The sequence below is a fragment of the Pipistrellus kuhlii genome, unplaced genomic scaffold (genome assembly GCF_014108245.1).
Source record: "Pipistrellus kuhlii isolate mPipKuh1 unplaced genomic scaffold, mPipKuh1.p scaffold_m20_p_8, whole genome shotgun sequence".
Lineage (NCBI taxonomy): Eukaryota > Metazoa > Chordata > Mammalia > Chiroptera > Vespertilionidae > Pipistrellus > Pipistrellus kuhlii.
Window position 1 is genome coordinate 2,447,183 of NW_023425584.1, and position 138,564 is coordinate 2,585,746.

General features: G+C 50.9%; 6 protein-coding genes, 1 long non-coding RNA gene and 1 other non-coding gene across 23 annotated transcripts; 5 read left to right on the plus strand and 3 right to left on the minus strand.

Moving 5' to 3' along the window:
• Positions 1–7,015: 7,015 nt before the first annotated feature.
• TMEM130 (transmembrane protein 130) lies at positions 7,016–17,945 on the minus strand. Of its 5 annotated transcripts, none has more exons than XM_045576862.1 (8): positions 17,767–17,945; positions 14,671–14,978; positions 12,205–12,364; positions 11,341–11,507; positions 11,035–11,119; positions 9,814–10,016; positions 8,845–8,963; positions 7,016–8,329 (listed from the first exon to the last, which is right to left on the minus strand). In XM_045576862.1, the coding sequence occupies exons 1-8, from the start codon at positions 17,859–17,861 to the stop codon at positions 8,180–8,182; spliced, it is 1,287 nt and encodes a 428-aa protein (XP_045432818.1). In that variant the 5' UTR covers positions 17,862–17,945; the 3' UTR covers positions 7,016–8,179. The 5 variants fall into 5 exon arrangements, with proteins under 5 accessions (XP_045432818.1, XP_036280564.1, XP_045432815.1 ...); XM_036424671.2 differs by having other exon boundaries at positions 14,671–14,976; positions 17,777–17,944; XM_045576859.1 differs by having other exon boundaries at positions 7,016–8,434; positions 14,671–14,976; positions 17,777–17,944.
• A 1,055-nt stretch (positions 17,946–19,000) lies between these two features.
• Positions 19,001–22,805, plus strand: NOP16 (NOP16 nucleolar protein). The gene is made up of 5 exons (XM_036424668.2): positions 19,001–19,207; positions 19,295–19,403; positions 20,318–20,387; positions 21,786–21,892; positions 22,349–22,805. The coding sequence occupies exons 1-5, from the start codon at positions 19,101–19,103 to the stop codon at positions 22,490–22,492; spliced, it is 537 nt and encodes a 178-aa protein (XP_036280561.1). The 5' UTR covers positions 19,001–19,100; the 3' UTR covers positions 22,493–22,805.
• KIAA1191 (KIAA1191 ortholog) lies at positions 21,265–50,251 on the plus strand. Of its 10 annotated transcripts, none has more exons than XM_036424662.2 (9): positions 21,265–21,270; positions 38,927–38,931; positions 40,390–40,475; positions 42,677–42,855; positions 45,642–45,768; positions 47,528–47,652; positions 49,467–49,573; positions 49,730–49,872; positions 49,962–50,251. In XM_036424662.2, the coding sequence occupies exons 3-9, from the start codon at positions 40,448–40,450 to the stop codon at positions 50,168–50,170; spliced, it is 918 nt and encodes a 305-aa protein (XP_036280555.1). In that variant the 5' UTR covers positions 21,265–21,270; positions 38,927–38,931; positions 40,390–40,447; the 3' UTR covers positions 50,171–50,251. The 10 variants fall into 10 exon arrangements, with proteins under 10 accessions (XP_036280555.1, XP_036280554.1, XP_036280556.1 ...); XM_036424661.2 differs by lacking the exons at positions 21,265–21,270; positions 38,927–38,931 and adding exons at positions 39,059–39,221; positions 40,017–40,123; XM_045576865.1 differs by lacking the exons at positions 21,265–21,270; positions 38,927–38,931 and adding exons at positions 39,644–39,792; positions 40,017–40,123.
• On the minus strand, positions 24,101–32,481 carry ARL10 (ADP ribosylation factor like GTPase 10). The gene is made up of 6 exons (XM_045576869.1): positions 32,414–32,481; positions 32,160–32,338; positions 32,001–32,003; positions 31,599–31,815; positions 28,294–28,469; positions 24,101–26,460 (listed from the first exon to the last, which is right to left on the minus strand). Exons 2-6 carry the CDS (start codon positions 32,310–32,312, stop codon positions 26,287–26,289), a joined length of 723 nt encoding a protein of 240 aa, XP_045432825.1. The 5' UTR covers positions 32,313–32,338; positions 32,414–32,481; the 3' UTR covers positions 24,101–26,286.
• Positions 50,252–51,210: 959 nt separating the features above from the next.
• On the minus strand, positions 51,211–82,802 carry SIMC1 (SUMO interacting motifs containing 1). Of its 2 annotated transcripts, XM_036424651.2 has the most exons (10): positions 82,548–82,802; positions 66,815–68,800; positions 64,892–65,124; positions 64,077–64,146; positions 61,068–61,222; positions 60,178–60,330; positions 58,043–58,171; positions 55,643–55,799; positions 55,431–55,515; positions 51,211–52,173 (listed from the first exon to the last, which is right to left on the minus strand). In XM_036424651.2, exons 1-10 carry the CDS (start codon positions 82,674–82,676, stop codon positions 51,911–51,913), a joined length of 3,360 nt encoding a protein of 1,119 aa, XP_036280544.1. In that variant the 5' UTR covers positions 82,677–82,802; the 3' UTR covers positions 51,211–51,910. The 2 variants fall into 2 exon arrangements, with proteins under 2 accessions (XP_036280544.1, XP_045432813.1); XM_045576857.1 differs by lacking the exon at positions 66,815–68,800.
• LOC118711920 lies at positions 77,458–77,561 on the plus strand. Its single transcript, XR_004985875.1, has one exon. It is a non-coding gene; the product is annotated as a U6 spliceosomal RNA (small nuclear RNA).
• An 18,129-nt stretch (positions 82,803–100,931) lies between the features above and the next one.
• On the plus strand, positions 100,932–110,219 carry THOC3 (THO complex 3). 2 transcript variants are annotated; one of them, XM_045576863.1, is made up of 7 exons: positions 100,933–101,286; positions 102,663–102,819; positions 104,341–104,545; positions 107,302–107,463; positions 108,235–108,335; positions 109,930–110,097; positions 110,137–110,219. In XM_045576863.1, exons 1-6 carry the CDS (start codon positions 101,020–101,022, stop codon positions 110,091–110,093), a joined length of 1,056 nt encoding a protein of 351 aa, XP_045432819.1. In that variant the 5' UTR covers positions 100,933–101,019; the 3' UTR covers positions 110,094–110,097; positions 110,137–110,219. The 2 variants fall into 2 exon arrangements, with proteins under 2 accessions (XP_036280552.1, XP_045432819.1); XM_036424659.2 differs by having other exon boundaries at positions 100,932–101,286; positions 109,930–110,219.
• A 14,604-nt stretch (positions 110,220–124,823) lies between these two features.
• LOC118711527 lies at positions 124,824–137,867 on the plus strand. Its single transcript, XR_004985729.1, has 3 exons — positions 124,824–124,835; positions 130,955–130,961; positions 137,608–137,867. It is a non-coding gene; the product is annotated as an uncharacterized LOC118711527 (long non-coding RNA).
• Positions 137,868–138,564: the final 697 nt, after the last annotated feature.

The window sequence follows — 138,564 nt, forward strand, 5'->3', positions numbered from 1 at the left end:
AGGCGCAGAGGAAACCGGACCACCGTCCTAATGCAACGGAAGGGACAGAGTCTGGGCAGGCAACCAGCCACGTCCACGGAGGGCGTCAGTGGAAGGTCAGGCCGAGGCCGGACACCAGGACTCAGGCCTCCTTAGCGGAGAGGGGCCTCCGGGCTGTCCCGCAGGGAGAGGGCAGCCCGTGGGGAGGGGAACTCGCCTTTGGAGGGGGGATGGGAAGGGTGGGGCTTAGGGTACTCGGCACACGCTGATGGTAGCTAATATATGGTCCATATAAGGGACATAGTCACTCAGGTACTTAGGGACAAGGGCTTAGGCCAGTGGTCGGCAAACTCATGAGTCCCCAGAGCCAACTACCAACAGGACAACGACTGAAATGTCTTCGGAGAGACAATTGTTTTAAACTTAATCTTCTTCTAACACCACTTCTTCAACATAGACTCGCCCAGGCCGTGGTATTTTGTGGAAGAGCCACACTCAAGGGGCCGAAGAGCCGCCTGTGGCTCGCGAGCCGCAGGGTGCCAACCACTGGGGTGTTTGGCAGGTGCTGGTGGGTGGTTCAATGTAGAGTCTATAGATCACATGTGTCAAACACAAGGCCCGCGGGCCAAATCCGTCCCGCCAGGCCTTGCAATGTGGCCTGCACCGCGCTGTCATCACTGCACTCCGCTGCGTTTCCATCACAATGACAGTTTATGACTGTTCAGTAAACCATTCGGCCCGCGATTTAGGCTGGATTTTAGATTTTGGCCCCTTCTCTGATTGAGTTCAACACCCCTACTATAGATGGTGCCTGGTTAGGCACTCAGGTGTGTCCAGGCCCAGGTTACGTCCTGCTCCGCCCAGCGCTGGGGGGAGGGGCTCTGTCGTGGGGAGGGGGGAGGGAGGAGGGACCCAGGCTCCGGAGAGCTGGGTCTGCAGGCCTCGCTCGCTCGCTCGGGAGGATGGGCTGTTGCCCAGGAGAAGGCTGCCGCCCAGCCCACCTGCTCCCAGGAGGTGCCTGACCACCCTGATGACCTTGGGAAGAGCAGCTGGCAGAGCGCTGAGCAGGGAGGAGGAGGGGTGTGTGAGAGGGGGCGAGGCCTGAGGGGGTCACTTCCTTCCAGAGTTGGACTGGGGGGGGGCAGAGGGGGAGGGGCTTGGTGCAGGGAGGTTGGGGTCCCTGTGTCATTATTATTATTATTATTATTATTATTATTATTATTACCCCCAACAGACAGATGAGATTGAGGCTTCCAGAGGGGGGCTGATGGCCCAGGTTTCAGAGGAGCCTGGCCCCTCCAGCCTCCACACCTCCGGGCCCCCTCCCTCTCCACCCAAGCCCCCCCCTTCCTCCCAGCACCTCATTTTTCTTTAATGAGCCGCCTCTTTTATAATCTGTCAGCCTTTTATGGACTAAACAAACCAAAGCTGCGGGGTATTTTTTTTTTTTTTTTTAACAAAAGAGCTCATTGAATAAGCAATGGGCTTTTTGCAACTATTTTTAAAGTTGGAGCTGTGGGCCTGGCTGCGAGGACAATCACAGAGCCGTCTCCTGAAGGTCACCCGGCCCCAGGGCGACACGCTGGGTGGGGGGGGGGAGCACCTCCAGGCGCCCAGCGGAGGCAGAGGTCCTGGGTGCGGCCTCCAGAACACAGCTCCGTCCTGCCCAGAGGCACCAGGAGGCACACAGGTGGCCCCCATCCTCCACAGCATCCCAGCCTGGTCCCTACAGACAAGGGCGTCTGCGACCCCTAAGCCCGGGTCCCTCATCCAGGATGACGCTGGCTGCTGCCACACTCGGAGCATCTCATTTTCAGAAAGAAGACCCACACCCTCCACTGCCCCACACCCTCCCCATCCCCCACACCCTCCACTGCCCCACACCCTCCCCATCCCCCACACCCTCCACTGCCCCACACCCTCCCCACGCCCCCCACTGCCCCACACCCTCCCCATCCCCCACACCCTCCACTGCCCCACACCCTCCCCACCTCCCCCACTGCCCCACACCCTCCCTCCTCTGACTCCCACGGATGCCATCCACCCTCACCCCCGGACCCCCATGGGCATGGCTGCCTGCATTTGGGGTGTGGTCACTGCACATCCGGGGAACAAGACCTCAGACCTGGCCCCTGCCCTCCAGGAACCCCAAGGTGGGGCCAGGGTCCCTGGGGACACACCCCCACACCTAACTCCCAGCCACTTCCAAGGCCTCATCCCGGGAAACCGAGGCTCAGAGAGGTCAGTGGCTGCACGGGGCCCAGCGGGCTCCCACCCCCGGCTCTTCTGTCTCCGTGGTTCCTCGGTCACCACCAGGGACGTGAGACTTGTCCCGGTCCCCCGGCGTGAAGGCTCTGAGCCAGCGGCCCTGCCTGACTCTCCCGGAGGGAGGGCTGTGGGGAGGACTCACAAGGGGAGGGCTTGGCTCTCCGGGGCGAGGCGGGGTCTTAGGTCTCGGCTCTTCGGAACTAGTGTGCGCCCTTTGGGTCTGGATTCGGCTCTGAATTCCTGGCTGGGCTATTCACTCGGGGCCAGGCTGCACCGGTCAGGGCTTCCTAGGTTCTCGGGGCTGGGTTCGGCTGTTCGGGTCTCAGGCAGGGAGGGAAGAGAGGGGGAGACAGGGCTAGAGCTGCTCTCAGCCCTGCTTTCAGGCCCGTCGGCTCGCCATCCTTGGGGCCTAACTGCCCCCTGGTGGTCAGAGCAGCCTCTGCAGCTCAGCTTCTGCCGGGTCAGGCCCAGGACAGGGGGCCCCTCTGAAGGCCGAGGAGCTGCAGCGGGAGCCGCAGTGCCAGGTGGGAGCCGCAGCGGGTGGTGCAATCCTGGGCGCCTCCTCCCTCCGCCCTGCGGCCTGGGGCGCGGGCAGGAGAGGCCGCTGAGCGAGGCGGCTCGCCAAGGAGCGATTCCCAGCAGACCAGGGGCTCAGGCACCCGTCCCGCCGAGGGGATGAATCTGCAAACAGCCCGGACGCCCACGGGGTCCACAGTGGAATATGAGAGCCCGTGGGCCATGCACCGACCTTTCCCCACCTGTGGGAAGGGACATGGCCTCGGAGGAGCTGGTGGGCGGCCTCATCAGGCACCTGCGGGGTACTGGCTGCTGTTTTCGGCCCCTGGAGCTCGGAATCCGAGAGCATCTCCATGGCAAGCCCGAGCCTGGGGGAGCCTCGTTTTCTGCCAGAAAAGCCACACTTGCCTCCAGAACGCTCATGGCGGGCCGGGTCCGAGCCGGGACTCCCAGCCTCTCGGCACCAGGCCGAGTTTCCGGGGCAGAGCGCGAAGGAGAGGCGCCAGAGCGGCACGGGCGGCCCCTGGCGGGTGGTGGCATGTCTGTGGCTCTTGGTTCCGTGTTGGTTGGTCGTCCACAGGGTGGGAAGCCCAAGAGGCCGGGCCTGGCTTTGTTCGTGGCTGCACCTCCCAGCACGTGGCACCGTGACGTTTGCTGAGGGAAGGAAGGAAGGAAGGAAGGAAGGAAGGAAGGAAGGAAGGAAGGAAGGAAGGAAGGAAGGAAGGGAGAAAGGAAGGAAGGAAGGAAAGGAGGGAGTGAGGGAGGAAGGAAGGAAGGAAGGGAGGGAGGGAGGGAGGGAGGGAGGAAGGAAGGAAGGAAGGAAGGAAGGAAGGAAGGAAGGAAAGGAGGGAGGGAGGGAGGGAGGGAGGGAGTTAGGAAGGAAGGAAGGAAGGAAGGAAGGAAGGAAGGAAGGAAAGGAGGGAGGGAGGGAGGGAGGAAGGAAGGAAGGAAGGAAGGGAGGGAGGGAGGGAGGGAGGAAGGAAGGAAAGGAGGGAGGGATGGAGGGAGGGAGGAAAGAAGGAAGAAAGGAAGGAAAGAAGGAAGAAAGGAAGGAAGGAAGGAAGGAAGGAAGGAAAGGAGGGAGGGAGGGAGGGAGGGAGGGAGGGAGGGAGGGAGGGAGGAAGGAAGGAAAGAAGGAAGAAAGGAAGGAAGGAGGGAAGGAAGGGAGAAAGGAAGGAAGGGAGGGAGGGAGGGAGGGAGGAAGGGTGCGCCCTGAGGGTCCGGGTCCAGGGTAAATACTATGCACAGATGGCAGGGGTGCACGTGGGGGAGCCTCGGATGCCAAAGGGAGAGTTTGGCCGAGGTGCGAAGGGTCATGCGGAGGCCCTGAGGGTGGTGAGCAGGAGAGGGAGCTGATCTGACCTCTGTTGGGGGCCAGAGGCTGCGGTTCCTGTTTGAGAGAAGATGCAGCGCCTGCCACAGCCCCATCCCGCACCAGCCGCCTCCGGGGTCAGGCTAGGAGAGGCCTGGGGCCCAGTCACATGCTCCTTGGGGACCTGGGAGTGACCCCTCAGGGTCACTGTAGTGACTGGTCAGAAACTACAGCCCAAGGGGGCGCCACTGATTCTGGAAGGAGAGGTCTGGCCTTCCAGTCTTTGCTCTGCGGCCCGTTTCCTCTCAGGAGAGTTTATGTCGCCCCCTGGTGCCCAGTCCTGGAAACACATTGGGGCGTTTAGAAGAAGAAAATGAAAAGAAAAACAAAGCCCACATTTCCGTTTGCTGACCACAGTCTCCAAAATACAGACTCGTCACATGACTCCCCATGACCGAAATGCTCCCGACATGCTTGCCATCCCTGTCCTCGCTGTCCCCCTGTAGCACCCACCTGCTACCTCTGGAAAGAGACTGCAGGAAGCATGGCCAGGCAGGGCTGCCACCTGCTGTTCACACTGGGCACTGCAGGCAGGCAGCCTGTCCGGGCTAGACCTGGGCTCCTGGATCAGATTGGGGGTAGTGGGGGCGGGGGGGAGAAGCAGCCTTAGGACCCCCAGATGTTTCCTTCCCTATGGCTGGAAGAAAGCAGGGCCCCCAGGCACCATAAGCCCCCTTCTAGCCCAACCAAGCCCTCAGAATAATGTTTTGAAAGCATGTAAAGCACATGTGTCAAACACAAGGCCCGCGGGCCAAATCCGTCCCGCCAGGCCTTGCAATGTGGCCCGCACCGCGCTGTCATCACTGCACTCCGCTGCGTTTCCATCACAATGACAGTTTATGACTGTTCAGTAAACCATTCGGCCCGCGATTTAGGCTGGATTTTAGATTTTGGCCCCTTCTCTGATTGAGTTCGACACCCCTGTGTAATGTAAAGTAATAGGATTACAAAGTAAACCAATTTTACTGAAATATGGATATGAAAGCAGCGGCTATAAGGTCTCTGCTTAGAGAAATGAGGCCCTCCGCAGGAAAACAGCAGCTGAGGACACCATCCGCCCAGGTGCTCCTGTGAGGCCCCCGGCAATGAGGCTGCGACACACAAGTGTGTGTGTGCCTTCTCCCAACGGCCTCGTGTGGCAACTGCTACCACCGCCGCCCATCTTTGCCTGTATTCACGGCGAAAGGAAATGCATGATGCTATTAGAGGCTTGTAACAGTCAAGATGTGATTTCTCCCATGGACGTTCGCGAATGCTCTCCATGGACCCCTTGGGTGTGGGGCACCCCAGGTTAAGAGCCGATGGCGGCCCAGCCCCTGCCTGGCGGCCCCAGCTCCTCCCCAGCTCTCTGGCCAAGCAAGTCCCGGCCCTGATTGGCCTCTCCAGCCCTGGCACCCCCTCCACACTCCAGCTGCCTCCCCCACCCCTTCCGACACCCTCTTTCTCAGGACAGAACACGGCGTCCCCCTCAGAAACCAGCCCCGTGGCTTCTGCTCTGAGGATGGACAGGCAGCAGAGCTGATTTCGCAAATGCCGCCATGCTTGGGGCAGTGCCAAGTCCTCCAGGCCGGGAAGGACACTCCCCTCCCTCTCCCCCCCCCTCACACACACACACACACACACACACACACACAATGGTCCCTCTCTCCAGGGTGCAGGAGAGAAGATCCAAACCAGGGCTTCCTTCGGGACAATCTGGGGAGACACGGGGTCCTTTCCTTAGAACGTGCCCTTTCTTCTCTTGAGTTCTAGACATTGAGGGGACATGAGTTTCTCTTGGGGGGGGGTGGCTTTTCCACCCTCCTTTTCTTGGTGATATTTCACCAGCACCTACTTTGTGCCAGGCATGGTTCTAGGTCTGTGGTCGGCAAACTGCAGCCCTCGAGCCTTTGGCCCCTTGAGTGTGGCTCTTCCACAAAATACCACGGCCTGGGCGAGCCTATGTTAGAAGAAGATTAAGTTTAAAAAATGTGGCTCTCCAAAGAAATGTCCATCGTTGTCCTGTTGATAGTTGGCCCTGTGGACAGATAGGTTTGCCGACCGCTGTTCTAGGTGCTGAAACTAGGACTAGTGAGGGCAGTAGGCAAAGGCCTTTGCTCTTGGAGTTTTTCTTTTACAGGAGGAGACAGATGAGATAAGTAAGTTAGTAAAAGTAATAGGATGTTAGAAGGTGACCCGCGCTTTTAAGGGCGGGGGTTGTAAGATATCGGAGGCAGGAGGGCTGGGTCAGCCTCGCCGAGGCGGGGGCACGGGAACAGAAGTGAAGAAGGTGCCGAAACCCATTTGGCTCAGTGGATAGAGCATCTGCCTGCGGACTAAAAGGTCCCGGGTTCGATTCCAGTCAAGGGCAGGTACCTTGGTTGCGGGCATATCCCCAGTAAGGGGTGTGCAAGAGGCAGCTGATCAATGATTCCCTCTCATTGATGTTTCTAGCTTTCTATCCCTCTCTCTTCCTCTCTGTTAAAATTCAATAAATATATATTTTTTTAAAAAGTGAAGAAGGTGAGGGAGACGCCTGTAGGGAAGAGCATCTGGCACGGGAATCGCCAGAGCTCAGCCTGGGGAAGCCAGAGTCACAGGGATGCGCTGGAAGGGGGTGGGGGAGGTGTGTGTGTTAAGGTCATCAAGGTCAAAGGCTCAGCTGCACACTGGTCACCAGAGGGCGCCTTGACAGCCCTCCTCCTTGGAGAGACCCTCATCAGACCATCGTCAGGATGCGGCCCGAGCAGCAGTTTGAGTATCACTGACCCGGTCCTGAGGCCCCAGACAGCAGCTCCATCCAGACCACGTCACCAGAGAACACGCCAGGACAGCCTGCCTGGGCCAAGAACCACTCAGACGCCGCGCGTGGAAAAGAAAGCGCCTCGGCCTCCCAGCAGGTGCGTGGTTATAGTCAGAGCACACGAGCTTTATTCAGTAACAATGGTGGTGTTTCAGAGGACCAGCTGCACGGGTGTGTTTTCTGTGCAAAGTCTGAGAGCCAACAATCACAGCCACAGAGTGCGGCCCCCACGCCCTGCCCTCCCCCCACCAGACAGGCCCACGTGGCTCCCGGCACCCCTGCACGGTGGGCTGGGGCCTCGTGCTTCTCCTCTGTACCATAACCTGCTCCCTCCCTCTTCTCTGCCTGCCCCAGCCACTGGTTCGCAGGGGAGAGGCCTGGGCTTGTGTCCAGTCCTGCCTCTTCCTTCTCAAGGCTCCTCTGGGGGCATCTGGGCGGCCACACCACCTTCCCCTCCCTCCCACGTCCACGCCCACTCCATTTCTCTTTTGCTTCAAGGCCTTCTCCTCGGTGGATGGGAACAGGGCCTCCGTGAAAGAAGGTGCTTTTATGAAGCACTTCCTTCTCACCAAGTATTAGCCCCGCCCCTTCCCAGCCCCCAGGAAGCAAGCAGGGAGCAGGAGTCCTTAGAATGGGGCCTGGTAGCTGCAGACACAGTTCACAAAGGGACGGACCAGGCCCAGGAGCTATTGGGGCCAAGTGGGGGTCAGATTTCATCTTCGTTCTAATTCAGGGTACATCCCAGCAACCGGTTGAACAATACAAAGATCGTCTGAGATATCTGTGTGGCACGTATGTGTGTGTGTGTGTGTGTGTGTGTGTGTGTGTGTGCTTGTCTCTATGCATGATCTTTTGGGATGTATCCCTAATCGTTTGTGACCTTCCTCCTAGGTCTCTGACCCAGACAGGGGTACCTGGGGGAGGAAAGCTCGAACCACACGTGGCCAGCAGACATGCCAACATGGGAGGATCGGGTAGGGTCAGCCAAGCATACCCGGAGAGAGAAGGTACCCAGTCTCTTCAAAGGTGAGGGGTGGAGAGGACTTGAGAGGTGCTTACAGCAGTGGCTGGGTTGGACAGATGGACAGATGGGTGGGGAGTGTGACTGAGGGGGCTTGTGGCAGCAGCTGGACTGTGCAGATGGACGGATGGCCAGGGCAGAGGGCTCCGCACACATGAACCCCTCCTGCTGGGTGGCAGGCACCACCTGCAGAAAGCGTGGGGTTGGCAGTTAGTTAAAGCGGAGGCTGGACGGGGAGTGCTCACACTGTGAACGTTTTGACAGACTTATTGAGGGGTGGCAGCAGCTCGTGGTTCTCTCGGGCGACCTCCAGGTACTCAGACGGGGTCTCCTGCAGGAAGGGCACGCAGCACACCGGGCAGCACTTGGCCTCAGTAAGGGGCTCCGGGTTCTTGTCAGACACGGGGGGGTCCGGGTTCTTGGGCTCCGGGTCCTTGTCAGACACGGGGGCCTCCGGGTTCTTGTCAGACATGGGGGGAAAGTCAAAGTCAGACACCTATGATGAACAAAACCCACCCACCCACCAGGAGCCTCATTAGGTGGCCTTACGAGCTCAGCTGCCTAGTGGCAGCATCTACAAAAACCTTTCTGGCACCGCCCAGCTCGCCACTGTGCCCTGGGCTTTTCTGCTTCCTGGGGTTCCCTCTTTCAGTGCCCCTCTCCCTTACTAGCCCCTGGGCACAGCTGCCAAGCAAGAGGTAAGTCAGATGGGAAGAAGCCAAATTAAGAATTTTGCCTGGTCTATGCATGTCTCTTGGGTACATCTCCCCCAGCCCCAGGGTCTTGCCCTGGATCCAGACCCTTGCAAGCCCTCTGGCCTTGCCCCCATGTCTCTCCATACAACCTCTCCATCCTCCTCCTCTCAGGACCTAGATGTCCAACCTCCCCACCCTCCTTAGCACCCACCTCCACCACGTCCTTCTGTTGACCAGTATTCTTCAGGATCATGAAGATGATAAATCCCATCATCATGGAGGTCAGTATGGCATAGAGATAAGGGAAAGCAAAGCTAGCCGGCTGGAAGACTGGGAATGAGAAAGGGTGAGGTCACAAACCCAAGTATTTGGTATTGAATGCTAACTCTCAAAAGGCCACAGAAGAGAGAATATTAACCCCACCAGAGCCTTGTTCTTGTGTATATGCATCCCAACTAGGAAACTTCAAAAGGAAAATCCAGAATTTCACAAAAACCAAGTTGCACGTGGCAACAGTATCATGACAGAGGTCACGTGCTGGGGAGATGGGGAGAAATAGGAGCTGGGGATCATGGTGGCTCATTTCGTGTGGGCGTGTTCATGTTGGGGACATGTGTGGCACTGGCAGCGTGGAAGGGACGTTGGTGACAATGGCGGTGGCAGCTAGAGAGCGGAGACGCTGGGGTGCCACGGCCGTGGTGGCATTGGTCCAAGTGGCGTGGGCCCGGCAGGAGGGGTGTTAATGGCAGTGCAGATGGGAGCAGCAGGTACAGAGCTGGGAGGTGTCGGCAGTGCATGTGGTGACGGTGCCGGCCAGCTGGGCCGGTGGTGCTGAGCTGGCTGTTGTTGCTGCTAGCGGTGGGGTCAAGGGTGGCATTGCCCCACAACGGTGGGCGGAGTGCAGAGGTCAGCAGCCAAGGCCCAGCCCTCCAAGGACTCTCCTAGGGAAGACCAGGCGCCCCCCCCGCACCCCCCTGGGACAGGCCAGAGGGAAGCACCACCTAGAATGGATGGTGCTAGAGCTGGCTGGTGGTGGTGCTGGTGCAGGTTGGTGGGGCGGGGGGGGGGGGGTGTTACGGGCAGGCGGCCAATGGTATTGGGTGATCGTTAGGTTCTCGGTGATTCTAGGGTTGGAGGGGTTGGCTGTTGATGGCAGGAGCAGGAAGGAGGTGTCACTTACAGGGGGACCACACCTGGACCCTGTGGTACACATAGGTAATGCTGACAGGGTTCTGGCCCCGGATGTTGATGCAGTAGTCCCCGGGGTCCATGAGGATGACAGTCATGTTGTAGACTGTGCCGGTCACGGACTCCCTGCGACAGTCCTCCTCCATCAGCGGGAAGCACTCCAACTGGACCCTCCAGCACACGTTCAGCGGGGGGCTGCGGGGAGTGCGGGCCGCGGCTCAGAGAAGGCTGGGCGAGGAGTGTGTGGGCACAGACCACGCCCAGGAAGGCCAGGCGGCCACGAATGCCATGTCCTTTCCAGACAGGACCCCTTCCGGACTGGGGACCCCGAGGGATGCCAGGCCGCGAGGAGGCAAACAGCCCGCCCGCCCGGGCCGCTGGGGGAGGCCGAGGGAATGCCCAGTGAGGCGTGTGGTGTGCTGGGAGAGCCTCCCGGAGGAGGTGGCCTCTGAGGAGGATCCGGAAGGGGAGGTCGGCTTGTGGTGGGTTGAGATTGGGCTCCGAGCGGGGAGGCGCAGGTCTAAGGAACGCCTGGGGAGGAGTCCCATCTCGCACAATCCCAGGCTCCCGTAACGCACACATTTGAGAACCAGACTGCCAAGGCCCTGGCTTTCCAGCCCATTCTCCAGGTGCTTGCCCTGCCCCGCAGCCTCCTGAGGCCTCAGCAGCCACCCCCATTGTGTGTCCTCCTCCGCCACTCCGCTCATCCTCCCTCCAGCCTGTCCCATGGGGGCGGGAACTGGTCTTCCCCTTGGAGGGCTGAGCCCAGGCTGCTGCCCTCCGGCAGCTCTGCCCACCCCGCTGGGGCAAGCACTCCCGGCCTCTCCCTGTCTTGTCGCTCACTACACTCAGCCGAATGCCCTCTTGCCAAGAGCTGAGCCCCGTCCTCCCCAGGACGGCTCGCTTCCGGGGGCTGGAAAGCGGGCCCGAGACACATACAGAGGGCCTTTCGTGAAGGGGACCCTCGCTCATCGGCCTTTGCCCTGATGCCCACCCTGCAGACAGCCGGAAAGGCCAGTGCCCTCTCCCCTGCACCCTGAGAATGGAGCGGTGCCCACGGCTCTCCCGGGGCACAGCCAAGGGGCCGGTTAGCACCAGCCTTCCAAGAGCCCCCAGACTTGCCCCCCCTCGGGATCTGGAGCAGGCTCAGGACGTCTGTGGGGGGAGAGCGGCGGGGCCACAGGTCACAGAGTGCACTCTGGGGCTCACTCACCTCCCCATGAATTTCAAGGTCATTGTCACCTCCTGGAAGGCTTCAATTTGACTGGGCCCCACGACCTGGATGTCCCGAAGGTGTTCTGAAAGGCAGAGGGCCCGTGAGACCTGGTGCCCAAGGTCAGAGGTCTCGGGGCTCCCAGGCGCAGCTGCGTGAGCGCCCTCTTGCCAAAGCCAGGGTTTCGGTGTTTCTGCCCGGTGCCTTGTGCCGGGGGCCAGAGGCCGAGGCGGCCAAGGGGGGGAACGAGAAGCACGGAACCTGCACCCCGCCCCCCACCCTCCACCCCCACCCCCCGGGACCCACCCTGCAGCTTCATCGAGTCCGAGAAGTGCCCCGTCTTCTGCACGAGGCCCTTCCCGGCCGCCGGCGCCGCCTGCTCCCATGTGGCCACCACTTTGAGCTTCACGGTGAAGGTGCCCATGATCGAGCGTTTATAATAGACGGTGGGGTCTTCCGTCACCATCTGGGTGCTGTGAGGTGACGGGGGGGGGGGGGGGGGAGACAGGGGACAGAAGTGACTCTAAGAAGTCACGTGACAGGCCTCATCGGCAGGCCTGTCGCCTCGGCAACCGCCTTCCAAACCTCAGCGTCCCTCGCGGACAGATGTGGGCCAGGCTCGCCCAGGACATCAGCCCTCAGAGCCCACAGGCTTCCCAGGTTCATTGAAGGCTCAGGAGCCCTCCCCACCCCACCCCCCTCCTCGCCCCAGGGGATCACAGGCTCAGCACGTGGACTCGGGGCCAGGGGCTCGGGGGAACTCCAGTGGGCGAGGGGTGTCCACTGAGCACCCCCCTTTGCATGAACTCGGGGCGCCTGTGGGCTGCCTGGGCTCCCTCCCCACCTGCCCCTGCAGCCTGGCTTGCTTGCGGAGGAGGAGGAGGGGGAAAGGAGGCCGGCACAGGCCCCTCCGAAGCCACATGGAGAGAAACCCTGCCGACCTTGGCCTTCCTCACAGGGCTGTTCGGGGCACCAGTGACCCCCTCTACGAGGTCCCCGGAGACTCCCCACAGGTCCCCACGCACCCCAAAGCTTGCCACCGAGCAGGGCTCAAGGGAAGAGTGCGATGCAAGAGAGCGAGTGGGTGGAGGCGGGACGGGACAGGCCCCCTGCGGGGACCGCGGGCCAGCGGGGGGCCAGGGCCGGGGCGCCCAGGGGACACGGACATACCGGTCTCCGAAGTCCCAGTTGTAGAGAAAGGAGGCGTTCCGGAAGAAGTCGCTCGGGTCATGGAGGAGGAAGGATGCTTTAAAGACCATCTTGAAGCGGTAGCTGCTGGGCCAGGGCAGGGACTCATTCTGGGCGATGACGAGTTTCCCCACGATGGACTCTGGGAGAGAGGGCCACCGAGGGAGGGTGGGTCCATGGAGGGGTCGGGAGGATGGAGCCAGGAGTGACCCCAGGGGCCGCTAGGCAGAGCGGCCACCCCCTCCCAACACACACACACACACACCTGACCTTCCGGCTGTCAGAGCTGGGGTGCGAGAGGGGACCTGCCGGTCACTGCGCACAAAGGCGCACGTCCCCCCAGTCATGGCGCCCGCTGTGTGGACAGCGTGGAGACCCACAGCCAGGGGGACGGGCAGAGCATCCGCCCACACCCCTTTCTACAGGGCCCTGGCCTTTCTGGCACAAAAGATGCCCAGAATGAGAAGGAAGTGGCTTCTGGGAAGTTCTTCACAGTATCAGATGGGCCTTAAAGAATGAAACCGGTTTGGCTCCGTGGATAGAGTGTCGGTCTGCGGACTGAAAGGTCCCAGGTTCGATTCCGATCAAGGGCATGTACTTTGGTTGCAGGCACATCTCCAGTAGGGAGTGTGCAGGAGGTAGCTGATTGATGTTTCTAGCTCTCTATCCCTCTCTCTTCCTCTCTGTAAAAAAATCAATATTTTTTTTTTAAAGAAAAAAAGAATGAGCCGTTCTACGGAGCACCTCACCATGGTCTGGGGGACCTCTGTGCTGTGTCCTCTAAAAACAATGGAAGAGCTGATTTTTTTTTTTTTCCTCCAGCATAAAGCCAAAGAGTAAGGTGAGCTCAATGGTGCTCATTTGGAAAATGCTGAAAAGGAGAATGAAAATTCTTATCACTCACACACATTTTGAGTGCGCAAGTGTATATCTATATTAAACACAGCAGATCAAACTGGTTATAAAATTTTGTTTTGCTTTTTTAAAAACATATTTCTATTGATTTCAGGAGGAGAGGAGAGGGACAGAGGGATAGAAATATCAGTGATGAGAAAGAATCATTGATCAGCTGCCTCCTGCACTCCCCCTACTGGGGATCGAACCCACAACCCCAGCATGTGCCCTGACCAAAAACTGAACCATGACCTCCTGGTTCAGAGATCGATGTTCAACCCTTGAGCCACACCAGTTGTTTTGCTCTTTAAAATTTTACAAGGCCCTTGATGGTTTGGCTCAGTGGATAGAGTGTCGGCCTGGGGACTGAGGGGTCCCAGGTTTGATTCCAGTCAAAGGCACATCGGCCCCCAGTGGGGGCATGCAGGAGGCAGCCGACCCATGATTCTCTCTCATCATTGATGTCTCTCTCTCTCTCTCTCTCTCTCTCTCTCTCTCTCTCTCTCTCTCCTTCTTCTTCCTCTCTGAAATCAATAAAAATATGTTTATAAATAAATAAATAAATAAATAAATAAATAAATAAATAAAATTTTACAAGCATGAGTGTCCTCCCAGGACATTACAAACTCCAAACTCAATCAATGTAAAGGTCATTATTGTTCATTACACAAAATATGTCAGTATATTGCTCTGACTGGTTTGGCTCAGTGCATAGAGCGTCAGACTGTGGACCAAAGGGTCCCAGGTTCAATGCCGGTCAGGAGGCGGCTGATCGATGTTTCTCTCTCATCCATGTTTCTGTCTATCCCTCTCCCTTCCTCTCTGTGAAAAATCAATAAAAACATATGTTAAGAAAATATGTCAGTATACTGAACCATCCCCCTCATGGCTGAATTCTTGGCTTGTCTCTCTCTCCCATTATGAACACCACTGCCATGAACACCCCTGTGCATACAGCATCGCCCACACGGGGGCTGTTTCCTGAAGGCAGGTTATTGAAGAGATTGTGAATTCCAGGAGCAGGGCCCTTCTGGGGGAGGGAGGGCGGGGGAGGAGAGAGAATGGAAATGAGCGGGCCGGATGTAGAATAGCGTTTACATGCTGACCCGCTGCTGTCCATGGGGCTTCGTTCACTCCGGCCCCAGGAGTAGCAGGCGCTCTGAGTGCCGGTTTCAGCACGGCCCTGCCAGCGGCGGGCATTACCCTCTTCTGATCCTTCGTTTCTGTTTTGTTTTTTAACATATTTTTATGGATTTCAAAGACAGAGGGAGAGAGAGAAACCTCAATGATAAGAGAGAATCATGGACTGGCTGCCTTCCACTCTGGGGATTGAGCCCAAAACCGGGGCCTGTACCCTGACTGGGATGGAACTGTGACCTCCTGGTTCACAGGTCGACACGCAACCCCGGAGCCATGAGGGCCGGGCGGGGCCTTTGTGAACTGGCCGCAGAGGAGTCAGGGGTCTAGTCTGCGTGTCTGTCGTTACAGCCAGGCTGGACGCCCCGCCCCGCTGCACCCGCGTCTGCAGGCAGCTGAGCCGACAGGAGGCCCCACCTGTGAAGGAGAGGACGACCAGGCTCCGCGCCACCGGCTTGCACGCGTGGCAGTCGGCGGCGGTGACCCACACGGAGACGGGGAAGTCCCCGGGCACGGAGCCCACGGCGCGGATGGAGGACCGGAAAGCCTCGTCCGTCTTCCCCGTGAGCAGCAGCGGGCTGTGCACCCAGTGGAAGCGGAAGGCGCGCGAGCCGGCGGGCAGGACCAGGCTGCCGTTGTCCTTGGCCTCCAGGCTGGCCGTGACCTTCACCTCCGCCCCCGTGGTGACGGGGCCGTCCGAGACGAGGCGCAGCTCGTACAGGCCTAGGAGCCCAGAAACACAAACTGCGTTTGGGGAAGCAAGCGGGGGAGGAGGGGACGTGGCAGGAACAGCACGGCCACCCTCTGGGCTGGCTTCTGTTACTCTACTTGACCGGGGGAGAAACTGAGGCCCAGGCAGCTCACCTGACTCGCCCGAGAGTCCTACGGCTAGTTCATTGTCAAGCTGGGACTCAAACCGGGGCCTGGCGGACTCCAAATCACATGCTCTTCCCAGTGTCCCAGACTTACCTTCCAGAGCGTGTGCATGGCACGGGCCTGGCCCGCCTGGCCTTGCATCTCAGCCATGAGAGGGGACTGCCGGCCGCCGGAGGAGGAACCCTGGCAGCCGCTGCTGAGGAGTGCCCACCGCTGCCCGCTCTCTTGGGCTGGTGCACGGCAAACAGAATGCCCCCCCCCCATGTCCCCGAGAGGGGTTTCCAGATGCTGTGGCAGAAGCTGCCCCCAGAAGGTAAGGGACGTGTTTTCCATGGAGGGACCCTGAGCACCCTGGGATCACCCCACTCCCTGTGGTCAGGGAGCAGAACCGGCTGAGATCTCTCCCTCCCGCTGGCTGGCCTGCGCAGACAAGGGGTGCTCGGGTAAGAGACCATCCCCTCCTTCACCCTCTGGCTCCTGCCCACCCCCAGGCAAGGAGCATGGGGGGGAGCAGGGCTGGCGGGCGGCAGGGACGTGGGGCTGGCTGCCTGTGAATGGCCATCCAGCATCTGCAGGGACAGCGTGCGTCACTGCGTATGTCAGCACCCAGACGCAGATCCGTTGCCAGGGCAATGGAATCGGGAGGGCGGGCTCAGCTGGGAGGAGGGACGGGAGGGAGGGGCTGTGCCTACAGCAGACATTGTGGCGGACCCTGGAACCGCTCCTGGGAGACCCCTACCTGTGCAGACACAAATGCCTCCAAGGGCACTTTTTCTTACGCATTTTGTTGCTGCTGTTAACCCTCACCAGAGAACATTTTTCTTTTCTTTTCTTTTCCTTTCCTTTCCTTTTCTTTTCTTTTCTTTCTTTTTTTTTTTTTTTTAGAGAGAGAGTGTGGAAGAGAAGGGGAGAGTCAGAGAGAGAGAAACACCCTGTGAGAGACACACATCTATGGGTTGCCTCCTGCACACACTCACGCCCTGGCCAGCGCCAGGGATGGAATCTGCCATGGAGATACGTCCTTGACCCTTCAGTCTGAGGCCCGACATGGAGCATTTCTTAAAGCAGGTGTTTCACGGCTCCCGTGATGCCGTCCCTCTGCCTGAGGGCTCTGGGAAGGCTCCAGGACACCCAGGCGGGAAGGAACCACGAAGGCTTGCCTGGAGGAACCAAGCTCAGGTCCTGGTACCCCACCCATCGAATTCTATCTTTGCCAGTTTGAGAGCCCCAGGGAGAGCCCTGAAGGCTTGGCTTAGCGGGCACCAGAGGGTCCTGAGAGACCCAGAGCTGGCAGGGCCACGGGAGAAGGCCACGCAGTAACTGCCACAAAGCAACACCCACCCACCAGCAAGCCCTAGGAGCATACACCTTTCTCTGGCAAAAGTGTGTGGAGCCCTGAACATTCTAGAATATGGCTACATCAGCCTTTCGCAGTGCACTCTGGGCACCTGTGACGCCTGGGTAACTCTTTGACGGTCCAGGGCACAGACTTCTGACTCCTCCCCTGGTGCAGGAACCCCAGGCCGGTGGACCGGCATCCGAGCCTCTATGTGTCCCCGCGGGTTTCCCCCACCCCATTCCAGCTGTTTGGACCATATGTGGGTGCAGTAGGCCAGTCTGGGAACCACACAGGACTTGCAAATAATTCCCCCCCCCCTTTTTTTTTGTCATTTAGGCCACATTGATCTGACAGGTAAACCCGTGGACAGGAGGACATTGCTTTCTGCACCTCCAGGGGGGGCAGGTGATCCTGGCCACGTACAGAATTCTCTTATTCCATCGCTGAGGTCCAAGTTCTGGTTTTACCTGTGGCTTGTGTTGCACGGAATTGCCTTCCTCTCTCTCCCATTCTTTAAAATTGTGTGTGTGTGTGGGGGGGGGGGTGTGTGAATGAAATTGTTAGGTAATATTTAACATCCCCTCCCATAACCGTCCAAATCCCAACTGTTCCCCCGCAGCTCTCCAGCCTGGACAATCCTTTTTTTCTGCAAAAATGAATACGAAAATGTGGTGCAGACTTTCCAGAAAGGGGGGCGGGAGGTGAGGGGGTGGCGGGGGCCAGGGGAGGGGGGAAGGGAGGGGAGTAGATGGTAGGGGAGGGACCAGGGGCATGGGGTGGGCCCTGCGGAACGTACCCGGGGTCCATTTTGGAAATATTTGGAAATATAGAGAGGAAGGGGGAGGCTGGGCTTTGAAATCGCATCCCTCCCCGCAATCCAACACAGATAGGGCGCAGGGCTCTCCGGATGAGGAGACGTTTTACAGCAGAGACTGCTGCTCCGCGGGCAGCCTGGCTGGTCCCCCGGGGGCTGTAACGTGATGGCTGACCCCGCACATACCAGCCCCCCTTCCCGCACCGCCCCCACCCCCATCGGCTGCCAGGTCCCCAGCATCGGGTGGGATTCGCGGTTACCGTGCACCGTTCTGAGGGCAGCACAGGGCCCAGATGCGTGACAGCAAAAAGCGGGGGGCGAGGGGGTCCCCTCCAGTGGGGAGACGTCTTTGGGGAGGGGGAGAGGAGAGGGTTTCCGGCACCCAGCCGGTGGGGTCCCTCCGCAGCACGGGCGTGGGGGGTGCGGCAGCCCAGGCTCCCGCACGGCCCCGGGCGCGGGGCTCGGGGAGCCGGTGGCGGCCCCGGGCGCCTTACCTGCGGCCACCGCCGCGGGGGCCAGGTGCAGGGCGCAGGCGATCCAGAGGACGCGGCTGGCGCGCAGCCGGAGGGCCGGGGCCATGGCGGCTCCGGGAGCGGCAGGAGCTGGAGAGGACGCGGCTGGACTCCGCGCCGGCGGCCTCTCCGCGGGGCGCGGGGCGCGGGGAGGTGCGGGAGGTGCGGGCGCGTCCTCGCCGGGGACCCAGAGCCGCTGCGCGCCGCCGCCGCCGCCGCCGGCCACACCGACCCCCGCGCACGTCAGCGGCTCAGGGCCCCCTCCCGCGCCCCCCTCCCCTCCCGCTCCCTCGGCTCCCCGCGATCTCCCTCCGCTCCGCAGCCCGCGCCCCCTCCCCTCCCGGCTGCGCCTGCGGCTCTGACTCAGCGCCGAGACGCGCGCACCGCGGCCGAGCCGGAGCGGCCCCGTGGTCCCCGGAGCCTTCTCCGCCGGTGACGCACACGCTAACAGGTGCGGCTCTTCATTCGAGAAAGGTGGAGAGCCCACCGTGTGCCAGGCGCTGGGCAACGGGCCTGGAGCACCCCCCCAGAGAGGGGGCTTGCGCACAGGGTCCCTGCCCAGGGAATGACGTCGATCCTCAGTTTACCCTCTGCGCCTGCCTGCAATGGTGCTTGTGCGCAAACCTGGGCCCGGTGACGTCGCTGTCACGGAGGGCCTTGCAGGAATCAGACAGCGGTGAGGAAGAGAGACCAGACTGCCCCTTGGCATTCCTGAGCCTAAGCAGGCGCTCCACCTGCCATAACCATGCAGAGCGTGTCTTTCCTCCTAGACTCAGAGGGTGGCCAGGCCGCGCTGGCCTTAAAGACTGGACACCAGCAGGGTCCAGCTCCCCTTTACTCTGTACCTGGGCAAGGGATGGGGCCCAGAGGGAGGGGGTCATACGAGGTCAAGCACCGCCTGCCAGGAGGGAGGAGCCAGCTTTGTGGCACCGAGGAAAGAACGGTGCAGACTGGAGAATTAGCTGCAAAGGTGCTAGTGGGCGCTGCGCAGGTTCCAAGGATGCCTCGGGAGTCACGTGGCCAGGAGACGCGGTGTCCCAGGCAACAGCGCGAAGAGAAAACTGGACCTTAAGCCCCGCCTCCTGGTCATGAAAGGGGCGGGGGGAGGAATTTGCTGAGCATTGTACGCAGGCGCAATTTCTCGTTGCATTCTGGGAGTTGTAGTAAGAGCGCCGTACTGCTCCGGGAAGGACTACATTTCCCAGAAACCCTGCGCGCAGACTCCGGAAGGAGCCCCCGCACCGCTGCACGAGGTTCTGGGAGCGAGAGGCGCCGAGTCTGAACCGCCTGAGCGGTGGTCGGCGCGATGCCCAAGGCCAAGGGGAAGACCCGGAGGCAGAAGTTCGGTTACAGTGTTAACCGGAAGCGTTTGAACCGGACCGCTCGGCGGAAGGCCGCCCCGCGGATCGAGTGGTGAGGGGCCGGGGGTTCGGGAGGCCGCGGGCCCGGCGGGCGCGGCCGGCGCGGTGACAGTTTCACGCTCTCCCTCTCTCCCCGCAGCTCCCACATCCGACATGCCTGGGACCACGCCAAGTCCGTGCGGCAGAACCTGGCCGAGATGGGGCTGGCTATGGACCCCAACAAGGCGGTGCCCCTGCGCAAGAGAAAGGTACTGCCCGGCGCCCCGCCGCAGCGAGCCGGGTTCCGAACGCCCGCCCGGCGCCTCCCCCGCGTCCTTCCCGGTTTGCCACCCCCGCAGCCGACTCGGCCGCCTTCCCCGATGGCCGAGGCTCCTTTCCCTGCCTCTCCCTCCCTCCCCAGCTCCCCAGCACACACCGGGCCTGGGTTGGAGCTTCGCCACTTACTGTTTATCTTCTGAAATTAACTTGTGTCCTTTGGCATCTCCATAGTATGCTCCAGAATTTATCTTTTTCTGCCCCTACTTTCCTTACAACCTCCCCCGAGACATCCAAAACTATCCTTGGTCTGAGGCATCTCCTAGGACCCATTTCTTCCAAGTAAGGATTTTCTGGGCCAGCCCTTTAAAAAAATAGCACTCCCCCCCAACCCCCACTCACTAACGTCTGCCCTGCTTTAATTTATAGCACTTGGTGGAGTATTATATATTTATCTCTTTCCCCTAACAAAATGCAATAAGTAGTTAACCTAGTAAGTGGGTTTACTGATTGAATTGGTCCCGACGCCTTTGGCAGGTTTCTTTGTACCCCTTCATGCCAGAGGAAACTGGTGCTGAAGCCAAGCACGGTCGGTGGCTCCTCGCCAGAGAGATCTGACATCTCCGTCACTGTGACATTCCACTGGACCGTCATCCCACAAAGCGAGGCAGACAGGGTCCCTGTGCCCATTTCACAGGCGCAGAAAGATGAATTGCTTGCTTGGGTCTCGGGAGGATCATGAAACCTCCAGGGCATTGGTTCTCGTTTTCGTCTATTCCTGCCTAACCTTGTGCAGCGGTTCTTACGGGCCATGCCGTGGCATTGGGGTGGGCAGGAGCCTCTGGAAGTTTCTCTCATCCAGGATCCTTCCTTCATCTACTGGTCTCCCTGGCTCTGTTCTCTGCAGGTCAAGGCCATGGAGGTGGACGTAGGCGAGAGACGTCAGGAGCTCATCCGGAAGCCCTATGTGCTGAGCGGTGGGTGCTGGCCTCATTCCTCTGGGTTACCATCCAGCCTGGTCAGGTCTGGAGAAGGCAGGAGGAGAAAGCAGGGTCAGAGGGAAGAAGGGAGCTGGCCCAGGGCTCACACAGTTAGGGCTGTGTCTCCCGCTGGGGCGTGTGGTCTGCTGGCTAAACTCAGGTGTGTGAAGTGAGGGCGGAAATGTTCAGGGAGGATGAGCCAGGTGCCTGAGAGGTCAGAAGAGAATCCCATTAGGTCTCAGGCACATAGTGCAGCTTCTCCTGAATTTAAGGATGAACAGATTTTTAGAGATTTCACCATCTTATTTAATCTTCCCAATGACCAATCAATTTCATGTTCATAAAGGTCACAGAAACTGAATATTTAAAACACAGTAAATTCTGCAGGGAAGACAGAATCCTCTGGAATGCTCTACCCACCCTTCCTATTACTTGTCTGAGGTTTTTTTTGGGATTTTTTGTTAATCCTCACCTGAGGATATTTTTTCATTTAAGATGGGCAGGGGGAGAGGGAGAAGAGAGAGGGAAACATCAATGTGAGAGAGACATACTGACTGATTGCTTCCTGCATGCACACCGACTGGGGCCAGGAGCGAACCCGCAACCCTGAGACATGCTCTTGACCAGGAATCGAACCTTCAACCACTGAGCCACACTGGCCAGGGCTCACCTGTCTGAGGTTTTTAATAGCTTTGAATGTAGGATTTGAATGGCCAGACATTTGATACAGAATTGCTTGAGGTACTATCCAGTATATCTCACTGATTCTCGTAAGTACTGCATTGGATTGCATATGTAAAATTGTGTGATTATAGTAAAATTTTTTACTATAAGCAGTTTTAGCACTTAAATCTGGGTAAGACTTGACCACCTCATTTCAGTGAGCTATTTATATTTTCCTCCCTTTAGAGATGAGAAATAGGGAGTGTTTGCCTAGCTATGTTACAAGCAAAGCCATTATTGGCTCCACAGCTTGGCGTTTTCCTCCAGTGGACAGAGTGCCTGGGCCCAGCCTGGACCCTAGTTCTCATTTGTCGGGACCTGCTATAGCTCGTTAAGAAAAGGGGCTGTTGTGCCGCTGGCAGGGAGCCCTGGCCCACGGACCTCCACCTGTCCCAGGACCTGGCACTCAGTGAAGCTGTAAGTTTGCTGCCTGCCTTTTGCCCACCTGAGGCCCGGAGCGATGACTTGTCTTTCAGGGAGTTGCCCCTGATAAGTGATTGTGTCACAGGCAGAGCCTGGGCCCCAAGGGGCTGAAGAGGGAGGTTCCAGGCCAAATATGGGGAGGGAGGCCAAGCCCGTCATGGGGCTGGCGGAGCAGCTCTTGGGGCTTGGGATTGGGCGGAGGGGTGGCAGGGAGCAGCACCTCATTCCGTCTCCTGGCTTCTCCCCCAGACCTGGAGGCAGAAGCCAGCCTCCCGGAGAAGAAGGGAAACACGCTGTCCCGGGACCTCATAGACTACGTCCGCTACATGGTGGAGAGCCACGGGGAGGACTACAAGGTGAGCGCGCAGACTGTTTGTGATCTGTGCCTGCTTGGGGCCTTTTCCTGCGTGGAAACAGGGAAGAGACTGGCGGTGGGCCCTCCTGGCAGTGCTAATAGCTGAGGCAGCCTGGCGGGCTGGCCCACACAGGTTGGCGTGCTTGCATGGTACTTACAAAGAACTTGAACTACTTGCTGTTTTAGTTTTGGGAGGTTTTTACTACTTGCTGTTAAAAATGGAAAGATCGGTCTACACTGACCTCCCCCCCTCCCAAATGCCTCGTGGGGTCGGCTGTGGGTGGAGCATGAGCTGCTCAGCTAGCCCTGTGGCTTCTGCCTCCGTTTCCCCACGTACACCGTGGCTTTTGAGGTGAAGAAGCTGAGCCTCCGGGCCAGGAAGTGGCGGCCCCCCTCCGTGGAGCTAGGATTGAGCCTTTGCCTGTCCCTCCCTCAAGCGGCCCTTCTCCCTTCGTAGGCTATGGCCCGGGACGAGAAGAATTACTACCAAGACACCCCGAAGCAGATCCGGAATAAGATCAACGTCTATAAGCGCTTTTACCCAGCCGAGTGGGAAGCCTTCGTTCATTCTTTGCCGAAGAATGCCATGGAGGTGGAGTGACTGGTTTGTGCCTGCCCCAGGCTGGCGCCTCCTCCTGGACCCGAGAAGCTGGAACTGGGGCCTAAGGCAAGGAGGGGTGTGTGGCTAGAGACCGGCCAAACCCTGTTCTCGGGGCCAGGCCTGCCTGGTGTGGGCGGCATGAGGGGGTGACCGCTCCATAGTGGGGTCCCAGTCAGGTATGGGTGGGCACTGGCGTTTTGTCCGTCTGCGGGCCGTGAATAACAGGAAAATTCCTGTTCCTGTGGCTTCTACAAGCACCTAAATGTCTCTTCTTGCTGCTCATTTTTACGTAGATTATCTCACATGAAACCATGAGGTGTGTGGTTTTATCTTCATCTTACATGTAAGGAAGCGGGCTTGATGGGCATCAGGGGTGGGGGATTGAAGGCGTCTTCCCAACGGCTCGGCCTGGGCTTCCGCTTGCTCCTCCCCCTTGGCTCTGAGGCGGCGCCCTGACCCCCTTCAGGCCACAGACCCAGCAGTGACTGGCCACGGGCACAGCACTAGGCCTTTGGAGCTGGTCTATGGCAGAGCTCCAGGGCCTTCGTTATTGGACCTCATAACTAGTCCTTCACAGCATCCCAAACTCAGGCCGAGACTAGCCTGGCCCCTGACTTTGTTTCTTTACCAGTTAAGTGCCAATTTTAGGCGGCCTCCCCTACTACTATCCCCTGCCCCCGGGCTGTGGGAATATCCTCCAGCCCCCATGCCTGACTTCCTGTCAGCAATCACACCAGTCAGAGCTGCCTTTTCATCTGCTTGACGCCCCCTAGACCCTTCCAGAGTGCAGGGACTTGCCTGTAAGTGCGGGGGAGCGGCCTCCTCCTGTCCTTGGGCACAGAGAGGCTCAGATATCCCTGCTCCCATTTCCACCCCCGGCTGACAGGCCAGAGCCAGGAGCGGGAGGTTCGGATACTCCCCACAAGGCAGAGACCAAGCTGGTGCTCCTCACCTCCCACCCTGTGTGCTGCAGGGCCCGGGCCTGGGACTGGACAGATGATCGCAGCAGGTGTTCTGGAACCACCCTCTGCAGCTGTCCCCGAGGAGACTAGCACCCACCAGTCAGAATCAGGACTCCAGTGAAAGCACACGTTTTTGGCATTTATTGAGTACCTCACACACCGCCAGCCCTCCACCCGCTGTCTGCCCTGGGCCTGTGGTCTGGGTGCGAGGCACAGGCAGGCAGCAAGGCCCTCTGCTTCCAGATCTTCGATGGCAAACCTCCCCTTGTCCCTTGGAGCCCCGTGCCCTGGGGGCAGATGAGGAAAAGTCAGGGTCCCTTTTCAGAGCTGCTAGAAAGGATGTGAGCAGAGAGCACGCACGAGGCAGCGCTTCCAGGTCAGGCACTGCGTGAGGACACACCACAGGCGAGCGTCAGCAGCTGGTGCGAGATGTTGGCAGTTGCTACTAAACTACATACAAACAAAGTTTCCCAAAGGCAGGTGGGAAGGTTTCGTAGAGAACCCGATGCTTCAGGCACGCAGGCCAGTTAGATGTTCACCAGAACTTCCGCAGAGGGTGGCGGAGGGGCGCAGTGAGGACTGACTCCGCCCATCAGCACGAGCTCACGCTGGGCAGCTGTGGGCACCGAGAGGTGCGAGAGGCTTCTTGGGATGGGCAGTCAGTCCAACGTGGTGGTCCCGGCAGCCTAAGAGCCCTCTTGGCCGGACTATCCACGTGCCAGCTCTGGGCCAGGTTGGCCCGGACACCTCCTACCTGTTCCCACGCGTAGACAGGCCAGGAGCTGGAGTCAGGGCAGCGGTGGGAAGTGCCGCTCAGGAGCCTCGCTGCGATGAATCTCCAGGTAACGCCTGGTTCCCCAAAGCACTTACTTGGCTCCCGAGTCAGTCACCCGGCCAGGCAGCTAGCTGCTCCTAAGAAGCCTGCTGCTCTGCTTTGCTCAGTCAGGTCCCGGCGGCACTCTGCTTCAAGCCCGGGCCAGCAGCCCCGCACTGGAGCACAGCGTCCGTCACGGGCCTGCTGAGGCTCAGCACAGGCAGACCGAGCGTCCGTGTTCCATGTGAGCATCAGGGTGGTGGCGGGCTGGCCCTCCAGCGCCCTCAGCAGTGTGACTTCTGGCAGCACTGGATCTTTCGTTCTAAGCGGTCTTTAGAAGTACCTCATGTGCATGTAGCTGAACTCTATTCGAGTTCACCTCTCCCTACTGGGACTTTAAAGATTGTACACAGGGAGGGACATACTCACAGGCCACAGGCAGAGCTCGGGGGGGAGAAAAGGGTCCCTCGCCAGCACTGGTTCCAAAGGTAACTTCCGAGCACTGGGGTCCGGGTGGGGTTTGCAGAACACAGAAGTGAGAAGTCAGAGAAGTTTCAAAGGCTACTCTGCAGTCCAAGCCGTTCCTTAATTGTTTAAAATAAAAGCAAACAAGACTTCCTAATTCGGAAAATTAACCCAAAGTGAGGTCCTCTTCGCTCTGCGCCCCCCCCCCCCCTTCTCGCGCCGGCTGAAGATTGAGCACAAAGTAAACAAATGGAAGGAAGGCACGGAACCTGTTCTCGATGGAAAAGCAAACAGAATTGATAAAAATAGCCCATTTGTGGCCACTGGTTGGTCAGTGACCCTGACAGACAGAAGGCTCCTCTGGCCTGCATGAAAGAGAAGTGTGCAGACAAAATGGTCCTGACTGGCCGGTCGCTGGAAAGAGAATCCTGGTACGAACTGGAGAGAACACCAGGAATTCTGGCCAACACTGCCCGGGCCAGGGAGGGCTGAGCGATGTGCCCCAGGCCACCCTGCTGGCTGGGCCCCACGTCCCATTTCTTTACCTGGATTTACACGATTGAAATTTCCTTTCCCAGAGTCTTCTGTTATCCGCACAGAAGGGACCTGGCATTGATGGAGGTACAGTTCATGTGGATCAGCGTCCTGGTATCATTACAGTCAAAGGGCAGGGGGAGCTACAGCTTTGGCTCCTTGACCTGCCTAGCTTATCACGCCATTAATGATTCTAGCATTTTCCTCAAAGATCCAGACTCCCATGGCAGTCGTCTGGGGTTCTGATAACAGCACCTAGAGACAGAGGCTAAATCTTTGGCCTGTTCCTTATATAAATAAATAATCACAATGCAGTTCTGCATCAAGGCCTAGCTCTGGCGGAGTCTTCAGTCTCCTCAGGAATGGCACTCCAGTCTCCCCGCTATGGAAACCTGGTGCTGGCACAGTTAACACAATAGCAGCAGCTTCTGTCTCCGGGTATGGGGGGGAAATTCAGTGTTTCTGATTAGGGTGACCACTCACTCTGCAGTCATGAGGGGGGTGGGCTAGGCCTCAGCTTGGGGAAGCGGGAAGATTGCAGACCCTTACCAGGATCTCCAGGTCTGTCCTTGCACTTTTCTCTGATGCTGGGAAATGCATTGCTCAGTTTGCAAACACACACACACACACAGAGAAATCGCCTTCCTTTTAAAATGATGGCCCCGGGGCCAGAGGGGAAGAGACTGGTCAAGGCCACAAACCAGATGGGTGGGCAGAGCGGGGGTTCACTGGGCCCTGCCTAGGTCCTGTCTGCGAGGAGGGCATGAAGTCGCCAGGACTGAACAGCCTGACTGAGCACTTTCCTCAGCCACCAGGCCCTGCAGGGAGGGGAGCACTGAGCCCACCCGCCGCCTCACCTCACTGCAGCCCCAGGGCCACCTCACCAGGAAGGCTTCTGCGTCGTTCTCGGCCCTGATGAGGGCAGGGAGGGAGGGACGTGCAGCCACCAGCTGCTGCCCCCGGCCCAGGCCGGTGATGGAGGGGCAGGAGCAGCAGAACGGGGGCTCCCAGGGGCCAGCCTAGGAGAGAAGCTCCAGGAGCAGTTTCCAGATGTGCACGGTGCCGCGGTCTTCGGATCGGGGTCCCACAGGGGCGATGCTGGTCCCCAGGAAGAAGACCTCCCGCCGGCGGTAGACGGCCTGCAGACCCAGCTCCTGCTGCAGCTCCACCAGGCTCATGGCCTCGCTCAGGTCCTGGCGAAACACCACCGAGTTTCCCGACACCCAGCCTCGTCCGGGAGCAAAGCCGAGCTACCGCAGGGAGCCTGGGGCCCACGCTCCCAGAGTGGCCCTTTGGTCCAAACCCTTCCTCTTCCCTGTCTTCCCTGTGCTGACCTCTTCATCACCAACCGCTGTAGTTAGGAGCGGCACTTCCTATGCACCAGGCACTGTGATGGGTACTGAGTTTTGTTCAATTCTCAGTTTAAACCAACTTTTGAGGACATTGGCTCAGAGGCGAAGTCATGGCCAAGGGAACAGAACGGGCAGAGCCACATTCACACTCGGGTGGGTGTGATGCCCACGCTGAGGACCCTGCAGGAATCGGCTGTGTCCTGACTCAGCAGTGGAGAGATCTTACAGTGATCACTTCCGGAGAGTCAACCACCAGCAAGCACCACAGTGCTTGCTGGTGAGGGGATGTTTTAATTTCAAGCTTGGCTTAAGAGGAAAATGATTCTTCTTGGAGCAATTCACAGAATGCTGGGACCTTCAGTGTTGTCCCCGGTAGGTCCAAAATTGCTATAAATTACAGTTTGTATGTAGGGTGATGATGTAATTCACTGTCCAAACTGGGGTGTTTCTGAGATTCCAAGTAGTTACTATCAATAATTATACTAGACTAACAGGTATAAATGGGCACTGTCCCAGGCAGGCCAGGACGTATAGTCACCTGTTTATAAATGTCACGTATTTCCCAATAGGCAGGAGGAATCTGAGGTCAAAGACGCAAGCCTCTCCCCAAACAGGTTGGAAAGGTCCCATGGCACTGAGGGACGTGGGCACAGGCCACAGGAAATACTTTAGGACTCCGTACGGTGGCAGGTCACCTGGTGCTCAGAATGGCACTTGAGGCAGGAGGATGCTGGGCCCAAGGCACCTACCTCTGGCACCCAGGAGGTGGAGTGCAGCGGTTAACAACAGGCCATCTGAGGGCGAGCTGAGGTCCAGGCCTGGCTTTGCCACTTACCACCTAGAACTTGGGGCACTCGGGGACAGCAGCAAGGCCTGTGTGGGGTTTTGTGGGACTGATGTGAGGTCACGGGTGCCAGGTGCCAGGTGCACTGTGAGCACGCACACAGGTGCCAGTTATTTTTTATTTTTTATTTTTTTACAGAGAGGAAGGGAGAGAGGTAGAGTTAGAAACATCGATGAGAGAGAGTCATCGATCAGCTGCCTCTTGCACGTCCCCTCCCGGAGATGTGCCCGCAACCAAGGCACATGCCCCTGACCGGAATCGAACCCGGGACCTTTCAGTCCGCAGGCCGACGCTCTATCCACTGAGCCAAACCGGTTTCGGCCAGGTGCCAGTTATTAAACTCATTCTGTCCACCTCCCCTCCCTCCCCGGCTTTAGCTCCTCTGACCAGAGCCAGAAGTCGCAAGGACACAGCGGAGTGAAAAGGCGCAGGTTTTGGAGTCAGATATCCCACTTTCACTATTTTTTTACTGTGAACCACCTTGGGTTGATAACAGAACCTCTCTGAGCCTCAGATACCCTGTCTGTAAAATGGGACCAGCATTTCATACCATGGAGGGTCAGCAGAAGCATAATATGAAAACATTCAAAGCCACACCTGGCATCTAGTGGATACTTGATAATGACTTCTCATTCCTCTATGACCAATGACAGGGAGGCAGAAGGGGAGGCAGAAGGACAGGGTTATGGGGCGAGGAAGGAGCAGGGGCAGAGTGGGGACAGGTTCTCCGCCGGGGTCTGGTCATGGGCCTGGGTCCCTCCCCAGGGCGCCCACCCAGCCCTGCCACGTGTGGATCAGGTCTGACCTGGGCCAGACTCCCGGGGCCTCACCTGCTTGTTGGCCACCACGACGACGGGCAGGTCGGGGTCCCTGTCCAGCAGCCTGTGCAGCTCCTGCCGGGCCCAGGGCAGCCGCAGCCGGTCCGCCGAGTCCACCATGAACACCAGCACGTCCACCTCGTTCACAAACTCCCTCCAGTAGAAGCGCATGTTCTGGCTGCCACCGACTGCAGAGAGGCCAGGGGCCAGCTCAGAGCCTCCCTAGGCCCTGGCTCTACAGACAGCCCATCCCCACCCTGACCCAGCTTCCCGCAGCTTCACCCACAGGAACAAGGGAAAGACCAGGCTCCAGAGCCAATCAGACCCGGGTTTAGTTCTGCCTGAGCGCGGGGTCTCCTGGACAAGTTGCTCCCTTCAGACATTAGTCTCCTCCCTGCTGACCTTACCTCACGGCCAACCTCAAAGGCACACACGCACTGCTCTGTGCTGAGGGCTGGGGGGTAGTAGGTGCTCAATAAACGGTACTCGCTACTGCTTTCTCCTGGCCGCCTCGCCTCCTGCCGATTCCTGGCTTCCTCCTGGGTAGGCAGCTGCGGTCGGAAGCCGGGACTCCCTGCCCTGCTTGTGCACAGCCATTCTCCACTCAGCTCCTTTTGTTCAATCTGGTCACCCCACTTCCTTCCCCCAGAAATGCCATAGTCAGTCCTACCACGTGGCCGCCCAGATAGGCCCCCAATGTGGGCTGCCTTCCTTTTCCTTCTGTCCCTCTGCACAGTCCCCACTGGTCCCCCTGCAGCCTGGTGTTTCTGCTTATAATTCTGACCCTTGTGGATTCTAAGCTCTGAAAGTTAGAGCTGTTTCTCTCTGTTTCAGCTCAGACCCCCGAAGCCCTCAGCACAATGCCTGGCACACAGCAGGCACTCAACAAATACTGACTGAGTGCTCACCGGGTGCCAAGCACTGATCGGGGTGCGGGGAGCGGGGCGGCAGGGGCCTGCTCTCATGGGGCTCCCCCGCACTCGGGACAGACAGCAGGAACACGAGCGCATTTCAGAAAGGGAGGAAATAGAACAGGACAAGTGAATGTGGCTGTGGGCGCCTCTGGATTGCAGGTCTGGGAGTCTCCCCACGGAGATGGCATGGAGCTGAGTCCGGGCTGATGAGGAGGAAGCAGCCATGAAGAGGCAGAGAGAACATTCCAGGCAGAGGGAAGAGCACTCGGGAGAAGGTGGCCAGTGCCTGAGGCACCACTGGAGGGAGAGGGAAGCCAGGACAGCAGGCCCTGGCCGGGGCTGAGCCTCAGGCCTGGAAGGCCGGGGGGGGGGGGCTGTGGGGCCCTGACGGGTTCTCAGAGTGACCCGATCTAAAGACCCCACTGGCTACCCTGGGCACAGGCGGAGAGCGGGAAGGCCAGCAAGGAGGCTGCTGTACTGAGAGGACAGGCGGTGGCGGAGGAGGGAGGAGTGGACAGACCAGAATCCGGGCAGACAAGAATAAAGCGGACAGGACTAAGCTAATTCAATGGCTATAAGCGGTGGGGGGAGGGAAAATCAAAGACCCCTCCTCAGCTGGGTTCCAGGCCTGGCGTCGTAGGAGACCACGCGAAGGGCATGTTCTGGGGGGCGAGAGGCCCAGGTCTCCAATGGAGACCTGCGGCTGAGTCCAGGCTGAAAGGCCCTGTGGAGGCCAGTTACTGGCCAGACCTTGGGTAACAGGAAGACACCGAACCCCTCCCCCCAGGGCTGGCGGACAGCTTGGGCACTATCTCCGCCTGACAAGGGCAGAACCCCACTTGAGCTGTCTGTGCTCCTGGCACAAAAGAGGGGGATGGGGACAGCTTGTTGAAAAGACCCAGTTCCAGGGGAGTATCAATGTTTGCTGCAATCAGGGAGGAAAGATGTAGCCAGATCAGACCAATAGGCAAGTGCCTGGGATCAGAGGAACTGGGCCCTGCCAGGCCCTCAGAGTCTGAGCCGCTACCTAGCACTTAACCAACCCCCCAGGCTTTATGGTCTGAGCCCTGTGGCTGACAGTCTGCCTGCCCCTCCATGGAGTCTGCGGCTGAGCACAGGTGGCTGAGGGCTGCTGCCCTCTCTGAACTGCTCTCCCAAGACCCCGAAAAGCCTAACACCGAGGCAGGGCCAGCTCAGACCCTCTCTGAGCACTCAACAAGCTCTCCCGGCCTGTCTGTGTCTCAGAGGCTGGTATGGGGTGAATACTGCAGCAGCAGGGGTGCCCCGAGGGAGAGCCCCCAACCTGCAAGGGCCTCAGAGGAGGCTTCCCAGGACATCATGTTTGATGTAAGCCTTGAGGGAAGATGGCTTTCCAGCCGGAGCGAACGGTGCTTGCCAAGGACAGAAGCAAGAAAGAAAACATCAAGTACCCTTCAGAAACAAGCCGTGGGGCATGGTGCTTAGCAACGAGAGCCACAGTGCTGGGCCTCAGTTTCCCCATGTCCCAGTGAGGGTACTGACTCTTTCCAGCTGCACGGCCTTGCTGGGAGGATTTTATTAAGTGCAGTCCTGCACCACATATTCCGATCAATACGGAACCACGTGTATGGCAGTGGTCCCGTTAGATTCCAATGGGGCTGGACAATTCCCATCGCCTGGTGACATCGGAGCACAACACATTGCAACTGCCTACAGTGCTCGGCACAGCCCCATGCTGTCCGGGCTTGTGCAGCAGTCTGCACCACCCAGCCCAGCGGTCGGCAAACTCATCCGTCCACAGAGCCAAACATCCACAGCACAACGATGGACATTTCTTCGGAGAGCCACATTTTTTAAACTTAAAACTTCTTCTCACGCCACTTCTTCAACATAGACTCGCCCAGGCCGCGGTGTTTTGTGGAAGAGCCACACTCAGGGGACCAAAGAGCCGCCTGTGGCTCACGAGCCACGGTTTGCCGACCACGGTCCTAGGTGTCTAAGTGAACTCCATGGTGCTCGCACGAGGATAAGATCCCCTAAGGACGCCTTTCCCGGGAAGCATCCCTGCGCACGGGCCTGGGGATGACTGGCACACAGAGAGCTAGCCGCTAGCACCGTGTCAGGCACAGGGGCTGCGGCTGGAGGGAGGCGCAGGCAGGAGGACCAAGCTGGCGCTGCCTGTTCATGAAGGGCCCCCGTGTCAGGAGGCCGCTTTTGCACCCTGCGCCCCGGACCCGCGGGAAGACTTTCCTACAGGGGTGCGATCTGCTTAGGTGTGCATTTAGGAGCCACCCCCAGGCAGAGGGCCCGGCCTGGGTGCCATCAGGTGCTGGGGAGGCAGCGTGTGTGTGTGTGTGTGTGTGTGTGTGTGTGTGTGTGTGTGTGTGGTGGTGGTGGTGGTGGTGGGAGGGGGGGTCTGCTCACTCTCCAGCAGGTCCACCTGGAAGTTCCTGGTGGGCAGCCGCACGGAGTTGAAGCCCCAGGTGGGGACGTGGCCCTGCAGCGGCCTCTTCCCGGACAGCACCCGCAGGAACGTGCTCTTCCCGGCGCCGTCCAGCCCCAGCACCAGCACCTCGCGCTGCTCCAGCTCCTCCAGCTCCTCCAGCTCCTCCAGCGCCGGCTCCTCGTCCCCCTCGTCCCCCTCGTCCTCCTCGTCCTCCTCGTCCTCAGACTGCGGGCACAGTCAGGCTGCAGGAATCCCGAACCCCCCCCCCCCCCCCCCGGCCCCTGGTGGCCCCGTCCCAGGTCGATGGGACCGAGTCCGGGGACCCGCAGCGCCTCCCGACATCCCCGGGCCGCGCGCTCTGCGCAGGCGTCGGGCGGCACGGGCTGCACGCGGCGGGGCCCCCACTCTCCGCCAGCGGGGAGGCCGCCCCCAAAGCCCAGGGGCCCCCCAGCCCAGAGCCCCCACCCCCCCACCCCGGCCCCCAGGTCTGCACGGCCCGGCTGCCGCCGGAGCCTGCGGGAGGCGGCCCCCGCACTCACCTCCCACTCGTCCCAGTCGAGGAGGCCCCACCAGCCCTCGCCGCCCGCGCGCCGCCCCCGGTAGGCCTTCCAGAGCAGGAAGAGCGCCGAGCCCAGCAGGGCCGCCGCGCCGCCCAGCGCCAGCACCAGGGGGCTCAGCGGCCGCGGCGCCATCGGGCGGGGCGCGGGGCGCGGGGCGCGGGGCGCGGGGCGCGGGGCGCGGGGCGCGGGGCGCGGGGCGCGGGGCGCGGGGCGCGGGGCGCGGGGCGCTGCACAGGCCGGGCCGGCGCCGAAGATGGCCCCGCTGCGCCGCTGCGCCCACCCACCCACCGGCTGCACACCACAAGCCCCACAATGCACCTCTGCTGTCGCGACAGGACGCGCGACTTGGGGGGCGACGCGGGCCGGGGCGCAGGGACCTCCGCCCCCTCGGCCGCGTGCGGGATGGAGCGGAGGCTGCGCCGGGAGGACCGGGGCCGCGGACATCAGCATCCACCGAGCTCCTCCCGTGCGCCCAGAGCTTAGCTCCCGCGCTCCGGTCACCCCGTAAAACAGGGCCCCCCAGGAGGGAAGGCCGGGGCGCACCCCAGTGCTGCGTGCCTGTGAGTCCAAGCCACCTGTTCCCCTCAGACCCCAGGGAGGAAATGGCTCCAGGGCCCGTCTGATTGGTGATGGACTGGCTTTTTCAGGAGCACCGAGGTGCTCACTGGGAATTTATTTCCGAGGGAGAAAAACGACCCAAAGTGTTTTCAAATGACTATATATATGTATATTAAAGAGAGGGGGACATAGATATGTGGACAAAAGGGGCCACCCACATGCTGACCTGACATGCTCAGGTCAGCACGAGGAGGGACATAGGTGGATTACAGGAAACTCATTGGTGACAGATTAGGGAGGTGGGATAAAGCAAAGCAGGTCGAGGGGGGCATGGGTGGGGACCCCTGGGATTGGACAAAAAGTAAAATGATGGACACAGGCTTAGGTGGGTGCAGGGACAGTTAGTATGACAATGAAGGAATCTGTGGTCTCTGTCCGGGGGCCCAGCACATTTAGTTGTGCCCCAGGGGCTCCAGAAAAAGGGAAGTTACAAGTTACCCAGACTTTTCAAGGGCACGTTATCACAGATGCAAAAAGACAGATGGGCTCAGTTAAGGTAAAGGTGACTTTGTCAGGGAAGATACCGGCCTAGGAGGTGACTACCCACCACAACTGCGTTTAGTTAAAGTTTAATTTCAGACCATCTTTTGTGGTTCCTTTAGGTCTCTGAGTTCACAAGACCGCCATGCAGGCCTCCCCTGAGCTGGTCAGGTCAGCGTGTGGCCCCTTCCATCCACAGTAGGACACAATTAAGCCCAACACAGGGACTGTGTCCTCCGTCCCAGGGTACCCCAGGCACCCAGCAGAGTGCCTGACAAAAGGTAAGATACAGGAACACAATTTCTATCAACCAACTGCCCCAGACTAGCTGTGTGACATTGGCCCGATTCCCTGTTCTCTGCACCTTAATTGCATCATCTGTAGTATTAAGTTGGTTTCTTTTTTTTTTTTTTTTCTTTTTTAAAAAAATATATGATTTTATTGATTTTTAGAGAGGAAGGAAGGGAAAGAGAGAGAAACTTCAATGTGAGAGAGAAACATCTATCAGCTGCATATGCTCCCCTATGGGGGAAAAAACCCACAACCTGGGTATTAGTATGCCCTGACCAGAAACCAAACCTTTTGGTGCATGGGATGGCACTCAACCAACTAAGCCACACTGGCCAGGGCTTATTTTTTAGACAATTTTTTTATTTTATTGATTTTAGAGAGAGAACATAAGGAAGATTTGTTGTTCCACTTATGTATGCATTCATAGGCTGGTTCCTGTATGTGCCCTGAAACTTTGCATATTGGGTGCGGGCTTTAACCAACGGACCTATCTGGCCAGGGTAAGTTGGTTTGCAAGGACGGTCTGACAATCCAGTCTCTAGCCCAGCATCCTTAATCTCTGCAATGAAGTCTTTCTCCCCCTTCACCGCTAGAGGGAGACGTTACTTCCAGTCTTCTTCCTTGGAAAGCTACCGTATTTTTCGGACCATAAGACGCTCCAGACCATAAGACGCACCAGTTTTTAGAGAAGGGAAATGAAGAAAAAAAGATTCTGAAACAAATAGTGTCCTAAAGTATTTTATGTGCATTAAAACCCAACATCACAGTCATAAACACGTGTAATCAACCCTGTAAACAGCAGCATTTAGAATAGGGGTGTCGAACTCAATCAGAGAAGGGGCCAAAATCTAAAATCCAGCCTAAATCGCGGGCCGAATGGTTTACTGAACAGTCATAAACTGTCATTGTGATGGAAACGCAGCGGAGTGCAGTGATGACAGCGCGGTGCGGGCCACATTGCAAGGCCTGGCGGGACGGATTTGGCCCGCGGGCCTTGTGTTTGACACATGTGATTTAGAACCATTTTAGAGCCGGGCAAGCACACAGAGACCACACAGAGCCTGGCAAGTAAAAAAACTTTTTTTTAAAGTATATGTGTAGGCTATATTTGGACCATAAGACGCAGGGACTTTTTCCCCCCACTTCTGGGGGGAAAAAAGTGTGTCTTATGGTCCGAAAAATACGGTACCTGCTGCCCCAGGGAAGTGGTCTGCAAACTCATGAGTCCACAGAGCCAAATGTCAACAGGACAGCGATTGACATTTCTTTTGAGAGCCAAAATTTTTAAACTTAATCTTCTTCTAACGCCACTTCTTCAAAATAGACTCTCCCAGGCTAAGGTATTTTGTGGAAGAGCCACACTCAAGGGGCCAAAGAGCTGCCTTTGGCTCGAGAGCCGCAGTTTGCCGACCACAGCCCCGGGGATTTTAAAAAGTGGAGGGGGGAAAAAAAGTGGAGGAGCTGCCCTGGCCGGTGTGGTTCAAGTGGTTGAGCTTTGTCCAGTATACCAAGTAGCTGCCAGGAAGGCAGCCCATCAATGATGTTTCTAAAAAAAAAAGTGGAGGAGCTGAGGCCAAGGACAGCCAGCAGCCAAACTGTCGGGTAGATACGTAGTCTTGGGCTTGGATTTCACCTCTGCTGTTTCCTGGCGGAGATACCTTTGCCAAGGTCCCCTTGGAAGTATTAGTTCGTTCAGCTGCCAATTGGGCCACGGAGATGACAGTCCCTGAGCACTGCCAGGTGGAATGCCCATCGCTGATGACAAGGGGGCGGGCTTCCAGGTCAATGCCAATGTCCACTCTTGCTACCTTCCTAGTGACCCGGTTCCTGTCTGCCGACGGGTGTGCCAGCTCTGGGCCTGGCCAGAGAGGGGAGAGGCCCTTCCCCCATGAAGTGGAACGCAAGAGAGATCCTGGTCGATTTTTAAAAATATATATTTATTTTTTAAAATATATTTCATTGATTTTTTGCAGAAAGGAAAGGAGAGGGATAGAGAGCTAGAAACATTGATGAGAGAGAAACATTGACCAGCTGCCTCCTGCACATTCCCTACTGGGGATGTGCCCGCAACCAAGGTACATGCCCTTGACCGGAATTGAACCTAGGACCTCTCAGTCTGCAGGCCGACGCTCTATCCCCTGAGCCAAACCGGTTTCGGTTAAAAAATATATATATTTCTTTATTGATTTCAGAGAGGAAGAAAGAGGGAGAGTTAGAAACATCAATGATGAGAGAAAATCGTTGATTGGCTGCTTCCTGCACGCCCCCTACTGGGGATTGAGCCTGCAAGCTGGGCATGTGCCCTTGGCCAGAATCAAACCTGGCCAGAGTCAACCACTGAGCCAAATGGGCGAGGCCCTGGTCGATTTTTGAGGCTCCTTGTTTACTAAAGTATGAAATGCCCAAGGAAGTACACAAAGACAATTCAGGCTCAAAACTAATTTAGAGCCGTAACAGGTTCTGGTCAAGGGCATGTACCTTGGTTGCGGGCACATCCCCATTGGGGGGTGTGCAGGAGGCAGCCGATCAATGTTTCTCTCTCAATGATGTTTCTAACTATCTCTTTCCCTTTCTCTCTGTAAAAAATCAATAAAATATATTTAAAAAATAATAGTAATAATAATAAAGAACCAAAACCAGAGTCAGGGAAAAGCACAGAAGAGGGTGGAAGGGAACGTCTAGCCACCGCAGGAGCCCAGAGCGATGTCCTGACTTTAAGCAGCTCCCAAGGCACCCTTCCTGGTTTCTGTGGATTCAGTCACGACAGACTGAACCCTCCCTAACTCTGCAGCCAGACACTTAGAAAGCTAACCCAGCCCAGCTGGAGGGCTCAGTGGTTGAGCATCAACTTAGGGACTAAGGCCATGGTTGGCAAACTGCGGCTCTCGAGCCACATGAGGCTCTTTGGCCCCTTGAGTGTGGCTCTTCCACAAAACACCACGTGCGATTGAAGGAGTACCCTAATTCAGTTAATAACAATATACCTACCTATATGTCAATAGTTTAAGTTTAAAAAAATGTGGCTCTCCAAAGAAATGTCAATCCTTGTATGGTTGATATTTGGCTCTGCTGACTAATGAGTTTGCCAACCACTGAACTAGGGGAGGTCGGGGTCCGATTCCCAGTACGGGGAGTGCAGCACCTCATGTTGTGGGCTTGATCCCCAGTAGGGGGCGGGCAAGAGGCAGCCAGTGAATGATTCTCGTCATTGATATTTCTCTCTCCCTCTCCCTTCCTCTCCGAAATCAATAACAAATATTTAAAAAATAAAACTAGTTTACTTGCATGGAAACTTTGAAGGGAGTCCAGGGTTTAGATGAATAAGCTCCCCAATTAAAAATATATAATCCCATTTAAAGGGGAGAACCGCATAAAATTGTGATGGTTAAAAGTTTATAGTTAGCCCTAATTGGTTTGGCTCAGCAGACAGAGCGTCAGCCTACGGACTGAAAGGTCCCAGGTTCGATTCCGGTCAAGGGCATGTACCTTGGTTGCGGACACATACCCAGTAGGAGGTGTGCAGAAGGCAGCTGGTCGATGATTCTCTCTCATCGATGTTTTTGACTCTATCCCCCTCCCTTCCTCTCTATGGAGAATCAATAAAATATATATTTTTAAACAGTTTATAGTTAGTGTGCTCTTTGTGGAAAACAGCAATTTTCTCACATGGCTACTACCTGCTTTGATCATGCCATAGTTCAGACATCAGTGCTGTGAAAGTCAGAGATAAAGTTGTTTCAAGCCAGAGAGTCAGCAATGTCCAGGAAAGGCTTCAGCTGTCTTTGATTTGAGGATGAGAATGAAACAGGATGAGCCTGTTCTTGGTTCACAGAAGTGCTGTTTCCTCCCCTTCTGACGGGCGTGGTGTGCACTCGTTCTGCTGATGGAGGGGGGCAAGGGGTCAGCTTTGCTCCCACGGAGGCTTAAAAATGATGGCATATTGCCAGGCCCGGTGTGGCTCAGTGGATCGAGCGTCAGCCTGCGGACTGAAGGGTTCCAGGTTCAATTCCTGTCAAGGGCATGTACGTTGGTGGGGGGCACATCCCCGGTGGGGGGGGGTGTAGGAGGCAGCTGATCGATGATTCTCTCATCGATGTTTCTGACTCTCTGTCCCTCTCTCTTCCTCTCTGGAAAAAACCAATAAAATATATTTTTTAAAAATGATGGCATATACTATTTTAAAAGTTCCAAATTAACACACACACACACACACACACCAGGATACAATTTATTTATTCACAAGCTACTTTTAAAATTTATTTATTATTTATTTGTTTGTTTATTTATTTATTTAATATATTTTATTGATTTTTTACAGAGAGGAAGGGAGAGAGAGAGCTAGAAACGTCGATGAGAGAGAAACATCGACCAGCTGCCTCCTGCACACCCCCCACCGGGGATGCGCCCGCAACCAAGGTACATGCCCTTGACCGGAATTGAACCCGGGACCTTTCAGTCCACAGGCCGACGCTCTACCACTGAGCCAAACCGGTTTCGGCTATTTATTTATTTATTTATTTATTTTATATATTTCTTTATTGATTTCAGAGAGGAAGGGAGAGATATAGAAACATCAATGATGAGAATCATTGATAGGTTGGCTCTTGTATACCTCCTACTGGGGATCGAGCCCAAAACCTGGGCATTTGCCCTTGGCTGGAATCGAACCTGGGACTCTTCAATCTGCAGGTGGACGCTCTATCCACTGAGCCAAACCAGCTAGGGCTACTTTTAAAATGTAGAAAAGACTTTAATGTGTGATGCAGTCAGGTGAGTGGCCTGGTAATGACATTCAGGTTTAAAGTTGCCTGAGTGAAAGCCTCTCAGTCCTGCCCAGTAGACCTGGCAAGTGTCAAATGCTGAAATCTTTTTATTTAATTTTAATTTTATTTTATTGTTGTTAGTATTACAGGTGTCCCCCAATTCCACATCTCCGCCCTCCCCTTTTACTCTTCTCCTCCCAGCCCCTGCCCCACCCGGGGCCTTCACCACACCATTGTCTGTGATCACTGGTGATGCATACCTGTATGTGAATGCTGAAATCTAAATACGAGACCTACTCCCCAGCCAACCACAACCCTCCAGAGATGAGCCTCAATGGCAGGTTTGGACTGTGGGGTAGAAGCACGTTGCTTTATCGTGTTTGTGAACCCTACAAGGAAAACAAACTTCTTCCTTCCAGGTGTGACATTTGAGAGGGCATAACTTTCGTTAGTGTTTTAAAAGGGAAATGACATTCGGGCCACCCTATCTAGGGGAGACGGATGGGGTTTGCCCCCCTTTTTTAGTTTTAACCCTGACTAACCCAGCTCTTGCTGGGAGAGGGTCCCTGCTCATTTCATTTCTTAGAAGAGCAGCTGGGGTCCGGGTGCCTTTCCGATCGTAGACTACAACTCCCAGCATGCCCCGAGCGTCTTCCGGTCCAAGTCTCGCGTGACTTGAGAGGCTTTATCACGAAGGCGGCGGCTCTGCCGGCATCTTAGGCTCCCCGGTCGGTTCCCGAAGTCGCGGTTGACACCCCCCCCCCCCCCGGCCCCCCGTCAGCGCCATGGCTTGGATCCCGTCTGCAGCGCGACCTCTGGAAAGACGTGGGTCCTCGGAGCCGGTCTAGTGCCGGGGCACGGGCTGTCGGCAGCTCCGGGCGGCACCCAGGTACGGAGGTGGGCCGGCCGGGCCCTCCCTGGGCTCCATCCTCCGCCGGGCCGGGGGGCGCGGCCTCTCCGCGGAGGCCCTGGGTCCGAGTCCTTCCCTCCGCCTCCCCCCGGCCCTGGGCCCCGGACTGGGCCTTCTCTCTGACGCTGTTCTGCGCGGGGCCTCGCCTCCGCTCCGGCCGGCCGGCCCGGCCCGGGACCCGCCCCCCGCCCCGCCCGGTCCTGGCCTCCGAGGGCTCCCACCGCCCCGCCGGCGGCCGCCGGGCCCGGCCCTCCCTCCGCGGCCCCCCTGCTCGCTGGGGTGGGGGTGAGTCAGACCTGGCGGTTCACAGCCCGGAGACGCGGTCCTGGGCCTGGGGCGGAGAGGCCGGCGCTCTGCGGGGCGGGGGACGCGGAGCGGAAGGGGGTGTATCTGGTCCGAACGCGGGAGGATGGCGGCACGTTGGCTCTGCGGTGCTCTTTCATGAAGAACTGACTTAGTTTGCTCTCTGAGCTCCGTGGGATTAGAGGGGGCGTGCAGCCATTGAAAAGCAAGTAACTCTGCTTTCTCGGGGCTTCGTTTGAACTCCCCGGTAAACTGGGGGTGAAACTGCCTGTCCTGCAGAAGGGCCACCCATCTGCGGCCCAGGACACCACTTACCTCCTGATGCTTCGTTTTCTTCTTCTTTAAATTGGGGGTAAATAATGTCCGCTTTGCGGGACTCCTGCAAGGGTTCACACATGAGATAATTGTGTGAAAACCCATATAAATATTAGGCTGACGGCTGGCCCATTGCTGTGTGCTTGTTGTTCTTAGACTCTCGGGAATGGACGGACCCTGCCCAAGCGACTTAGCTAACGCGCAGCAGCCGGACAATGTTCCTCGTTAGTATCTCTCCGGCCGCCTGAGCTCACTGCACTCCGGTAAGGTGACCTTTTCACCGGGCGTCGTGTTTCTGTCGTGTCTTAGGTGTTAAGATCAGCCACAGGCGTGGTGAGATCTTTGACTTTATTTATTTTTATTTATTTATTTATTTTTGCCTCGGCATGCTGCTCTCCCATTGGCTCATTTCTGTGTCCAGTGTTGTCAACAAGCCGTAAAACTGTGCTTTGTGTGCCTGTCAGAAGAACAGCGCTGAGCTATGCTTTGGTGTTCCCTGTAAGAAAATGCTTTTTGTTATTTTCATTAGGTGGCAGGGACTCAGCTCTGAAATCTATCTAGAAAAAGTCCCCGGATCCAGTCTTTCAATGGCTTCGAGACCATCAGAAGTGCCTGGTAAACCTAATTCTTTTTGGTAAAGTCAGTTCTTTTTGGTGAAGTCATATTTTGTCCTCAGCCAGAAACCACGTTTTCAGAACCACATATTGATGGTTACTCTGGGTCGCCAGTATTTAGATTTAATAGATTGGCATCACTTAAATATTATCTTATTAACTACCCAGCCTGGTAGATAAGTAACATTATCTTATTAACCAATTAACTACCTGGCTGGGTAGTTAATAAGATAACAAATCCAAAATCTAACTGGAAAGACAATAGTCCTTTCATGAGTCGTGGGTCTCTATAGGGCAGTCATTTCTGGGTTACCGAAGTCATCGGTCCCACCTTGGACTATTTTAGTGGGAGGGGCAGTGATTTTTTAATCAAAATTTGAAGCAGTCAATTTTAGGTAGTCAGTGAAGTATAGATGATACTGCCTATCTCTCAGGGCTGCGGTGAAGTTTAAAAAATGAAATACGTGAAGATGTGTCAAAGTTAGTGATGAAGCATTTAGTGCCCAGAAAATGTGGGGGTCTCTAGGAATTTTCTTATTATTAGCTGGCTTTATCAATGTTTTTAGGAAGGCTATTGGGATGGCTGCTGGGGGGAGTCTTACGATGTTTTTGAAATCGCTCCCAAGTTAAGAGGAGCAGTAGGACTCTTCCCCATCTCCCAGTCTGGATCCTCTCTAGTTTCCACTCCATCAGCTTGCGTTTCAGTTTGTCTTTCATTGCTCTCGTGATCAGCGTAAGTTCTGCTGTGACCATCCCAGACCATCGTGCTGCACTCGTCATGTGAACGCTTTGGCGTGTGGGGAGCATGGAGTGTTGCATGTAGAGTGAGCACTGGCTGAGGTCTGTGTTCCGGCCCCACCCACACTGCTAGCTGGATGTCACTCAGTTTTGTGCCTCAGTTTTCTGAGCTGGAAAATGGGAAGAATTTCTGTTTGATGAGAATATGGTAAGATGAGGGAGTAAGTGCCTGTTAAGGAAGGGCATTTGGTAATACTATTGGCTTATTTTTATTGAGGTAATTAACAAACCATCAAATTCACCCATTTAAAATGAATAATTTAGGGGGCATGAGTGGGGAGGGTGGGGGATTGGAATGGGGGTTGAGGACAAATATGTGATACCTTAATAAAGAAAATTTAAAAATTAATTAATAAGAAAATAAAATGAATAATTTAGTGTTTGTGTAACTGTGGCCACTAATTTCAGAACATCTTCACCTCAAACCCATTCCTCCCCCCTTTCTCCAACCCCTCCAGTCCTTGGCAACCACTAATCCTCTTTCTGTTTTTAGGGATTTATTGGTAATTATTATTTGTTAATAGCAATAATAATGGTAGCTGCTTGGTCCCCTTGCTGTTTAAATGGCGTGTCTGCTCGTTTTGGACTTAGTGCCACACAGGCTGATGTTTTGGAGAGTGCCTATAATTTTAGCCACAGGAAAATGTCACTCGGAAGGCAGCACGTGGACATTAGTTCTGTATGAAACAGCGACCTTTGCTCCCGGGCCTGGCAGAGCTGGGAGCGGTGCTGCGTCACAGCGGGGCCTCCTGCCAGGCAGGTCGGGTGAAGGGCAGGAGCAGCTGGCAGCAGCGGGTGAGCGTAGGGCGGTTGTCAACAGTTTCTGTGCTGGCCCTCGGCGCTGCTCTTAGATCACGCAGAGCACTCGGAGCGAGTGGGGAGTGAGCGGGCGCCGGCAGCGTGTTGGAAGCATTTCCTGTAACCCGGCTGTTTCTGTGTGAGGCCGGGAGGCAGAGGGTTTGAATCGAGCCCCAGCTGGCTGCCTGCTGTGTGGATTGGAGCAAATCACTACCTGTGGGCCTTTCCGCGTCTGCAAAACCAGAATCAGAACGGCATGGCCTCGGTGTCGAGTGAGAGCGTTGGGAGTGCTGTGGGGCAGGCTCCGTGGCCTGAGGACACAAGCTTTGAAATCGGACGGGATTGGACTTGGATGACTTGCTGCGCTTGGAAGTGTGTGACCTTGCTCAGGTCGTTTAAATTAAGTAAGGGATTGGGGCTGCTGAGTGGGTCAGGAGGAGGGTCCAGGTGCCGGGCACACAGGCAGGGTTAGCACTACAGATGCCTTTCCCGAACGATTCGCTTTTCTTGCTGTGTCCCTGAGTGTTTCGGGTCCTGCCTACAGAGCGGTTTAAGCTGTGAGCATGCTCCGTTGCTGAACCCGCTGACAGGTGTCTCTGTTCTCAGCTCTTGAGCCTAGTGGGCCTCTAGGCAAGATGTCCCTGCCCATCGGGATGAGCCGCCGGGCATTCAGCTATGATGATGCCCTGGAGGACCCTACGCCCATGACTCCTCCTCCGTCGGACATGGGCAGCATCCCCTGGAAGCCAGTGATTCCAGAGCGCAAGTACCAGCACCTCGCCAAGGTACCTGACCCTGCCGCCTGCTCCTGGCAGCCCGGCCTTCCGGCTCCTTCCCCGGCTCCAGAAGCTCCGAGGCTCCGGCACCCACACGGTCTGGCCGCCTCCAGTCCCTGTATGTGTTCTCTGTGCCTCAGCTGGAGTCGGTGGGCCTTTTTTCCTTTTTAATTCAAACTAGAATGGCCATGTCTTCTCCTGCCTGCGACTCCTCTGTCCAGACCATCTCATTTGCCGCAGCATTAAAAATGGCAGCTCCACAGTCTGGCTCTGCATGACCCGCTCCTGTCGGCCGCTACCCCGTGATCTGACCATGCAAGTCACCAAGGTTTCTTGCACTTCCAGGGTATTTGACGCCTAAGTCTCCGCTTCCACTACTCATTGCCTGGAATGTTTCCATCCCATCCTGTTCTCCCTCTTCCCCCTGCTCCCCCTGCCCGACAGGTGGTGTCCTTTAAGGACATCTCTGCAAGGACTTTCCTCCTGATCCGACTGTCGCCTCGCCACTGTCCCGCAGGCCCTGCCCCACGCCCTCCGTTCTCACCACCTCCGTTAGCTCTGCGGGCAGGAGCGGTGCCAGTTTGTGCTCTGCCTGAGTGTCACGCAGAGGCCCTGGCATGAGCAGGTGCCAGAAAATGTCCTGGAGTGATGGGGGTGGGAACAGCTGGCTCTCTCCTGGACTCCTGCTATCCTTGTTTTTGTCACGCTCTTTCTCAGGCCTTGCTCCCACTCCCAACACTATACGCTTTGGCCCACCGGCTGCGCTCTCAGCCCCTCCGTGGCAGGCGTGTCACTGAAGCCTGAACTTCCTGCTCGGGCCTGTTCCTTAATAATAAACGAGGCCTGCCAAGTTCAGATGAGGCCATTTAGTCTGCAGCTACCTTTACTGAACTTAGAGCTGCTGACGGCTCAGGGCCTGACAGGAAGTACATAGTGAGCATCCTCCTATATGATAAAAGGCTAAAATGCAAATAGATGGAAAAGTGGAACAACTGCTATGACATGCGCTGACCACCACGAGGCATGTGCAAAGCATGATGGGCTTTGGCGGCAGCTGGATGGTGGATCAGGCACCAGACCAAGGCAGGGCTTGCTTCTGGTGGTTACTGAAAATTCTTCACTCCCACGCCCGCCCAGGTCCCACCAGTCGCTTGGACCTGCTGCTGGCACCCAGTGCAGCCCCGATCGCTCGGCCATCAATGGGTGAAAACTGCAGCTGCCAGCCCCAATCGCCCCTTAATGTTCCATTTATTAGCAATGACCTTGGGCACAGAGCCTCACGCCTGAGTGAGTGTCTCCACTTGAGAGAGGAATGCTTTTGCCATGGAGGTGAGGTGGGGTTAAATAAAAGAGTGAAAGATCTGACACACAGTAGGTGTGCAGGGGACACTGACGCCTGCTCCCAGCCTGACTGCTCGGTAGAGCTGAATTGGATGCCTTTCTAACGGGCCTCCTCACCCTTCCCTTAACTCAGCACAGGGAGCCCCCTTCTCCAAAGCTCCCTGCAGCTCTGGGAAGTGCCCTGTCCGCTATGTACCCATGTCTGACCCAGTTAGTTGCTAGGAGTAAACGAATGTGCAGAAAGGACTGGCAGTCCTGGTGCGAAGGACCCTGGCAGCCTGCCTGAGTGCCGGAGCAGTGGCTCCAGGGCCTCTGCCAGTGCTTTCAAGGTGGCACACCCGTCCATTTGTAACGGCTGCTGCGTGCCCCGGCAGAGGAGGGGCCTCCCGCTTGCCGTGGTGCCCCTCTGGGACAGCTGCAGCCCGGACAGCTGCTCCTGCAGGGCAGCTCGGCTGGACTCGGCACACGCATTCTTTCCTTCCTCACTGTCCCATCTCCCCGTGGGAGGCAGAGGCCCACCTCTGCTCCAGTGAGGCCACAGCTGAAAAGCACAGTCCCCGTTTGTAACCAGGACAGAGCTTTCCACGCTTCTCCCCTCCTTTCCACTTCCTTAGCTCCTCTAGGGAAGCGGAGAACAAAGCATGAACCCAGATTCCTCCTCCCTGCTCGTCCTGAGCATGGCATCGGGTTGGAGTGACAGAAGGTGGTGAGCTCTTGGCTCTCACGTTAAAGATTAGGAGCTACATAGAGTTTTTTGGTCTGATTTGTTTATTTTTAAAAATATATATTTATTGATTTCAGCAAGCAAGGGGAAGGGAGAGAGAGAGAATATCAGTGATAAGGGAGAATCGTTGATCGGCTGCCTCCTGCACAACCCCTATTGGGGATCGAGCCTGCAACCTCGGGATATGCTCTGACCAGGAATCTAACCTGTGACCTGATTCATAGGTTGATGCTCAACCACTGAACCACACTGGCCTGTTTTTTATTTTAAAAGACCATTCCTTGAACTGTGAGAGCCACAGTCCTGATGTTGTGGTCTCGGGAACCAGCAGCATCCACGTCACTTGGGAATCGGTTAGAAACATGAGTTCTTGAGACCCACCCCAGGCCTATGCGGGTGGGCCCAGCGAGCTGTTTACCAGGCCACGCAGGGAATCCTGGCGCTCTGAGGCCTGACAGCACTGAGGATGCAGCCAAGAGTGAAGCCAGAGCCAGCGCAGGGCCTGGTCCTGCTCAGTGCGCAGCAGTGGGTCCCACTAGCCTCTTGGACAGACATGGGCTGGGAAGTGTCTTTATCTCTTGCCACTGTGGATGATATTTATCTAATCGGGAGGTGACAAAATAGATTTCCTTACATATCGGATTCAGGGTGCTTCAGTGACTTCTTCCCCAGAGGGAGACGAAGAGGTGTGACCCCTGCTCTGCTCAGTGCCTCCTTGCCTCTCGCACAGGTGGAGGAAGGAGAGGCCAGTGTCTCCTCCCCTGCCATGGCCCTGCCCTCGGCCACTGACAGTGTGGACAAGGTCCCGGTGGTGAAGGCTAAAGCCACCCGCGTCATCATGAGCTCTCTGATCACAAGTAAGCACTCTGCACCCTCAGGGTAGCGTGGAAGAGGGTGGGAAGAGGAAGAGCGTGCGGGTTCTGCAGACACACTGGCCTCGGCCTGCCCTGGCTGTGCCCGACAGGTGCCAGCTCACCAGGGAAGCTCCACTGAGGTGAAGATTTGCCAGATCTAGGCACCCGTTGGTGTAGGTGTATTCCTGCTGCTCTCGTCAGGACTGTCTCCTAAACGAGTGGCGAGTCTGGCTGGCAGGTGGAGGAGGGTTCTTTCTTTCTTTCTTTTTTTTTTTTAAGTGGTTCAAAGATGTTCCTCTTTCTGGACCTTAAGGCAAGTTTGCTGCCTCAGCTTCATTTTTAAGGATGTGTGCTTTGTGGTCCTAATGAGCCTGGCATTATTTTTAAAGTTTGGTTCTGTGGGAAGTTAACAATTAATCGTTAGGTACACAGTCCTGCTTGTCAGCAGCAGCAGCCTCTGCCAGGGACAGGGCGCAGAGGTTCTTGTTGGCTCAGCTGTGCGGTCTGAAGTCCTCGTTTCTCACCCGGGAGGCATCCTTTATCCGCGCAGTCACTCGAGAGCTCGCCCAAGAACCAGAAGTCCAAACTGCCCTTGGACGTCCTCTCATTCACATGGGAACACGCCATCTGGATTGGCAGCCACTGTTTGTGCTTTGTGAGCTGGAGAAGGTTCTGGCGGGCCCTCCTCCCTGCGGAGCGGCTTCTCTGGGAGAGGCACCTGCCCAGGCACAGAGTCCCAGCTCCCCACAGCGCCGCTGTCAGCCACTCGCTGATTGTCCCCGAGGTGGCACATTTCCACCTGACTGTAGCTGTGGTGGCCATACCTTCCTTCCCGCCAGCACTGCCAGGACCGTCTTTGGCTGCTGTCTGTCTGACACTGTTAAACAGCTGCATTCCAAAGACGGGGCGGTGCGCTGTGGTGCACTAAATCCTTCCCACCTTTTACATGTTCAGGTGACTACCCAGTCAGACAGGGAAACAGCTTTATACATGAGGTTTTTTCCTGAGCCTCTGTTTCTGATAGAAATAAAACAGTTCCTTCCAAGGGGAGTGACTGAGTCCTAAAGGACTTCTGGTCCACAGCTGCGACATTCCTGTGCGTGGGCTGTCTTAGGTTGTGTCCAGAGAAAGTAAAAAATTCAGCTATCATTCATTCCATGGTATAACTTATTAACTTATATATATATATTAGAGAAGTTCATGACTTTATTTGAGCCAAACTGCCAACATGCCAGGAAGCAGATCTCCGATGCTCCCATAACTGACTTATTGCTTACAGTAGGAGCAGATCACATGTGTCTGCCACCGAGAGGGGCACTTTGACACATGAGAAAAGCTGGCTCGGCAGACCTTGACTAGTTCAAGGCACGTTCTCTGGTTTGAATTGAATTGGTACCTCGGTGCCATGTAGGCAAAACGGGCCCGTTTCTCTCCGGAGAAGGCCTTGTGGGTCATGCCGGCGGTGAGCCTCAGGAGATGGTGTGGGGATGCCAGCTGCCTCTCCAAGCTGCCTTTCTAACACAAAGGGGCTCAGTGTGCAACAGCAGGAAGTGGAAGCTTCCCTGGAGGTTCTGTTCTTCCTTGTGGTGTGAGGGAAGGCTCCCTCTGGCTCTCCAGCCTGTGTGTGGGGTTCGGATTCCTGCTGGTCCGGGGAAACCTCGGGCGGCCGTGTGGCCCTTGCTTCTGGGGAGGAGAGCAGGTATCTGTGCTCTCTGCCCCCGTCTGTGACGGGAGGGCATGACTGTCGTCTCCTCTGTCCCAGAACAGACCCAGGAGAGCATTCAGCGCTTTGAGCAGCAGGCAGGGCTGAGAGATGCTGGCTACACACCCCACAAGGGCCTGACCACCGAGGAGACCAAGTACCTTCGAGTGGCAGAAGCACTCCACGTAAGCTCGTTTGACAAAAGCGACCCGCCATCACTCATGGCTTGCGGTGTGGCTTAGCCGGCGGGGCGTGCGGGCAGTGATGGAGAAGAGGGGAGGAAGGGAGAGCCGTGTGAGCCCACCTGTGGGCACGGGAGCCGTAAGGTCCCGAGCTCTTACCGAAGGCGCGGCTTATCTGCCTTTGAAGTGGGGGCATCTGGTCAGGAGGAGGAGAGGAGCCGCTGTGCTCTCGCATGTGGGGTGCTGAGCACGTCAGGACCAGTAAGGCCAGGCAGTCACTTCCTGCACCAGGGCGATGGACGCTGAGGGGAGGAGCATCGGCAACATCAACAGGCACGACACTTGCTGGACAGAATGGACGCTCTGTGTTTAACAATTAAAAGCAAATGCAGAATTGGGTGTTCTTGCTCTTCACTTCTAAAATTGGAGTGAAGGCTAGTTTTTGGTAAGGTTAATGATGACCAACTAGTTGTATGAATAATTTCAGATGACCTTAGTTCAGGGAACAGCTCTGTGCTGAGCAGTGCTTTATGAGCTGAGGCACTCGCATCCACTTCGGGTTGATCCTTTGAGGTAGACACTGTTCTCCATGTTCTGTGAATAAAGAGACTGCGTCCAAGGTCATGTATGTAACCCCTCCCAGCACCTGAGCTCCAGCCTCGATGCCCTGTGTCTCGGAGTTTCCCGGGTTCCAGAGTTGTCCGAGCCCCTGGCTCCTGCAGGCCCACAGGAGGATCATGCCCACAGGACGTAGAGGGAAGAGGGGGGCAGCCGGGGCCTGCGGGAGGGAGAGGAGGCCTGTGGACGGCCGCACTTCGTTAGGAGCACCCCGTGTTTGCACGCCGGGATAACCACCGCTGCTGTGGGGTCAGAGTTGGTTGGCCAGGGTAAGCTGTCAGACAAAACATGCTTCCGGAGAGCGCGTCTCTGACCGGAGGGCTTTCCAGGACCGTGTCTGAGTTCCATTGAGCGGCTCCCCTGCAGAACGGTAGCGTTGACCTTGGCCATGTTCTGCGTCTTGGCCGCAGGACAGGGGCCAGCTGGAGCGCGCTGGCGGGGTTGCCGGGGAGTTGGAGGAGACTCCGGCAGGGCCGTGCGTTCGGATGTGGCTGGGGCTCGGCATTGGCACAGCAGACACGGAGCACAGAGGCAGGCAGGGAGCCTCGACCTGGAAGGACTGGGAAGTAGATCCTCCCCGGCAGCCGCTGGTTTATGTCAGAGGTGTGTGCGCAGCGCGGGAGCCACGGGCTGGCACGGAGGGAAAGGCCAGAGGGAGCAGGCAGCTGGCCGAGTGGCATGCCCAACCGTGGCTTCGAGAGCCGGCGTGGCGGGTCGTCCGTGGCAGGAGAGGCAGCAGGGAAGAGTTCAGGCCATACTGCGAAGGCACAGAAGGCCTGCAGCTTGACTTCTTGTACTTACTGGCTGGACGAGGTGGGAAATTTGAAAGCTCTAATGTGGTTTTTAGTGCAGAAATGTTTAGAATTAGTCATTTAGAAATGTTGTAGAATTAGTTGTTTTTTAAAAGGTGGGTTTCCATCTACCGTTTCCCTGAAAATAAGACAGTGTCTTATATTAATTTTTTCTCCCAAAGTTGTGCTAGGTCTTATTTTCAGGGGATGGCTTATCTTTCCATGCGCTAGGTCTTATTTTCGGAAGATGTCTTATTTTTGGGGAAACACGGTAGTATGACAAAATGAAGGAATATCTGTTCTAGAATCCGAAATTATTCCCCCTTAATGTTTCCCCTTTGTCTGAGGTTGGACCAGGATGTTTATACCCACACTTGGCTCAGGTCTCTCTCTTACCCATCCGAACAGAAACTAAAACTGCAGAGCGGAGACGTAACGAGGGACGAGAAGCAGCCGGCCTCCGCCCAGTCCACGCCCAGCAGCACCCCCCACTCCTCCCCTAAGCAGAAGCCGAGGTGAGCCCGCCTGTGCCCTTCCGAGCGGGGGTGCGTGCGGACGGGGCTGAAGCTGTGGTCTGAGCGGAGGGGAGCTGACAGTCCCAGGCTTTTCGCACGAGACCCTTCTCGAGGGCGAGGAGAGGACCTATCGGGCTGTTTCTTCTTCTCTGCCAGAGGCTGGTTCTCTTCGGGCTCGTCCACAGCCTTACCCGGCCCACATTTTAGCTCCATGGATTCCGGCAGCGGCGATAAAGACAGGAGCTCGGCCGATAAATGGAGCTTCTTTGGCCCAAGATCCATCCAGAAGTCCGATTCCGGTAAGCCAGCTCCCTCAAAAGAGCGAGCAGCCGGAGGCCTTGCTCCGCCGCTTCCTGCTTTGAAATCATTTGCTCTGGTTCCTTCGCAGGCGGCTTTGCCACCCAGCCCTACCGAGGAGCCCCGAAGCCTTCCCCCATGGAAGTGATGCGCATGCAGGCCACCCGGATGGCCGAGGACCCCGCAGCCTTCAAGCCGCCCAAGATGGACCTTCCGGTGATGGAAGGGAAGAAACCACCGCCTCGGACCCATAACCTCAAACCCCGGGACTTGAATGTGCTCACACCCACCGGCTTCTAGAGCTTTCTCTTCCAATGACTGATAGTGTCTTGCACCCACTTCCTTATCACCCTGGCTCTGACATAGGAATGTTGTTTTTTTTTTTTTTTTTTTTTTTTTTAATCTTAACCTGAGGCTAGAACTGGAGACTTAATTGGTTTTTGAGAAACATTAGTGCAAAGCCTGTCCTTGTGTGGAAGAAGCCACTGTGCGTTCTTTAATTTAAAGTTAGACTAAATGCTCTCAGCGGTGATGTGTAGGGCCTGAGCACCTATTTTTGCATTATTCAGCCTAGACAAGAACTTATCATTGCTTACGAGGTAGATAATGCTTACGTTGTTCCCAAACCCAGACTTCTCGATTCCTTTAAAGACCAGGGTCAGCGAGGGCGTGGGCACGGCGGGGAGTAGGGGTGCTCACTGACTGGCCTCCGCCCTCTTGACGGCTGGAGCTGTGCGCTCCGTGCGTGGTGTGGGGACCTACGGGATCTGGGCACGAAGAGAAGCCAGACTCGGCAGGGACCCTCCTGGTGGAGACGGGGCCCTCGCTGGAGCTCCTGGGATGCCCTCCGCGGTTCTGCTGGGCAGGGCTCTCTTCACCTGTCAGCAAGCACCAGTCTTGCATATCCTCTGCTGCACTTTAAGGTGAGATTAAGTTAACTCCAATTTGGTAGGAAAGTTTCTAAGGGAGAAAATTCAGCCTACTGCTTTGGTATAGATTAATGGATGTTAAAGTTTTTAAGAATAAAGATGGTGGTAACTAGATGGAACTTCTAGTCCAGGCATTCACGTGAAAAGGTGTCACCGGGACCTGCCACTTTTTCTAAGAGCCACGTGGAAGGATGAAAAAAGGTTCTATACGCAACCATGGCCCCCAGCGAGCCTCAGGCTGTGAGCACAGAGCTTCCGGGGACAGGAACCAGGGGGAGCCCCTGTTCACTCCTCACCGCGCGTGCTCAGTCCCTGTCCTGAGCGCTGGCTCGGAGCACTGCTGTGTGTGCTTTGGAGGGGTCGTGTCTGCATGGGGAGCTGGCGTCTCAAAGGGTGAGAACAATTAATTTATTGTGTCTTCTGTTAAGCTCGTATCTCTTACTTGTTTTAATAATAAAATTCTTTACTACTTTCTCAAACGTCCTATTAAGAGTGGTTATTGCATTCTGCTTACTCACAGTCCTGGTAAGCAAGTAAACTTGGTATTTTGAAAAACCATTGCCTTTTTATTGTATCCTTTTAACATTTTTTGTTAACACTCATCCTCTTTAATTTCTAACTTTCCATCCTTTCCCCGTTACATTATATCTTAATAGACTTGCCACAAAATCAAATTCATAGGCAATATAACAAATCTAATATTGATGTTTGTGTTCCGTTAGGGAGAAGCGGATGTGTCTTTCTCTTTCAGAACAGGGCATCAGTACCTTGCGTAACATTTGATGTCTAGGATTTGTTCAGAGGATTTTTTTCATATCCTGAATGGGAATGTTAAACATGTAAGTGCTTATAGTACCTGTTTCAAAAAGTATAGATAAATAATTTATCAAAAAATATATACACCTTGTATATTTAAGCCATATTTGAGTATAGGCTAGGATAGGATTATTTTAAAAAAGCTATTTACTAAAGAGTTAGAAAGTTATAACCTACAGATAAATAGGATAGGCTTGGTCCTGTAAGACTCTTAACTACTTTCCAGACTTTCCGAACTTGCAAGTAGTAGGCGACCCAGTCCCAGAGGTATTCTGGTGCTCGGTGCGGAGGGGCCTCAGCGGCTGCCCCAGTGCTGGGGGGCGGGCTCTGCGTCGGGGTTCAGGTCCGCAGCGTAGAGGAGCAGCAGCTTCAGCAGGTGCACTTTGTCTCGGAGCTGGGGGGCCAGCGGCTCGCCCAGCATCTGCACCAGGCGGCTGCGGAAGGCCTCGATCTGCTTCTCCACGTCCACCACGGTGATGTCGTCGCCTTGCTGGGGCTTGGGCTTAATCCTTTTGATGATTAAGTCTTTCCGATCGATCACCGAACTCCGTAAGTGCTCTGCAAGAGGGAACAAGTCAGTTGAAATGAATGCTTTTATTCCTTTGTGGTTTAGGACACTGAAGTCCAGTTTAGTAGGCAGGGTCTGGGCACAGACTTGTGGACTAGTTACTGGGACACAAGTCAAGGCCAAGTGGGCACTTGTGGTAACTATTTCCAAAAGGTCCATTGTTGTTTTTGCTGGTCCTCAAGTTTTTCAGATTTTAAATAAATTCTATTCATTTTAATTTTCCCTTGTTGGTTTAAACAATGAAACTATATTTAAAATCAATATAACCACTTGAAAAATATTCAAGTGAATGTTTAGTATCTTCAGGAAGATTTTTCCTAAGTATGAAAGAATTGCAGAGGAATACTGAACTTGTCTTTAGTATGTTTACTGTGGTATTGGTTTACGTGAACCACTTCCTGTCATTGTAGAACAGGCCAAATGAGGAAAGACATTTGTGCTCAGACGGGGGTGGGGTGGTTTCTTTCAGCCGGAGGATGAGCTCAGCGGACAGCCCAGCGTCCATGTCTGTGGGGCTGCTCTGCTCCGGGAATGTCTGTAAAATGTGAAGGTTCAGGCTGGACTTCTCCCCAAGGTCCAGGGTCCGCACAGAAGTAATTTAGTCATGTACAGGGAGTTCCGTAGACGCTCACTTGCTGATTTCACAGAAAAGGTGTTCCTTCCAGCGTTTCCCCTGCAGACTTTGGCAACAGCCCCGAGTGTAGTCCTGGCTCTGCCTTTGCTTTCTTCTCTGTCTTTGTGTCCCGTCTGTGAAAGGTCAATGGCTTTCACAAGGTCATTGGATGATATAAGCTAGTGTATGTGAATGTGCTTGTCTTGCTTCCTCTCTCCATGTTAGGCTTTTCAGCCACCTTCCCCTTCTTCCCCACCTCTGACAACAGGCTGAGCTCCCAGTGTCCTCAGATCATGTGAAGAGGCAGAGATGAGTAGGGAGCCCTCACTGACCATTTCAGGGTAGGACACTGTTTCAAACTGCTTGGTCTCCGCGGAAGCTGGAGAGGATGTCAGGGACAAAGGAGCGAGCATTGCGTCACGGCCCATTTACAATGCGGGGTGGCAAAAGCAGGCTTACATTTGTGAGGACCTGGAAGTTTGTATTTGTATTATTTATTAATTATTGTGTTCTTTATTTGTATTACAGCCGTAAGCCTACTTTTGCCACCCCTGTATGCTGATCTGAGGCCTTCCTTTCCCTTAGTTAAAGCATAAGAATATTCTGTAATTAAATCAGAATCCATGTCTATGTTAAGTCACTATTGCCCATGACACAGGTCTATTTCCTGGGAAGCAAAACAAGTGAACAAGATGTTTTAAAGGTGAACTTTAAACAAAAACAAGCTGCTTTAATATTAAACTTTCTGCTAGATCTCCAAAAGAAAGTTACATAAAGCCCAGAGAGGCTAAGTATCCGTGGAATTTGCCTTTGGGGCTTTGTTCTGAGAAGGACAAGTACCATTCCCTGACGTAAGTGTATGCTGTGGCCTTGACTTTGCACTCTGTTTAGTTACAAGAATTTGAAAGAGCCAAAACCGGTTTGGCTCAGTGGATAGAACGTCAGCCTGCAGACTGAAAGGTCCCAGGTTCGATTCCAGTCAAGGGCATATACCTTGGTTGTGGGCACATCCCCAGTGGGGAGTGCAAGAGGCAGCTGATTGATGTTTCTAACTCTCTATCCCTCTCTCTCTTCCTCTATGTAAAAATATCTATCTATCTATCTATCTATCTATCTATCTATCTATCTATAAAACTTGAAAGAGAGAAGACCCTTGTGGCTTACCCGTGGTTAGGCAAACAGGCAGACCAAGGTCCACGCACAATGCCTGAGCCATGCCTACTAGTCCTCACACCTACTTGCAAGCAGCATTGGCAGCTTAAATATTACCAACCCCATTCTGCAGGAGGAGAGACGGGTCTAGAGACCAAGTTAGCTGCACAGCACAGAGTAAGTGCTTGGGTTGGATTTAAACTCTGCTCTTCTGTCTTAAATCCAGAGGTTTTTTTGTGTGTTTTTTTTTCTGTCTCTATAACATCCACCTCAGTTCTAGGACTCTTACCTTCCCAAGAGCCTCTACTGAGCTAAAATCAACCTCAACAGGATCATGCAGATAAATGTTATATACACACTTTTTCTATTGTTTGAGAATAAGATTCTGCCCTTCTTTCTATCCCTCAATACTTCAGTATAGATCTCCTAAGATCAAGAACACTTACAGTCGCCCTGACTGATTTGGCTCAGTGGATAGAACGTTGGCCTGCGGACTGAAGGTCCCAGGTTCAGTTCCAGTCAAGGGCATGTACCTTGGTTGAGGGTACATCCCAGTAGGGTGTGCAGGAGGCAACTGATCATTGTTTCTAACTCTCTATCCTCTCCCTCTCTGTAAAAAATCAGGATTAAAAAATACATGTATATTTAAAAAAATTCATAGGCCAGGATAATTATAAAAAATAGGAAATTTAATATTAACGCAGTTCTATAATCTGTTTAAATATCATCAATTACCCCAAGACTGTACTTTCTAGCTTCTTTAGTTCCTTTTTAAAATGGAGCAGTTTCTCAGTCCTTTGTTTTGAAGAAAGGGGCACTTTTGAGGAGCACAGGCCAGTTGTTCTGTGAAATCCCACAGAATGGGTTTGTCTGATTTTCCTGGGACCAGGTCATGGACTTCTGGCAAGAATATGGCATTCCTCCGGCATCCCCTCCAGAGGAATGCCAGTTTTCTTCTGACGCTGCTGTCTTTCCTTTTGTCACTAATGATCACACCGCTTTTCCCAGGCCCCACTAATCCTTGCTAACAAATCATTCCCGTTTGAAGCAGCTCTTTCTCTGCTTTGCCTGGGATGAGCAGAGCCGCTCTGCCAGGCCTCAGGATGCCTCCCATCTTTTGTAGGATGTGCGCTTTTATCTCCCGCTGATGCGCGCTGTGCCTCATACTGACGGATGTCTATAATGTCTGTGGTCAGTCAGCAAAGACATGGCAGGGATGGGCTGGGTCAGTTGTCAGAGCGAGACAGGAACTTACTGAGCACCTCCCCTGTCTGATGACTCTTGCTCACTCCTAATCGTGGTGAGGACCCATGTGTTGTGTATGTGCTATCACGAAAACAGGCGGGTTCTTGTTTCTCAGCAGTGATTCCAGCTGTCACTCCCTGCTCCTCACAGGCACAACCAAGGAGCAAGGCTGGCTGACTGGAATCCCCAGTAACGTTAAGGCGCCATACTGTCCTCGTGAGACTCACGCCATCTTACCTCTGAGAACGTGCTGGTAGCTGGATAACAGGAACTGCAGGTGCTCCACCAGCTCATCCCACGTCTGCCACTGGGCTTTGTCCGACTGCGGAGACAGAAGAGCACGTGCTAATGGCCACCCCCCCGGCGAAGGCATGAGCAGCTTCCTGGCCCTGGGACGTGATGCTCGGGTGGGGAGGTGTCCTGGCCTGACCCGAGGAGGGAGGCAGTACCTGGCACTTGAGCAGCGACGTGGAGTGGTTCAGGAAGTACAGGGCCTGGGCCAGCGACAGGGGCAAGCGGGTGGGCGTCTCGCAGCTGTGCAGGAAGATGATCTCCAGCACTTTGCAGCGCAGAAGGTGGCTCTCCATGGTGGTGAAGAACATCTCTCTGCGTGGAGAAGGTGAAGAGGGAGCTCACCGCCGGCTCTCATTTCCAGGAACGATCCACCATTCCCCCTGGATGCTCTCATTTGCCCTGAAACAGGCGGCTAAGAAAGAACCTACACACTACATGACTGAGGCCTGCACTCTCACCAGACACAGAACCCAATGGAGGCCTGTACCCTCACCAGGCCCGGGGACGGGCAGACACAGATTTATTCATGAACAACCACTGGAAGGGGAGAACCTTGGTATTGGAGAAGACTGATTTAGGACATTAAGAAGAACTACTTCATACTGTGACTAAGAGAATTAATGTTAAGAATAGTATTTCTGGATGTTCACAGTGTGCTAGATACTGTTCTCAGCAAGGAACCTTAAGATAAAGGGTTTTTTAGTATAACTTGGTGAGTGCCAATTTGCCCCTTCTGAGTGTTTGAAAGTAGGGCCACTTTTTACTTTAATTATTTTTGTCTATATTGAATCTAAATTTGTGGATAGTTATGTGGTCCTCAGACTTCTCCCCTCTCAGCAGAATCGGGGCTTAAATGAATGGAGAGAGTTGGACCCAAATGAAGCGGTAAAGCAACACAGCATCTAAGCATAGCTTCTCCCTGACCTCTCACAGGCGGCCTCCTTTGGACAGTGAGCCTGGGACTTAGAGGCCTGGGCTTAAATTCCGATTCTGAATCTGTTCAGCTGGGTAACCCTGGACTAGTTACTTCACATTTAGTATTTTTCTCCTCTTTTAGTCTTATGAAAATATGAGAACGTGACCATGACTGGCGCACTGTAGGGACCCAATAGATGCCGGTGTTAACCTTAGCCAGGTGTTTGCATTACACCCTATGGCTAATGTTTGGTAGGACTGTTTCATCCGATGGAGGAACCAGAGCGGAGGAAGAATATGCTTGGCTGCAGCTGGGAGCATCGGGGTTGGGTGAAGAGCAGAGAGCTGAGGGAGATAATTTCTCCGAGGGTCACACGTACACTGCTCTCCATAGTTACTCCCCGTACCAGCAAGTGTTCACGAATTCATATTCATTCCGGTTTACTTGTCTTCCTCTGGATTCTGAAATAGTTGGTTCAAACAAAGGATCCTTAATTCTAGCCAAAACCTCAGTTTCTGTATCCCCTCCCAGTGGAATGCTCGATTAATTCATGTTAGAGAAACTGGTTCCTTAGTCTTTCTGCCAGGCTCATTCCGCAGGCCCCGCCCTGCCCATTCAGATCATCTCTAACACTGGACATGCCTGCTTCCTCCGCCTCTCAGGCCGCCCATGAACATGTACGCCAGGCTCTCTGGCTGAGGGTCAGGGGAGAAGGTTGTGCTTAGCAGGTGAACCTTGAAGGAGTAAGATCGTTAGTTAATGGGTAAAGTAGGAAAGTTTGTGCTCCATTTAAGGTATCCCGACTTCTCCCAAAAAATTATGACTCAGTTGCAAATAATAAGAATTCATTGAGCCGAAGCTGGTTTGGCTCAGTGGTAGAGCGTCGGTCTGCGGACTGAAGGGTCCCAGGTTCAATTCCAGTCAAGGACATGTACATTAGTTGCAGGCACATCCCCGGTAGAGGGCGTACAAAGGCAGCTGGTCGATGTTTCTCATTGACGTTTCTAGCTCTCTCTCTCTCCCTTCCTCTCTGTAAAAAATCAATAAAATATATTATAAAAAAAAAAAAAAGAATTCATTAAAAACTGTCTTCTTGCCCTAATCCCGTGGTCGGCAAACTTCGGCTCGCAAGGCGAGCCACATGCGGCTCTTTGGCCCCTTGAGTGCGGCTTTTCCATAAAATATCACGGCCTGGGCGAGTCTATTTTGAAGAAGTGGCGTTAGAAGAAGTTTAAGTTTAAAAAATTTGGCTCTCAAAAGAAATTTCAATTGTTGTCCTGTTGATATTTGGCTCTGTTGACTAATGAATTTGACGGCCACTGCCCTAGCCGGTTTGGTTCAGTGGATAGAGCATTGGCCTGTGGACTGAAGGGTCCCAGGTTCAGTTCCAGTCAAGGGCATGTACCTTGGTTCAGGCACATCCCTAGTAGGGGGTGTGCAGGAGGCAGCTGATGGATGTTACTCTCTCCCTTCCTCTCTGTAAAAAAAATTAATAAAATATATTTAAAAACCAATAAAAAAAAATCTGTCTTTTACAGGTTATAGAAACAGGAACTACCCCCACCCCCCACTACTGTTTGGAATTTTATTTCAAAATGATGTTCCAGGAATGAAAAAGGAAAACAGAACTAAGACTCACCTCTGACTCCTCTCGGGAATGTCCAGCACAAACCCGAACATCATCTCGGCGATTTTATTGGAGCTGCAGGTGGGGGTCCTGTCCACCTCCACGGCTATGGACAGCATCCTCTGCAGCTGGCACACGATCCTGGGCCAGAACAGAGCAGGTGAGTGGCGGCCGGCCGGGAGGAGCCACCTGCTGGCAGGGAGGAGCCCACCAGCCATCTACAAGGTCTCAGGAGCACACAGGTCAGGGAGGACTACTCCAGCCACCAGCATGCTTTTGTCCAGCCGTTCCACCTACCTGAGTCCCTTCTGCCAGACCATACTATCTGAACCTCTCAGAACCTGGGGTGAGCTGCAAAAGCAAGCTGCTTTTATTTTTATTTTTTTTATTTTTTTTAATATATTTTTATTGATTTTGTACAGAGAGGAAGGGAGAGGGATAGAGAGCTAGAAACGTCGATAAGAGAGTCATCGATCAGCTGCCTCTTGCACACCCCCCACTGGGGATATGCCCGCAACCAAGGTACATGCCCTTGACCGGAATCGAACCCGGGACCTCTCAGTCCCCAAGCCGACGCTCTATCCATTGAGCCAAACCGGTTTCGGCAGCAAGCTGCTTTTAAATTCAAAGATAGAGACAGACAATCAGAAGGGTCTAGAGTACTTGGAGGATCATCTATAACTTTTGCTGTGCAGATGGAGAAACTGCTACCAAGTATTTGAATCTCTGATTCAGGGGGAAATACAGAGGTGGGAAGTAGGCTTACAGTTGTGAAATGCAGAGCTTGTTCTTGCATTATTTATTAGTTATTGTATTCTGTCCTTTTCCAGCTGCAAACCTACTTTGCCCACCCCAGTAGATATTCACCATTTGGTTTTCTCCTATTACTGCTTCCTTTACACTCATTTTGCTCAGTTCCTTCTCAGAACTTCAACTGGTGGGACGTGGCCCTCTCCCGTGAGACCCCACCAGGCTAACGTGGCAGAAGGAACCTGGACAGCCCTCAGGGGCGCGAGGCCGAAGCCCGCCTTTTCTAACAGGCATCTTCATTGTGATGGGAGAGAGGCTGTTGTTGAAAGCCTGAGGCGGTGACACAGTAGGTGGGCCAGAGGCACGGGCCTCAGATTCCGGCCTGCAGTGACAGGCTGTTCACCTGTTGACAAATGACTGGCAGGGCCTGGTTCAGAAAGCGGTGAGTGCTCTGAGGGACATGGGGCAGCCAGAATGGTAAACAGTAGTGCCTATTGTTATTGGTAAGATCATAGTAAATAGACTTTTATTTCTATTAATATTCACTTAAAATAAATGTCCTGTTACTATTATTCATGTGTGATTAGCTTCCTGTAAAGGACCCGTGTCAGCCTCTCTCGGATCTGTAGGCTGGGGTTCTGGGATGACCCTCCTTCAGGGCTGCCCACGTAAGTGCTTTTCTGCTCCAGGACATTCTCCATTTTGATGCAAGACTGTTTCCTAAGTTAGTCAAAACCCGTAGGCCTTATACGAAAATCTGCAACTAGACTGTAACATAGTGTTGTGAATTTAAGCACAAGTGGTGTGTTTGAAATGCCACGTGTGACTGATTTCTCACAACATGACTGACACAGGATGGAGGGTTACTTGTATAGGGCAGCTCCAGCCGCTAAAATCTTGGCATCTCTCAAAAAATACCCAGACCGCTCTCAGCCCCACCAAGAAACTCCAGGCATCTCTTCCCGGTGCTGTCTGAGCCACCGCTGTTCTGAGCTGGCAGGACTGGCAGGGTGAACGGCCAGGCCCTCCCAGGTGGGAGGAGAGGGACTAGCGGCTGCCGAGCGCCCACTCCCCGCCCCTTCTCTGTCCGTGAGGCGGAGGACGCCAGCTGCACTGCACTGCCTCTTGGTGCCCAGAGGGGAGGGCTGTGTCCCTGTGTTTTGCTTCACTTCGGTTATAAATCTGCGTTCCCGCAGTGGAGTCCTATCCGTCTATTTGGGGGGAGGGGGCATCTGCGGCTGTTCTGCCTTTGGAGTTAGAAATTCAGCCTCTGGTCAAACAAGACAGTCTTTAGTGAGACCCGTCTGCTCGAGGCTGGCTAGCGGGGAATGCTCTGAGGGAGCGGGGCCCTTTCTGGTCCAGCCCCGCAGCCCTGGCACAGGGGCTCCTGCCCTTACACCTGCGTGGCGTTCTTCGTCAGAGCGGGAGGGGGAGGCGTGTGGCTGCTGCCGGCCTTCGTGGTGCCTGTTCCCGAGCCGGTGAGACTCCCATTTGGGGGCTGAGGTAACGCGCCTTCGGTCACCGCCTTAACCAACCACTTGATCACATCTCTGCCAGGGAAAAGAGATTAGAAAAAGCTTCACCTTTTGTCTGGTTGGATGGTGCTCAGAAGTGCAGCCTTAACCTGGGCTCCTAACCGCCTAGGTCTCCCCACTGGCCACATCCATGTAGCCACAGCCTTAATCTCATAGCCGTCTCTTACTGAATCAAAGACACCTCGTTTTCCATCTGGAACAGATGGCTTTCTTCACTGATAGAGCACAAATGGAGGACCCAGTTTGCATTTTGAGGCCACAAACGCCTGTTTTTAAACCCAAGAATCACTCTGTGTAGTGGGAGGCCCCGTCAGGAGGGGCGGGAAGGAAAGTGACTGACAGCATTGGCTAGCGTGGGATCGTGGCTCCCGCTGCCTCCTCCATCCAATGCCTGCACTCAACCACACAATGGTGGACAGAACTGCTCTCATTCAAACTGATACTTTTAAATTAAAACCCAGCGACGCTGTCCTGCGCTCTGGGGATTCTCCACTTACTGATTTCCTATCCCTAGACTGACTGCCAGTGAGGTTTCTCTTAGATCTCCTGAGGCTGTGAGGACAACAGTGAACAGACCACAGGAAGTCTGATGGCCTTGGGAGAAACGCATCTCTGGTGCCCAGCCTCCGCTTGGCAGAGAGGATGTGTCTTGGGCTGTCCATGGTCTCAGTAACCATCCCTGTCACAGCCTCCGCTCTAGAGTGCCTTCCCACCCCCTGCCTCCCGCCGCCCCAGCGCTCCGGGCTGGCCACCTGACGTTGTGGGGCTGCTTGTCGCAGGACAGCACCATGCTGGCGATGGACTGCTGCAGGTGCTGCCGCTGCTTCCGCAGCGTGTGCTGGAAGTCGTCCTCCAGGGTCTGCACCACGTAGCGCAGGAAGAGGACGCGCCCAGGCAGATGCTGTCCCTGCGGGAGAGAATGAGAAGTAGTGCATCTCCCAGTGACAGTGAGCACGGGGCCCTCATTGAGACTCAATCCCGCCAAAACCGGTTTGGCTCAGTGGATAGAGTGTGGGCCTGAGGACTGAAAGGTCCCGGGTTCGATTCCGGTCAAGGGCATGTACCTTGGTTGAGGGCACATCCCGGTGCGGGGTGTGCAGGAGGCAGCTGGTCGATGTTTCTCTCTCATTGATGTTTCTGGCTCTCTATCCCTTCCCTTCCTCTCTGTAAGGAATTAATAAAATATGTTGAAAATAAAAAAAAGACTCAGTCCCAAGGAAGGCCACGAGTCCACAGTGCGCCTGCCCTGGCAGGGAGAGCAGGCAGACAGGTCAGCACAGATGAGGGAAACGGTGTTCCTAGGGCTCAGGGTGCAGACTTCCCGATGATGAGGGACGCAGGGAAGGGAGTCTCTCACTCAGTCTATCAGTTTCAGAATAAAGCCTTCACTGCGGCTCTCCGAACAGAGGCGGGAGCTGGCTCCCAAACATCTCTGCCGAACGCTGGCTAAGCCACCGTGACCCCCGGCGGGGACCTCCGGCAGCGGGAGCAGGGATGCAGCCTCACTGGCCGGCAGGTCTGCGGGCTTTCTGTGCCAGGTGAAGACCCTCCGCTTTGGGGGCACTCAGACCTCATTTCCGGCTGTTTGTCTGTTCGGTCCTCTTATCTAACGCAGGCCTGAGTCTCCGTGTCCTGGGTTTCTGTGGTCATTCTAACCAGAGCCGATGTCACTGTCACTCTGCAGGCGCAGGCGCAGTCAGCCGTTTCCCTTTGGGAGACAGTGCTGGGTCCAGGCCGGGCACTCGGGCTGCGAAGCTTCAGAGCACGAGAGGGCACCCACCAGGTCTGGCCTCTGCGGGGACTTCTCAAACACCCAGGGCAGCACGTTTTCTAGAAACTGACCTCTTGGTCAGCAGGAAGAAGGGCCGTTCTGAGTATCTACCATTTCTTCCTTTCTTTGGAGGATGTGGGGATGGGATACTTTTGTCTTCCAAAAGTACGTGTTCTCTCATTTTTATCGATGTAAATGCTTTCGGAAAACTCAAGGGCTTGTGCTGATTTCTGAATCTTCCGGTGACACCTCTCCGCAGCCATCTGTCCTCCAGCGCCCGCAGGCAGAGCTGAGCTTTCTGCAGGTTACCCTAAAGATCTCTAAAACACGCTCTATCGCACTGTGTTTTTGTTTATCAGCTTTTGACATTACTGATTGGTTTCTGCTATGCTAGATGATGACTTATCTCATTTATGCCATATCCCACTTCTCTTCCTAAAATAACTACCTCAATTTATGTCCCAACCTCTACAAATAATATAGTCTGTCTCTCCATGCTGTAAGATAAGGACACTGTAATAGCCCTACTATTCTCAGAGATGCTCTTTTCATTTCCCATCCTTTATCTTCTATACTTTTCTATTTTCCACTGTCAAAGCGAATAAAATTGTCTTCCATGCTTTGTATAAAATTGATTTTAAACATGATAACTGAATATTGCTTACAGTGTAAGGACTATGTTAAAATTATTTACTACATTGGAGATCCATACAGTATACTAAGAAAATCATTTCTTTCTGGTGAAGATTTTTTATCTTCTTAAAGCTTCTTTTGAATCCTTTCTACACTGCCTGACATTATCAGTTTAGTTCTTTCACCTCCTCAAGAATAGTGTTGAATTGTTGAATTTTGAGAATACTCTTCCAAATTGATTTTTTTTTTTTTGGTATTTTTTTTAAAATTTTTTATTTTTTAAAAATATATTTTATTGATTTTTCACAGAGAAGAAGGGAGAGAGATAGAGTTAGAAACATCTATGAGAGAGAATCATCAATCAACTGCCTCTTGCACCCCCCCTACTGGGGATGTGCCCGCAACCCAGGTACATGCCCTTGACCGGAATCGAATTGGGACCTTTCAGTCCGCAGACCGACACTCTACCACTGAGCCAAACCGGTTTCGGCATTTTTTGGTATTTTTAAAAACAACTTTGCTAACAAACCATAAAATTCATCCATTTTAAATGTATAACAAATGATTTGTTATAAATATATCAAGTTCTGCTACCATCACCATTTTATTTATTAGTAGTATTATTTATTATTTTTTAAAATATATTTTATTATTTTTACAGAGAGGAAGGAAAAGGGATAGAGAGTTAGAAACATTGATCAGCTGCCTCCTGCACATCCCCTACTGGGGATGTGCCCTCAACCAAAGTACATGCCCTTGACCGGAATTGAACCCGGGACCCTTTAGTCCGCAGGCCAATGCTCTATCCACTGAGCCAAACCAGTTAGGGCAGTATTATTATTTTTAATTGTTGACATTAGACATGTCCCCAATTTCTCTGTTTGCCCTCATTCACTGAGACCCCGCCCTCCTCCCTGTGGCCCTCCCCACATTGTGGTCTGTGTCCACTGGCCACACATTCATGTCCTTTCGGCAGGTTTTCTCCCTCCTTGGCTGCGGCCCTTCCCACATGGCCTCTGGCTTCTCTGCCTCGCTTCATCCATCATCACTCTCACATTTCCTCTAGATCTCCCCACCTTCATTCAGACCGAATGTTCTTCCTTTCATTGCCATGGATTAACAACTTCCCTACTCATTTACGGTTATTTCTCAGGGGAGCTCGAGAAAGAGAGGGATACGTGAATGTCCTCAATCTTGAGTGAGAAGACAGCACATACCATGTCAGTAGGCATTATCTGATGGGGATGAGAGAATAAGGAAATAATGGCAGAGACTTGACTATCCGCTTTGCTGTTACTGTTGTTTCTGGTGAGAATTTCCTCTGCAGGAGACACCCCCCTCATAACTGCCCGGTTACCTCTTCCTCCATGACGTACGTGAGCAGCTTCCAGTCCCACTCCACCGTCTTGGCATTAGCTGGATGGAGCCTGAAAGTCAAGGGGCGAGCTGTTAGCGTTCTGAGAGCTCAGTGGGGAGGGGCTGGGGTGTCGGCGACAGAAGCCAGAAGCCTCTCTGATCCTGAGCGCTGCTGCCCGCCCCCTTCGATACCATACGTTCACTTGGAGGCAGGATTTCCTTCTCTTTCTCTGCCCCCCGCATCCACTTCCCCTTTGGAAGGCATTAGTGACCCCATTTTGCCTTGAGGAAATGAACCTTCATTAGTTAGGCCACTGGCTTTGCCACCAGGACCCTGGGATGAAGCCTATGGATTCAGTGATAGTCTACCCTCAGTTTGCAGGGATTGTCCACAGAGGGGCTCACGTCTTAGGTTATGCCAAGTAAAGCCTAAAGCCTCAATTTCAGAACGCTGTGTGCTTAGAAAGGAAGCCGGTTCGCTCTCCCACTCAGAGGATCGAGAAAGCTAGAGGCTGAGAAGGCGGCCACATGCAGCCCGGGAGCAGAAGCAGAGCAGAGCTGAAAAACGGATCCTTATAACTGTTTTTAACTGAATTACGTCGTTTCATTCCTAGGTTTCTAGTAACATGCAGCATTACAGAGTCTTTTACTATCTGTGACCGCCAGTGTGGATTGGCTTTCCTGTCAACTAGCAATCCAAATAACTCTAGTATGTCACCTAGTAAGCCAATAACCAAGTCACCCTCTCTAATGGCTAGCAGAACAGAGCCCCAGTCCAGGCTCCCTAGCAGGGCTGCCCACAGCTAAGGCTCATACTGTTGGATTTTCATGAGGAGCATGTAGGCCTCCTTCAGGACGTCCACGGTCTCAGAGCCGCTGAGCAGGATTTTCTGGATGATGTGTGCCACGATTTCTCTGGGTGGGTAATGCTGGGGGGACACGAAGTCCATCAGAAACTGCACCGTCCCCAGGGGGAAATTTTCTTCAATGGTGTTTGTTACCATTCTTAGTCTTCGATGGGGGATGGGTTCTAGTTTTTGACCCCTGTTCTGTAGAGACAAAGAGAAATAAATTAGGATAGGTTTCTACAGACTTAAAAACAAGAGGTTCTGGAATAGGTTGAAGACAGCAAAGTTGTCCATGCATTTGAAATATTCATAATTTAAAAAAAAAAAAAGAGACTGGAAGGGCTTATTTAAAAATGTTCAATGACATGGGGAAATGCTTATATTAAGTTAAAAAACAAGAATTCAGTATTCTGCATATAACATGACTTCCTCTGTGTTAAAATATAGCATAGCAAGACAAGCAAAGAGTCAAGAGCTAGCCTAAGCTGATTTTGGGGTGAGGGTGATAAGATATTTAGGGGTAGTTATAATAATTTATCAGGTACTGAAGTAGAGGAAGAAATATATTTTACATTATGTTTTACTGTTAGGCAAAGATCCCATTTTGTTCTCTCTCTCTCTCTCTCTCTCTCTCTCTCTCTCTCTCAGTTGCTAGTAAATATTAAGTTGCTTTCTCACCCAAAAAATATGTATATAAAGTCTGGGAGAGAAAAAAGTGAAAAGTGGTTTCTATTATCTGGGTAGTGGAATTATAGGTGATTTTTTTCTATATGCTCTTTTGTATTTTCAATTTTTCCATAATGGACATATATTACATTCATAACCAGAATAAAAACAAACATTAAGAAGTTTGATATAGGAATAATAGCATTAATTATAAAACAATTTTTGTACATTGAACTTATCCTCATTTCTCACAATAACCTTAAGAAATACATATTATTGCTCCGGCCAGTTTGACTCAGTGGATTGAGCATTGGCCGCGGACTGAAGGTTCCGGGTTCAATTCTGGTCAAAGGAACATGCCAAGAATGTGGGCTCAATCCCTAGGAGGGGGCATACAGGAGGCAGCTGATTAGTGATTCTCTCTCTCTCTCCCTTACTCTCTGAAATCAATAAAAAAAAATATTTTTTTTAAAAAAGTACATATTCCTACTTTATAGATAAAATAAACCCTGAGATTTAGAAAGTAAGCATTTGTCGTACATTGCCAGAAGCCAATTCCAGCATGTCATAATTGCAAGAGTTTCACTGAAAAGTTGATGGAACTTGGGGACTCACCCAAGTTCCATCAACCCAAGGGTTGAGTCACATATGTTATTGCCTGTTGGGAATGGCTGAAGGCATTTCCCCAAACCTGAAAAGGATGCATTAAATTGAATGCTTGCTGTCAGACAGCAGGGCATCTTTATCTATCATTGCCTCCTGTTGGCCAAACACCTGAACACCCAAAGGCAATTCCCCATTCTGACAATGCTTCTGTAAGAAACCCTAACCTTTGAAGTGAATATCTCCACCTTGCCTTAGGACAATTTGTGTTAATAAAAAGCAAGGGGTCCTGAGGCAAGAACTCGATTTCTTCAGCCAGGCTCCTCTGCCTTCCCCTAATGCCTTTCTAAATTATGTTTCATCTCTGGACTCTTCTTTAATTTACACACAGCCCCTACTGCAAATTCTAGAACCCTTCAAGAAGCCGGATCAAGACCCACTGTTGTTAAATGTAGCCCAACGTCTGGCAATACATTAAATGGTTTCGCAAACAGGGGAAGATAAAAATGTCAAGTTCATATTGGGCATGTTCTCTCATGCTTGGATTCCTGCTAGCATTCTAACCTTATGCTAGGCCTGTTCAGAGGGCATCTAAGCCCTGGGGGAAGCCAGGTTAGCTCACCTCTCTCATGTCTTTATCGGGTATTAGTGTCTGGAAGAAAAGGTGATGCACCGGAGGTCGTAAGAAGTACTTCAGTCTATGCAGGCATGGTCTGTTGTACAATGCGCCTGCTGGTGATCGTGCTTGTATGTGGGCAGACCCGGGGTTGGCAGGCTCTGACAGTGACATCCCCTTTCTGGCTGGAGTTTCTGTGACAGAGAGCCAGGGAATTTTCTCTAAGGAAGTTTCAGACTGTGGAGACTGTGGGCTGAGAGAGCAGCTTGGAGAAGATGGACCTGAGACATCCATAGGAGTGTCATGGTTCTGTACATCATTTGGGATAGAGTCAGGCCTGTTTTCTAGCAAGGGTGGCATGTCTCCAGGTGAATGGAGCACATCAGGTAAATGCGCGACTTCTGCAGTTAACTGTGGCATATCTCTTGGAGACTGTGGTGCGCATCTTGGTGACCATGGCACATCTCTAGGTGACTGTGGCATACCTCTTGGTGACTGTGGCAAACCTGTTGGTGACTGGGGTGCACATCTTGGTGATTGCGGTGCATCTCTTGGTGACCACGGTGTATCTCTTGGTGATTGCGGTACATAACTTGGTGTCTGCGGTGCATCTCTGGGTGACCTCAGTGTATCTCTTGGTGACCGCGGTGTATCTCTCGGTGACCGCATTGTATCTCTTGGTGATTGCGGTACATAGCTTGGTGTCTGTGGTGCATCCCTTGGTGACGGCAGTGTATCTCTTGGTGACCGCGGTATATCTCTTGGTGACGGCAGTGTATCTCTTGGTGACCGTGGTATATCTCTTGGTGACGGCAGTGTATTTCTTGGTGACCGCAGTGTATCTCTTGGTGGCAGCAGTGTATCTCTCGGTGATTGCGGTGCATAGCTTGGTGTCTGTGGTGCATCTCTTGGTGACCGTGGAACATCTCGCAATGACTGTGACATGTCTCCTGATGACTGGGGCACATCTGGCGGCTGTGGCATATCTCCCAGTGACTGTGGCATGTCTTGCAGATGTGCCACTTCCTGTGGACAGGATATGTTCTGAGGTGGGCCAGGTACACCTTGAGGTAGGCCCAGAGAGTCTTGAGACGGGCAGAGAGAGTCTTGTGATGGGCCTGGTGAGTGCTGAGGATGCCATGATGAGTTTTGAGGTTGGCCTGGTGAATGCTGAGGATGCCATGTTGAGTCCTGAGGTGGGCATGGTAAGTGCTGAGGATGCCTGGAGTCCTGAGGTGGGCATGGTAAGTGCTGAGGATGCCAGGAGTCCTGAGGTGAGCATGGTAAGTGCTGAGGATGCCAGGAGTCCTGAGGTGGGCTTGTCATACTTTGCTGAGGGCATGACATATTCTGAAGGCATGGCATTTCTTGAGGCAGGTTAGGCAAAGCTTGTAGTTGGCACTGCGCAGGTTGTGATGGGCACGACAAGGCCCGTGGTGGGCAGGAGGAGGCTCGTGGTGGGCATGGCAAGGATTGCAGTGGGCATGGCAAGGCTTGTGGTGGGCAAGGGACATCTTGCTGAGGGCATGGCAAGGGCACCCTTTGACTGCTGCTGCTGCCATTATTGCTTATTGGGGAGAGGGAGTGAACATCTAGGCTGGACAAGAAGCTCAAGTCATCTTTGAACGCGGCTGAGCTGCAGTTCGGCTGTGCCGGGCACACAGGGGCCCCGCGGATGGATGCAGGGGGGTGGGCGCCTGCAAATGCGGATTCCTCCAAAAGGTCCAAATCCACAGGGTCGCTGTTAATGATCCTCCGCGCTGCGGGCCACGCGCTCCTGTCCGCCCGCCCTTCCGTCGCCTCTTTGCCCGCGAGGCTGGCACATGTCTGAGGGTTGGCTGACTCCTTCTGGGAGGGAGCAACGGGTTCCAGAGTCAAGTCAAGAGTGGCAATAGGTCTGTTTTCCTCCTCCGTTCTCGTCAGATCAATCACACAGATGGCACTGCGATCCTTTGGCCTCGGTCTGGCTTCTCTGGTTAAGTCAATGAAGTCCTGTTGAAGGATGGTGAGAAGACAAAGGGTCAAGTAGGCAGTCTCCGCTTTATCTAAGAAGATACATCTGAGCTTTTAAAGATCAACTACAGGAAAAGAGACGCTAACATAATAGACTCCACTGCGTGCTAAGAAATGTTCTTTAATTTTCACAATGACCCACCGTGCGGAGGGAAAACAGAAGTTCAGAGACATGAGTCATTTACGAGGATCACACAGCTAACTAGTAGAGACAAACATGAAACCCTAACGGAGAGAGGCTTTAAAAAATTAAAACAGTACACAAGATGGAAGGTTAACAATTTCTTTCTGAGCCCAGTCACACTCCCTGGGAACACTCACTCTCACCTACTTCTCGTGTTCAGATGATTTTTAAGAAACCAATTCTACAAAACTTAGAGAAACAGACATTAAGTAATTTATCCTATTCAAGATCATTGTAAAAGGCACATAAGCTTCCTGTTTCATTTTGCAAACCTCACATAATACAACAGAATGTGGTCAGGAGAAAAGAGAAATTGAAAGGCGCTCCTTGTTTGCTCCAGGTGGTCTTGGTTTATGTCTGTTATACTAGGGTAATTATTATCAGCTCTCCCTTTCACTCTCAGAAGTGTATCAGTGTGTATAATAATGTCATCCTAATTGCTAACCAGTCTCACTCATGAATAGAAATGCCAATATCCTCTCTAAAATATTAGCAAATCAACTGCAGTATTTTTTTAAAGAGAGTTCCATTTCTCATCAAAAGGACTAATTAGATACTCCGATAAGCCAACCTAATAAAAGCTAGAATAAATACATAAATGTAAAAACATGGGAGAAGCCACAAGGAAAAAACAACCAACAAAAAGCCAGGGTAGCTGTAATAAGATCAGATAAAATAGACTTCACTGAAAACAGTATCACTAGATAAAGAGGGTCCCTGCACAATAAAAGATTTATTTCATCAAGAGGAGAATATATATATGTGTGTGTATATATATGTATGTATATATATATATATATTGAAAAGAGACAAAATTATAGATGTTTTCAAGGTAAAAAAAAGATGAGAAAAAGATGAGAAGATATTATGAATAATTTAAGTCAAAAACACTTGGGAACTTAGATGAAATAGATAAATTCTGGAAAAAAATAAAGCTTAGCAAAACTGACTTAAGAAACTGGGTGCTGGGTATATGAGGGATAATTCATGATTTGTTCTATAATATTTTTCCATGTTTGAAATTTTCCGTAATAAAAAGATATTTTAAAATTGACTCAAGAATATAAAGTCAAAATATTCCTTTAACTAATAAACAAATCAAATCATTAATTTTTTTCCTTCCGCCAAGACCGGTTTGGCTCAGTGGATAGAGCGTGAGCCTGTGGACTCAATGGTCCCAGGTTCGATTCCTGTCAAGGGCATGCACCTTGGTTGTAGGCACATCCCCTGTGTGGGGTGTACAGGAGGCGGCTGATCGATGTTTCTCTCTCATCAATGTTTCTGGCACTCTGTCCTTCTCCCTTCCTCTCTGTGAAAAATCAATAAAATATTTTTAAAAAATTTTTCCTTCCAAAAATTGCCAGACCCAGGTTACTTTAAAAAGAGAATTCTCACCGAAACTGGTTTGTCTCAGTGGATAGGGCATTGGCCTGCGGACTGAAGGGTTCCAGGCTTGATTCTGGTCAAGGGCATGTACTTTAGTTATGGGCATATCCCCAGTAGGGGGTGTGCAGAAGGCAGCTGATCAATATTTCTCTCATCAATGTTTATAATTCTCTCTCCCTCTCTGTAAAAAATCAATAAAATATATTGGGTCGGCAACTAAGTAATTGCGGGTTTCACACATATGGCTTCAGTTGAATTTTTAGGTTTGCAGACGTAGTACAAATGTAAAACACATTTTGTTATTTGATAGTTGGCTATTCAGCTGTTAATCAGTAAAAAAAAGTTTTTTGATCTGTTTTGTAGTTTTCGTTTGGCGTTCGTTGAAAAATGGAAAATCAAAAGGAACATTTTCGTCATATTTTGCTTTTTTATTTCCGCAAAGGGAAAAACGCATCGCAAGCTCATAAAAAGTTATGTGCTGTTTATGGTGACGAAGCCTTAAAAGAACGGCAGTGTCAAAATTGGTTTGCCAAATTTCGTTCTGGTGATTTTTCACTCAAAGATGAAAAACGCTCTGGTCGTCCAGTTGAAGTTGATGACGCCCTAATCAAAGCAATAATCAATTCGGACTGTCACAGTACAACACGTGAGATTGCAGAGAAGCTTCATGTATCACATACATGCACTGAAAATCACTTAAAACAACTTGGCTATGTTCAAAAACTCGATACATGGGTTCCTCACGAACTGAAAGAATCACAGTTAACGCAACACATTAGCAGCTGCGATTTGCTAAAGAAACGTAATGAAAATGATCCATTTTTAAAACGACTGATAACTGACGATGAAAAATGGGTTGTTTACAACAATATCAAGCGGAAAAGATCATGGAGCAGGCCAGGTGAACCAACTCAAACAACATCAAAAGCTGATATTCATCAAAAGAAGGTTTTGTTATCAGTTTGGTGGGATTACAAAGGAATTGTCTACTTTGAACTCTTACCACCCAACCGAACGATCAATTCTGATGCCTACATTGAACAACTAACGAAATTAAACAATGCAGTTGAAGAAAAGCGGCCCGAATTGACAAATCGAAAAGGTGTTGTATTCCATCATGACAATGCAAGGCCACACACATCTTTGGTCACTCGGCAAAAATTAATGGAGCTTGGTTGGGATGTTTTGCCACATCCACCATATAGTCCTGACCTTGCACCATCTGATTACTTTTTGTTTCGATCTTTACAAAACTCCTTGAATGGTAAAAATTTCAATAATGATGATGATGTCAAATCGTACCTGATTCAGTTTTTTGCTAATAAAAACCAGAAGTTTTTTGAACGTGGGATTATGATGCTGCCTGAAAGATGGCAAAAGGTCATTGATCAAAATGGGCAATACATTACAGAATAAAGTTTAGTTCCATGAAAAAAATTTTTAAAATCCGCAATTACTTAGTTGCCGACCCAATATTTAAAAAAAGAGAATTCTTAAATGATGTTTCTCTTTCCCTGTCTCTCCCCCTCTCTTCTACTCTCTCTCAAAATCCATAGAGCTCTAGCTGGTTTGGCTCAGTGGATGGCACATCAGTCTGAAGGATCCCAGGTTCAGTTCTAGTCAGAGGCACATGCTTGGTCCCAGTGTGGAACATGCAGGAGGCAGCCGATCAGTTCTCTATCATCATTGATGTTTGTATCTCTCTCCATCTCCCTTCCTCTGAAATCAGTAATAATCATCTTAAACTAGAGGTCTGGTGCATGGATTTGTGCACTGGCAGGATCCCTTGGCCTGGCCTCCGCCCTCTCTCAATCCGGGACCCCTCAGGGGATGTCAGACTGTCGATTTTGGGCTTCTAGTATGCATACATGATCTGTGGTTAATCTCTTCCCGCCCTACCCCCTGCTCCCCTGCCCTCTAAGATTCAGTCTGTTCTTGTCCCCATGCCTGTATGTTGAGTGTTTGCCCTTTGGTGGTCAGTGCGTGTCACAGCTATCAGTCAAATGGTCCAACAGCTGAACAGTCACTTAGGCTTTTATATATCTTTTATATATAGAGATAAATCAATAAAAATTAATAGAAAATAAACAAAAAATGTTTGGTAGAATACATCTGGGCCAGGTGCTTTCTGATATTGAAGATTTTTAATTACGATTAAATTTCTTTAATAGATATAGGTCTATTCAGATGGTCTATGGTCTATTCATAGGACTATTAAAACAAAATATTTAAAATTTTAAAATTATTGTTTCTTCTCTAATTAACCTATACATTTAAACAAAATTCCAATGGATCCCACAAAGACTAACAGTATGTCCATAACAGTGGGATATATTAAAATTATGAATACACATTACACTTTAATTCCAAAATTCCACTGCAAGAAACTATCTTACAGACATATTTTTATGAAGAGTTTATCACATCATAATCTGAAACACAAAAGAAAAATTAAATTCAATGAGAGACTGATTAGTTTTTGTTAATCCTATATAATAAAAGCATAGTATGCAAATTGTGCCTTGACCAGGAGTCCATTGTGGTTTGACCAGGGAGTGGGACAAGCCAGGGGAAGGGAGGGAGGCCCTGGCTGGTGGCAGCGGCTGCGGCAGCAGGAACCAGGGGCAGTGAGGGAGTTCACTGGGCCTCTAAGTGTTAGATAAGATGCAGCTGATAAAATATGCATTGAATGAATATTTGTGCCAGGCATCATGTTATGCACTGGGAATACCATTGTGAGCAAAATGGATAATAGTAGGAATGATACTAATATTTTTTATAAATTACTATTATTTATTTTCTAATTAACTTCAGCAAGGGAAGGGAGAGAGAGGCAGAAACATCAATGACGAGAGAACCACTGATCTCTTGCATGTCCCACACTGGGAATTGAGCCCGCAACTTGGGCATGAGCCCTGACCAGGAATTGAACTATGACCTTCTGGCCCAAAGGTTGACACTCAACCATTGAACCACACTGGCCAGGCCTAATTTTTTTTAATTATTATTATTTTTAACATATTTTATTTATTTTTTACAGAGAGGAATGGAAAGGGATAGAGAGTTAGAAACATCGATGAGAGAGAAACATCAATCAGCTGCCTCCTGCACACCCCCTACTGGGGATGTGCCCACAACCAAGGAACATGCCCTTGCCCGGAATCGAACCCAGGACCCTTCAGTCCACAGGCTGACACTCTATCCACTGAGCCAAACCGATTTTGGCAGGCCTAATGTTTTTTAAATAACAAAAATATATGAAATGTTTTTTATTTTTATTTTTTTAGCTATTTTATTTTTAAAAAATATATTTTATTGATTTTTTATAGAGAGGAAGGGAGAGAGACAGAGAGCTAGAAACATCAATGAGAGAGAAACATCAATCAGCTGCCTCCTGCACACCTCCCACTGGGGATGTGCCCACAACCAAGGTACATGTCCTTGACCGGAATCAAACCTGGAACCTTTCAGTCCAAAGGCTGACGCTCTATCCACTGAACCAAACCGGTTTCAGCTATTTTATTTTTTTAATTTAATAATATTTATTGTTCAGGTTAGTACAATTATTTCTCTTTTTTCTACTCATAGCTCCCCTCCACCATGTTCCTACCCCACCCTCTGTCCTTACCTCCCCCCCACTGTCCTCATCCATTGGTGTATGCTTTTTGTCCAGTCTCTTCCCTGCACCCCGCTACCCTTTCCACCCGAGAATTGTGAGTCCACTCCCTTTCTATGCCCCTGATTCTATTATATTTACCAGTTTATTCTGTTCATCAGATTTTTTATTCACTTGATTTTTAGATTCACTTGTTGATAGATATGTATTTGTTGTTCATAATTTTTATCTTTACTTTTTTGTTCTTCTTCCTCTTCTTAAAGAATACTTTCAGCATTTCATATAATTCTGGTTTGGCAGTGATGAGCTCCTTTAGCTTTTTCTTGTCTGTGAAGCTCTTTATCTGACCTTCAATTCTGAATGATAGCTTTGCTGGGTTGAGTAAACTTGGTTGTAGGTTCTTGCTATTTATCACTTTGAATATTTCTTGCCACTCCCTTCTGGCCTGTGTAGTTTCTGTTGAAAAATCAGCTGACAATCATAAGGGTGCTCCCTTGTAGGTAACTGTTTTTCTCTTGCTGTTTTTAATATTCTCTTTTGGTCTTGGCAATTTAATTATGATGTGTCTTGGTGTGGTCCTCTTCAGATTCCTTTTGTTTGGGGTTCTGTGCACTTCCTTGACTTGTAAGTCTACTTCTTTCACCAGGTGGGGGAAGTTTTCTGTCATTATTTCTTCAAATAGATTTTCGGTATCTTGCTCTCTCTCTTCTTCTGGGACCCCCATAATTCTGATGTTGATAAGCTTGAAGTTGTCCCAGAGACTACTTACACTGTCTTCAAATTTTTGGATTCTTACTTCTTTTTGCTTTTCCAGAGTAGTGTTTTTTGCTTCTTTGTATTCCAAATTTTATTTTATTTTATAAATATATATTTTATTGATTTTGTACAGTGAGGAAGGGAGAGAGATAGAGAGATAGAAACATCGATGAGAGAGAGTCATCGATCAGCTGCCTCTTGCACACCCCCTACTGGGGAAATGCCCGCAACCAAGGTACATGCCCTTGACCGGAATCGAACCCGGGAACCTTTGTTCTCCAAGCCCACACTCTATCCATTGAGCCAAACCGGCTTCGGCTGTATTCCAAATCTTTGACTTGATTCTTGTGATCCTCTAGTCTGCTTTTAGGTCTCTGTATAATATTTTTTATTTCAGTCATTGTATGCTTAATTTCTAGTTGATCCTTTTTCATATACTTGAAGGTCTCATTAAATTTATCAGTCTTTTTTTTTTTTAGGAAATTCTTGAAAAACCTTATAACCGTGGTTTTGAAATATATATCCATTCTTTTTCTTTCTTCCATTTCCTTCATTAGTGGCCTTCCTCTTTGTCTCCTCATTTTAGCTGCTTCCCTGAGTTGATGGAGTGGCTGTGTGTGCTAGGTGTCCTAGCAGGGCCCAGTGGCTCAGCCTCCCTAGTAACCTGAGGTGGACACACTTGGTGGGCTGTGTGTGCAGACTTGTTGTAGTTAAGCGTAGATTGTTGTTAGTATCACTGGGGGGAGTGATATAGTGTGTTTTGATTTATACAAGGCAAATTGGCTGTGAGTATCAGCTATGTCTCCGTTGGGAGAGCTACTATGCTCGGCATCCTTGGATGGGGCGGAGTCTCAGGGTGGAGCAGACAGCCTTAGTTTCCCGTCAGCCCTGCCCTACAAGGCCTCTGTGTCTCAGTGTCCTGCGACAATGGCTACACACACATCTGAGAGAAGGTTGCTCTCGAGTTTCGCCCGCTGCCAGACAATCCAGTTTCTCCCTGAATGAGTCCAGGTATCCAAACCCTCACTCGGAACTGGATTTCTGTGCAGTCGGGAGGTTCTGTTTCTCTCCCGAATGAGAGAGCTAGTGTCGCGCTTGCTGCCCGCCCTCTCCAAGCACGATGAGTAAACCAGCTGCATTATTCAGCCAGCAGCTATTTCTGCACGCGCAGGTCTCCGCACCTCTGTCCTCCACAGCTCCTGAGTATCAGTGTCCTTTTCTCTTTCCTTCTAGTTGTAGTTTCTACTCAGCCAGCTTTCCAGTGTTTCTGGACAATGTCTGCTCTGTCTTCCAGTTGCAGCTTTGAAATTATTGTGCGAGGCAGCAGTATAGGTGTTTACCTATGCCACCATCTTGGTTTCTCCCTATTAAATGTTTTTTAAAAAGTATGATTCCATTGGGAAAAAATTAGACATTTATATATTTTTATGTACATACACAAAAAAGTTCTGGAATAATACACAAAAACTGTTAGTTATCTCAAGAGAGTAGGAATGAACAGAGGAGAATTCTTACTAATGTCCTGAAATTTTTCCTGTGTATAATTTTTAATTTAAAATGGGGTAATTTTATTTTTCAAAATATATAATTGTGTACTTTAAAGAAATAAAAACAGAAAGCCCTTGGAGGGTACAGGACTTCCTTTTGGAGTAAAGAAAAATTTATTAAAGTAGATAATGGTGGTGGTTGTACAACTGAGGGAATTTTATGTCTGGTATGAAATTATCTATATATATAAAAGGCTAATATGTTAAGTGTCCATCCAGGTAATGATGTCATGTAGCAATACCTGGCTTCCTTTCCCTAGTGACTAGCCTCCTTGCAATTTCTCCAGCCCAGGAACATGACTTGCTTTATAGTCAGTTGCAAACATTTTACACTTTTAACCAAATGTCTGTGAAGCGTTTTTCTCATGCCTTATCCCATTTTATCCTCACAGAAGTCCTGGAGTAGGTAGATAGGAGACTCAGTAGAATCCTATTTTCTTTTCATTAGCCAGAAAACGAAGATTTAGAAAGTGTAGACACTTGACTTGACTGAAACTAAGTAAGAAATGGTGGACCTTGACAATGACTTCGTTTTCTCACTGCACAGAATATAGTCAAACACTTCTGCAGTTAAATATTTTACCCTTTGTTCTCCCTGCATGATCTACAATAATAATCTGTTTCATGTTGATATTTACTGCTGTGTTGGTGACAATTACCTGAAAGAGAAGTTGGGGTGCTTCACTGGGCTGAAAAAACTTTAGCTAAATCAGAAAGCAGGTCTAATTAAGCAAGTTTATTCTCTATATATAAAAGGCTAAGGTGACTCACACATGCACACTGCATATAAAGCTCTTGCCAGCGCCCATTATATGAGTGTTTCAATCTGTCATTGTCAATCGTGAATTTGGTCGACACTTCTATTATAAAGGGCGAATAGCAATAATAAAATGTTTCTTCTAATTAATTTCCTTTCAATGTGCATGAATCTGTGTACCAGGCCACTAGTATCTTAATAAAACTATTAAGCTGTTAATAGAAGATGAAGAAGTTATTTCCAGCCTTAAGGGAAGCTAACCTTGATTTTTAGATCCAAATTATTTTGACATCTATTGTTTTAAATTCAAAATGTAGGTGAATTTTGCTTCCTACTCTATGACATATCCATATTTTAGTTCCAAAAAATCTTTATAAAAAAATTAGCCTGGTGCTCACATTGGCAGCACATGTACTAAAATTGGAAGGGTATAGAGATTAGCTTGGTTCCTGTGCAAGGATGACATGAAAATTCACCAAGTGTTCCATCGCCCTGGGTGGGCACTGGCGTCCTCATATTTGGCTTGGAGAAGTCGTCCCAGAGACCCACTCTGGGCATGCACCCAGGCTTTCTGGGATGCCCACCTGATCTTAAAAAAAAAAAAAAAAAGTTAGCCTGGGATAGATTCTGTGTTTATCCTTTGGCTGTCCCATCACACATTGCTGGTGTTGTCAGCAATCCTTAATTTGCAGCTACTGTGTAACTCCCATCTTTGCTTCCATCATCACATGGTGTTCTTCCTCTTACTTCACTCTATCCTAAAAGGGCACCAGTCATATTGGACGAGGGGCTCACTCTACTCCATATGACTTTATCTTCACTGGTTACATCTGTAAAGTCCCTATTTCCAAATAAGGCCACATTCTGTAGTGAGAAGTTAGGACTTCAACATATCTTTTTGGAGGACCCAATTCAACCTATAATGAATCTAATATGTACCTAATATTTACACCCCAACCGGCCAGGAAAAGGAACCTGCTTGAGCATACTCTCTGACCTCTAGCCTCACTAGCTGCTCTTTCACCCCTTGCCTTCACCAGGGCTAGGCACTGTGGGCCTAGGCCCCGGCCCTGGATGTTCTTCTTGTGGCTTCTCAGCCTCCATGATCACATCCAAATCACTACAATCTACGTGATGTGCTAATGACAACAAATCTGTGTTTCTAGTGAGGACTTCCTCCCTGGCCTATAAACTGAGTGCAAACATCATACTTGGCATCTCCAGTTGGCTAACCCACAGGTGTCTTGACACCTTCAAAACAGTAGGTCAAACATTCAACCACTGAGCCACACTAGCCAGGCTCCAAGTCTTGATTTTTGGTGCACCCTTTGCTCCTAAACTTCTAATGCCACTTCTTCAACATAGACTCTCCCAGGCCGTGGTATTTTGTGGAAGAGCCACACTCAAGGGGCCAAAGAGCCGCATGTGACTCACGAGTCGCAGTTTGCCAACCACGGCCCTAGACCTTCCCATAACAAATCTCTTCTGTCACCATGGTCTTCGATCAATTGTTAACTCTTCAGCCGAAACCGGTTTGGCTCAGTGGTAGAGCGTCGGTCTGCGGACTGAAAGGTCCCAGGTTCGATTCCGGTCAAGGGCATGTACCTTGGTTGCGGGCACATCCCCAGTAGGAGGTGTGCAAGAGGCAGCTGGTCGATGTTTCCCTCTCATTGATGTTTCTAGCTCTCTATATCTCTCCCTTCCTCTCTGTAAAAAAATCAATAAAATATATTTTTTTTTAAAAATTGTTAACTCTTCAGAGAGGCATTCTTTGAAAATTGTATCCATCCCACCCAAGTTACTACTATATTGTTCATTTATTTGTGTATTGCTTGTCTTTCCCCTTGAGAACATATTTATTGAAAGACTGAATCACAACCAAAGGAAAAAATTAGAACCATGACAGCTCACAGAATCTGGCTATCAAATCAGCAAAGAGGAAAAGGCCTTTTTTCTTCCTAGCGCTCTGTATATAACCCGATGCTACATGTATGTGGTTGCTACCTGGTGGTCTCTCACTGACTAGAATGACAGCTCATGAAGGCAGGAACTTGGTTTGTTCATGGCTGTATCCTCAGCACGTATACTAGTAAGAGCTGGGCATTCAATAAACATTTACTGAATAAAATGACAATATCTAGGGGCAATGAAGGAAGGAGTACGCTGAGACTATAATTTCTGTAGGAAATTCTGTAGACAATACATGTCAAGAGCCCTCAAAGGAGGACATGCCTTTTTGACTCAGCAATCTCACATCCAAGAGGCTCTTCTCCTGCACAAAGAAATGATTATTTATGAGGGAATTCCTCGCTGGGATGTTTATAATAGAGAACATTTAGAAACAACCAGCATGATACCATGAATAGATTATAAATATAATTATAAATCTGCACAATAAAATACATTAAAAATATTGGTAAAGACATGTATTTATTGATGTGGAAAGAGATAAAAATACATTAATAGAAAAAGGCAGGCTACAAAAAACACACACACATCTATAGCAAGACTTCATTTTTGCATAAACATGTATCGGGGGATACACGTTTTGTACAAGTATACATGCACATTTACAGATCCAAGTTCGGACAGACAGACATCAAAATGTTAACATTAAAAAAAATGTTTATGTTCATTACCTGGGGATAGTGAGATTAAGGGCAATATAAATTTTCTTCTTTATGTACATTTCTAAATATTTTTGTAATAGGTCAACCTACTATCTGTACGTGTTCTGCGTGGGAAAGAAAACACAACTAAGCTTATTAAAAACACAAACACACTTCATCAACTTAGGGAAGCACCACAGCCCAGGTGAAGACCAGGAGTTCAAAATATTAACTACAGCCGAAACCGGTTTGGCTCAGTGGATAGAGCGTCAGCCTGCGAACTGAAAGGTCCCGGGTTCGATTCTGGTCAAGGGCATGTACCTTGGGTGCGGGCACATCCCAGGTAGGGGGTGTGCAGGAGGCAGCTGATCGATGTTTCTCTCTCATCGATGTTTCTAACTCTCTATCCCTCTCCCTTCCTCTCTGTGAAAAATCAATAAAATATATTTTAAAAAAATATTAACGACAGTATTGGAGACAGCTTTCTCACTTCCTGGATTCAAGCAGGTTGCTTCCCCTCAGTCAATACTGTAAAAAAGAAAACAACCGTAAAACTCGATCCTTTCATTTCATTCCTGCCAAGTGTGAGAAGGTCGGGACTGGCTGAGAAACAGCACAGAGTGTAACAAAAGTTCTCACGGATGCTGGGCATTTGCCTTGCGTGGCCTCATTACAAATCTCCTAAGGCAGTGGTCGGCAAACTCATCAGTCCGCAGAGCCAAATATCAACAGGACAACAACTGAAATGTCTTTGGAGAGCCACATTTTTTAAACTTAAACTTCTTCTAACGCCACTTCTCCAAAACAGACTCGCCCAGGCCGTGGTGTTTTGTGGAAGAGTCACACTCAAGGGGCCAAAGAGCCGCATGTGGCTCGCGAGCCGCAGTTTGCCGACCACAGTTCTAAGGGTTCTACCAGGTAGGTATTAATGTTCCCAAAAGCAAAAGCTGCAGGAGGTGGAGAGGTGGAAGAACCGGCCCAAGCTCACAGGTCTCTGCCCTCAGGGCCTTCGGGAAGAGGCTTTAAAACCTTGCAAGTCTCCCAAAGCCTCTGGTCTCTTACGGTCCTTATCTAGTTGGCAGGAGAGAGAAAAGGAGAAAAGCCTGGGGTTTTTAGAAAGCTGAAGTAAAAAGTATCTAGAGAAGTTCCAGAAGTAAAACTCTCTGGAACTTGACCTCTTCAACTCAGAAGGCTCCAGAGCAAAATGCCTGGGTGGGTGGTCACGGGATGGGGAGCAGTTAGAGTGAGTGAGTGAGTGTGTGTGTGTGTGTGTGTGTGGTCACAAGAGACACAACGGACTGGGCTAAGACGCCATCTGAGTGCTTGCAGAAGGAAGCTGGGCTAGGAGGAGGGAGAGGGCTAGCCCCTGGGATGAAAGGAAGCGGGTAGGAAGAACCAAGTTCAAGGGGACAGAGAGAAGGGGCAGAGGAAAGAGGAAGAGCCAGGAGGAGAGGTGGCTGAGTTATTCTGCGGTGTTTTTTTCCTTCCACCTTTCCCTCTGTCACTCTTAGGCCTCTGGTGCTGTCTATAGCGATGCCTACAAACCCTCCCTCCCGCCTGCTCTCCGGACCATCCATCCCTCAGGGCGGCCACCTCCACGTACATTTCCCGTGGGCACTTGGCATCCTGAAGGTCCACACCAAGCCTGCTCCCACTCTTGAACTCGCGCTCCCTTTCCTTCAATCATTATTTCACCCCAAAAATACTTATTGTGGCCCCCTCACTGCCTGGCGCTAGGTACATCCACCCGCCTACCAAGCTGGACCACGTCTCCCTTGAAAACCTCTCTATGCCCATCTCATCTCAAGTCTCTCCTGAGAGGCACGGAGAACCCTCCAGCCGGGCCCAGAGCCACAGAGCGCGGGGTGTCCATCCGGCCTGCAGCCATCCGTTCCCGGTGCCGGCACCGGCTCAGGTGGAGGCGGGGCCGAGCTGGCCGGAAGGGGAAGGAAGGAAGGGGCTGCATTTGCCTGGAAGGGGCATTTGCACATGAAGAAAGGTGGTTTCCTTCCACTGTCCACGGGAGACCTGGAAAGTCTTCGTTTCCTGCGGGGCGTGTGGCTCTGGGGCTGGGAGGACCTGGGGGTGACAGCCTGTCCGCCCACCCCGGAGCGCTCCCTGCCACCTGTTGAATGAACGCACCCCCTCCTGCGAGAGGGGCCACGGCGCCCACGCCCCACGCCCGGCCCCTAGCAGTGGGGGTCCAACCAATATCTGTGGAGGGTTCTAGAAAAGCAGGGACCGTAGCTGTTTGATTCTCCATCTCGGGAAGAAGGACAAAGACTGAGGCCGAGTGTTGGGGGGAGAGAACCAGTGCAAGATGCCCCCCCCCCCCGGTTCTCCGGGGACTTGGGGCGGGGGGGGGGGCCTCGCTCAGCGGGTAGGTCCCCCGCCTGCAGGGCTCCACCCGGGCCCCTCCGCGGCTGCCAGGCCTGGAGCGGCGCCACCATCTGCCAGGCCCGCAGCCCCCGCCGCCCGCCCGCCCGGCTCCCGTTACCTCCCGCACAGCGGCACCTCCCCCGCCCGCAGCCACCCCGGAGCCCCGTCCCGGGGACCCGAACCCCCGCCCCGCCCCGCCCCGCCGAGGCTGGGGAAGCCCGGGCCCGGCCTGAGCGCCGCGGCCGCGGCCGTCGCCCATGTGCTCGGCCGCCCCTCGCAGCCCGCCGCTCGGGCTTGAACTCGGCGCCGGGAGGCCAGGCCGCCCCCGTGCGGCCCGTCGCGCTCCGCGGCCGGGAGGCGGCGAGGCGGGAAGCCGGGAAGCCCTGCAGCCGCGCGGCGCCACCCGGCGGCGGCGGGCGGCGGGGGCGCGGGGCGGGCGGACGGTCGGAGCGGAGCGGAGGCGGCGCTGCGGCCGCGGGCGCGCTCACTCACCACGGTCCGGCGGGGCAGGGCGCCCGGGGTCCGGGACAGGGCCCGGCGCAGCCTCCGCGCCCGGCCCGAGCGGGCGCCCTCCGAGCTCTCGGAGCCGCTGTCGTCCGAGATCACGATGAAGTCCTCCATGGCTGCGGGCCCGGGCCGGCCGGCGCGCGGGCGGCGGGGACCCAGGCGGCGGCGGCGGGGACTGGGGTTCCTGCTGCTGCTGAGGAGACGGCGGCCGAGGCGGCGACGAGCCAGGCCATCACCGAGGCCCCGCCCCTTCCGCCAGGACCCGCCCCTCCCGCCCCTAACCACGCCCCTCGCCGCGTAGCCCGCCTCTGGCTCCGCCCCTCACCGCATAGCCCGCCCCTAACCACGCCCCTCGCCGCGTAGCCCGCCCCGGCCCCGCCCCTCCTGGGCCCAGTGCCCCAGGCCGCTGGCGGCGAGCAGGGGGCAGCCCCAGGCAGGGTCAAGGCCCAGGTCTCTGTGCTCGGTGATGGTGGTGGTGGTGGTGGTGGTGGTGGCGGTGGCGGCGGCTGCGCCCGTCCTCCCAGTCCGGAGATAAGGAACAAGGAAGAAAAGTCACGTTGCAGCCCTCTGAGCAGGTGGTGAGGTCTGAGCCGTGCAGGAGGGCGGGCGTCGGAGGCTGCGGCTGCCAGGGCTTCCGCAGCTGCTGCTAAAGGACTCCAGTGTGAAGTGAGGTGTGAACGGGGCCTGTGCCTGAGCCCCAGGGTCCCTCCAGGGCAGGGGTCCCTCCAGGGCGGGGACCTGGCGTTGGGCTGAGTGGGGTGGGGGGGACTGATTAGGGGGAAAAGAGGCCCCACTTTGCACAGGTGCAAGTACTAGTACATCTGTAAGAGGAATTCTTAGAAGTTAATTACTGGGTCAAAGGTGCCGTTTCCCTAGTTGTTTCAATAAAGGGGGATCCCAAATTACTCTTCTAAATTGTACCAGCTTGCAGTTTCACCAACATCCCCTGTAATTCAGAGATATAAACTGTGAGACTTAGCCCGGCCGGCGTGGCTCAGTGGTTGAGCGTGGACCTATGAACCAGGAGGTCAGGGTTTGATTCCTGGTCAGGTCACGTGCTGGCGGTTGTGAGCTCCATCCCCAGTGTGGGGCCTGCAGGAGGCAGCTGATCAATGATTCTTTCTCAACATTGATGTTTTTTTCCTCTATCTCCTTTCCTCTCTAAAATCAATGAAAATATACTATATAATAAAGAGGTAATATGCAAATTAACCCTCATGCCATTGCAAGATGGCTGTGCCCACAGCAGAGGTGGGGTTCCTGTAATGAGCAATCAGCAGGGACCTAAGGCTGCGTGGCACCTGGCTGGGGCAGGGACCTGAGGCTGTGCCTCTCCCCAACCCCCCGCCCCCCGCATGGGCTGGGGGACTTGAGGCTGTGCCCCCTGCCCAGCAGAGCTTAACTAGGGTTCCTGAGGCTGCACCCCCCACCCGTCCGGGTTTGACGGGGGTGGGCCAGCAGGGTCTGGGTCTCACACAATTTTGAGGTGTGCACAGGTGGGTGGGGACTTGGCTCTGGGTCCGTGGTGTGCTCCAGACTCTGACAGGAGGAAGGTTTTCATATAGATTTTATTAATTTTCTTTAATCTCTGACACTTTTATTATAAAGAAAGGGCAAATAGCAATATTAAAATATTTCCTCTAATTCCCTTTTAATGTGCATAAATTTCATGCACTGGGCCTCTAGTCTAACCATAATTGTCTTTCAAAGACACCATCTCCAAATATCAACATCTTGGGAGTCAGAGATTCAACATACGAATTTTGGGAGGACACATAACACTATAAATTTCTAAATATAAGTGTATTTTTATTGTTGATTTTTTAAAATGTATTTTATTGAATTTTTTACAGAGAGGAAGGGAGAGGGATAGAGAGCTAGAAACATCGATGACAGAGAAACATCGATCAGCTGCATCCCTGTACACACCTTACCGGGGATGTGCCTGCAACCAATGTACATGCCCTTGACCGGAATCGAACCCGGGACCCTTCAGTCCCCAGGCCGATGCTCTACCCACTGAGCCAAACCGGTTTCGGCTTTCTGTTGATTTTTAAAGAGAGTGGAAGGGAGGGGGAGAGTCAGAGAGAGGGAAACATCGATATGAGAAAGACACATTGATTGGTTGCCTCCCACTTCAGCTCTGAGCAGGGCTGAGGAGAGTCGGCAGCCCATGAACGTGCCCTTGACCAGAATCTAACCCTCAATCCTTAGTGGATAGAGTGTCGACCCACTCTATGTATATTAACTGGCTAGGACTATATATGTATTTTTGTAGATTACATAAATAAATGTTTTTATATGCAGTGAATGTACAACTTCATGCTAAGTAAATTTTACCTTAAAGAATGGAAAAGCCAAAACTGGTTTGGCTCAGTGGATAGAGCATCAGCCTGTGGATTGAAAGGTCTCAGGTTCGATTCTGGTCAAGGGCTTGTACCTTGGTTGCTGGCACAACCCCAGTAGGGGGTGTGCAAGAGGCAGCTGATGGATGATTCTCTCTCATCAATGTTTCTAACTCTCTATCCCTCTCTCTTCCTCTCTGTAAAAAAATCAATAAGACATATTTACAAAAAAAGAATGGAAAAAATTGTGAACTCTTATGATATGCATGCTGAAGTGTGAAAGGGTGAAATGTACTGATGTCTGCAAGTTACTTTGAAATGCACAAAAAATAAGAGGGACAGACGTGTAGATGGATAGATATAGATAAAACAAATACAACAAAACGTTAGCATCATCAGATCTTCATGGTAGTTATATGAGGGTTCACTTTTAACTTTTATGTATATTTGAATGTTTTCATATTATGTTGAAAACAATTTTTAAATTAAGGTTGTTAATTATGACCTTACCAGAATTTTTAAAAGTTAAAAAAAAGTATAGAGAAGATTATAATGAATCATGTTTGCCCTACCTCCAGCTTCAAGAACATCAATCTGTTGTACTTATATTCCCACCCTCTCTTTCAACCCTGCCTCCCTAGACATCGCATTGTTTATTTTAAAGTAAACTCTAGACATCAGATTGTTTATTCTATAGATATTTTATTTTATTTTTATTTATTTATTTTTTTAAATCATTCTTTATTGTTCATATTATTACACAGGTTCATCGTTTCTTCCCCCCTCCACCAGGTTCCCACCCCACCCTCTGCCCCCTCATCCTCATCCATTGGTGCACAGTTTATGTTCAGTCTCTTCCTCCCTCCCTTTCCCCGATAGTAAATCCCTTTTCAGATAGCAAATCTGTTACTTAGCATTTTCTCATATCAATAATACCTCCACATGCCCAATGATACACTTCACACAAAAGACATTTCCTAATAGGACAACCAGCCTCATCCAGGCCCCACCCAAGGCACTCACAGATCAACACCCCAGCACTAAACTAACTCAACACATCCAGATATAAGCCTTCATCACTTGATTCAGCAGACCCTCAAGTTCCCGCAAAAGTTTCCAGCCATGTCTGAGAGGCAGCTGTGGGGCAGGGGCAGGTGAGGAGCGAGCTGTTTTGGGCCAGGCTGCTCCGGGCCTGGCCTCTGTTGCTCTGGTTCATTCCACAACCAGCTGCTCCGTGTCTGGTCACTGCCGCTCCCGACCTATTCTATAGATATTTTAGATTGTATCTTTAAAAGGTAAGAAATATTCTTTCAACAAATCTTGGTTGAGCATATATCACTCTTAACCTGTTAACCGGGGAGTTCCCTTTTTAATTACACAACGTACAGCGGGCGCATACTCTTTCACTAGGACATGTCAGTACGTCATGCACAGAGGACATAATTTTATATTATTATTTTATTTATTTATACTTAATTAAAATAAATGAAATATATATTTTTCGTTTATTTATATATAAAGCACAAAGGAAAATACAAAATTACAAACAAATAGAAAAGAATACCAACAAAAAAATGGAAACATCGAATTAAAAATTATAAATTTTACAAACAATTATAAAGATTACAAAAAATATATTCCGTCCCTCTCAGGGCGCAACATATATTTCAAGGACGTATTCATACGTCCTACCCGTTCCCGATAGTGTTTTTGTTTGACGTATTTATAGGTCCCGCTCGGTTAACAGGTTAAGGGACACAATAGTGAACTAGATAGACATGGTCTCTGGTCCATGGTGCTGATAGTTTATGAGGAAGACAAACAATAAACTAGTAAATACTTATAAATGATGATACGTATATAACCAGTTTTAGACGTCTTAACTAAATATGGCTGGCTGGGAGCTGGGAGGTTAGGGGGGAGGGACAGCAGGAGGTTGGAATGGGAGCGCACTGACCACCAGGGGGCAGCTCCTGCATTAAACGTCTGCCCCCTGGTGGTCAGTGCACATTATAGCTACTGGCCAGTCATCCGCTTAGACTTTTATATATATACTAGAGGCCCATTGCATGAAGATTCATGCAATAGGCCTTCCTTCCCCTGACTGCCTGCACCGGTTTTCCTCCGGCACCCGGGACCCAGGCCTTTGCTCCGGCTGCAGTAGAGAAGCCAAGTCTTGAGGCTTCTCTGCTCCGGCTGCAGTGAAGAAACCAAGCCTCTTCAGTCTTCACTCTTCAGTCTTCAGTCTTCGCTCAGCACCTGCGTATGCAAGTCAACCTGCCACCTTTGTTGGGTTAATTTGCATGCTCACTCCTGATTGGCTGGTGGGCATCACAGAGGTATGGCCAATTTGCATCTTTCTCTTTTATTACTGTAGATATATAAAACAATTCCATTTTTTCTCCACTAACCATCCCCACTGTCTCTAGTAAACCGTCTTGCTCCCTGGACAGCTGATTCCCTTAGAAATACCTGACCCTGGTCCCATAACTGGGCAGTCACTTTCAGTAGCGACTACAGTCTCATTCCAAGTGTGATGACTTAGGCTTGCCCCTCTGCCCAGTTTACATCTTTCATTTCATACTCATAGCTCTTCCCATCCTGGCGCAGGTGGGCTCGTGGCTACAACAGCGTTCAGTGGAACGGGTGGCAATGCTATTCCCTTCTGCTCTGCTTGGCTCTTGCTCCTCCCCCGTAGGGATGATGAGGAGGGGGAGGAATGAATGTTCTCTGCAAGACTGTCCATGAAGAGCTGTTTGTTCTCTTTCTGCTTCTCGTTGCTTCTGCAGTAACAGTTTTCCCAACGAGTCATTTTGCACCCATTGGCTATTATTAAAAACAAAACACATCCTTGCCTTCTGGGGCCTCCCCTGTGCACTCTCAACCCAGGAACGGTGAGCCTCAGTCCCTTTCTCCTGGACATCCTCCCCCGTTCCTGCCAGGGGGGATCTTGTTGGGGGATCACTGTCTGGAGGGGCTTCCTGGGGAGTGCCAGCAGAAGCTTCAAGGCTCAGCCGCCTTCTGTGTTCTCCAGGTGATGGACTCATGGAGAGTTCCGTGCACAATTCAGAAAGGAATTGCGACTTATGTGTGGGGGCCGGCACTCTAACCACTGAGCTCACCACCCGGGGCTGATGTTTTTAGATTCCACATATAAGTGAGATTATGCTGTATTTGTCTTTCTCTGTCTGAAGATTTCACTTAGCATAACGCCCCCACAAGGTCTGTCCATGTTGTTGCAAGTGGTAGGATTTCCTTTTTTAAAAAAATTTTTATGGCTGGATAATATTTGAGCGTGCATTTTTCATGTCTTCTTCATACATCCACCCCGTGTAAACTGAGAGCCTAACACAGCTATGTATTCATCCACTGAATACCGGATTTATCGAGTGCCTGCTGGGTGCCAGGCAATTTGCTCCAGGCTGAGGATGTACCAGTGGGTAAGACAGCCATGGCCTCTGTCCTCACTGAACTTTGCGGTGAAGCAGGTATCCCTCATTTGTGAATGAAGAAAACAAACTCTAGTCCCTTACTGTCTTTTTAAAAGTAAATTTTCTAGCCAGAGTTTTGCTCTTGACATTCAAGTTTTGAAAATAACATGTATGTGGTTTAGTTTTTGCATTGGCAATAAATAAATAAATAAATAAATAATAAATAAAAATAAATAAAAGTAATTTTTCTACAATATATTTTATTGATTTCAGAGAGGAAGGGAGAGGGAGAAAGAGATAGAAACATCAATGACGAGAGAGAATCATTGATCGGCCGCCTCCTGCATACCCCGCACACTGGGAATGGAGCCCAAAACCTGTGCCCTTGAAACAGTATTGAACTTGGGACCCTTCACTCTGCAGGACGATGCTCTACCCACACTGAGCAAAACCGGCTAGGCTTTAAAGTAATTTTAATTAAAAATTCATACATGAAAAAATTATATGTGAACATGCAAATCGAAACCACAATGGGTTGCCATTTTGCACCCATTGGCTATTATTAAAAACAAAAACCCAAAAACAAAAACAAAAGCCAGAAAACAAATACTGGTGGTGATGGGGAGAGATGAAAACCCTCATGCATTGTTGGTGGGAGCGTAAACTGGGACAGCTGCTCTGGAGAAGAGTTTGGCAGCTTCTCAAAAAAGTGAGATGTACAATTACCATATGATCCAGCAATTCTACTCCTAGGTATTTGCCCAAAAGCATTGAAAGCAAGGATGCCAACATATCTACCAATCTTCATAGCAGCATTATTCATCAAAGTCAGATGGTGGAAATCATGGTGTCCATCAGCAGATGAAAGAATAAGTAAAATATCGTCTACCTGCACAACAGAATTCTCTTCAGCCTCTAAAAGGACAGTATGACATACTAGACACGATGCATGAAATTCGTGTAGGGGGGAGGGTCCTGTGCCCTTTCACCATCTGGAACCCGCCACTCCTAACGCCCACCTGCTGGCTCTTAACCTTCTGCCTGCTCGCTTCCTAGCGCTTGGCTCTGGCTCGCTGCTCCTTAGAGCTGCCATGGAGGTGGGAGCCGGGCTTCCGGCTGAGCAGTGCTCCTACTGTTGGAGCGCACTGACCACCAGGGGGCAGCTCCTGCGTTGAGCATCTGCCCCGTGCTGGTCAGGGTGTGTCATGGTTACCAGTAGTTCTGGTTGTTCTGCCATAACGGTCGCTGGGCTTTTATTATATAGATGCCACAACATGGGTGAAACTCACGGACATGTCCCTAACTGAAATAAGCCAGTCACAAGAGGGCACATGTTGTATGATTCTACTTATGTGGGGTACCTAGAACAGGCAAATTCATAGAGACTGAGAACAGAATAGAGGTTATCAGGGATTGAAGGAAGGGAGAGTTACTTAATGGGCAGAATTTCCATTTGGGATGATGAAAAGTTCTGGAAATGGCCTGTGGCCAGTTTGCCTCAGTGGACAGAGCATCGGCCTGTGGCCTGAAGGAACCCCAGTTCGATTCCAGTCAAGGGCATGTACCTCAGTTGCAGGTTTGATCCCAGGAAGGGTCATGTGCAGGAGAAAACAACTGATGTGTCTCTCACATCGATATTTCTCTGTCTCTCCCTCTCACACTCTTTCTAAAAATCAATGGAAGAATATCCTTGGATGAGGATTAACAACAACAAAAATAGATCTGGAAATGGATAGTGGTGCTGGATATACAGTATTGTGACTGTTCTAATGCCATTGAATTGTACACCTAAAATGGGTGCAATGGCAAGTTTTATCTATATTTTAGCACAATAAAAATATGTGACTTCATTCCTTTTATTAACCAACTAGAGGCCCGAAATTCATGCAAGAGTAGGCTGTCCTTCCCCCAGCTGCCGGCTTCCCTCTGACATCCGGACCTGGGCTTCATCCGGCTTCATCTAGAAGGTCATCCAGAAAGACGTCTGGTCTAATTAGCATATTATGCTTTTATTATTATAGATTACTCTGGATTGAAACATTATAAAACAGGTTAAAGGCCCCTTTGACCACCTCCTCCATCCAGATCCAGTTCCCCCTCCTCAGTGCTTCTGTTTTTGTTCTAGAGTTTTTCTTTTTTTAGACCAAGGTGGAGATTTATTAAAGAATCATTCACAGTGAAAATGCTCCAAGTAGTAAGGGTTCCTGTCTTATTAATGGGGTTTTTCTGAGCGGATATACATCTTAAAAAGGTCTTTCTCTCTCATTTTCTTCCTTTCATTGTATGGCAGGCTGGTGCTGGTGGGCCCGCTTTTGTTCATGCTGGAGCTGGCCATCAGTCCCGCCCCTGCCCTGGACACTCCGTCCCCTGCCGGCTCCGGTACAATCTCCCACTTTCTGTCACTACCAGCGTTTCGTAGGGAGCCTCTCGGTGTACATCATTTTCGATAAGTCACGTTCTTTTCCTGTCCCCACCCCCTACCAGCTTCTAGTTTGCCAAGCTATCGAGTAGATGTTCCAGTCTTTGTAAAAATTTTGCTCTGACTTCGACATTCAAAGATGACTCATCCTCATTTTGAGAAAATCCAAGCAATGCAGACGGTTACAAAGCCAAGTGTATCACCACATCGCACTTTATAGCATCTTTTCAGGTGTCCCTGGATGGTCAGTCCTCACAGGTGCACATGCATCCTTCATCTTCTATGTAAGCGAGAGCATACGATGCCCGTTGTATTGCAATTGGCTTTCTTTTTTTTCTTTTTTTAATTGATTTTTTACAGAGAGGAAGGGAGAGGGATAGAGAGTTAGAAACATTGATGAGAGAGAATCATCGATCAGCTGCCTCTTGCACACCCCCTACTGGGGATGTGCCTGCAACCAAGGTAAATGCCCTTGACTGGAATCGAACCTGGGACCTTTCAGTCCACAGGCTGATGCTCTATCCACTGAGCCAAACCGGTTCTGGCGCAATTGGCTTTCTTAAATTAAGAAATATATCTTTACGAGAAAAAAAAAGAAATTAAAAAAAAATATGTCTTTACGGTTTTGTGTGCCTGTGAATATAGATCTACACTATCCACTTTACTGGCTCATAAAAATATTCTTAAAATAGGATGACATTTACTCTTCTTTTCTAGGAAAGCACAAGGAAGCCAACAAAAGAGATCACATTCTTCCATCCCTGGTACCTTACAAGGAACAGCTTGTAAAATTAATAGAAACATGAGACTACAAGAAGTTACAAAATAAAAAGTGAACTCGGAAAGCCACCCTCCCTTTCCTAGCTCTTCCCAAGGCTAACTCCCTACATCAATAGGGCTTCTGTGAATCCTTCAAAGCATGCGAAATTCCTATCAACAGCGTAGACACATTTCTTTCTATCTCTTTGTCCTCAGCAAAAAAGATGGCACTGTACACAGTTATTAACTTTGCTTTCCCCCCACTTAATATACACTGAGTGGCCAGATTATGATGATCTCGGAACACATAATAATCTGGCCACTCAGTGTATATCCTATAGAATAAAAGGCTAATATGCTAAATTGTCCCCTTGACTAGCAGCAGGCAGGTCGGCCAACCGCCCATGTCCCCTCCCCCTGGCCAGGCTGGCTGGACCCCACCCATGCACGAATTCATGTACCAGGCCTCTAATATATATATTAGATATATATATACACATACTGAGTGGCCAGATTACAGTATTATGCGTTCAGAGACTATAATAATCTGGCCACTCAGCACTCAGTGTATCTTAGGGATCATTCCCTAAGGACAAGATAAATATACCTTTCTCCTTTAAACCATAAAAAGTCATTTGTTAGGATGTGCTGCATTTATTTAACGAGTTCCCCATGATGGATATCCTGGTTGTTCGTAGGATTTTGTGTATTTGTTTGTTGTGTGGTTTCTATTTCACTATTACCAATAATGCTATAAGAGCATCTTGGTGCTTATCTTAACAGATCTTGTGAGCATAGCCACAGAGAAATTCTTAAGTATTGGGGCCTGAGTTAAAAGGGACATGTATTTTACATGTTGATAGAAATGACCAGATTGCCATCCAAAAAGGTGTGTCAAATAACATTCCAACAAAAGTGTGGAGAGTGTTCCCCAGAATTCCACAAGCATTGGTTGCCAAACTTGTTAGTTGTGGCCAATCAAATAAATTAAAAGTGCTATCTTCTTCCAATTTGCATTTACTTTATTATGAATATCGTTGAGATATCTTTTAAATGCTCATTGGCCATTTGTAGTTTTACTTGAATTGTCTGTTCAGACACATTTATTTATTTTTTTCTCCTTGGCTGTTCATTTTTTTTTTTTTTTCAATAGCTGTTTGTAAAATGTGTATGAATAGCTAACATATATTGAGTAAAGTATTCCTTGTTTGGATAATTATTCAATGAGTCCCTAATGATGAACATGTAGGATGTTTAAATAACATACTGCTGTTTCAGACATTCTTGTACTCACATCTTTGTGCTCTGAACAAAATACCTCTTTAAGTTAGGTATCTTGAAGTGAATTGCTCATTTAAAGCTGAATTCTTGCCAAACTTTAAAATATAGTTTTGTGTCATGGGGGAGTGGTCCAAGTGGAAGAATGAGAGGGGAAAATAGAAGAACCAATAGTTGCTCCTAATTGCAAGGCCAATAGGCTTTACGTTAGAGTTGAGCTCTCAGGCTCAATGACGATATTTCTCATCCTCGCTGCTCTCATCAAAAAAATGCTGAAAACCCTAAATCCCCTCTCTTTTTGGGTCCTCAGACCTCCTGGAGTCTGAAAATCCTATGGGGAGAAAAAGAAAAAAAAATAATTTTGTAATTTTCAAGTGAATAATAGTATCTATCTATATAAAAGCCTAAGTGACCATCCGACCATCGGCCTGGTAGCTATGACACACACTGACCACCAGGGGGCAGTCGCTCAACGCAGGAGCTGCCGAGCTCGGATATCGGAGAGCCAGTTTTGGCCCAGTCCCGCAGGCCAGGCAGAGGATTACATTGGAGCATGGCGTGCATCAGGATTCTAGTTAAACTACAATTAAAAGCTCATTTGCAATCATTTTATGGCCATGCAATATTAATGTTGGTTTTATATTTCTGTTTACAATCTGAGTTGGCACACGCTGTTTGAAGAACAGTTGGCATGTGGTAGCTCATGGCTTTAAACTGAATGGAGGGGAGGAGGGGGATTGAGCCAGCTCACCTATGGGCCTGGTGGACTCCTGGGAAGCAGAGTTCAAAAGAATCCGCTGCACAAAGCAATCCATTCAATCCGAGGAATGTAGGAAAAGGTAGGGGGAGGGCGATTGCATAAATCCTGCCTTTGTACCTGCCGGCCTGCTCTTCAGGAGTGCGAGCGGTAGGAAATACAGAGTGCAGGAGTTTCACATTGCCGGCTGGAGTCATATTTGGGTTAGCACACCACTTCAGGCCGCACTGCATTCAGGACCACAATGCGGGCCTGAGTCTGGCAGGAGTTTCCGGTGACGCTGTACTAAGCCAGGCATTCCAGGAATGTGCGGGGCAGTGTGACCAAGTGTGAGGTCTGCCGTGAGTTAGCAAGGAACTGAGTTACTAACACCATTTTGTACAGCACAGTTATCTGAGCAGACATTTTCTGCATCAGCATTTTCCATAGGCAAAGCGAAAGACAAAACCTAGTTGGCGGTTAATTGTTATATATAATATGTTATTTATCTGAGCATTATGAGTGTATACACATACACATACATATAATGTTACTTTATTGTGGGGAAAAAAAGATAAAAATCTCACACCTGAGTTTTCATGTGTCCTTGTCACTACATATACATATTCAGTTTTATATATTTGCAGCAATATTGCGACTAGAGTTTTGTAAAATTTTAGTTGACATGCAATATGATATTAGTTTCAAGAGTTTTGATTTCTACATTTCATATGCCATAAATATTTTTCTGTTTTGCTAACCTGTTTTTATTCTTATTTCCTCTTGCCTTATGCACTATCATGTAATCAATGTCCTTTGAAAAGGTGTGTCAGTCCACAAGTTTTTCTCCATAATCATGTAACTATCTACCAAGGCATTCAGAAGCATGTACATACACATATAAATAAATATATAAAATTGCCCTAGCTGGTTTGGCTCAGTGGATAGAGCATAAGCCTGTGGACTGGAGGGTCCTGGGTTCAATTCTGGTCAAGGGCACATACTTTGGCTGCAGGCTCCTCCCCGACCCAGGCCCTGGTCAGGGCTCATGCAGGAGGCGATCTATCAATAACATATCAATATTTCTCTCTGTCTTTCCCTCTCTCTTCCACTCTCTCTAAAAAGCAATGAAAAAATATCCTCAGGTGAGGATAAAAAAATAATAAATAAATAAAATCCTATCTAATAAATGAATAATATGCAAATTGACCATCACTCCAACACACAAGATGATTGCCCCCATATGCACACAAGATGGCCACCACAAAGATGGCCAGCAGGAGAGGGCAATTGGGAGGGACCAAGCCGGCAAGGGAAGGCAGTTGGGGCGATCAAGCCTGCAGGGGAGGGCAGTTAGGGGTGACCAGGCTGGCAGAGAAGGAAAGTTGGGGGTGACCGGGCCTGCAGGGAAGGGCAGTTGTGGGGGGACCCAGGCCTGCAGGGGAGAGCAGTTGGGGGGGGTGTGTCAGGCCTGCAGGGGAGGGCAGTTAGTGGTGACCAGGCTGGCAGGAGAACAGTTAGGCATCAATCAAGCTGGCAAGGGAGTGGTTGAAAGAAGAGTGGATGAAATAAGGATGGATGAAATGAGAGTGATCACGAATTGATAGTTGTTGGAGCTGGTGTAATGGGAGTCCATTATACCACTGTTTTCTTTTACATGTTTTAAATTCTCTGTAACTATAATTTTTAAAGCTTTAACTATTGGATACTATAGATATATATATAGCGATGGGAAAACCTATTTCCTTTTATTTCCCTTAGCACTGTGTATTATAACTTTCTCAAGTTTTTGTCAATCTGATGTGTCAGTAGACTTTAAAACAACCTTTTCAATTTATTGTCCACTTGGGTTTCCTCATCTCTGGGACATTTTCCCGGGTCAGGGGGTAGCTCTGAAATTTCCTCCTTCGTCCGAGAGTCAGCCCCGTTGCGTCCCTTCCCCCTTCTTCTCCAGGAGTACGTACGTACCTCCTCTTCGTCAGGAGAGGCCAGACATAGGATTCTCATCAGGTTTGATGGAATTAACAAGACTTCTCAGAATCTTATCAGTTTCCCAGGAAAGCTCCTGGCAATGGAGGTGGAAGGTAGAATCTGACCTTTTCATTGGCTCCAGACAAATCTGGTTATTTTCTTGGGCACCAATCTAGCTTGGCTGACGATGATGATGATGATGATAATGATGTGTGTGTGTGTGTGTGTGTGTGTGTGTGTGTGTATGCACCATTTATAGCTCATCTCGTCAGGGATTAAAGGAGAAAACACATCTTCACTCAGAAGTCTGATGTTTCTATTAGATTTTGCTTTATAGGCTCTGATGTAAAAATTCAGTGCTTCTTTGTCAATTGTTCTTTTATTGATAGGAAATATCACTGTTTGTCCCTGCTAGTGCTTTTCACCTTGAATTCTACTGTTTGTTACATTGACATTGTAACATGCATAACGCGATCTTTTGTTTGGTAGGCTGGGAAAATATTTTGATATTTCAACCCCTGCGTTTCTCCCCAGAATGTAGCCCTTCCTCTGTTGTCACAGAATGTGAGAGGCAAATTCTTGGTTTGTGAAGGTCAAAGCCGAGGCTCAGTGTCGGGTATTCTGAGCCTGATGCTTCTCCCTCGCTCAGAGGAAAGGCGAACCACAGCAGGTTCTGCTTGGTCTGTTCTATTTCTTCAGGTGTTACTCTCCCCCCCACCCCCTTCTTTTTTTTTTTTTTTTAATAATAATTTTATTGATTTTTACAGAGAAGTGGGGAGAGGGATAGAGAGTCAGAAACACTGATGAGAGAGAAACATCAATCAGCTGCCTCCTGCACGCCCCCTACTGGAGATCCAGACTGCAACCAAGGTACATGCCCCTGACCAGAATGGAATCCAGGACCCTTCAGTCCGCAGGCCGACGCTCTATCCAGGCGTCCTCAAACTTTTTAAAGTGGGGGCCAGATCACGGTCCCTCAGAGAGCTGGAGGGCCGGACTATATGAACTACTAATTCCTACTGTAACACCTCGGCTGCGCTCACTGCCCAAAAAACCTGGCGGGCCGGACCAGACTCCTCTGCGTGCCGCATGTGGCCCGCGGGCCCGTAGTTTGAAGACGCCTGCTTGAACTGGCCAGGCACTTCCTTCTTTTTTGATATATGGTGTTTCTCCTTTTGGATATTAGAATTTTCCTCAAATTTTTTGACATTCTTGGGCTGGACATTCATCTCAATATTTTAAAAATGTTTTTATTGCTTTTTCACAGAGAGGAAGGGAGAGGGATAGACAGTTAGAAACATCGATGAGAGAGAGAGACACACATCGATCAGCCGCCTCCTGCACACTCCCCACTGGGGATGTGCCCACAACCAAGGTACATGCCCTTGACTGGAATCAAACCCAGGACCCTTCAGTCCGCAGGCTGACGCTCTATCCACTGAGCTAAACCAGCTTTAGCTCATCTCAATTTTTGAAATTCCGTATCAGTCCACATGAGTGCTGGATCTGTTTATAGCATATTGCTGCTGTAATTTTAGGAAAGAAACTTGCTGCTGGATGGGGGTTGGTATATGTTTCTCTCTTTCCCTCTCTCCTCTATTCTCTCTAAAAATCAAAGGAAAAATATCCTCAGGTGAGGATTAAGAATAAATAAATAAATCTTTCATTTCTCTTAGCAAATATTTTGTAGTTTTAAGTGCACAGGCCTTATATTTACATTGCTAAGTTTATTCCTAAGCATTTGATGTTATTGATATGTTGTGAATGGAATTGCTTTCTTAATTTCCTTTTGGAATGTTCATTGTTAAACCAATTTTTAAAATGTTTACCGTATATCCTGTGACCTTGCTGAAGTTGTTTCTATCCTACAGTTGGTTTTTATTGATTGATTTCAGAGAGGATGGAAGAGAGAGATACATCAATGATGAGAGGGAATCACCAATCAGCTGCCTCCCGCATGTTGGACCGATCCTGCAACTCAGGCGTGTGCCTTGACTGGAATCAAACCTGGGACCCTTTGGTCGGCAGTCCGACGCTCTGTCCACTGAGCCACACCAGCCAGGGCCTGTTGGTGTATGTAGCTGTGTTGTTTTGTTCTTAGTGCTGGTGGTGCTAGGCCTCTTGGGAGCCATCTGCTCTGGTCCTGGTAACTTCCGCTGCCATTCCCACTGCCGTAAGGAACCCCCAGCTGTCTGCGTGCTGCTCTCCTGGCCTGGGGCCAGGGCCCAGTCCGTTAGGAGGCACAGCCCTTTTATCTTCTCCAGCTGGTCATCCGTGGGGAATGCACAGCCTGAGAGCTCCTGCAGGGGGAGGGCTGAGACGCGGAAAGACTCAGTGGTGGAAACTGGGCAACAACCCCTTTGGCCTTGCTCCATCCTTCAGCAATCCGGCATCCAGGCCCCCTGGGGACCTGGGGTTCCTGGATCTTGTCCCAAAACCCTACTCCAGCTCCCCAAGCGTGCAGACGGGGCCTTGTTCTGGTAAGATATGTTTTCCCGGGGCGGAGCAGGGCTGGCTAGTTCCCTGCTTTGTCCCAGTATTTCCAGTGAGTTCCTGTGGTCATTCTCCTCTTCCCTTTGGGGAGCTGCTGGGGGCGGCTGCAGACACTGGGGTGGCTTTCTGTTTGGGAAGTTAGAAACTGAGTTCTTGGCAGTTAGTAGGCCCCATGGGCCATATGAAAAAGATTCCTGAAAATGGAAGTTAGGGAGGGACAACGGAACCCCAGTGTGTCTCCTCCTCCAGGAGTTTAGTGCTTTCATTGGTGTTCTTTGGAGTCTAAAAAGGTGTGAAGTCTCCAAGAATTGCTGGTTGCAATGGGGAAGGAAAGGGAATTAGGAAAAGAAAGGACTCATTTCCCAAGAACCTTCTTGGAGCTTCAGTGTGGACTCAGTTAGGGCCTTCTATTGCCCTACGATGCGGGGTGTGTGTGTGTGTGTGTGTGTGTGTGTGTGTGCAGACTGTTAGACCCCATCAGCTGACATTTGCATAATGACGTTTGTATAGGGATATTCACTGTATCGTTGTTTACAAGCAAATGCATAGACACTAAATGTCCATCCAAGGGATCAATTGAATAATCCGTTGAATATGGATGTATGAACAATTATACATTCATATCATTAAGTGCTTCACTCATTAAGAGTGGGACATCTGCATATATTGATAAGAAATGATTTCTTACATGTGTTTGTCATAGAAAGCAAGACATGTAAGGCCCTAACCCGTTAGGCTCAGTGGATAGATGAACTCTAGGGTTCCAGGTTCGATTCCATTTGAGGGCATGTACCTTGGTTGCAGGTACATCTCCAGTAGGGGGTGTTCAGGGGGCAGCTGATTGATGTCTCTCTCACTCTCCCTCTCCCTTCCTCTCTGTAAAACAGTGGAGAATTGCTAGCAGGGTTGCCTAAGACCATCAGAAAACACAGATACTTACATTATGATTCATTCACAGTAGCAAAATTACAGTTATGAAGTAGTGAAAATAATTTTATGGTTGGGGGTCACCACAACATGAGGAACTGTATTAAAGGGTCGCGGCAGAAAAGAAATGGGGAAAAATAGTTACAGAGATAAAGAGCCATTGAACAGACTGTCAAACTACAGCGGGAAGGCAAGGGAGGCTGGGGAGGGGGCTAAGAGATCAACCGAAGGACTTGTACGCGTGCATATGAACATAACCAATGGACACAAGACTTGCGGGGGGAGCTGAAGGCTTATTGGGGGGTAGGGGAGGTAGGAGGGAGAGCAGGGGGTAAAAAGAGACAATGTACTACTATTCGTAATGCTTCAAACAATAAAAATATTTAAAAAAAAGGGTTACGGCATTAAAAAGTTTGAGAACCACTGCTGTAAAAGATCAATAAAATATTTTAAAAAAAAAAGATATGTAAGGAAAGTGCCATTTTGGGGGAAAGGGGAAGGATATACACACACACCTGTTTACTCTTCCACTATTTCTGAGAGGCCCACAGCAATTTTACAATGTTTTTCTGAAGGGGAATTTGGGGACACACGAGGGAGGGAAACCTACTTTTCACTCTAGTTTTGTACTTTTAAATTTGTTACCAAGTTATCTTACATTTGTCTGTGTTATTTTTAAAATACCCTGTTTTCAACTTTCTATTCTGAGATTATTGTAAAGTCACAAAAGATGTTTTTAAGCACATCCCCAGCCACCTCCTCACCACCCCTGACCCCTCCTCATCCAAAGCCCTTCTCCGGGGTCTTGCCTGTCGCTGACCGCTCACCCCCATTTTCTTCAGCTCAAAACTGCTGGGTCTGTAGGTTACGGTAGGGGTGTGAAGGGTGGGGAATGAGGATTTACTTTGTATCTTTTGCATTTTTTGCATATATGTGCATATAGTATCTTTTAAAAACAAAGAATTTGTTTATTTAAACAAATCTCTGGACCGCTTCTCAATAACCCCTCTCCCCAACTCCCTAGTCTTTACTGGAACCAGCTAACCAGCATGCCCTTCTCCAGAAAGAAGGGGCCTTCAGCAACTCTAGAAAAAAGGTATTTTACTGATGAGGAACCGAGGTTTTGGATAACGTTGCTTTCCGTCTTTGATTAAATACGGATATAAATGTTACTGTCCCAATAATTCCCTAAGGGACGTATGCACAGGTGACAGGGTGCTTCAGCCAGAAACCTGACACATATGACCCTAGGTACTTAATGAATAATCCCACCGAGCATAAATCACACAGGAGACAGACATGCAATGCACGAATCACTCACGGTTTATTTGCCAGAGTCCTGGTGGGTTCCAGAATCCTAGGCAGGCCACCCGGGGATCCGCACTGACAGACACACAGTTCACGGAGGACGTTGCAGCTGCAGCTCGGCTGGAGTTGAGGCCTCTCACGATGGCTCACGGCCCGCGGCTCAGGGTTCAGAGCTCCCAGCTCGGGCAGAGCTTTCACTGGTGCAGGCAGGGGGGAGTGGAGAGAGACCTTCTGTGGAGGTCTCTCTGATCTTCTGTGGAGCTTCCTCTTTTTATGTGTCTTCAGTGTGTCTTAGCAGCGGGTCCCAGGAGCCCTGCTATCTGGTCTTACATAGGGGGTACAGATCACATTATCTATTTTCTTCACACAGGCCACCCCAGGGTGCTTATCAGATTGTTTATACATTACATCCCACACTTTCAGATAGCACACTTCAATGCCACACTTTAATACTTATTCAATATTGTATTGCTATTACTATAACATTTGCCTACTCAGAAGTAGGTAAGGGGGACATAGGAATCCTAAAAGTCTCGGAATCGTTCACTTTGCAGTACATTTAAAGCGGAATTATTACTGTTTGAAAAGGCGCGAGCGGGCTCGCGCGCGCTGCACGGCGGGATTTGTAGTCCTTTCCCTGTGGGCCGCAGTGCGGCTGCGCGGGAGAGACGCCGCACGTCGGAGCGCATGCGTGCGGCGGCGGCGGCAGGACTGACCGGGCTGAGGCCGGGCCGCGGCGGGACTGACCGGACCGAGGCTGCGGGCCGGCGCGGCGGGGCGGGGGCCCGGCATGGCGGTGCCCGCGGCGGCCATGGGGCCCTCGGCGCTGGGCCCGGGCGGCGCCGGCTCGCTGGCCCCCTGGAGCTCCGTGGGCGGCGGCCCCACGCGCTACGTGCTGGGCATGCAGGAGCTGTTCCGCGGCCACAGCAAGACGCGCGAGTTCCCCGCGCACAGCGCCAAGGTGCACTCGGTGGCCTGGAGCTGCGACGGCCGCCGCCTGGCCTCGGGCTCCTTCGACAAGACGGCCAGCGTCTTCCTGCTGGAGAAGGACCGGCTGGTGAGCGCGGGCGGCGCGGCCGGGGGGAGGGCCGCGGGATGGCCGGGCGGGGCTGGAGGGAGAGGGTGGCGGGACCCGGAGCGGGTGCGGCGCGAGGGGGGGGGGTGTGGGGGCCCGTGTGAGGGGTGAGGAGGGGGTTGGGAGGAAGGCGGGGTGGTGAGGGGTGAGGAGGGGGGTGGGGAGGAAGGCGGGGTGGTGAGGGGTAAGGAGGGGGGTGGGGAGGAAGGCGGGGTGGTGAGGGGTGAGGAGGGGGGTGGGGAGGAAGGCGAGGTGGTGAGGGGTGAGGAGGGGGGTGGGGAGGAAGGCGGGGTGGTGAGGGGTGAGGAGGGGGTGGGGAGGAAGGCGGGGTGGTGAGGGGTGAGGAGGGGGTGGGGAGGAAGGCGGGGTGGTGAGGGGTGAGGAGGGGGTGGGGAGGAGGCGGGGGTGGGTGATGGGTGAGGAGGGGGTGGGGAGGAAGGCGGGGTGGTGAGGGGTGAGGAGGGGGTGGGAGGAGGCGAGGTGGTGAGGGGTGAGGAGGGGGGTGGGGAGGAAGGCGGGGTGGTGGAGGGGTGAGGAGGGGTGGTGGGGAGGAAGGAAGCGGGGTGGTGAGGGGTGAGGGAGGGGGTGGGAGGAAGGCGGGTGGTGAGGGGTGAGGAGGGGGTGGGGAGGAAGGCGGGTGGTGAGGGTGAGGAGGGGGTGGGGAGGAAGGCGGGGTGGTGAGGGGTAAGGAGGGGGGTGGGGAGGAAGGCGGGGTGGTGAGGGGTGAGGAGGGGGATGAAGATGAAGATGGGGTGGTGAGGGGTGGGGGGGTGATGGGTTGGAAGATGGGACGAGGAGGGGTGTGGGAGCGGTAGGAAGGAGGGGTGAAGATGGGTGGTGAGGGTTGTGTGTGGAGTGGAGGTGGGGGTGCAGACAGGTGCAGGGTGGATGGGGCGGGCGAGCAGGGGTGAGGGAGTGGTAGGAAGGGTGTGTGTGGTGAGTGGGGTGGGGGGCTGTTGTGGGGTCCCCGCCGGCGAGAGGGCTCCTGTGACTATGGGAGGCTCCTGGGGGAAGGAGCAGATGCGCTGGGACCCTTGTGGCAGAGGAGGCGGCAAACCAGAGGAGGGGGCAAACCAGAGGAGGGAGGCCAGGCTGGGCAGCAGTAATGGTGTTGATGTGGAAACCAGCCTCCTGTGGTTCAGGGGGAGGGGGAAGGGGAGGGGCATTTGGGAAGAGTTTTGGAAGAACCGGACTCGTTTTAATTTTCTAAATTTTTGTTGGTCTGAGGAGGTTAAGAAGTTACATACACGTGAGGTTAAGTTGTTACACGTGTGAGGTTAAGGATTTACACCTGAATGAAGTTAAGGAGTCACGTTTGGCAGGTACACATGTGTGACACCTGGAGTCTGGTCTTTCAGGTCAAAGAAAACAATTACCGCGGACATGGCGATAGCGTGGACCAGCTGTGCTGGCATCCAAGTAACCCTGACCTCTTCGTCACGGCGTCTGGAGACAAAACCATCCGCATCTGGGATGTGAGGACCACCAAGTGCATCGCTACTGTGAACACGAAAGGTGAGCTCAGAGAGGGGGCAATGGGAACACACGTCACTTACATGCATTCAACAAGCACATTTCAAATACCTGGCCCGGTGCTGGTTATGGGACATCCTGAGCTCCAAGGACATCACAGTTTAGTGCATTAAAAAAAAAAAATCCTCTAACAAAATATGACGTGGTTCATCGTGGAATGGAGATGCCTGTATTATACTCTATAAAGTGGGTGCCCAGGATGCAAATGCTGAGGTCTGCCTGGGGGAGACAGGGAGGGCCTCACAGAATTTGCGCAGACTCTTAGAGGAGCCGTGGGAATTTAGCGGTCGGTGCGATGGGAGGGAGGGCAGCTCTACGAAGGAACATGTGCACAGACATGGAGCATTTGGGAAACTGCTCATAGGCTAGGATGGCTGAAGCTTGGAAGGGCTTGGGGGTCTGGGAGAAAAGGCCCTGTGCCTTTACAGGCTGTTATTCACCAGTATTGTCCTGTAAACTTTGAGGTAATTTACCATGTGTTTTTGATTAAAATGTCATTGATTATAAGATAGACCAATATTTTAAGTGCCATTAGGAAAGGAAATAAAACTTCCAGATAACAATGTATTCCAAAAATTTTGACATGCATTCAATGCATTTTAAGATGCATCCTAGATAATAAATATGAAAAATATGTGCATCTTAGAGAATTAGTAAAGTTGATGAGATTTTTAATTGATGTGTTCAGTGTGTTGGCAAGACTCGTAGGTGGGATGATGTAGTTATTTCCCTATGATGTATAAGTGGATGAACCTTAAAAATCGGTTATATATACATAAACACACACACACACATATAAATGCCTATTAGAAAAAAAGAACCAGCCGAAACCGGTTTGGCTCAGTGGATAGAGCATCAGCCTGCGGACTGAAGGGTCCCAGGTTCCATTCCGGTCAAGGGCATGTGCCTTGGTTACGGGCATATCCCTGGTAGGGGGTGTGCAGGAGGCAGCTGGTCAATGTTTCTCTCTCATCGGTGTTTCTAACTATCCCTCTCTCTTCCTCTCTGTAAAAAATCAAATACAAAAATAAAGAAGAAAAAACAGCTTATCGAAATAATTACTAAATTAAAGCTTAATTAAATTTTTGAGTCAGCTTTAAAGAAAAGTATAGCTATTACATGATTTGGATAAACGTTGTGAAAGTGGCATGTGCATGACCGGAGTTTGGGAAATGCTGGTGTAAGAGAATCACAAGTTTGGAGCCATATCCAGTGGCTCTTCGAGCTTTGGCAGGTTGGCTCACCTCTTCCATTTCTTCACCTATGAAGAGGGATAACGAATTGCTGGTAAAGACAGTGTTGGGAGGCCCACATGGGGAAGTCTGTAGATGAATGTGCCCGGCTCATAGTTGCTGATTCTTAGTTGCTCGTTGCCTTACATTGACATGACCTTAATGAATGAACTCTGGAGATAACTCTGGCCTTCCTTCTAGGAAGACAAAAGAAATTTCTTGAGGATTCTGGGCACACAGATGATCTCACTGATTACACCTGGTTTTCTAGGGGAGAACATTAACATCTGTTGGAGTCCAGATGGGCAGACCATCGCCGTGGGCAACAAGGACGATGTGGTGACCTTTATCGACGCCAAGACGCACCGTTCGAAAGCAGAGGAGCAGTTCAAGTTCGAGGTCAACGAAATCTCCTGGAACAACGACAATAACATGTTCTTCCTGACGAATGGCAATGGTTGTATCAACATCCTCAGGTGAGGGGCTCCTAGCTCAGGGAACCGTCCTCTCCGCAACAGCTGGGGGCACTGGTGGTTGCTGAGACGGATTAGGTGTGAGTCTGTCCTGAAGGAGCCCAACGGATACACTGGAATAAGCCCTAGCCTCTGTTGAGTTGGGCACCTTATGTTTTGCTGGGTCCTCACAGAAATTCTAAGTGTTTGATGGTGTGCTAACCATTTGATAGATAAGGATCTGGGGTTCAGAGTCCCCGGTCAGCTGGTGAGCTCTAGAACTGGATGCACCTCAAATTGTGGCTAACTTGTACCCTTAGAATAATCTCAGCTAAAATATATTACACTCACTGCAAGGAAGTCATCTCACACCCCTCGCTCCTCAAGGTCAGAGGCTTGTTTGATGTGCTTCCTATTGGGACCATTTCTCATTTTATCTTATTGTATGCTTACTTGTCAGTATCCTCCATTAGACTTAAGTTCCGTGAGGGTAGAGACTGTGGTTAGCTTGTTTACTGTTGAATTCCTAATGCCTAGCCCAGTCCCTGCTACACATAGTAAGGATTTCAGTAAATATTTGCTCTCTAAACGAATGAAATGGTGGAATTGGAATCCAGGTCTTTCTGGTGCTGTTCTTCCTGCTGTCCTGGGTGAGCGATGCGAGGCAGAGGGGAGCAGGTCTTACCTCAGAGAGGCTGGGTTTGCTGGGGAATCCTGAGGAAAGAAACTGGAGTTGGAGGTTGAAGGAGGCAGCCTCTGAGTTTGACTGAAAGATGAGTAGAACTTTAAGAGTCAGAGGAAGGGAACTGCACAGGTGACAAAGCAGGTGTGAGTGACATGGCTTATTTGGAGAGGAGTTGGTAGGTCAGGGCTGCTGAGAGGGTGGCAGTTAAGGTATTGAAAAGAGTCTGAACTTGGCAAGATAAAGTTGAAATATGATTTGGGACCAGATCTCAAAAGGCCTGGATTTCTGTGGTTGGTAACTTGTATTGTACTCTGTAAGCAGTGGGGATTCTATAACTTACTTTCAAAGCCTTTTTATTAGAGAATAAAACAGACATGGGAAACCACATAAAACAAATGTATAGCTTAATGAACAGTCATATGCATTACACCTGTGTAGCCCACTCAGGTCAAGGAATAGTACTTTGCTGACCATCTCAGAAGTCAGTCCATACGCTTTTTCCTAATCATAACCCACTCTCCTGAAAAGTAAGCACTGTCTTGAGTTTTATCGTTATTTATATTTTAGCTACCAAGTAAGTATCTCTAGATGTTCTAGCGTTTGCCCTTTTAAAGGGTTTGATAAGTCTCTTTAAGTCTGTTCATCTAGAAGGTCCCCCTCCATCCCTTTCTTTTAGCTTTGGCTTAGCTATTGAAAAACCAGAAGAGATTTTCCTAGTCTGGATTTTGCTGATCTCATAATGCTTATTTATTTATAGGAATATGAGACACGTCCTCTCTCCTACTATTTGGTTACTCAGGAATATAGTTCATTTAGGGAAGACAGGATACATGCTTGATTCTTTCTCTTTATCATTGGGTAATGAATTAGTTTCCTATCATCTTCAAATATGACCAGCTAGCCGAAACCGGTTTGGCTCAGTGGATAGAGCTCGGTCTGCGGACTGAAGGGTCCCAGGTTCGAGTCCGATCAGGGGCATGTACATTGGTTGTAGGCGCGTCCCCGGTTTGAGTGTGCAGGGGGCAGCTGGTTGATGTTTCTCTCTCATCGATGTTTCTAGCTCTCTATCCTTATCCCTCTCTGTAAAAAAATCAATAAAAAATATATTAAAAACAAACAAACAAAAACACAAATATGACCAACTAGAGGTTTTTGTGTGTGCGCGTGCGCCCTTTAATCATTATGGACTTAGGTATTTAAACAGTTTTTTTAAATGATAAAATTAGGAATTCATACTGATGATTTCCAATTAAAATTCAGGACTAGAGGAATTTTACTAAATCTCTTCTATATTATGAATCTCTTTCCTTTCAGAGTATTCTGGGCCTCAAAGATGCAGGGGATTATAGAATTAGAATGCTCCATGGTTGCTTATTACCTTTATCCGACATTACACATACAATTATCTCCGAATAACCACCACCACCAATGTAACTACTTAAAACAGTAAATTTTGCTTGTTGTATGTGCTTTTATTCTTCTTCTATTAAAAAAAAAGTAATACTATAGATTGTCAGAGTATAGAGCCATTTCATATACCTTTCCTTTTAACCATATGTAGTTTCTACAAGAAACTGTATGTACTGCTCGTCACCAGCACGATATTGATAAATCTTTAGTCATTTGGATTGTCAAAGCTCATTCTCTAGTTTAGATTCTTCAGGAATGGTTCATGGGAACAATATTCCCTGAATTCATAGTTATAACAAATACTTATGAAACTTATAGATGTTTTCTTATAGTGCTTATTTGAACTTTTTGTAATTGATCATCAGTCTTGGTAGCTATAAAAACCCTTGCTTGTGTGTCTGAAATATGTATTATGTTTTCTTTTGGCATAAAGTGTTACTGACAAAAGGGTCTAATAATAACTGAATTTTCTTTTTCAATCAGTAACTTTACCTCTGTGTCACATCTGGATTTATAGTCTCAAGTGTGTGGTGTGTGGTTTGAAATCTGTATTTAAGGAAAGCTTTCTTAAATACAGTCTTTGATATTCTGTTGTCTTTGGTTTTCCTCTTTACTGTATCCTATTGTTACTTTAGCATTACAGTCCTCTTTGCACAGTTTGATTGCTGTCTGTCATATTTTGCAGCTACCCAGAGCTGAAGCCTGTGCAGTCCATCAATGCCCATCCTTCTAACTGCATCTGTATCAAGTTTGACCCCATGGGGAAGTACTTTGCCACCGGAAGTGCAGATGCTTTGGTCAGCCTCTGGGATGTGGATGAACTAGTGTGTGTTCGGTGCTTCTCCAGGTAAGCGACACTGCCAGCACTTGCCTTGTGGGACATTTTATTTCATTTTAGGTAAAATTGTGCCTTCTTATTGGGTTATTTAAAATCTTATTACATTACAGTTGATATTCATTATTATTAGTTTCAGGTATATAGCATAATGGTTACATATTTATAGAACTTACAAATCGTTCTCCTCGATAAGTCTAGTACCCCCTGACACCATACATAGTTATTACGATACTAGAGGCAGTGTATGGAATTCGTGCACTCAGATTAGGGGATTCCCTCAGCCTGGCCTGCCTCTTCTTGCAGTTCAGAAGCCTTCGGGGGAGGTCTGACTGACGGCTTATGCCCGCTCCTCCTAGAAAGTGGGCCTAAATTATCAGCCGGACATTGTTTGTGCTGCCACGGAGGCAGGAGAGGCTCCCACTACCACCGCTGCACTCGCCAGCCATGAGCCTGGCTTCTGCCTGAGCAGCGCACTGACCACCAGGGGGCAGCTCCTGCGCTGACCTTCTGCCCTCTGGTAGTCAGTGCACGTCATAGTGACTGGTCCTTCTGCCATTCGATTGATTTGCATATTAGCCTTTTATATAGGATTATTTTTATTTTATTTTTTTATTTTATTAAGGTATTATATGTGTACATATGTTACCATTGGGCCCCCCCCCCATATTATATAGGATTATTGACTATATTCCCTATGCTGAACTTTATATCAGCATGGGGAATTATTGGGTTATTCTAATGTCTCCTTTGTCTACTCTTCTATGTCTACTTTCTCCTTAGGCTGGATTGGCCTGTGAGGACCCTCAGTTTCAGCCATGATGGGAAAATGCTTGCTTCAGCATCAGAAGATCATTTTATTGACATTGCTGAAGTAGAGACAGGTGACTAAAACCTCCCTATCTTAACAAGAACCTTCTCTTCCTTCATCTCTGGCCATCAGGACTTCTCCTGTCATGTGATTTCATTTCTGCACATCACTCCATCAGTATTAGTATCAATGAATTTGTCTCTTTAAGGCAAGTTTGTTTTTTACGACTGTTACAGTCAGGTAAGGAGGGAGCAAAGAATTAGGAAAGGCAGGGGCAGGTCTGAAGGAAAGTGATTTAGGAAAATATTTTTTATTTATTAACTTTTAATTCTTTCATTATAATGAAAAATTTACAATACAGGAAGGAAGGACCTGTGGTCCCATCATTTAATTGCTATCTCTTTTTAGCATTGTAATATATTTCTCTTTATTTTTTGCCTATATGTGAATATATATATATGTGTGTGTATATACATATACATACATACATATATATATATATATATATATAATATATATATATATATGTATCGATATATGTATATTTAAACTTTAAGGAATTATCAAAGTAGGTGTGATGTGCTTTAAAAATAGCAAAACAGAACTTGCAAATAGAAAAGTGGAGTGTAAAAGAATTTCCTCACTTTTATTTTTTAAAGTAGCTGTATTATTTTGGAAATACATGAATCTTTAGTAAAGAATTAAAACTATGTAGAAAACTTCAGAGAAGTAGTAAAAAACTTGAAATTCCGTGATTTAAAGAATGCCACTGTTGGTCGCATCATGGGGAACATGGTTCAGCCACCCAGACACGCAGCTCCTGTGATGCTGGGGTTCTCACCTGTTACTCTGGACCCTGCCTCACCTGCAGAATGTTCCAGCTTCTCAGTGCAGTGGCTGCTGAACTCACTGCCGCTTTGAGTGGGGTTCGAATTTCAACAAGTGGGAGGAAAACAATTTTGGGAGAAAGAACTTACATTACTCTTATTAGAAAGCATTGAGACTTAGTAGGTGGATCTGCTGCCTGGAAACAGATTGACCTCATATGTTGACTCCGTTGCTTCCTTGAGATGTGATTTACCTGTTAAGTCACTCGTTTCTGTGTACAATGGTGTTGAAAACCATTACCTGTCTTGCTGGGTTGTCGTTATACTCTATGGCAGGCGTCTTCAAACTACGGCCCGCGGGCCACATGCGGCCCGCAGAGGAGTCTGATCCGGCCCGCCAGGTTTTTTGGGCAGTGAGCGCAGCCGAGGTGTTACAGTAGGAATTAGTAGTTCATATAGTCCGGCCCTCCAGCTCTCTGAGGGACCGTGATCTGGCCCCCACTTTAAAAAGTTTGAAGATGCCTGCATGGGAATAAAGTATAGTCCTTGTGATTCATAGGATGCTCAGTGAACATCAGCATCTGCTCACTGTTTTCCCACCGAGTGTAGGCCAGGTCAGAGCATAGGCTCTTACGTTAACCCGTCTGCGTTCAGAACCTGCTCTGCCACCCAATGACCTGTGACCTCTCTGCGCCTCCGTGTTCTTTGTAAAGTGGGGGAATGATTGTGTCTGTCTCATGGGGCTCTCAAGTGGATTAAATGAGTTAATTTAGCTAAGTGCTTAATGAGTGTGTTCTCTTACTAATGTATTGATTGGTTTCTCTATATTGATTTTTGTAGGAGACAAGCTATGGGAGGTGCAGTGTGAGTCCCCGACCTTCACTGTGGCCTGGCACCCCAAAAGGCCTCTGCTGGCATTTGCCTGTGATGACAAAGATGGCAAATATGACAGCAGTCGGGAAGCAGGAACTGTGAAGCTGTTTGGGCTTCCCAATGATTCCTGATGGGAGGACCTGACCTTGCGAGACAGACTGAACTGAGATTAGTTGGTCTGTTCTCTCCGAGTTGCTGCGCACCTACAGTATTTGTACATTGCTGTAAATTATAAAAGTCTTTTTTCAGGCTGCCCATTCCAGTTGCGTTCTTGTGTGTGATGTTAGCAGTTCCTTTTCTCTCCTGCGTGAGGCTCTCAGTGTGGGTGATGACACCAGCATACCTGTCCTCTGGGATCTCCTGGCCTGCTTTTGGGGATAGGGCGGACTTCATTGGACTTGCTTTTGCTTGGACACTACCTAGCTTGGAGGGTGGGGGAAAGGGAGAGTTGGGGGCCCTAGCCAGGCAGCTCCGTTGCTTAGAGCGCCGTGCGGTCCCAATACGCCAGGTTTACTCTCTGTTCAGGGCACATACAAGAAGCAACCAATAAATGCATAAATAAGTGGAACAACAAATCGATGTTTTCCTCCCTCCCTCATCTTCTCACCCTTTTACCCTCTTTCCCGCCCTCCCTCCCTCCTGGAATCAATTAATTAAAAAAATAAAGAATATTGGGGATGGAGTTTTCTTTATATTTAAATACATATAATTTTGAGAATTGAATAATAACACTGACTTTTATTGTGAGACTTCTAGGACTTTTTAAATTATGGTATTATGATGTTATTACAGGAAGATACTTTAGTTTTTCATTTAAAAAAAATCTCAAGTAGGATTTAAAGGTGTAATCTGTAATTTAAGGTCCTAACCCAAGACTGAAATGCAGGGACAGAACATGAAGGGCGTGGGCAGCAACTGTCCTTTGAGTCAGCAGTCGTCTGTATGTATGTGTATGTCTGCCTGGCCTCCCTCTTCAAATTATGATAAACATTGGAAAAACTAACATACAAATAAGAACTACAAAATCAGGTTATTAAAAACTCGTTAAGCAATAGAATGGAAAGAAATTAAAATAGAAAGTCAAAGAATAAGGAGTCAATTGAATGAACTAAAATGTTGACTCTGCGCTTCCTGGTGGCAAAGTGAAGGGGGGACAAGTCTGAATTTTTATCAAAAAGAAAAGCACATGCCAGCTCCTCAGGGGGAGCCCGGCTGTCGTTAGCGCTGACTCCGAAAGAAGCGGCTCTCGCAGGGGTTCTTACTGGTGATGGTATCCTGGTTTTTATTGTATTTCAGCATGAGAAGTAGGCATACACCTCAGTAAGCGATATTTGTAGAAAATTTCGGAAAAAGCAGGTAAGCGAAAAGACCAGTCGTATTCCCAGCATTTTAGTGTACCTGATATTTATCCATGAAAATGTGTAGCTTTATAAACATCTTGAAGACAAGTATGACGATAATTATGCAAGGTGCTCAGCACCGTGTTGGGCAGTGTTATCCTAGTAAACAATGAGTCTTAGACATTTTTACTTACTGGCCATTCCCTCGGTGCCTGGTCCTGTAACGAGCACTTAACACCAGCTGTTACTCCAGTGTTGCGACAGCCTGCGGAGGCTGGTACTAGGGAGTTTAAGTTACTCCGTGTTACTCCTGAAGTGACGGCACTGAGGTGCCTCCTATTGCAGTGTCTATCTGTTTTCACGCGCGTTTCCATTCTACAGAAGAGGAAACCATGGCTCTGGGCAGTCAGCTGTCGGCCTGGGTCAGTGCCTGATTGGTTGCATCCGGTCTTCAGGCTCAGTATTTCCTCCAGCTGCTGCCACAGGCTCTGCCCCCACCTTTTCTTTTTTTCTTTTTAAATATATTTTTATTGATTTTGTACAGAGAGGAAGGGAGAGAGATAGAGAGTTAGAAACATCGATGAGAGAGAGTCATCGATCAGCTGCCTCCTGCACACCCCCCCACTGGGGATATGCCCCCTTCAGTCCCCAAGCCAACGCTCTATCCATTGAGCCAAACTGGTCTTGGCTGCCCCCACCTTTTCAATTGCAAACAGTATGCCACCTCGTTAATGTCACAGGTTCAGTGTTCCTGTCAGTGGAGTGAACTTTGGTGCGTTGTTTCTTGATTTTGCAATTACTTGTCATTCCTTTGGTTGCTGCCATGTTTTTCCATACGTCTCCCTTTGGCCTCAGAACCAGGTGATACAAGTTTAGTCTAGATTCTTGGTATTTGACCCGTTCCCTCGTCTTGCATCCATGTGGACTTTCCCCCTGGGTTTTGTGAAGTAGTGATCCCTGCCGCCCGCACTTCACCAAGAGATGGGTGGCCTTCAGCTAGTGGGGATGGACACTCGCGGCGCCAGGGAAACACAATGAAGAAAGCTCCAGCTCGTGGTCACCCTCCCTGACTGTCCGGGTCTTGCTGACATTTGTTTAGCTTCAGAGTCCTGGAGGGCTCCTCCCTGGAGAAGTGATGTGATTCGTCCAGACCTGGTCTGAGTGAGGGTTCAGTTGAGAGCAGGAAGGATGCCATTCACAAGCTCATGGCCATTCCTTGCTCAGTGAGTGTAGGGCTGTCAGAGAGTCACTGCTGCAAACACCAGCAAACCAGAAGGGTGGTGAGGTGAGCCCTGATCTACACCTGACTTGGCAGGGAACGTCACGTGTGCTGCCCCAGTGACCCATTGCTGTGATGGCCGGGAGTCAGGCTAAGAAATAGGTACGTAGTTAAGACTGCCATCCCTTTTGCTGAGATCCTGGATTCTCTGGGGCATGAGGTCCAAGGAAGGGTGTGTGTGTGTGTGGTTTTCTTCACCCTCACTGGCAGACGGTGGTGGGAGGCTGGAACGGTGTCCTGGTCAGAGCCCCTGAGACCAAGCAGCAGGCTATGCGGTCCATATCAGGGACTGAGGTGTGGAGTGCCTACCACAAGGCAAATTGGAAAGAGGCCAATTCTATAAGGTCCCAGAGCAAGGCCTTGTGTTATGTGTATGTTCTGAGTTGGTTGGGGTGTAATTATGGGTGGGTCCAGTTGAAAATGACCAGGTATGGCATAAAAACAAGGTTAATCTCTTTCCTGTGTCAAAGATGGATTCTAATCTCTAAGGATTTTAGTCACAAAAGGGACCATGGAATGTCTACCCTCTTGGGAGGGAAAACAGCCCATAAATGGAATGAAAGGTAAGCCTCGTATTTCAGAGGAGGAAGAGAGGTCACACGTATGGAAGTGCATTGCACACTCAGACGTACCTGTGTGTAGTAAGGCCTTGCCTTCTTTTCTCTCTCCAACACGTGCGGTGAGATCAAGGCTGGCTTCCTACCTGAGCAGAACCGGAACTGGGTCTCCACTTCAGCAGTGACTGATCGGTCCCACTCCTCATTCACAGAGGGGATGATGAGTCCTCTTGTCCCTGGGCCGTTAGGATAATTAAGCGAGATGCAGTATTTGTGAGGTGTCTGCCTCAGCACCTGGCCTGCTTACTGTAACACCCCCCCCCCCCCCCCCCCCCCCCCAGGAGGAGCAGCTTCTAATGAGAACAGGCCGGCCTCGGAGACAAGTCATCAGTCCATCAGCTCTCTCGGCTCTAAATGCCAGAGTGAGGGAGCCACGTTAATCATTCCGGAGCTGGCGCTGTGGCGGGAACAGAGCTGTCCGTCATACTGGGCATGGCATAGGCCAGAGGGGAGAGATGGGACCTGCTGTCTGCTCCCGGCTGGGCCCGTGATGGATGGTGCCTGCCGACAGCGGAGCTTCAGTCAGAACTGCGCACTGACGGCGGAGATAGGAGGCAGGGAGGGGAAGCTCCTGTTTGCTGAGGTTGCTGGAAAGGATGGGGTGTGGGGAGTGGACCTAGAGCAAGTGGAGATGTGACCAGAGGGCAGAGGACACCTGCGTGCGGGGTGCCGCAGCTTGGAGCAAAGCCGAGGTGCTGACAGCGCCCCGGGCTGTGGGGAAGATGATGGGATAGGAGATGGCGTTGGAGACGAAGGGAAGGAGGGAGGGTGTCAGGCTCCGGGCTATTTCCTTTTGCCCTGGTCGGCAGAGTCGCCCGGTAAGCAGGGAAGAGCAGGGTAGACCTCAGGCCAATTCCTTGTTCTGCCGCCACCCACAGGGAGACTGGCCACCTCACGTCACTTCCACAAGCTGCCCTCGGCTGAGTTCTGTGACATTCGTAATCACCGAACAGCTTATGAGGGTTAAATGAGTTGATATTTGCCTGGTTCGATCAGTAGCTATTAGTATTGTGCAGGTGTTTATGCCATATCTGTAGTGCGATATAAACCTTCCTACCTTCTTACCTTTCCTTGTCCCCTAAGCTGATCTCATTTGGCACAATAAAGGATGGGCATAGGGTGGACTTCGGGGAAATGAGTATTTAACACATTGTCGAATACCCACTTCTAGAACTAAGGCTCTTGATTTTCATTTAGGGATCCTAAATTGAGAGCTAGGCAGCCAGTTATCACCAATTTGCTAGCAGTTCAGATGTTTGAAACTGTTGCAGACACGGAGCCACCAGCTGTTGAACTTCAAGGCACCCGGCATCTCGGCCCGTCACCCCTTGGAGGAGCGGGCGGAGTGTGAGAACAGGGCCTCCTGCGGTGTCACAGCGAGGTCACCAGTGCTGCCTGCCTGGCGGGACTGCCACCGGGGCTCCTTGGGACCACCGTGTTTTTGCCAAGAAAACGTGGCTCAGTTCACGTGGTTTCCCCTTACTTTCCTCGAAGACTCGAATGTAGGCCAGGCGACGGCAGATACAGCCAGGAATCTGAGAAGATCTCAAGACGTCCCGAGGGCCACAGGAGTACGGGGTGGGCCCTGGCAGTTCCCAGAGTGGGGTTCGCGTCAATGTGGAGGGCAGTCCCTCCTGAAAAGGGCATTACTGTGGAGGCCTGGGAGGATTTGTTGGACATATATGATGGGTGCATCCCTGGGGTGGCGGCTGAAGGGCTATTTAAAAAAAAAAAAAAGTTTTTATTGCTTTCAGAGTGGAAGAGGGGGAGAGAGAGGGAGAGAAAAACATCAATGATGAGAGAATCATTGATCGGCTGCCCCCTGCACACCCCCTTCTGGGGATCACTCCGCAGCCCACGTATGTGCCTTTGACCGGAATTTAAGCTGGGACCCTTCAGTTGGCAGGCTGACGCTCTGGCCCCCAAGCCAAACCAGCCAGGCAAGGGGAGGCCCTCTGTCCTCTGTAGGCGGGAATCATTGCTGGGGTGGCAGACGTCTGAGCTCCCTGAGTGCTGGGCACTGTAAGCGAGGGAGGAATCAGACTGGACTGCACTTGGACCCATTTTACAGATAACACCGAGGCCTGGGAGGCTAGGGGACTTGCCCAGGGCCGGGGGGGCCAGGTTTGAAACCCAGGTTCTTCCATGGTGTATGTCCTGTACGTGAGTCCAACATCCCAACTGTGAAGTTCAGCCTCGTCTAGACATGACTTAACAATCAGAGACAGATGTAAAGGGTGGGAATCTTAGACGGTTGTTACCATCAAAGTTGGAGTTTGGCCGAAACCGGTTTGGCTCAGTGGATAGAGCATCGTCCTGAGGACTGAAAGGTCCCAGGTTCGACTCCGGTCAAGGGCATGTTCCTGGGTTGTGAGCACATCCCCAGTGGGAGGTGTGCAAGAGGCAGCTGATCGATGATTCTCTCATCGATGTTTCTAACTCTCTATCCCTTTCCCTTCCTCTCAATAAAAAAAATCAATAAAATATATTAAAAAAAAAAAAAAAAAGGAGTCTGCTGCTTTCTGGCAAAGATGCTGATGGGCAGGAACCAGAGAAGAAGGGGTTTACCCCACTCCACCCTCGGAGTAGCCCTCATCCCCCGGATCTGAAGCAGGGCTAGAAGCGCGGGATCTAAACCTCCGCGGCTCCAAAGCCCAGGTCCTTCCCCAGCCCTGGCTGCACGCTGGAGCTGCCCTACCCCAGCCACGCCCCGGGGAGCTGTCACAGCTAGCTGGTTGAGAAGCACTGCCCTGGCCCTGCTGTTCCCCTGGGCTGTAGAATGTCGGGTATCACAGAAATGGCGCGGGAGTGCCCGGGCTGTGGCCTCTGTGAACTCCTGTTCCGTTATTAGGGTCGCAGAGAAGGAGGACAAGAAGGCTTTTTGGGTGGAATCAGCTGCACCTTGGCCTGTTGGTTCCATTAAATAAAGACAGAGCCTGTGTGGGAAGTCTATGCCCGTTCAGATATCAGAGCCCACAGGCAAAGGGACTGGCCCCGCTCCCTAACTAGCTTGGCCCCAGCTGGCTTGGAAGCCCGGGGGCAGTGGTGTCAGATGGCACCAGGGTTTTGGTCTTGCCACTTACCGGTGGCACACATGTCGGCAGGCCTCCCCTCTCTGAGCTGCAGGTTCCCAGTCTGGGCAGCTTGACTTTCCCACAGGCAGGGCGTGTCATCCCGATGCTCAGCACAGGGAGTCACAGCAGAGGGCGTCAGAGCAGAGTTAGGTTCACTCCCCACTACCGGCTGCTCTCCTGGGCTTAAGGGAGGAGTGACAGGCGTGGGGCTGGAGAGGGAGACTGGGGGCAGGGAGGAGTGACAGGCGTAGGGCTGGAGAGGGAGACAGGCCAGCTGGGAAGGGGCCTGATGCTGTGTAAGGAGTTAGACCCAAGGCCTGTTAGGGCTTCAGGCAGTTGGGAGTGTGTGTTAGGAAGACCACCTGGGGTGGTGTGGCCACTTGATTGCAGGAGAGTTCTAGTGGAATGCAGGGCTCCCACAGGGACCTCTGAGTCCCCTGGGGCAGCGGTCGCTGATCCTCAGGGCACAGGTGGTCCGTGAGGTCAGGTCCGGAAGGTTGGTGACCACTGCTCTGGGTTAAAGCACACAGGCTGTCCATCCCCAGAGTGTTGGTTCCCCACCCTGGAGTGGGGGTTGGGGCTCTGTCAGATTCCTAGGAGCTGCTGCTGCCGGTGAAGCTGTTAGGTGTAGGGGCCCAGCCCAGGGCACTGTTGTGTTTAAACTTTAGATCCCAGTAGCTAGCAATATGGCCTCTGCCAAGTCCTCTCACCCATGCGAGCCTCAGTTTCCTCGTCTGTAAAATTCCAATTTCAAGGAATGTTGCAAGAGTGCACTGTGAGAATGTTGGAATCGCTTAGCACAGCGCCTGCAGTCAGCATTCCGTAGTTGCTTTGTGCTGCTTATGAATGCAAAGGAAGGGCTGTTGGAGACTGCAGGGAGAGCTGAGGGAGAGCTGAGGGAGAGGCTGCAGGGAGAGCTGAGGGAGAGGCTGCAGGGAGAGCTGAGGGAGGCTGCACCAGGCCAGTGGCCGCAGGGTGGGGAGAGGGGGTCTGGTTTCCCTCAGGCTCCAAGCCCCGTGATCCTCCTTCCAGCACCTGCCTCCTGGTCCCCGTGTGGCCGCTAGAGGGCAGTGGAGCCAAGGCCGCGCCAGGCAGGCTGCGTGCTGGGAAGGCTGCAGCGGCCTGTGCATTCAGCCTGTGCTCCCGTCCTGAAGCCTCATTGTATTTGCATTGCGCCGTCCCCTCCCTCCCTGCTCTGTGCACTTGCTGACGGTTTTGGAAAACACGTCACCTCGCAGGGCACCTCTGGGTTCCTGCTCGCTCTGTGGCCCGGGATTAGCCACGGCTGGAGGGGCTCGCCTCCTGGCGGCTGTGTTTACTTCCCAAGGGCACAGGCAGAGCAGAACCCGGGGGTGGGGGCCTGCACCCCACAGGCAGCCCGGCAGAGCCTAGTTTGAACCGCAGTTGTGCTTCTGCCAGGTCAGAACTTGGGCCCGTTCCGTCTTGCATCCCTCCCCCCTGCTCCTCAGCCCTCGCGGCTCCCTTTGATCCTGGGGGCGGAGAAATACAGGGAATTCCAGATCCTTACTTCATCCGAAGGCTGGCTGGAAGCGGGCTTGCGAGGGGCTCGGAACGCAGCGTTAGCAGTCATTTCAGCGAAGGGCAGGCGTCTGCCCAGGTCACCGGACGCGGTGCGGACAGAGGAAGCGGGGGAAACAGTTACCATATTCGATGGCATACCTTGTGCCAGGCTCTCTGCGTTGACGAGGTGGTTTAGCCCGAGTGAACGACAGAAGATTCCAGTGACTGCAACAGCACTTACTGGTGGGTTGGGGCCTGGGCTTAAGTGGTTTTCACTTATTTGCCCTTTCAACCCTAGTAGCTGCCCCGTGGTATTGTTAATCCCGGAGCAGCTGAAACTCACGGAGGTTACTGCAGGGCACGCAGGGCCGAAAGAAGGTGAAATTCAAAACGAGGTGTCTCCCTCCGGAACCCAGGCTTCGGGTCGGCACGGTTGGGCATGGTCCATTCTTCTCTTAGCCCAGCTCTTTCCGGAGGCGGGGCAGGTAGGCAGCAGGAGAAGGCCAGGCTCATGGCAGAATTCCTGGTAAGGACTCATGATGCCCTCAGCGGGCCAGTTGAGAGCATGGGTTTGGAGTCCGATTGTCCGGACTTCGATCCTGCCTCTGCCACTCACCATCTCTGTGACCTTGGACGTTGGTTTCCTCCTTGGTAAGATGGGGGACAATGCCAGTGGCTGCCTCGCTAGTTAGCTCTGAGGGTTAAACGAGTTAATGCAGGGGAAGTGCTCAGGTTAGTGCCTGGCACATAGTAACAGCTCAGTGAATGTTAGCTCTTATCATCGCCGTTGTCTCTAACCATTGCGCCGCATCACCTCCGGAACCTCAGTACCTGGGGTTGGCGAATGCCTATGGGATGAAAGGAGCCTTTGGATTCAGAGGATGTTTTCTGAGCTCCAGACGATGTCCGGGGCTGGATTGATACATCGGTGACTCCATTTCAGACCCTGTGCTCAGGAAAGCTCAGTCTAGTAGGTGAGGTCAATCAGGGGTGCTTATTACTGACAAGGCAGGAACAGTGGACAGAGGTCTTGACATGAGTGAGAGCACTTTGGGAGGGAGTAGGGCTAAGTGGGCCAGTTTCAGAGGAGAGAACTTTGGCATTAGGCCTTGAAAGATGGATGGAGGAGAGAGAGGGAAAGGTGGGCCAGGGCAGAGAATTCAGGCTTCTTGGGCTGAATATCCCTCCAACCTCACAAAGGGGCATTGAGTCAAGTCGGATCCTTTCCCCCATTCAACAACTATGTATTGGGCATGGTTGGAATCAGACATTGAGACAGGATGGCTTTGGCCCATTCCCTACCCTCCAGTGATCTGGTCTATGGGGCAACAGCCAAGGCACAAGTGATGGTGATTCCCGGTGGCGAGGGGGCGGTATTGTCCAGAGCCTCTTCGGTGTAGGTGACAGACACTCAACTCGGACTGGTTTCAATGGAAAGGAAATTCACTGGCTCATGTGCCTGGCATAGATTCAGGCACGGCTGGATCTAGGGTCTCAAAACAGGTCCTTGGGAAATTGCCACTCTCCATCCTGGTCCCCTGCCTTTCTCTGGGCTGGTTTCGCTCTCTGACAGCCCGCCCCTCTGCGGTGTCACAGGTGCTGGCTTCCATCTCACCAGCTCGGCAATCCCAGGAGAAAGGGTACCTGTTTCTCAATGGCTTCCTCTAGCGTCAAGGGGTGGAGTTTCACCAGATAGCTTTGGTCACGTGCTTTCACTGTGGCCAGGGGATCATCTGCCCGCCTACAAAAGGTGGGGAGAGAACAGGGCATGTTAGTCCTGCCTCAGTCACATGGGCTGACCAGGCAAGTGGGGGGGTGTAGGGGTGTGGTCCACCTAAGAAAATTCAGATGCTGTCCCCGGAGGAAGGAGGAATGGATGGTTAGGCAAACTCCACAGATGCCCACTACGGCTGCCACGTGGGAACAGAAATAATTCGACAGGAAAGAGCCTGGAGTCTCAGGCCCATCCCTGTGTGGCCATTTCACCTGTCAGTCTGCGTCCCAGCGCCCCCACCTCTCCAATGGGAGTGATGGTCAGCACCGTAGGCTTGGATCGGCGTGAGAGCATATCGCAAAGGGGCCGGACAAGTCCCAGCAGGAGGCACTGCAGTTTGGAGGGGGGCGGGGCATGAAGTCAGGAGTCTGGATTATTACCTGACCAGTTCAGGGCAGCTGTCCCCAGACAGGCCGCCAGTGTCCCCTGGGTTCAAACCCTCAACCCACCACTTACCGGCTGCTTTCTGCTCCTGCCTCCCGGGCTGCAGGGAGCTGTGATGAAGTGATCTATAGACAGCGCCTGGCACCTGTCGGCCTATGATGAATGGGAGAGGCATTCTCGGTACAGTCATTATTCCAGGGCTCGCCAGGCCCAGGTGTGGCTCCGACAGGACGGACCACGTGCTCGGGGGGACGAGCAGCCGTTCTGGAGAGAGGGTGCCTCTGGCCAGCTGCCAGGGGCCCGGGAAGGCTCTGTGTGGCCGGCCCTCCCTCCTTTTGGTCGGCGTGGGGTGCGTGCAGCCGCACAGAGGTTCCTGTTTCGCTCTAATTACCCCTCGGGCTCTGCCATCAGTCTGTCTGTCATCTCCAGCACCAGGCTTCCAGCCAGACAGTTCGAACAGAAACTCATCTGGAGTGTGTTAACTCTGCCTCCCAGCTGGGACCAGCTTTGCATTATGACAAGTTGTAAGTAAACACACATTTGCTCAGATGTGCGCCTCCCCCAGCCTAGAGCCTTATCTCAAGATCTGGGCAGCTTCGAATCGGGGAGCACAAGACTGTTTGGAAAAGACTGGAAATCATTTCATTTCATCTACCCATTTTACAGAAGAGTGAATTGAAGATATTTGCTTAAGTTTCTCAGGTTCATATAGATATCTCGAGGATACAGATAGAGAGAGAATTCAGGTCTTCTGACCCGGTCCAGAAATTTTATACAATAATGTGGTCCTTCAATCATTCACTCCTTCAGCAACATATATCGCCCATCTACTGTATTCTAGAGTCTATTCTAGGCACTGAGAAAACAGAATTGCAAAAAAATAAATAAATAAATCTCTGTCTTTATAGTGTTTATGATCCATCCATCCATCCATCCATCCATCCATCCATCATCTTTCCATCAATCTGCTTCTCTCCACCCATCCATGAATACATCTACTTTATGTTTTTATCCGTTCGTCTAGTCATCAATGCATCTATAAGGCCCCAAGTCCTGGGCTAGTGCCAGGGGTTGAGGTAAGTACCGGGGGGAGGGAGGGGAAGGCAGAGACCGGCCCCTCAGTTACAAATGAAGGGGTGAGGTGGGACACCAAAGGGGACGTGCACTTCTGCCTGTTAATCCTGAGGAGCTTCATTCTGAGGGTGAGAACAGACTGCACCTTGGGTAGGGGTTTACATGGGGAGGCTGGGAAAGAAGCTTCTAGGCCGAGGGAACAACCATGGCGAAGGCATGTGAATGCCTGATAGATTTGGGAGGAAGAAATACTCTGTTTAATGACTCCTTCAAGGCTGGATAATACTCAGGAGAGGGTGTCGAAGGCTCTTTTAAAAGGAACTTGACTACCATCCTCAGAGCCAGAATGGAAACCACTGCAGAGCCCTAGCCGGCTTGGCTCAGTGGATAGAGTATCTGCTTGTGGACTGAAGTGTCACAGGTTCGATTCTGGGTTGTGGGCTCAGTTCCCAGTGGGGGAAGGGTGTGCAGGAGGCAGCCAATCAATGATTCTCTTTCATCATTGATGTTTCTATCTCTTTCTTCCTCTCTGACACAAATATATATATATATGAAACCATTGTAGACTTTGCAGCAGGAAGCAATTTAGGTCAGTGGGCATTTTAGAAGGATGAGCTCAGGCAGTTGGGTCAGACTGGAGAGACGGAAGTACCGGAGTGCTGGGAGCTGTTCTCAGGCGGGGCTGTAGAACTGACTGTCATCCTCTCCTCCACGCTCCCACCTTGTGTGATTGTCCCTGCGCCTCTTCCTCCCCTGAGTGAGAAAGGTGGGGGAACACAACAATGAAGCTGTGTTAGGGTGCAGCTTGCCAGGGTGGGCAGTACAGATGACGGTAAGGTGAGGGAGGTGGTAGCAGGCTAATTCGCAGACCCGAGCTCTGAGGAACCAGATGGAGGGGGCTCAGCCTGGGCGTGTGGAGTTACAGGTGTGGGCACTGGTGGGCGACACCTTGGGGACAGGTGCTGTCTGTGACGAAGGTGATAGGGTCTTTCCATGGGCCCCTTTGAAATGGTCTTGGAGAATTTCTTTGAAGTAAGATTCTTTTTAGACGTTTTAAGCATGGAATGGAACTGAGTCCAATAGTTACCATTTGTTAAGTGTCTACTGTATGCCATTACTTTCATATCACCATACTTTCTGAAGCAGGGACTATTACTAACGCTGAAGATAGGTGAGGGATCTGAGCCTCATGGATGTGGTGACTTGCTCAAGCATCTTGTGCTTTGATATTTATTTTAAGCCAGAGGCCCAGTGCACGAATTCATGCATGGGTGGCGTCTGGCTGGTTCACCCCATCAGGGTGGATGACTGATTGTGGGCAGGGCCGGTGAGGGGAGAGGAGCTTCGGGTAGTTGGCTGGCTGGCCCTGCCCTCTGGTTGAACTCCTGGTTGAACTCACAGTCGAATTTACATATTAGCCATTTATTATATAGGATGAGAGAGAGATGTATGGGGAGCCAGAGCTTGCTTAGATAAAAATCACCTAAAGGGTGTTTTATTTTCAAGATATGGTCTTCAGTTTGGCAAATTTGGATCTGGAGGGCATGGTGGGGGTAGGGAGTTGGGAAAGAAAAAAAGATATTGAAGGCTCATACCTCCCAACAACCCTGCCTTGCAAACACCATTGAGAGGACTCCTATGATCCTGTCTACCTAACAGGCCCTGCACACCCAGCAACCTCCTTGGTGGGGGGTGGGGGTTTGACCCTAGCTGTGCCAGGCATGTATGCCACCGCCCTGCCCACACTCCCTGGGCCAGGCCTGAGCATGTGACCCAAACCAGGCCTGTCACATCCTTTCCTGGTATTTAAATAATGAGCTGACAGCCCTGTTTGTCCCTTACACAGCACTGATCATCTGACAAGCCTCACCTTGTGGAGACATTGACCTGAAAGAATTAAACACACAGGCAGGTAGAAGCAAAGGAGAAGAGGACATTTCCCTTCCCCCTTCAGAGCCCTGACTTCTGTTAGGAGAGCTGTGGCGTTCTGGGAACAGTGACACCCGCCCTCTCCCCCATCTGCCCTCGATCCGCCCCTCCACAGGAATCACTTGGCCTGGGTGGGCCACTCAGCACATTCTATTCCCCACTGCCAGCGATGGGCAGCACCAAAGCTGGGCCAGCCAGGATGAATTAAGGACTTTTACTGAATGCTGGGGCACAGTCTCTCTTTCCTGTCGAGTGAGCTAAGAAGCATGTAGCTACCACATGGGCATCGTTTCGGGCTTAGCCAGTCTTGGGATGAGGTCACCACTTACAGAGGAGAGACGAGCAGGACCTGGGTCTGGTAGTGGATGAGTTCTCCTGTGACGCCCGCCTTGCCCTGTGGCCCTTCAGAGGAGGGAGCCATATGTCTCCGTGGTTTCAGGTGTCAACACAAGCTTCTCAACTGATAAATTACCTCGGTGCTACCTGAATCCCGGTTCCAGGCAGCTCAGAAGCTCGTTCTGTGGATTCTTCCCTGCCCAACGTCTTGATATAGAAACAATTATACTCCTCATTTTGATTCTTTTAAAAAATATATATTTAGAAGTATTTTTATTGACTTCAGGAAGGAAGGGAGAGGGAAAGTGAGATAGAAATATCAATGATGAGAGAGAATCATTGATTGGCTGCCTCCTGCACATCTCACAATGGGCATGTGCCCTGACCAGGCTCATAGGGCGATGCTCAACCACTGAGCCATGCTGGCTGGGCTTATCTTGATTCCTTTTGAAATTGAGTTATTTAAACACATTTTAATAGAAACGTAAAAAGACATAAAAAAGTAGACATAATACAATAGTATAATGCATGCATTCTCAACCAGGTTGGAGAAGGAAGTCAAAAGCTGGCAAATTTTTTTTTTTTTTTTGAGTGATGAATACATCTTAGCTGTTAGAATGGTTGTGATCCTCCAAAGGATTACAGTACGTAAGCAGACACACAGCTTTGAAATTTCAGGGGTCCAGGAGTGATTTCAAAGTAATGTCTGAAAAGGCTCTTAGGGGGCTGATAATGAAAAACTAGATTGAGAAACACCGATATAAGGAACCCTGTGCTTCCATTATTCAGTTTAGAATGTTGCCAGCTCATGGCTGCTATTGTTTCAATGATATCCCTTCCCATATTATTTTGAAGCCAATCTCAGACATCATATAATTTATCCACAAATATTTTGCCATGAATCTCTAAGTGAGACTCTAAAACTTGTAACCTAGAAATTAAATATACTTTCTTAATATCATCCCTTAAGTCAGTGTTCACATTTCTTTTTTTTTTTTTAAATATATTTTATTGATTTTGTACGGAGAGGAAGGGAGAGAGATAGAGAGTTAGAAACATTGATGAGAGAGAGTCATCGATCAGCTGCCTCTTGCACACCCCCTACTGGGGATATGCCCGCAACCAAGGTACATGCCCTTGACCGGAATCGAACCCGGGACCTTTCAGTCCCCAAGCCGACGCTCTATCCATTGAGCCAAACCGGTTTCGGCAGTGTTCACATTTCTAATTGAATGTCTGCATCAGACCCAAACCAGGATAACTGCCATTACTTGATAGGTCTCTCTGGTCTTTTTTTCTTGCGAGTTATTAGTTGAATGAACTAGACTATTTGCATGTAGAGTTTTTGACAGTCTGGATTGTGTGTATTTCATTCTTGTGGTGTCATTTGGCACATTGCTCTGTGCTTTCATTTGTTAATCAGCACGAGATGTGATTGATATATACAGTAAATTGCACAATTTAAAGTATACGCTTTTATAAGCTTTGACATATTTATGCACCTATGAAACCATTACGACAATCAAGGTAGTGAACATACCCATTGTCCCCATAGGTGTGCTCTTGACTTTTTGTAGTCACTCCCTCATGGATGTCACCCTCCCTCAAGCAAACGCCATTTGAATTTGTGTCACTATAAATTAGCCTACATACTCTAGAGCCGTGGTCGGCAAACTGCGGCTCGAGAGCCACATGCAGTTCTTTGGCTCCTTGAGTGTGGCTCTTCCACAAAATACCACGGCCTGGGCAAGTCTATTTTCAATCATTGTCCTGTTGATATTTGGCTCTGTTGACTAATGAGTTTGCTGACCACTGCCCTAGAGTATTAGATAGACTCATATAGCATGTATCGTTTGCTTGGCTTCTTTCACTAAGCATAATTATTTTGTGATTCATGCATGTTGTTGCTTATATAAATAGCTAATTTCTTATTGCTCAGTAGTGTTCCATTAAACGGGCATATCATAATTTGTTGATGGTCATTTTCATTGTTTCCAGTTTTGAGCTATTGACAAAGCTGCTATAAACATTGTGTATCAGACTTTGTATAATGTATATATTTTCTTTTTAAAAAGTTATATATATATATATATATTTTTTTTCTTTTTTTCTTTTCTCTTAGGTAAACGCCCATGGTGGAATGGCTGGATGAGAGTAGTGATGGTGGTAATTGGGATAGAGCAAGGTAAGTGTGTGTTAACTTTATCAGCGTGGGAGTTCCTCCACCAGCACTTGCAAGGTCAGTCTTTTTAATTCTCTTCATTCCGCTGGATGCGTAATTTCATTGCGGTTTCAATGCGCGTTTCTCTGATAACGAATGACTAATAATGTAGAACATCTATTTATGTGCTTATTTGCCATCTGTATGTCTTCTTTGGTTAAGAGTCTGTTAAAATGTTTTGCTGGTTTTTAAAAATTGGGTTGTTTTCTTATTGTTTATTCTGGATGTAAGTCCTTTATCAGATACTATATGCTTCACAAATGTTTCCTCAATGTATGTTGGTCATTGTTTTATTTTCTTATAAGTGTGTTTCAAAGAGCAAAAGTGTTTACTTTTGATGAAGTTCAGTTTATTGGTTTGCCCTCTTATGGATGGTGCTTTTGCTGTCAGATCTAGGAAAGTCTTTGCCTAACTCAAGGCCACAAGGTCTTTTCCTAAGTTTTCTTCTAGGTGTTTTGTAGCTTTAGGTTTATGTTCAGCTTTGTGATCCATTTTTAATTGATTTTTATAGATGGTGACAAGTGTGGCTGCCAGTTTGCATTTTTGTCTGTGATACCCAGTTGTTCCAGGACCATTTGTTGAGAAGGCTGTATTTTCTTCATTGCTTGTCGTTTGCAATTTTGTCAAAAACCCATATATGTGTGGGCCAATTTCTCGACTCTGTTGGGTTCTATTTATCTATGCGGTTACTTTGATGATAATGCCACATTGTCTTGATTAATGTAGCTTCTTACAATTCCTGAAATCAGGCCATCTCCCAAATTCCACATGTGGAAGCTCTACCCCCGCCAGTACAGTATTCCCACCCCCCTTTCTGTGGTTTCACTCTTCATGGTTTCAGTTACTTGTGGTCAACCATGGTATGAAAATGGTAAATGGAAAATTCTTGAAATAAATGGGTTTTACATTGTGCACTGTTCTGAGTAGCATAATGAAAGCTCACGCCGTCTTGCTCATCCATGAATCATCCCTTTGTTCAGCGTGTGCATGCTGAATATACCACCTGCCTATTAGTCACTTAGTAACTGACTCAGTCATCATATCAGTTGTGATATTGCAGTGTTTGTTTCAACCCTTTTTTTAACTTAAGAATGACTCCAAAATGCAAAAGTAGTGATGCTGCCAGTTTGGATATGTAAAGCGTTTTCTTTAAATGAAAAGGGGAAAGTTCTTGACTTAAGAAGGTAAGAGAAAAAAATCATATGCTGAGTGCTAAGATCTATGGTAAGAACGAATCTTCTACCCATGAAATGGTGAAGAAGGAAAAAGAAGTTTATGCTAGTGTTGCTGTCACACCTCAAACCAAAGAGCTTAGTGAAGATGGAAAGCCATTAAACTTTATCATATGTATGTATGTGTGCATACATTTATGGGGAAAACATAGTATATATACGGTTTGGTTCTCCCCTTGGTTTATCCCCCACAGGGGAACTACAGAAGGGACCACTGTACCTTAGAATGAGACTGTATTTGGAGATTCAGCTCCAAATGAGGTAAAATGAGGTCATAAGAGTTGGTCCCAACCCATATGTCCTTTGAAGAAGAGGAAATGAGAACAGACTGTGATAGATATCAGGCACATGTGCACATTGAGGGAAAAACTCTCTGAGGACACAGCAGAGTGGCCGTCGACAAGCCAAGGAGAGAGGCTGAGGAGAAACCACACTGTTGCTACCTGATCTTGGACTTCTAGCCTCCAGAACGGTGAGTACTTACATTTCTGTGTTTATGTCACGGTCTGTAGCAGCACTTTGTCATGTTGGCCTGATGAACTAATACAGAGGGGCAGTTACTGACCTCTTAGCTTCTTCCTTTCACAACAGGAATATTGGTGTTGTTTGTTCAGGTCCATACTCGCTGCTGTAACAAATATCCCCCAAATATATATGGGTCAAATAAAGTCAAAGTTTATTTCCCCCCAAAAAAAACTGATGTTTCTGAATAGTTGGTATTTCTCCTTCAACTGCTGATAAAGGGATTCGGGATCCTGCCATTCTGTGGCTCCACCAACCTTCAAAGCTTGACCTCCCACATGCTTATCTGCTTCAAGGCCCAGGTAGGGAAGATGTGGAGGAGAATGCCGGGAAGGATTTGATGGGCAGTCCTGGAAGTGACAGGCATCACTTCTGTTCATATTCCGTTGGCCAGAATTCAGCCACTGGGCCACCCAGAACTGCCAGGGGAAATGTTGTGTGACCTTGTTGTGTGACCAGCAGGAAGAAGGCAAGGTTTGGGGGAAGTCAACAAGTTTTTGCTGTAGGTATTTTAAGTCACAGAAAATGACCCTTCCCTATCATTTTATTCCAAATAGATAGGATATTCTGACTACCTTCTTTAGGCCTCATTTTTAAGTATGACTACATGGCTCAAATGGTTTTAACAAAGCTGCTTTTGATTCTGTAGCTTCTCAGAGACTCTGTTCAAACCAAAGCCAACCAGAACCACTTTCGTCTGACTCGTGTTATTCTTGGGTCAGGTGGCATTTTCTAGATTCATCGACTAAGATCTATGAGGGCTTGGAAATAATCCTGGGAGGAAGGTATTTCATGCTCCATGTTAGAGCGGCAGAAATAGATGAGACGAAGCCATATAGTTGCACATGGCGGAGTCCAGATTCGAAGCCAGGTGTGTTTGGCTCAGCGTCTTTATGCCAGAAAGTCGCCATGGTGAATCTCGCTTTAAATAAGTGGACGCCACTGGCAGAAGTTTTATTCTACCTCCAGTTAACAGGAACTCATGGTGGAGTCTCAATTCTGTGACTTTACTGGGTTTGTGGTCTTAGATGAATTAATTTTCCTCTGAGAGCCCCTCTTTTATCATCTGTGATATGGTGACACGGGGAAGATAATTTCTAACTCACAGAGGTTTCTATGGACTGACCAAGATGGTCCCTGCGGATGGGCTTTCTACATGCTCTAAGAATGGAAACTATGGGGTCTGGGTTAACTACCTGCTGATTCCTGCTGGACACGGGCCTAAGTTCAGTGTAAGAATAGGAACTCGGGGCCTGCAGGGTGGAGGACACATAGAAGGGACAGGGGCAGCTGCAGTGCGTTCCCAGCAGACTGCCTCCACATGTGGGCACTGGGCCTCAGGGTGTAAATCTTGTTGTTTTTCATACAACTCCATTTGTAAGTGAGCTTTCTCAATGGTTAATGTTGGCATCTAATGAAAACAGAAATCATGTCAACCAAACAAAAATTCCTGACGGTGGGTGAAAGGCGTTCTGGTAACGTGGTTCCTGCACCGCGCTGGGCTCTGTGCTGGGTCGGCGGGGGACAGAGGCCGGGCAGGCCGGGCTCCCCGGGGAGGTCGTAATCCAATGGCGAGAGGCGTCCTCTCCGCGGTGAAATGGCGCTCTAATAGGATTTGGGTGCAATGTGATTTGACCCGCGTTCTCCTTGAACTTGTTAGGCTGGGGTCTGCTGAGGCTTTTTGTAGCTGAAATTGCAACAGGAAAGCAATTTGTGGCACTCGTTCGGGATGTTTTGGGAAATAATTCCAGGGCCTCGGCGTTCCCGGAGGGCTTTTATGATCTCATTTGATGCGTTCTGTTCAGTGATCAATAATCCCGCCTTCCTGGGGGGGTGGCCAAGGCTGGTAGAAATAAGGGTCTGAGGGCCACAGACGCTGGCCTGGGCCCCAGCCTGCCCTCACAGGGGCTCCGATAGGGGAGGGGCTGACATTGTTTGAATAAAACAAGCTCTTATCTCTTCTGTGCCGGGTTCCATGTGTATTTATGGAAAAATAAGAAATTCGGCTGCTACAAAAGGTACCAACATCAGGAACTGAACTGAATGTCTGAATCTTACAGGAACTCATGGGCCAGAGGGGAGCAGTGACTTGTCCAGGGTCACACAGACAAGGCAGAGCTAGAATCCAGTGCAGAGGCAGCTGCCATTTGAGTCTGCCCATTTTTTCAGTACTGGTACTTGAATTTTCCCATTCTCATTCCCAGGACATACTCATCCTCCTATTTTACCTCCGGCCTGATTAATCTATGTCAGTGGTCGGCAAACTCATTAGTCCACAGAGCCGAATATCAACAGGACAACAATTGACATCTCTTTGGAGAGCCACATTTTTAAAACTTAAACTTCTTCTAACGCCACTTCTTCAACATAGACTCGCCCAGGCCGTGGTGTTTTGTGGAAGAGCCACACTCAAGGGGCCAAGAGCCGCCTGTGACTCTTGAGCTGCGGTTTGCCGACCACTGATCTATGTAATCCGTCATTCAGACCTCAGTGATTGGCTTGATGATGGAAATAAGACCTGGACTGACCAACCTAAACTACCCCCAGGGTTTTTCCTGGCGCTCCTGGAAAACAGTCCCTCTTCATGGGGTGTGAAGCAATGGAATGTAAGTCGGAGCTGCAGAGGGTCATCTGAGACCGAAGGAGCGGAGCTGAAGGGAGGAGACAGATGGTGCCCGGGGATGTCCGCACACCTGGATCCAGCCGTGCTGAAGCCTGAGCTTTTCGTCACACGAGCCAATAGCATCTCCTTTTTTTTTTAAATGCCAGTTTTGATGGATTTTTCTGTCACTTTCACCCGAAACGACTCTGACTTAAACAGTTTTGTGAAATTTTAAAAACACACAATGGACAGGAATGACTGTATTTTTCTGTTTTGCAGTGAAATAGGAGATGGGGGCCAGCCCATCTGTAACCAGGTGCTTCCCGTCTCACAAGATTCGAGGCTTGGTGACTCCCTTGTCTTGGGAATGCCCCCCAGAGGGACTGTTTGATGCCCCCGGGGCCCACCCGCCTGGGGTATGGACATACTTTGTCCTGCTTTGAGAGGGGAACACAACACCCACCCCAGAGCAGGTGCTAAAATACTGCTGGAACGAAACAAAGGAAGAACATCCCTCTAAAGATGTGTATAAAGAAGCAGTTCACAGAAAAAAGAGATACAGATGGGAAACACATCCCTGAAAGATGTCTAATCTCACTAAACATTAAGAAGTACAGGTAACAATGGGATATTATTTTCACCACGAGTTTGTCAGAGAGCTAAAGGCTGCTTCTGCCTGGGGGCGGGGGAGCAGGCACCTCAGTGAGCTGGTGGCAGGAGGTAGGACCACACAGCATCTGCAGGGCGATGTGGCAATGACTGTTCAGTGTGAAAACACACCAGCCATTGGCCTCCTGCTGGAAATTCATTCTACTGATGAAATCCCAACAAATAAGCAAAGATGAGCAAAAGACCCTTCAATACAGTATTTATTTTTTTCAATAGCAAAAGCTGGAGACAAGTGTCCATCCGAGAGGGTCTGTCTAATGAGTCCCTGCACCCCACACGGTGGAGTACATTTCAGCGGGCAGAGGGAGGCGGTGCCCGGCTGCATGGGTGCGGGAAGGTACCCAGGGTGCACCATACCGACAGGAGAACAGGGTGTGTGCACGATGCTCTGGGTGTTGAAACAATGAAATCTAACCAGTGTTAAGGTGAAAAGCAGGAGTAGAGGGTCCGGGGATTTTGACTTTCAGCTTATTATTATTTACAATTTGAGTTTTGAAACCATGAACACACACTCCCTTATGGTGTTGTTCACACCGTTGAATACCTAATAATGCTGCGAGGGGAGGTGTGTCCTCTCTCAGCTCCCTTCTCCAGCTCCCGGAAGGGAACGGATGTTCTCCCAGCCAGGAGGCATTGCGTTTGGGAGGACAGGGAGGAGAAATGAGTGAGAAGGCTGGAGGGCATTGGCTGTTACTCTGGCCAGCCAGGTGGAAGGGGGCTGCCCTTCGAGGGTCACTCTGTGACCTTGGCTCTGGGCCTCGGGCCTCCTGAGGCCCCCACTGAAGCTGTGAAGACCTTCAGGGGTGCCCTGCCCTAGTTCTCCCAAGTCGTCCTACACCCAAGGACCCCCAGAAATGAGGCACTGGCATCCCCAAGGACAGGCCCCCTACCTTCCAGCTCCCCTTGGACCAGGCCTGCCCGGCAGACACTCGAACACTCATTAGGCAGGACGGTCTGTAGGCAAATATTTACCCCTCGCAGCTGCAGGCTGAGCCGGCTGCAGGTGCCGGGCAGAGTCCTGTTTACCCAGAGCTGAGCCGGGCGACGCTGCCTGTTTGCTGAGCTCCGCTCCTGGCCCAGCTCAGGTGCTGGGCAGGAAACTGGGGCAGCAGAAGATGTGCCCGCTGGGGAGATGGGGGTGCCTCCCAGGCAGCAAAACCCTGCACAGGCCTCCTTATAAAGTCCTGACTCTTGTCCTCAGGGTCCTCGGAGACCAGCCTCGTCCTGTCCCGTCTTGTAACCTTCCTCTGCTTACAGAGGGCGGCGGGAAGGGAGGAGTCCTGCTTCCCTCCTCCTGCAGAGTGCTCACTCCTGCTCACTCTTGGGTCTCCCTGCCCACCCTCCACCCACAGTGGGCAGGGACCCTGTTAGCTGTTGCCAAACTCCACGACTCACGGGAGTCCTGTACCCATTTTCTCACACGTTCCTGGTTAACGTCTGTCTTCTCTGCTAAAAGCTTTGTTCCCGCTGCGTCCCCAGCACCTCCCATGGGGCCTGGCATCTAGTAGTGATCGCCATATTATATGTTTGTCAGGTGCTGTCCTCAGCGAGGCCACGCAGAGGGAACTGCCTGGCAGAGGCACGGAGGTGGGGTGAAGGGCCGAGGGGGGGGGGGGCGCGGGGAATGGCTGGAGAGCCATGTGCGTGGTCGGACTCTGAAAGGCCTTGAATGGGTGCCAGCGAGTTTGGTTGTATCTGGTCAGAAATGGAAACTGGTTGGAAGGTAAAGGAAATGCAAATAATGCCTCACCTGAGAAAATGATAAACGTGGTCCTTTGAGTTGAACGGTATAAATTCGGAAGTTCTCAACAGTGGCCTCAAGGCCCTATGTTGTCTGTATTTCCATTGTGTCCCCTCTCCTATCACTCTCCCTCCCTTTCTTCAACACCAACAATATGCTTCGGCCCCAGGGCCTTTGCACTTGCTGTGTCCTCAGGCCAGAATGCTTTCCTCTGGGTATTAGGATGTGCCTCCTGACTTCATTTAAATCTCAGCCTCCCATGACACCTGCTAGAGAGAGACCTTCCGTGACACTGTGGACAAAGAGCCCCATCCCCCAGTGCCTCCCCCTCCGTACTGTTTGTATCTGTTTATCGTCTGTCTCCTCCACAGAGTTGTCAACTACAAGAGGCAGGGAAGTCGTCTCTTTTGTTCCCTGCTCTGTCCCCTAAGCCTAGAACATGCACGTCTAGGCTCTGTGAATGCTTGCTGAGTGAATGAATGGGTGAGTAATATTCAGCCGCCTCTCAGGTCCTGCAGCGCTGCTGACGGCTGCTCCCGTGGGCCCAGCCCGTTCCTGTTTCTAAAGCCATTAGCTTCTGTGATCTGTGCCTCCGCCAGGGGGGGAGCACGGGACAGGGATTATTTCTGCCTTAGAAAAATGATTATGTTGGGCAAAAAAAAAAAACCCCATCATGATCACATGGACAGAGAGGGGAGTGAAATGGCCGGAGGCTCGTGACTTCCATAAATTGGGTTTTAAAATGTGATGCGCAGGAATGGTGTCAGAGGGGACAGAGTCTGCGTCCTGAGGCAGGTCTCGCTTGTGTTCCTGTCTCCGCTCGGCTGTTGGCCTCCTCTGTGACGTGGGACGCACGGAGCCCCTTCTCTGAGGGCTGGCTCCTCCTTCTGTCACGTGGAGATCCGATTCCTGGGCCAGGTGCACCGCAGAGGTGTCCCAGCAGGCATCTCCTGGCCGTCCCGTCCCCGGGCGTCCTGTTTGGTAGCTGGGTTGTATTCCACTGGGCGGAGCCACGGGCTTTGCTTAACCAGCTGACGTGGTAGGGACGATAGCTGGATTGGTGACCGGACTTACCGGTCACTGAGCGGACCCTGCTGGGGTCAGGCTGGACTGTACGTCAGCTGCTCATCCAATTCCAACAGCCACCCCACAGGGGCTGCTCATGGTCTTATTTTGCGATGAGGTTCAGGGGCTTACCCAAGGCCACACAGCCCAGAGAGGTCAGAACTGGAATCCACGCTGTCAGATCTGAGAGCTTTATGCTCTCTGTGCTCTCGCGGGATTTTTGTTCCTTTTTATAGACCAGGAAAATGAGGCTCAGGGAGGCCAACAACTTGACCCAGGCACCCCCGGGCAGGGCTGGGGGGAGACAAAGCCAGGTCATTCAGTTCCCACCCTGTGCTCTCCCCCAGCCCACCCTGTGCACCCTGTCCACCTGTCTGATTCCCCTGACCTGGGACAGGAGCAGCCGAAGAAGGACTGGCCTTCTAGCATCTGCCCTGTGACCAGCGGAGGCTTAAAGACAGGGCAGAAATCACTGGTGAGCAGGGGCGTCCTGTGTCTTCGCAGGAACCAGTCTTCTCCCCCCCCCCCCCCCCAAGAGCTTTGTGCCAATTAATCAGCAGACATCCAAGGCGCCAGTTGGGACCAGGTGGGCCCAACTCATTAGTGCGGAATGACATTCATATCCCAAATGTTGAGACAAATGAGGTGGTTCAGGGGAGGAACTGGTGGAGGGATGGCTCAGAAGCTGCTGCGGACAAAGGAGCGGTGGTACCAGGAAGAGAGGGAACAGGGCAGGGGTGGCAGGAGGCCAGGCTGGTCCTCAGGCTGCCCCGGGGGCGGAGAACAGCACCGCAGGCGGACGTGGCAGGGTCTGTGGTCCTGTGCCCTCTGAATCTCCCCCGCCCCCTCAGAGGTCTCTGCGGACGGTGTAACAGAGGGCCCAGGGAATAGTTCTCCTTCCTGCCATGGCCATGGTGACCGCGGGCCAGCGGCAGAGCAGTGCTGGGTGCTGGCCTAGGCCCCGCTCCAGCTCCCGTCACTGCAGTTGGAGTGGCTTCCGGCAAACGGCTCCGTCTCTGGGTCTCCGTCTCTTCATCCGGACGGGGTGGGGTGGGTGGGGTGGGGTGGGGGGGTAATAACCGCTGCCCCTTGGGATGGGGCGGTGGGCACGTTGTTAAGATCGCTGATGTGGACTCGTGCTTATGACATGTGACCCAGAGGGAGGGGGCAGTGCAGTGTCCTTTCCGGTTTCCATCACTGTTCTCTCCCCAGGAGTGTTCTTTACCTGCAAGGTCAACAGGAGCCGCACCAGTCCTTACAGGAGCCTCAGAAATCACCCCGCTAGTTCCCTACGCTGTTCATGGCTCACTCACTCACTCACGCTTCCCCCGAGCACCTCCGTGAGCCTCATGGACCAGGCGCTGGGGATGCAAAGGGGAAAGGGACACGCTCCCACCACGGAGGAGCTCCTGGCTCAGGGGACGGGGAGGGGAGAGACTGGCTGTCATGCAGCGTAAGGAGGCGTCTGACCGGGACTCCGCAGCCTGGCCTTCCCCCAGATACTCTGACTTCCAATCCACCGTCCGTGACACATGGCTTCTCTCTGTCACTTTTATTTTTTAACTTAGAAAATAGGCCCTGGCCGGTGTTGCTAAGTGGTTAGAGTGTTGGGCCTCGCACCAAAGGTCAAGGGTTCGATTCCTGTCAAGGGCATGCACAAGGTTTCATCCCTGGCCCCGATTGGGGCACGTGCAGGAGGCAGCCAATCAATGTGTCTCTGACATTGATGTTTCTCTCTCTCTCCTCCTCCCCCCCCCCCCCCCCCAACCTCATCTCTCTTCCACTCTCTCTGAAAAATCAATGGAAAAAATATCCTTGGGTGAGGATTAACAACAACAACAACAACAACAACAGCAACAAAATAAAATGTGCCCAACACACCTGCAGGCCTTTGGTGCTGTGGCGTGGTGGCCCCCAGGACCGGCTGGATTATGTGGGGCCAGTGGGCACCCCAACCCCTGGCAGCTCAGGCAAGGGGTGAGACCCTCTGCCCGGAGGACGTTTGTGATCAGGGGAGCCTTACAGAGGACGGGGCCTGGGCTTTCCCTGCGATGTGACGAGTTGCCAGGTGGCCCGGAGGCTGGACGGGGGGACTCATTTATTAACAAATCTTTATTGAGTTCTTACTGTGTGCCGGCACTGTTCTCATAGTGAGGCCGTAGCGGTGGCCAAAACACTGCCTGCAGAAGAACAGCCTGGCCAGCGAGCTCAGATGGTCAGGGCATCCGGAGCCCTTGGGTGGCTCTCACAGGCTGTGGGGTGCAGGAGGGCAGCACAGAACCTCCCGCCCACCTCCAGCATCCCACAATTGATGTGCTTGTTAGCAAGGAACGGTCCTCAGAGGAACATACGTGCTGATATTCTGGGGTGATTAGCTGCATGCTGGTGGAGCGTTTGTTTGCCGGTCGTGGATAAATAAAAGCCATTTGTCAAAACGAGAAGTTCCGCCACCTCCTCCCCTCCAGGCCAGTTGCTGCTGCGAGTTCCTGTGCATCGGCAGCCGGGCTGCTGGGCTGCGTGGCTCCTGAGTGATGAGGAGCCGGCAAACACGCACACCCCGAAGCCGCGTGAGGTTCACAGGCGCCTCTTCCTCAGTCTCATTTTGGAGTTGGGGAAACTGAGGCTGAACCTCCGCCCTCCCTGTCCCATGAGCGGGGACTCAGATACGTCATGAATCGCCATGGAGCCGCTCAGGAAGCTGGACGGACGTTCCTCCTTCGGGGCCCACGTTGTAAGTGCCCGCGCCCCAGGGCCTGGATCTGCGCAGCCACCGTCAGCGGGAGATGAGTGGGTCTTCCTTCTTTTGTCATTGAACATTTTCTGTTTGTTTGTTTTAAATAGGTAATAATTCATAGGGCTCAACAATCAAAACAATACAAAACAGCAGAGAATGGAAAGATCTAACTCCCACACCTCTCACCATCTGCTCTGCTCTGAACCCTTCATCACAAATAAACCCTTGTATTAGATAATTGTGCTTCTAGTTCTTTTTTTTTACGCAGATGCAAACAACATGACTAGGTATTCTTTCAACTCTCTTTTCTTCGAATGGGTCCCGCCTTTGCTTTGATGACTTAATGATGTGTCAAGCAGGTATTTCCAAACCTGGGGAGAGATGCTGGCCCTCCAAAGGGGCCAGGTCCTCCGTTAAAGAAAGTCTCCTTTCCACCAGCTTTCCTCTTTGCTTGCCCAGGGGGCCTTTGGGGACATGAGAGTTCAGTCTTCCTGGTATATCCTGGGGACCCTCAGTGAATGCCAGGGCCCAGGGGTGGGGACAAGAAAGTTGGGGGCAATGGGGAGCAAGGTGAGTAGGAGCAAGTGTTTGCCAGATTCTCTTGTGGTCACAGCACGTGCGTGGATGCTTTCGTCTGGCACGAAGTCTCTCAGTTGGACAGGGACTTGTACTCTTATCTATCTCTCACCCGATATAAATATAGCTCCCCATGACCAGTCTTTGCCTGTCCCCATAACCCGTCAGATCCGACACAAAGGGCAGTTCAGATGATTTCTCTCCTCATCACCCTCGGCATCACAGCAGGTGTCTGGACTAGCATAGGGGCTTAGCCATTGCTCTGTCATGTTCTGAAATCCTGTCTCAGGACCTACAAGAAAGCCTAGATGACACTGCCAAAAGTTTAGTTCAGATTCAGGATCAGATGACTCACTAGCAGCTGTCACCTTCCAGAAATCAGAGAGGACTAGACCTAACTGTGGAGAAGCGGGGGTCTCTGCCTCTTTCTGGAGGGAGAACGTTGTTTTTATGTCAATCAGTCTGGCCTATCAGGGATGCCACCCAAAAATAACAGACAGGGCCAAAAAGATTAGAAAATGTCAATCAAATGGGTCTTCTGGCTAAAGAATATAAATTGGTACCTGGCTACTTCCCTTCATAGGACCATTAACATTCCTATTCCTCATCCTCGTTTTTGGCCCATGTATTCTGCGCCATGCTTCCTTCAGGACTGCTTGTGAGTCTTCACCACCCAGTCTCCCACGGAGTTCACCACCCAGTCTCCCAAAGTTCATGCTGCTGCAACCCCTCACTCCAACCAGGAGTCAGTGTTCCAGCTGACTGCAATCAATCCATCCCCCTATCTCAACGTCCCCCCTCAGCAGCAAGTCACCATGGAAGATAAGACCTCCCTCCCTATTCCATAAGACAAAAAGGCTGGAATGTTAGGTCTGGTCAAATAATCAAATCCATACCCCCTCCCCTTGGAACTGCCCTTTAGACTATTTCACAACGGACATTCCCTTTCACCGAGACCACCTTCCACTTGCTAAGACCATTATCCTTCCCCTTGGACCTTCCCAGGGTCTGGACCCACTCAGAGAATTCTCCGCCCAGAAAAAGCCTGCCTAGAGTCCTTTAAAATTTCTGACTTTCCGTCCCTGGTTGCTGGTGCCATTTGTGGCTCAGCCCATTCGGGATACAGACGATCTAAGAAATTCACAATTCTTTACCACTTTTGACCTTGTGCTTTCCTTCTTCGGCGACCTTGGGTAAGTTAATTCAACTTTAAGTTTCTGATGTCCCATTTGCAAAACTGGGATATTTTAGTCCCCACATTTTAGGGTTATTGTGCAAGGTTAGATGCAACAGCATGTCTAGTATATAATAAGCACTCATACACAGGGTGGGACAGAAGTAGGTTTATAGTCGTGAGTACATGAAATACAGACTTTATTCTTGTATTAATATTTATTAACTATTTTGCATACGAACTACTGCAAACCTACTTTTGCCCAATCCTGTATATGATCTCTGTGCGGCCCTGAGGTGGGAATGAGACTGTGTGGAGGTGGCACTGAGTGGTGTTTTGAAGGCGGAGTTTGAGTTCACAGGCTGAAGAAGTGGGAGTAGTACATTCTAACCTAAGAAATAGAATAGGTCTCGCCAAGACTGGTTTGGCTCAGTGGATAGAGTGTCGGCCTGCAGACTGAAAGGTCCCGGGTTCGATTCCGGTCAAGGGCATGTACATGGGTTGCGAGCACATCCCCAGTGGGGGGTGTGCAAGAGGCAGCTGGTTGATGTTTCTCTCTCATCGACATTTCTAACTCTCTGTCCCTCTCAATTCCTCTCTGTGTAAAATCAATAAAATATATTAAAAAGAAAAAGGAAAAAAAAAAAGATAGGAAGCAAGATGTCTGCTGGCAGCTCCAGGCCTTCACTGGGCCAGTTCAGCCTCTGCAGAGAAGAGAGGGAGTCTTTCCCACAGTGG

Excerpts from the sequence above, each read along its gene's own strand:
- THOC3 (XM_036424659.2), top strand. The coding sequence starts at position 101,020 with ATGGCGGTGCCCGCGGCGGCCATGGGGCCCTCGGCGCTGGGCCCGGGC. Across the intron at positions 101,287-102,662 it reads TGCTGGAGAAGGACCGGCTG|GTCAAAGAAAACAATTACCG; the intron begins GTGAGCGCGGGC and ends CTGGTCTTTCAG. Across the intron at positions 107,464-108,234 it reads TGTGTTCGGTGCTTCTCCAG|GCTGGATTGGCCTGTGAGGA; the intron begins GTAAGCGACACT and ends CTTTCTCCTTAG.
- SIMC1 (XM_036424651.2), bottom strand. The coding sequence starts at position 82,676 with ATGGAGGACTTCATCGTGATCTCGGACGACAGCGGCTCCGAGAGCTCG. Across the intron at positions 64,147-64,891 it reads CTCCTCATGAAAATCCAACA|GCTCCATCCAGCTAATGCCA; the intron begins GTATGAGCCTTA and ends CTTGACTTTCAG. Across the intron at positions 58,172-60,177 it reads ACGAAGAACGCCACGCAGGT|GATCGTGTGCCAGCTGCAGA; the intron begins GTAAGGGCAGGA and ends GTTCTGGCCCAG.
- KIAA1191 (XM_045576864.1), top strand. The coding sequence starts at position 42,327 with ATGGCCTCGGTGTCGAGTGAGAGCGTTGGGAGTGCTGTGGGGCAGGCT. Across the intron at positions 42,856-45,641 it reads AGTACCAGCACCTCGCCAAG|GTGGAGGAAGGAGAGGCCAG; the intron begins GTACCTGACCCT and ends CCTCTCGCACAG. Across the intron at positions 49,873-49,961 it reads CATCCAGAAGTCCGATTCCG|GCGGCTTTGCCACCCAGCCC; the intron begins GTAAGCCAGCTC and ends GTTCCTTCGCAG.
- TMEM130 (XM_045576859.1), bottom strand. The coding sequence starts at position 17,861 with ATGGCCCCGGCCCTCCGGCTGCGCGCCAGCCGCGTCCTCTGGATCGCC. Across the intron at positions 14,977-17,776 it reads CCCCGCGGCGGTGGCCGCAG|GCCTGTACGAGCTGCGCCTC; the intron begins GTAAGGCGCCCG and ends CTGGGCTCCTAG. Across the intron at positions 10,017-11,034 it reads ACCTTGAAATTCATGGGGAG|CCCCCCGCTGAACGTGTGCT; the intron begins GTGAGTGAGCCC and ends CACTCCCCGCAG.
- ARL10 (XM_045576869.1), bottom strand. The coding sequence starts at position 32,312 with ATGGCGCCGCGGCCGCTGAGCCCCCTGGTGCTGGCGCTGGGCGGCGCG. Across the intron at positions 28,470-31,598 it reads CCAGGTGGACCTGCTGGAGA|TCGGTGGCAGCCAGAACATG; the intron begins GTGAGCAGACCC and ends GCCTCTCTGCAG. Across the intron at positions 26,461-28,293 it reads TCGTGGTGGCCAACAAGCAG|GACCTGAGCGAGGCCATGAG; the intron begins GTGAGGCCCCGG and ends GTGTTTCGCCAG.
- NOP16 (XM_036424668.2), top strand. The coding sequence starts at position 19,101 with ATGCCCAAGGCCAAGGGGAAGACCCGGAGGCAGAAGTTCGGTTACAGT. Across the intron at positions 19,404-20,317 it reads TGCCCCTGCGCAAGAGAAAG|GTCAAGGCCATGGAGGTGGA; the intron begins GTACTGCCCGGC and ends TGTTCTCTGCAG. Across the intron at positions 21,893-22,348 it reads GCCACGGGGAGGACTACAAG|GCTATGGCCCGGGACGAGAA; the intron begins GTGAGCGCGCAG and ends CTCCCTTCGTAG.